The 135,769-nt window shown below is 41.1% G+C and overlaps 3 protein-coding genes and 6 long non-coding RNA genes across 10 annotated transcripts in view; 5 read left to right on the forward strand and 4 right to left on the reverse strand.

Annotated features, from left to right (window-relative positions):
• LOC145445940 (uncharacterized) overlaps positions 1-6,348 on the reverse strand; it is a 6,605-nt gene extending 257 nt beyond the window's left edge. Inside the window, exons 1-2 of the long non-coding RNA XR_013917152.1 lie at positions 6,152-6,348; positions 5,999-6,092 (exon numbers count right to left, since the gene is read on the reverse strand). This is a non-coding gene — a long non-coding RNA (uncharacterized LOC145445940). The remainder of the gene's footprint in view (positions 1-5,998; positions 6,093-6,151) is intronic.
• LOC145445951 (uncharacterized) overlaps positions 1-17,299 on the reverse strand; it is a 146,169-nt gene extending 128,870 nt beyond the window's left edge. Inside the window, exon 1 of the long non-coding RNA XR_013917153.1 lies at positions 17,116-17,299. This is a non-coding gene — a long non-coding RNA (uncharacterized LOC145445951). The remainder of the gene's footprint in view (positions 1-17,115) is intronic.
• Positions 17,300-28,132: 10,833 nt separating this feature from the next.
• LOC145438007 (uncharacterized) lies at positions 28,133-50,721 on the forward strand. Its single transcript, XM_080315373.1, has 3 exons — positions 28,133-43,863; positions 45,389-45,449; positions 47,761-50,721. The coding sequence occupies exons 1-3, from the start codon at positions 41,984-41,986 to the stop codon at positions 49,090-49,092; spliced, it is 3,273 nt and encodes a 1,090-aa protein (XP_080171499.1). The 5' UTR covers positions 28,133-41,983; the 3' UTR covers positions 49,093-50,721.
• Positions 50,722-60,174: 9,453 nt separating this feature from the next.
• LOC145445964 (uncharacterized) lies at positions 60,175-64,910 on the reverse strand. 2 transcript variants are annotated; one of them, XR_013917168.1, is made up of 8 exons: positions 64,354-64,910; positions 61,710-62,046; positions 61,131-61,195; positions 60,923-60,981; positions 60,791-60,832; positions 60,564-60,728; positions 60,338-60,461; positions 60,175-60,261 (listed from the first exon to the last, which is right to left on the reverse strand). It is a non-coding gene; the product is annotated as an uncharacterized LOC145445964 (long non-coding RNA). The 2 variants fall into 2 exon arrangements; XR_013917174.1 differs by lacking the exons at positions 61,710-62,046; positions 64,354-64,910 and having other exon boundaries at positions 61,131-61,697.
• Positions 64,911-65,203: 293 nt separating this feature from the next.
• LOC145446060 (uncharacterized) lies at positions 65,204-68,015 on the forward strand. Its single transcript, XR_013917197.1, has 3 exons — positions 65,204-65,821; positions 65,887-65,988; positions 67,568-68,015. It is a non-coding gene; the product is annotated as an uncharacterized LOC145446060 (long non-coding RNA).
• Positions 68,016-68,932: 917 nt separating this feature from the next.
• On the forward strand, positions 68,933-115,340 carry LOC145446097 (uncharacterized). The gene is made up of 2 exons (XR_013917209.1): positions 68,933-69,151; positions 115,047-115,340. It is a non-coding gene; the product is annotated as an uncharacterized LOC145446097 (long non-coding RNA).
• Positions 83,353-86,491, forward strand: LOC145445987 (uncharacterized). Its single transcript, XM_080324173.1, has one exon. The coding sequence runs from the start codon at positions 85,235-85,237 to the stop codon at positions 86,468-86,470; it is 1,236 nt and encodes a 411-aa protein (XP_080180299.1). The 5' UTR covers positions 83,353-85,234; the 3' UTR covers positions 86,471-86,491.
• LOC145446007 (uncharacterized) lies at positions 87,846-96,715 on the forward strand. Its single transcript, XM_080324195.1, has 5 exons — positions 87,846-92,349; positions 93,146-93,308; positions 94,432-94,492; positions 95,028-95,182; positions 96,552-96,715. Exons 1-5 carry the CDS (start codon positions 92,015-92,017, stop codon positions 96,654-96,656), a joined length of 819 nt encoding a protein of 272 aa, XP_080180321.1. The 5' UTR covers positions 87,846-92,014; the 3' UTR covers positions 96,657-96,715.
• Positions 107,391-111,507, reverse strand: LOC145446041 (uncharacterized). The gene is made up of 2 exons (XR_013917181.1): positions 111,337-111,507; positions 107,391-107,643 (listed from the first exon to the last, which is right to left on the reverse strand). It is a non-coding gene; the product is annotated as an uncharacterized LOC145446041 (long non-coding RNA).
• Positions 115,341-135,769: the final 20,429 nt, after the last annotated feature.

Below are 135,769 nucleotides of genomic sequence, written 5' to 3' on the forward strand. Positions count from 1 at the left end.
AATCGCAATCGATTACATTCGAAAAAATCCCGAAGTAATCGTAATCGTAATCGACTACTTCCCATATTTAATCGATTTCTTTGTGAAAGAACGATTACTTTTTATTTGTACAAGGACTGTAACATAAACTGAACACTCGTGAACAAGAAAGAAATATTATACCAGTTATTGAGAGCACAAACGTCTGATTTTCAAATGCCACTGCTCATTATTGCATCAGAGGTAGCCTATTGGCTCTGCTCGTCTTTGCGTAGGAATTGTCCACACATAGTAAATAGATATTCGATGTACATTAGTGTGGTTGTAAAAAACCCACCGCGTGCTGTATATCGGTTTATCAATACATTTCAGACGCCACTACCTCGAATCAGGATAATTAATCATAATCACCTCCCTACCTAAGTTAAAATAGCAACTTTTGTATTGATGCTTGGTTATGCTTAGTTAAACTATAGAATGTAATAGTTTTAATTCTATAGTTAAATGCAGTTTCACCGTTGCTGCTTGGCGAGCAGTAGGCCTAGGCCTATATGGTACGAACGTAGAGCAGACAAAGGTTTAAAATTTTGTACTCGTCAAATAAAGCATCATGATTTCCACAACGAAGCATTAAAATCAACAGCTGCTGATATATATCATAACTGGGCCGTTGTTTTGCCGTTTCTCGTAATGGCAGCTTGCATTACACTATCTGCATTAAGTTGAAGGTAGAATTTTATGTTCACTTTCTGTTGTTCTCATATTATTCTACTCAAAACGGCGCCAATCGCCAATATTTCACAATTCTTTACTGAACATTTGGACCTGTCGGCATAACCACCGACTTATATACCATGTTAGCGTGGGTTGCAGCTAGAATCAGGATCAAAACAGCAAAAGCTTTCCCCAACCAAACTTTGGTCTTGGGCCCCCATCGGGTAGTCAATTTTGAAGTTGAAGATTTATTTTCGTCAATAATATTGGTAATTGCATTTCTAATCCTATCTCAACGCCCGATGGTCAGATTTACCTGAAGAGCGGGAGGGGGGGGGCGTAATTCATAATTATAACATCTGGTATCTTGCAATAATTACTCTATTGTATGTTGTTAATTCGTGACCTCCGGTCTGTTATGTAGCCAAAAGATATTGATTGTAGAGGCCCAAACGGCAGGCTAAAAGAAAAACTTGCGTAAGACGCACACACAAATTGTCATGTCTAATGCTCTGTGGGTGCCCGGGTGGCATTTGCATCGTGGGCTCAGATTGGAGGGAATGGACTGTTAGTCACGCCTACCCAGCGCGGCTATTAACAAGGAAACATACCCTAAGTTTTGGCTAGTGTCTTTCTTTAATAGCACACTTCGTGGAGTGTCATGTTGGCCGAAACTGCATATGTCTTTCGATGTGTCGAGCAGCGGCATTGACTGGCCCCTAAATGCCTATTACTATGAATTATGCATGCTTTATTTCTTGAGGGGGACACGCATGCATTTCGAAATCAAGCCATCTAGAGACATTTAAATCACAAAGCTCAAAGAGAAATTCCAAGTTAATGAAATCTCTCGAAAATACTCTATAATTTATATTGGCTTACAAAATACTTTTGAGTCCCCCCCCCCCCTATTGGGGAATTGGGGGTGCGGCAGTTGTGGATCTGGCAAGAGTGCAAATCATTGGGTGCGAAAAACCATCCTCTGTAAACTGGGCAATGGGTACATTATGACGTAACATGGAATTGTCCCATTTTTTTAAAGACAGTTGTTATATCATTGGGCCTTTCCAGCGCAATCCATGTATTGTCTTCCAATATAACTACTACGATGCCAAATAAATGTAATCGTGAGTAATCGTGATTACTTTTCCAATGTAATCGTAATCGTAATCGACTACTTCACGATTTTGCTGTAATCGTAATCGTAATCGTAATCGCGTGATTCAGAAGTAATCGTAATCGCAATCGATTACAATCATGAAGTAATCACCCCATGTCTGATTCAGATACAACCTATCCATTCGTTCTAATCAATATCAAGGAGTCTTGATGGTACCAAAACATACGCGAAAATTCGTCTAATGATGACATCGTCAACTATAAACTTTGATGTACAGGACATATAAAATTTGACAATTCCTATTCTCCATACCTTCAATGAAGCTGAGTGCTCTTTCGAATACACTTTAGCAGACTAACTTCATCTTAAGATATAATTGAGTTGACCAAAATTGAATTGCACGCTTTTCCTTGCTAGATAGTTCGTTTACATCTTAACTCGTGTTGTCATGAATCCCCTTTATCTTGGATGCCTATCAACGAATTTCCAAGGCAAGGCACATATATGCGGCGGTCATAACTAGGGATGGGCAGCACAATGATTCGAGTAGCCAAATCTGAATCGAGTATCATTTCTAGTTTTGATAGTGTGTTTCCATCGTGGAATCCTTAAAATGTCTTTTGGTCATATCGCAGCATACTGAACATGTACCACCCTGGGCAGTGGTTCTCAATCGGTGGCGAATTGAATGGTTCCTGGAGTGGGAATAGACGCACTTGTTAAACATTATATGCAGGACAGTCTAAATATTTACGGCTACACATGCGCGATTACCGTTACCAGTTAACTGATCTGATGGGATGTATGTATCGAAAATTATATTGCGTGCTGTTCACAAAAACTCATTTCAACTGTGGGTAGCCAATGATGGCGTCACAAATGCATGCATCACGGCCAATATGACGTGAAATAAAGCTTTCGCTAAATTTTGCGGGTTTCTGGTATCGGTTCACTATACCTTTTATGTCACAGCTATAGCCTATTGTCTTGCTTAATGGTGTGGTTGTGTGTCTTGGGTACTGAAACAAGCAATTTGCTTCTCCGTAATGACAAAAGTTAAAAGGAAATACGACGATAGTTTTGGGTAGGGGGGGAATGAAGACTCGGAATATTTCTGAAGGGGGGAATGAAGACAAAAAGGTTGAGAACCATTGACCTAGGGTTACCAAACGTTCTCCTTTAGAATGATTTGTCCTCCTTTTTCAGCAAATTGAAAAGTTCCTCCGACGACGCCTAAATGTCCTCCTTTTTGGCAATTCGTCCTCATTTACAGCTTATCAGCTATGGGCTTATGGACAGGGTCGATAGAATATCTACAAACATGACGAGAAACAGATAGCGCGGACGTTCGAGCGGGTCATTCGGGAGTCAGAGTGCCGACCTTTTTTTTAAGTCAACGCAACAAAATTTCTAGAAAATATTTCAAAATCATATGTTTTCAATTTCGTTAAACTAACTTTTATGATTTTTAAAAATGCGTCCTGCTTTCCGGATTCCAAAATATGGCAGCCCTAGTAACACCAAGCTAGAAGCTGCGTGCTCACGTTAATGGAAATGATATATCTTTGAAGTCGTAATCAAGCAAAAGTATTGCCATAAAGTGCAATGAATAGACCTGGTCGAAAATACCAAATTATATTTATTGTGACGTAAAACTGGCATTATGCGACTCGCAGCCTAATACTCGATCCAGAATCGAGTCACTCAGTTGTGTCAAAACATAGTGTCCTATATGGTGTCGACACAAGCAAATCGCACGGTTCAATGAAATTGTATCACGTCACAGTTTCCATTTGGCTACAGGCAATTTGACGGAGATTTTTGACCGGCTTGCCGAGCATTAAATTTGATGAATCGGGTATCAATCGAAAGCTGACTCTGCACTGATTACGAAAATATAAATTTTATTCCGCTCGCGGCCCTGGAACCCCCACAATCTGCCCTCAATTATTCATTGTCGAGTAGATTGGCAGTGTGACGCAACAATGAAGTCTGGCGAAACGAGAGACTAGCTCAAGAGCAAGGATGCGGCCGAGCGGCCAGAGTGGGATCAGCTGACGTCGCGGCAATAGCAATGTGCAACCGCGCCACAGAGAAACCATAGTGTCCTATATGGTGTCGACACAAGCAAATCGCACGGTTCAATGAAATTGTATCACGTCACAGTTTCCATTTGGCTACAGGCAATTTGACGGTGATTTTTGACCGGCTTGCCGAGCATTAAATTTGATGAATCGGGTATCAATCGAAAGCTGACTCTGCACTGATTACGAAAATATAAATTTTATTCCGCTCGCGGCCCTGGAACCCCCACAATCAGTCCCCAATTATTCATTGTCGAGTAGATTGGCAGTGTGACGCAACAATGAAGTCTGGCGAAACGAGAGACTAGCTCAAGAGCAAGGATGCGGCCGAGCGGCGAGAGTGGGATCAGCTGACGTCGCGGCAATAGCAATGTGCAACCGCACCACAGAGAAACGCTGCGCTGTTGATACTTTTTCTATGCGTTTCGGTACAAGCAAGCACACACCAGCCTTTCCTTGACTTGTAAGGGTAGAACTGGGTCCACGGAATGTATTAGGGCCCTACCTATGATGCCTTAGCCCGCTTGTTGCGTAGGGCTCCCGAGATGCGTGGCGCTGTTGATACTTTTTCTATGCGCTTCGCTAAAAGCGAGCACACACCAGCCTTTCCTTGACTTGTAATGGTAGAACTGGGTCCACAGAATGTATTTGGTCCCTACCAATTTTCGCGAAATCCTTCAGCTGTTAGAGATATTTCTAGTAAGAAAAATATACTTTCAAGTAATAAGATTTACTCGAGACAGCAAATTTAGATAATGTAAATATATCATATTGTAGTAATACAACTACAGTGTTGAGTTTTCACTCTAGTCCCCATAAGCACCACGTCGGTGACCTTGCCAAATTCCGAGAAGGCGAAAAAGTGCAAACTCTGTTGGGCCGGATGGACAATGGACATTCAGTTATTAACAGATGCGAAAAAAATACTGCAAATCCGTTTTACGTAAGTTACATTAGGAATATATATACAGGCTACAGAATGAATATAATTCAAATATCTGTGATACCACTGTATTACTTTTGACGCAAAAGGTCCCCGGCATTCAAAAAAACTATTTGGTGATTGAAAAATGCTAAACCAAATTCCAACGTCAACGTTTATAGTGATATCAGATATATTCCAGTGAAAAACAAAGGTATGAATTTGGTGGTAACATTTTGGAATCATTTGGCAGGTATGGCCCGCAAGCTTTCTAGTAACGGATTGAATCCGGACAGCGATACCAGTTTAATTCGACACTCCCGCTGATAAACTTTATTCAACAATCAACATTTTACCTGTTGCATTCGCGGACCAAGTCCGACCCATACGGATCAAATAAAAGCTTGTAATGTATGCTCATGCTCAATGCTCCTTGCTCACACTTAACCATAAAAGCGACTATAGAAAGTATCGACACCCGCCATCAACAGCGCGACGTGTCTCTGGAGCCCTACGCAACAAGCGGGCTAAGGCAATCGATATCATAATAATCTGACGTATCCAATGTAGACTACTTAGAGTTTAGACGTAGCCTACATATCTTTATCAGCTGAAGGATATTGCGCGAAAATTGGTTGGGCCCTAATAAATTCTGTGGACCCAGTTCTACCCTTACAAGTCAAGGAAAGGCTGGTGTGTGCTTGCTTGTACCGAAACGCATAGAAAAAGTATCAACAGCGCAGCGTTTCTCTGTGGTGCGGTTGCACATTGCTATTGCCGCGACGTCAGCTGATCCCACTCTCGCCGCTCGGCCGCATCCTTGCTCTTGAGCTAGTCTCTCGTTTCGCCAGACTTCATTGTTGCGTCACACTGCCAATCTACTCGACAATGAATAATTGGGGGCTGATTGTGGGGGTTCCAGGGCCATGAGTGGAATAAAATTTATATTTTCGCAAGCAGTACAGCGTCAGCTTTCGATTGATACCCGATTCATCAAATTTAATGCTCGGCAAGTCGGTCAAAAATCACCGTCAAATTGCCTGTAGCCAAATGGAAACTGTGACGTGATACAATTTCATTGAACCGTGCGATTTGCTTGTGTCGACACCATATAGGACACTATGGTCAAAATCAAACCGTAACCACGGTGGATGACGGTCAAGAGAATATTCAACTCACAATGGCGAATCCGGGTAAGTTCACTTTCCAAATAATTCGCAGTAAATCTTAAATATCCCGGTCAGTTTACAATCGCTGTCGACGGAACGCTGTTCTGCAAAATATTCGTCTTGACGAGTCAAGCATGGGGTCTGGTTAAGGATAATTCCTTACCCGCCATGGTAGCCTGAAACATAACGAATGCGAGGGCTGCTACGGATACAGTAAACAGCTTCAGGTTCAACATTTTCAAACCGAAATAAATCTAAATATAACGACAGATGACATATCAATGAATAATACCGCACGCATAGGTAGGCCTACTGATCTTTACTGTATATTGTTAGCTGTAAAAATTATTTCTCAGCATCCCGCAGATACTATCACGCTGATATCAAAAGACCAGCTCTTGTCTTGAATTGCGAAGACACTATAACGTATGAATTTATATATAAACGCTAGTCTACATTGCGATGTTGTATAATCGGACACGAATTAGTCACGACATACGGTCCAGGTCATTTGTTATGTGTGTCGAATAAGTGTCGAATAAGTTCAATATTGTCCGCATAGCCGAGTAACCTATATACATGATGCAGTGTGCATGGGTGGCGATTCATTTGTGTGACCGTTCCGTATTATAATCCTATATTTATAGCGCGAGCATACGAATTAATAAACTGCGACAAACTATGACCTTCTACAAGGCCGGTCTGCTATGTGATAATGTTTTCATAGTTATTATCTGAAGAGCTTCTTGGAGGTAGAAAACTTCAATATACAATTGAATAGTATAATCATTGAAATGAACCCGAATACTTTCGGCTGACACTCGTCAGGAATTATCTTCAGCAACTATAGCAGAGAACTTGAAAGAATATCGTATATCAACAATCGTATCTCAAAATATGTCGTCACCAGCATGACATTTTGAGTAAGAGAGCGTTTAATGTACTATTTTTAGATGGTACACGAACTATCCTTGTTGACACAGCCTTGGCTGGTGTATTTTGATAAAAGTCGACTCCAAGGCACACAAATGAAAGTGTTAACGGCCCCTTCCAAAGACGCGAAATTTCTCATCTCGATAATTTTTCACACAAGCGAGATTATCCAACATATGCTTGCCAATGGCAGAATTGATGACCTTAGATTGTTGCGCATCAAGCTTGATTGGATGAGTCTATGGTGAGCTTTTCATCGAGCGTGAAGCGCGTGTTCTAATAAATCTAGGGACATGCTGATTTATGCGTTCCTGCAAACGCTTTGACGTTCTCCCCACGTAGCCACAATTGCAGTGGAACTTATATTCGTAAACTATATTGCTTTGTTGAAGTGCAGGAAGCACTTGTGTACGTGCTGCAGGGAGCAGTTGCATTGTCGTGAAAATCACGTTGGTCTTCACTGTGTCGTAACACTTATTGACAGCAGAAATCAATTGCTTTTCAAAGCGGATGAAAATAAGACCAATCCAAGGTAGATTGGTATAAATCTCTTTGGTTGTTCGTTCGATATAGGCCAGTGGTCGGGAACCTTTTTTGTCCGAAGAGCCATATTGGCCCTATTTTTTCCATCTCAACTCCCAAAGAGCCATACATGCCATTCAACTGTTACGTCACCATTGAAAATTCGTGACGTCATCATAGCACTAATTCGAAGTTACTACATGGGATTCCTCGTGTGCGCCATATTTTCTCTGTAAAAACTGGTATTTATTGCACGAAAATAAAGCTCGAAACGAAGGGTAAGGCACTGACGGGCCAAGCCTCACCATTGATAACACAATCCATCGTAAGTAGCTCCGAATTTGTTAAAACTGTTGATATTAATCGAATGCGACTGTCACACTGATTCGGAAAATCTTAATACTTATCGACTTTTCAATTCTCAAAGTATTCGGTGGTAACATAACGTTGCGCTACACGCCTACATTTTATCAAGAACGTGAATAGCTATGACGTTGTTTGTAATTCGATTTTGTAATTGTGAATGTCACATCCACAACAGTTCATTCCGCGCCGTAGATCAGGAAGACAATGAGTATTTTAAAGCTGCGTTTTGAATGGGCGTCGCCATGTATGCTATGCCCTTTGATTAATCAACGTATCGCTCAATTAAAGATTTCGAGTCGGGTACATAGAATTCGCGACAGTAACTTAAATTTGATGATTTTGAAAAGAGGGGGTCCGAGCCCCTAAACCTGAAGACGGCATTGTCTTTACCTCGTAAAGACATGTTTCTTTATCTTGCCACGAGAATAATTATTCTGGTCGTGATGAAAATTTACCAACAAGTCGCTGCAATATTGATCAATTCAGTTCAAAAATATACATTTGGCAAAGAGCCATATCTAATACCCAAAAGAGCCATATATGGCTCGCGAGCCATAGGTTCCCGACCACTGATATAGGCTCTGTTGACTTCGCAAGCCGTTCATGCGCAGTCGAAACAATTGACACATAGTTCGAAGGTGAGGCCTTCAGAGCGGTTTTGTTTGCGTCCAGGATCCAGATACTTTCATTTCTGGTTTTATATGGCAGTGGTTCCCAACGTGGGTGATATCGCCCCCAGTGGGCGATTTTGAGAAACGAGGGAGCGAAAATACCACAGGGGGCGATGTGTGGCGAAAATGTTAGAACGTCCAGTGAGATATATCTAACTCTCATGACCAATACTGCGCTTTAAGACGGCTTATTCCGCATATGACGCGACAACAAAGGCCAACTCAACGGCAAGTAGTCGCGGAAACCAATTTTCCGAGCACACTCGGAAAATGATCTGTTTATTAGTCAATTGAGAAGCGATAAGAGTTAGGTGAATAAATTTCCCGTTTATATGCCCTCATCCATAAATAGGGTATGCGAAAATTTGTGTCTAGCTTCATAAGGGGCCGATGAGTTGAAAAGGGTTGGGAACCTCTGGTGTATACAATATCAGAGGCAAAATCCAGCTTCACTCGATTCAACAATGATGGATCACCATTAATATCATAACTGTAACATCAACAGCAAAATACGAGGAAGGAGGACCATATTTTGACAACAATTGATACCTGGGAATTCTGATATCGTCAACATATTAACATATTTACAGTGATCCACACAATATTGGCGACAAAAAGATTTCAACTGTATTGGGTGTTTTGGGGCCGGTAAATTAGAATATACCCATTTCGGTATGAATTTTCAATGTTTGATACTACCGATTTTCTCAAATTTTGGAAGCTACTTAAATAGCTTGCGTTGTCGTTGTTTGTGGCCTTTATGGTGTTTTCGACTTCAATAGTCATTTACACAAGGTCGATATTCTATGTTATGATTCCATATCTCATCTGCCATCTTGTAGCAGGGCCCACTTCTAGGCTTTTGCAAGACACCGCTTACATGGAACAGATGGCGAGCCTAGATAGCCTCCGTGTAAAGTGGCTAATGTGATAAGAAACAGGTCGCCAACTCAATCAGCTAAACCTTGTAGGTTTTACATATTTTCGAATCCTAATCTAAGGAAATTTGCATCCTCATTCAAAATCCTGAATATAACCCTAATTTTCCACAGTCAGAATGATGTCATCAACCAAGTTTGATGTTAGTGAGTGACATATTCAGTTTTGCTGATACAGTGTCCATTTCAATCTTGTAAAAAGGAGATTGGACGAGCAAAGGACAATAGAGAATATAAAACCGATATTAAGAACTTAAATAAAACGTTTTTATGCTTTTCGTTTCATCCTTTTCGTTGAGTAATCTGTATATAACTTAATATTTCACCAAAGGAAAAATTTAAATACGTATTGTAGAATGTATTATTGCAATGACTAAGAAAATGGAATGGAAACGCTCTCGCCAACCCGTTTCTGTTGCTGCTGTTGTTATTCACATATTTTTATATCTTTATCTGGTACTCTACCTGTGTGTGTGTGTGTTTGTGTTGGAGGGGTGTCACTGCCTCACCAGCCATGAGCCTCACCGCACGTCACTGGTGTGTATTATTAATAGTCAGAGGTGGAATTGCTCGTGGCCCGTATTTATTTCCTATTTAATAATCTATTTTTCGAGTTAAGTTTAGATTTTCGTTAATTTGTTGATACGCAACAAAATCACAGGACGCCTTGTCATCACGCGGAAAGAAAAAGGTTGAAACCACTGCTCTGCAATAATTGCAATACAATGCCAAGCCAGAAAGGACTCGTTACACCAGGGGCGGGCAACTTCTCTAGTCGGCGGGCCGGATATACGAAACTGAAGTACTTGGCGGGCCGGATTGCTAAATCGATACAGTAATCGTGTATTTATCCTCATATAAAAGGCATAAATCGTATATAATGTGAATTTTAAGATTAAAGCATAGAGGCCAAAACAGTGTTTAATGAAATTATTGCTTGTAGTATCCCAAATACATCTTAACTGCTTGATAGAAGAACTCAGATAGGGGTTTAAAGAGAATTCAAAATGTATCATATTTAGCATTGTCTCTAAATATGACGGCATATAAATATTATTTTCTGATAATTAACCGTCACTTTCTCATTTCCTAATATCAACATATACACTGACCAACATATACTAACAGTGCAATTCACTGCTTTCAATTTAGAAAAATTATTACTAGTTTGTAGAATACAGCTCAAATTTTTGACTCGGCCCGCCAACGTATTTTCTGCTTCTCATTTGGCCAACGGAGAAAAATAACTGCCCAGCCCTGAGTTACATTGTTAAATTTTATGGTAAAGCCGTTCACTCTCGCTGTGTCCACACTCCATACCATATAGGACACTATGGTTACACCATGGCGAAATTAATTAATCAAACTGGTCGGAAGGCGGCACTACGCTGAGGGTGACGGTGACGGCCATCTACTCGCATGCAGATATCATATACCGAAGATAGTATTTTGTAAGGATGGAACATTCGGTTCAAGTTATATTCACGCCAACCAGAACCTTTCAGAGGCTAACACGATTGTCAGTATCATCAGTGGTGGCCTTTGGAGTGGGCGAGGTGCCAGATGCCCGCCCCCCCTATTCGGATTATGCGCTTTTTTCCAAGGATAATAACGCATAAACATGGAAATCCGTGTACCACGCAAGAATATGAATCCGTACAGATGTGTCAATCATCATCAAATCTCTGCATTTGTTTGAAAAATCCCGTATCCCGATAATCATCACGTCTCTACATGTGGTAGAATTACTTAGTTTTGATGTAGTCTATCCTTGCACACATGCAATAATAGACATGGCCGAATCGTGCACCTGGCCAAACCTTGCCGTGGTGAAAGATAGATAATAATAACAGATGCGAAAGGGGGGTCCGGCACCCGGAAGTTACGGTTAGATACTTATAGCCCCCCGGTAAGTCTCGCCCAGCCCCCCCCCCGTTCTTAGGGCGACCACTGAGTATCATATTTCCTTTCTTCACTGTGACATATAGTTATGCGGCAATTCACTTTCGAGCGCTAATAGGCTATTTGCAGGACTTGGATCACGTGACCAGTAGCCAATTGGTTAGCACGCTACTTTCTCGCTCACCTGCTCAGTGCTGAATATCGCATAGTGTACTGCTGATTTCTGGTTGTAAACGTTTTGGAAATCCGTCGTCAAAGTGATCAGAGATTTACCTGTGCCAGATGTAACTCCACGAGAGATGATTTATAGAATGATTTCGTCAATATAATGCAGAAATTCGTCGGTAAAGTAGCCGTATTTCGGATATGGTATATTATCATTTTCGGGTTGTAACGTTTTATAATAGTGTCATGAAAATGCGCAAGGATTCAAATATGTTGGATGTCTTTGATTCAAGAACTATGTAGACTTCTTGCATCAAAATGATAGTTCTTGTAGCCGTTAATTGGAGGTCAACTATGATTTTTTGACACAAAATTCGACATTGCATGAGATCGACCGCGTGATATTTATTGCAGCATTAAGTTAAGTATGGATAGTGTAGGCCTATATACTATAGTTGTATTGTAGTGGTAGTTGGTAATCATTGCAGTATTTTGATAATTGATATCGATTGCAATATATCGAGGATACTGCTATCTTTAAGCCTGAGAGACAATGACTGCCAGTACCTGCTACATACAATAAATATATTAAGCATCTTGTGCTATTTCATGGCTTTCCAATTGAACAATTCAATAAATTTAGACCTCTATACATATATTACAAGTTCTTTATCATTCTGTCATGATGCCAAGTGCCACTACCCGAGGAATAATGAGCGTCAGCTCCAAGTGATGGTGCAACGAACTGTCTCGAGGCCTGGATTACTCGATTGATTACCTGGATTGGGTTGGATTACTTTACTGTTTGGCCCATTGCAAATATCATGGGTTTCAAGACATAGCTTCACCACATGTATAGACGACTTGATGATATGATGGAATATCCCAAGAGAGCAGAACATAGGCAACTAAGAAATTGATGATGCCCTAGTTCAAAAAATTCAGTCTGGAGTCAATTATGATCACCGCATAAAATTTGGTCATGCAGTGTGGTTTCATACCAACCGAAAATGTCAGCGGATGATCTGAACACTGCCTAGTCCTGAGCTTTTTTCCCGATGCTGATGTCCGTTTTGAAAGTGATATTTCATTTTGCCTACTGAAAGATAAGCGCACACCCGTAGATGCAATGACTCTGTCTGGGCAAGTGCCTATGGAGGTAGAGAAAATGAGACGGCCATAAAGTGACAGCAGGTATTGAACCTGATAAGGTTGACATGTATTTTTCTTCAACTATCTCTTATGATCTTGGTATTAAATGCAAAACAAAAATTATTAAATTCCGCTTCTTACCATGTTTATTTGTAAAGTCAATGGAGCAAAGAATATAATTATTTCAGAATATTACGACGTCAATGAAAACGAAATAATGCTCGTCGTCTTGGGGGTATGTTTCTGAGTAGGTTGGACCGATATAAAGAGGGGGTCAGCAATGAATTACTATATTCACCAAAGTACTCGAGTCATTAAGTGTTAGGCAACTCCCACTTCTACTTGACCCTTTTAGGCACTACTTTCTTGTCAGACTGGGGATTTTGTAAACTAGAAAGTAGTTTTCGTGCGTGAGGTTGTCATAACAAGTGGGCAAAATAATAACAGTATCATTAAAATCACAGAATCATTAAACTGTGCCTACCGCACATTTTGATACAATATTTTGATACAATATAATATTTTCACAATTATCGTCTGAAAATCAAATTCCACATCCGGTTCGGGTAAATGAAGGGAAGAAATGGACGTAGTTTATTTTTGTCATCGATGTTTTTGTGGCTGATACACCGACTCATGATAACATATACACGATCTGTGCTTGTGCATACCATGAGTGCATGATGAGCATGTGCCGCTGGACAAGGAAGGCATAGATATAGCTTTTTACGGCTTTCTCAGTCTTGCACCACCCCTCCATGCCATTCCAGTAATGCATGAACGCCAAGCAGGGAAGACATGGATACCAGTGTTACTTATCAGGACTTTGGTCTGATCCCGGCCCGGGATCGAACCCACGACCGACCGATCCAATAGCCGGACGCTTTACCATTACGCTATCTCGTCGCATACAATTATTTAATTACTAGTATCCAGATTCAAATGAAAGATTCTATCTCGATGTCATTCCAACCAAGTCAAGATTCAATTACATAACCAGATTCGCAGAAATCGCACATCCGGAGCTGCTTGAAATCGAGCTAAAATCGAGTTAAGATTTTAGAACTCAGATCGACAAATCCATACGAGAATCAGGGTGGAAATCCATAAATAATCGCTGCGGAACCAAAGTATAGCTTATGGTCATTACACATAATTTGAGAAAATTGACTTTATGTAAAGTTTTCATTTTCTTTCGTCCATACTCGCCATCGTTAACTTTAAAAAAATGTTGCAAACATGAATATCAAATTTCACGAAATCTTGATTTTCTATCAATTTGAATGGATCTGAAAATTGGAAAATATGGATATAGTCTACATTGATTCCAACGCGACGACATCCGCGAAGATGAATGATTTGAATGGATTTTACAATCTAAAACTGCACCTGTAAATGCGCGTCCGATAGGTAGACAAAGAAAGAGAATCACCAGATAACCATGTTATTCTCTCTCTTCAGACATTATAATCATCCTTTTCCTCATTTTTACTTGAGGCTGTGGAATACTAGGGGGAGGGTAACAATTTGTAATTTCGTTGCAATGTGTTTCTTCCTTTTGTTTATGTGTTTGTGGTATTCATGGTGTTTGTCGACTGCAATGGTCAATTACACCAGCTCGATATTCCTTCTTTTTAATTCCGTAGCTGCCAAATTGCAGTCTGGGCTTTTTATAAGACACCGCTTACGCGGATGAGATGGCGAGGAAGAGCCTGGATGAGCCTCCAACACTTGAGTAGGAATTCTGAAGTCAACCTCGGTCGGACTCGAACCCACAATCCATTGGAGATGCAGCTGGGGATCATACCAATACGCTATCTCGCCGATGCTAGAATTTGACGTATAGTAAGCAAGTATTGGAAAATTGCGGAAGACTGCGACCGCGGGCGATATCATCATTGAAGACCGTAAACTGTATGTAGGCCGCTTAAAATCACGTCACGGCCCGGATACCGCCCGCGGGTCGCTCAAAATCACATCAAGGCCCGGATACGGCCCGCGGGTCGTATGTTGCCCATCCCTGCCCTAACCCAATTCTCAATCCAAGCGAATGGTTCCCAACCATTTTCCACTAATCGCCCTTTTACCAATCCCGGCACAACCCCCCCCCCCATATTTACGGATCCGAAAAAGAGGACCATGCACTCTTGATAAATTGCTGCTAACGCGATAGGGTTTTAATCAGTAGAATGGTCGCTTGAAATGAAATATCCTACCATGCGAGCTCGTTTTAATGGCCCGTAGGACATTGGATGACGAGATAACGTAATGGTGAAGCACCCGGCTTACTGATCGCGGGTTCAATCCCCGGTCGCGAAACTCGTAGTCGCTCAGCACTCTGGTAAAGGGTGGAAAGGAAAAATGGCGATGTTTACCCGGTAACTTATAAAAGGGTTGCTTCGCGGCTCCATCTTTCAATCCAGGCGTTCTTGAACAGAGGTACGCGTACCCCCACACTTTCACATGAAAGTTTTTGGGGCGATGCGAGCAACTCCATTTAGATACATAGATAGTCTTTTAAATGTCACATTAATAAACAGAGAAAAATACACATAACAAACAGGCTGTTTGGACCTTTAGGAGCCGTGATGCCTTCTTTTGACACTGTGAGAATTCTCAGCAACAATTATGTTAATTTTAATGTGACAAGAGAAAAACAAGTTTAGGATAACCAAATGCAGCGTTAACTAATGGCTTAAACCGCAACGATGTCCGCATCATCCACATTTACTGTTTTTGGATTTCTGTTTGTATACATTACAGCCATAAGCGGGGCACAATGGGCTGGAGTTAAGGGACAATGGGACAGTATTTAAAAAATTAACATCGAATCAGTTAGCAATACCTGATAACTACTGAAGACAAAAATGGATCAGCAGGTGTCAAAGTCCTGTTTTAGTTTAAATCCCGAAGATTGGAATCGTCATGAAACTTTCATGAAGATCGCTGCCGGCTCCTCGATACACATGATTTATAAAGGGTGGCAAAATAACCTTATTGTTTTTCATTCATTACGTGACAGTTCAAGGTATGTCTTTTACTGGTGTATTGTTAACTATCGCTGTTTTGCACACTCTTCTGTGAATGTCTATATATTTTGTGAAATCTTGCTTTGGCAAGCAGCGGACCATTGTGCCCCAGCCCAATTTTAAGAATGGGTCCCACCAATTTCTGCAGAGCAAAAACACCCAAATAACTCTAGAATCGCAATCTGAAACAGCATATAGAGCGACTGATAGCCAGTGGCGTGGCAACCACTTGGCGGTTCTGGCTCTTCGCCAGGCCTGCCAGGGCAGTGATGAGCATCGGACGGACTCGGATAGGGTTCGGACCGGATTTTGCAACATTTTGAGACAGTCGGATCGGATTTGGTATCTATTGCAAATTTTGTTTCGGATATTTTCAGACAGTTGTAACTTGACTTTTGATTTCAAGTCAAAAGAAAAAATCGTCCGTTCGACAGCGAAACACGGACAATATTACAAGTCGTGACAGGACTGGTGGCACTGTAAAGCTGTTCTGTCAGAGGTCCAAGCACATATAAATCAGTTAACCCTAACGTTAGCATTTGTAAAGACCCTATACTCTGCTCAGATGTACAATTAGGATTCTTCGGAAAAGTTACTCGATTAGGATTTTTCAGATTCTGTACGGTAATATTCGGATTCGTGTTGATTTTTGGTTGATATTGTTCGGATTTGGACGGATAATTCGTCAGAGACTCGAGCTGTCGGACGGATTCGGATTCTCAAAAATCAATATCCGCAAAATGAGACTTTACAGTTCACACAGCACGGAGAAATGGCTATAATGACGAGCTAATTTGTCAAGATCTCCATTTGTGCGTAGCAGTGAAATTACGTTTCATCGCAATGCAACAACGCTTGATGTTTGACAGTGGTTGGCTAAATCACACCTACTTGATTCGACAGCATATTTATGCTTGTGTCTGAAACTTTATCTTATCATTGGTGTTTCAATTACGAGCTGTGAGAGGAGTTTCTTAAAGCTCAAAATGATAATGTCGTATTTACGCTCTGTACCACGAATGACGATCGACTATCAGCTCTATCGATTCTTTCTATAGACCTGAGAGAAATGGTGTGTCTTGAACTCGGAATTAGTTTGACTTGTGCTGAAACTCCCAAGTTTCAACAATGGCAATAGTCCTGAATATTTTTCTATTTTAAATGTCGTAGTTGTGTCGTGCTCTCCACAGTCCACCCATTGATGCTTTTATAAGTCTGATACCGAACCTTGCACTCATCAGAAGATGTCCATATGAACGAAGTGTAGCTGGTGAATGCGTGTAGCCGTGCCATTGGTTCTAGTTCAAGTTCTAGATATCGCTGTTTTTTTATTTAGCTTAGGGTCGAGTACGTTAGAGCTATGCTCAAGTGGGGTAATAGAATGAACTATTATTACCCACGAGATAAGTATTATATGCCCAGCCACACATTACGTGGGACTCAGGTCACAACTCTACAGGGTTGTAACCAAGTCACAAGGCTCCGAGTCACAAGTCAATCTCAGTTTTATAGTTTTGACTCGAGTCAAGTCGAGTCATTTTCAATTCACCACCAAGTCAAGTCCGAGTCCAAGTCACCGAGCAGAGGTTCGAGTCCGAGTGATGGTATTATGACTCGAGTCGAGTCCAAGTCATTATGTTGACTTCCCAGTTTACAGTTAAAGGCTCGTTAAATCCACTTTTTATGACTCTGTTTGGTGATATCGAATGGTTCGCATTTATATTATACTAATTTTCGTCATTTTTAGCAGTTTCTGGACGTGTTTTCAAGTACCAGTACCAATAGAAGAAATCCCAATAATGTGTTTACTTTAATATTCTTTGAAATTACAATGAAACGTCGGTCTTGACCGTCTGAGTCTCGAGTCATATGACTTGGTTCGAGTCATGCTGAATGACTCGAGTCCAAGTCGAGTCAATACACAAATTGACTCGAGTCGAGTCGAGTCATTTCCGTATTTTGAGAAAATGACTCGATTCAAGTCGAGTCATCTGGAAAACGTGACTCGAGTCGGACTCGAGTCGAGTCATGACTCGAGTCATTACAACCCTGCAACTCTTGCAGGTTACCAGACGACACCTTCCCGCAATATCAAGCGTCAATTGTAAATAGTTATTGGTCCTCTGATTTTGTCCGCAGCTGCGATGATATCCGCCTCTGCACCACAAAAGGGACATATGCCCCACTAATTACTCAATTAAAACGTGTCGAGGTTGACCAATACACTACAAAACATTTTCAGTTTTGTGAATTCAGATTTCAGAATATATAGGCCTATCATGAACTGTGCATCAAAAGAACGAAAACATTATGCTGGTGTGATCAGACTAGATGACCTTCACGGTCTTATCGATCATTCCTATCTAATACCGAATACTGTGCATGCATATTTTCTGTACCACCATCATTGCCGTTTGTTATGTATTTTGGTTGGATGAAAATAAAGACTTTCTCTCGACACAAAATATCACAATAAATATTTTCTGCGTTGTAGCCGCCGTACGAGTGGTACGACCCTAAGGTGTCGCTATGGCTTCATCAAGCATGTTGAACTGCAGGTGATCAGTTCAGTTCAGTTCATTTCTAGTTTTAGTTTGGAAGTATTTCTAGTTCTAGTTGATGATTTAGAATAGTGAGTAGTTTTAGTTCTAGTTCTGGTTGTGTATGTTGAAAGATAATTAGCTGCCGAACAACTTAAAAGCAGAACGAGAAAGGTGTCGTCATTTACGAAAATTGTGATACCAGCGTTCTGTTGCGTGATGTTGTTGCAGCCTTGCAGTTGCAACCATTGCTAATAGCTCAGCAGAGTTATCACTACTAATAGTTGCGTAGCCATGGGGTGGGTTTATAGCTATATAGCTATGAAAAAGGTTATGATACTTACAGTTTTAGCACTGGTTTGGTATACCTCCCACATTAAGAAGTGTTCCCCATGATAACCACAAATCGGTGCTCCCAAATATACCATGAATCGTGCGCGCACGCGATTGATGTAATCTGAAACTGTCGAACTTTTGGGTTGGCGATATGAAATGATGCATTGTTTATTATGCAGATTCAAAAGGTGCATTGCATTTCACAAGCCAGTTGCAGCTCAACCTGAGAGATATTCGGGTGAAGAGAATATAGAACACTTACCGTATATAGGTATCAATCACGCTACAACCATAAAGTTTGGCACTTCTTCGATAGTAGGTAGACATCGAAAAGTGTTCACCATGATCACCAATGAATGTTTTCCATGAACACGAACAAAAATTTATAAACGTCAAAATATATTGTTTTTGCGTTTGGAGAGGGTTAGGGTCAAACTTGGGTTTAGGGTATCCCAAGATTAGGGTTGGAGTATTAGGGTGGGAGGGGGATATTAGGGTTGGGGTAAGGGGGATATTAGGGTTGCGGGAGGGGGATATTAGGGTTGTGGAGGGGGGATATTAGGGTTGTGGGAGGGGGGATATTAGGGTTGGGGTTAGGGGGATATTAGGGTTGGAGGTGGGTTAGGCTCAACGTTGGGGTTAGATTACCCCTAACCGGGGTTTGGTTTAACCCACCTTCAATCTCCCTTTCACCCAACCCTAATATACCCTAACCCCAACATCCCCCTCCCGCAACCCTAATATCCCCCCTCCCGCAACCCTAATATCCCCCCTCCCACAACCCTAATATCCCCCTCCCGCAACCCTAATATCCCCCCTCCCGCAATCCTAATATCCCCCTAACCCCAACATCCCCCTCCCGCAACCCCAACATCCCCCTCCCGCAACCCTAATATCACCCCTCCCACAACCCTAATATCCCCCTCCCGCAACCCTAATATCACCCTCCCGCAACCCTAATATCCCCCCTCCCGCAACCCTAATATCCCCCCTCCCACAACCCTAATATCCCCCCTCCCGCAACCCTAATCCCCCCTCCCACAACCCTAATATCCCCCTCCCGCAACCCTAATATCCCCCCTCCCGCAACCCTAATATCCCCCTAACCCCAACATCCCCCTCCCGCAACCCCAACATCCCCCTCCCGCAACCCTAATATCCCCCCTCCCGCAACCCTAATCCCCCCTCCCACAACCCTAATATCCCCCTCCCGCAACCCTAATATCCCCCCTCCCGCAACCCTAATATCACCCCTCCCACAACCCTAATATCCCCCTCCCGCAACCCTAATATCCCCCTCCCGCAACCCTAATATCCCCCCTCCCGCAACCCTAATATCCCCCTAACCCCAACATCCCCCTCCGGCAACCCCAACATCCCCCTCCCGCAACCCTAATATCCCCCCTCCCGCAACCCTAATCCCCCCTCCCACAACCCTAATATCCCCCTCCCGCAACCCTAATATCCCCCTCCCGCAACCCTAATATCCCCCTCCCGCAACCCTAATATCCCTCCTCCCGCAACCCTAATATCCCCCTCCCGCAAACCTAATATCCCCCCTCCCGCAACCCTAATATCCCCCTTCCTAATATTGGGATACCTAACCCCAACTTTGACCCTAACCCACCTCCAATCCCCCTTTCCTCAAACCCTAATATCCCTCTTTCACAAACCCTAATATCCCCCCTCCCATAACCCTAATTTTCCCCACGCCTAACATCTCCTCCAACCTCCAAAGCCCTAATATCCCTCTTTCCCCAATCCTAATACCCCCCCCCCCCCAACCCGACCCTAATATCCGTCTCTCCAAAGACACAAAAAACAACAATTCATTTTGACGATTATAAATTTTTATTCGTGTTCATGGGAAACATTTATTGGTGATCATGGTGAACACTTTTCGATGTCTACCTACTATCGAAGAAGTGCCTAAAGTTTTGCCATTTTCATGGGGAACACTGATTCTTACTAATCATTGGGAACACACCCTGATGTGTTGGTCTGTGGGGCAGACCAATGCAGGTATTGGAATTGCAGCGTCTGCATAAGTAAACTATTCTTGAAATCTTTGAACTATAGGCCTAATTATTGTTGCATGCACATGCAGCTTGCAACCCCGGACCGATGTCAGGAAGCTCCTCTCATGTTTGTCGGGTAACGTTGCATTGTGACTTGAATTAGAAAGAAACATGGGCCTGCTCGATTTACGGTCTTTTTATATATTATTATTTATTTATATTGATATTTTTACTGTTGAAAATGTCACTAGTACGACTGGGTACAACGCTGAGTTTTTCAATTACTGTAATACATTCCTCTATCCGCTAAGCGTTATATTATCACTGCCATACGCCAGTGGTTGTAGCCTATTTGTTAGAAGTAAAGCAAACATCTATTGTGAGGTTATCTTACCTTGTCATGTATCTACCGTTACCGTATGTAATTATGAGGAAATTAAGTCGGTGTTTTCATGCTGCTGAGATAATGCAAATAAATTCTGTTAAGTTGAAATGCAAATAAGTTCATAGCGAGTCTTACAAAATACTACTCACGAGATGCTGGGTGACTGCCTGTTTCTTAGCGCGACAGTAGACTTGGACAACTGGATAATTCTAGCCTAATTAGAGCCAAATATCGGTATTCCATAACTTGTTATATCATTTTTGAAATGTTTCTATGCTCTCATTTTAAATCTTAATTCCACTCGTCCTTAAACTGCTACAGGAGAACTGTATAGTGCGAAACTAGCCAAGTTTGGTGTACAGACATTTGCCATTATCATGGTTTTGAGAAGGAACTCTGACTCGATATGAACTGAGCATGATTTTTGTTGTTGTGGAATTTGAATGCGAATTCAGTAATTCTAATTTAGTTTGGAAAAAAAAGTGTAGCTATATTTCTAATTTTGGTCTAATTTGAAAAGGCTGAGAATTTTCTAGTTGTCCATCGTTGTGCCACAGAGTGATGTTCGTGCGTTCAAGCAGAGTTGTTCTCAAACTGAGCTTATCACTCCGTTAGGGGTCATGAATGATTGTAACGGCACTGCGAAACCGTCTCGCAATGCATTCTCAAGGCAGGATTCATTTTGGTTGACCTTTGCCATCGAAGTGTTAAATACCGGCTATAATGGCTACGTTAATTACCATAACTACCAATCTACCATATACACCAGGGGTTCATAAACGTGGGTGTGTAAACACCCTGGAAATACCGCCGGTCCGTGGCAACTTTCCTGCGGGCCTGCCAAATAATCTGTATTAAGATTTTATATCTCACTTTGAAATTGTGTGAATCTTGACTCTTTAATTTAAAGAAATGGAACGACTAATTTTCTCTTGCTTCTAGGAATTTGGAACGTATCACCACCGTGTTGTAAAATTGATTCCATGGTCTACTTCAGACTTAGCATGGGGACAGCAAACAGCAAAATCGAATTTTATTTAAAAATCAGTCATAATATAGTTAGGTTCATTCAACTGGATTTAGCACTTCGCTTTGCAAAAACTTTTGCGCTTCTTCGATATACGGCCCAGATTGAAACAGTGCTCCCCAGCAAATGTTTCCCATGAACATGATAAAATTTATAAATGTCAAAAGAAATTGTGTTTGCCTATGGAGATATATTAGGGTTGGGGGAGAGGGGAATATTAGGGTTGCGGAGGGGGGTATTAGGGTTGGAGGGGGTTAGGGTCAAAGTCGGAGTTGGGGTATCCAAGCTTAGGGTTGGGGGATATTATGGTTGGGAGCTAGGATTGTTAGTGTTTCCCATGACACTAACAAATGTTTTCCATTAACACAATTGAATTTATAAACGTCAAAATAACTTGTTTTTGCCTTTGGAGAGACGGATGTGAGGGTTGGGGAAGTGGGATACTAGGGTTGGGTATCGTGTCCCTCACCCCAACTTAATCTTGGGATAGCCTAACCCACATCCAAACCTAATATCTATATTTCCCCAACCCTAATATCCGTCTCTCCGGAGGCAAAAAGCAATTTATTTTGACATTTATATATTCTATCGTGTTCATGGGAAACATTTGTTAGGGTCACGGGGAACATTGTTTCGATCTGGGGCGTATATCGAAGGAGCGCCAAAACTTCAATTGCACCACATATTAACGCAGCTGATATCAAGCAGGTAGCATAAAACGAAGTTTCCGGCATTTGCATTTGAGTTGCATGCATTTGTCTTGATGACATTTTGGCCTAATTTGGCTGTTTGAAGGCTCACCGGTCTGCAACGTTAGTTTGGAAGTTTTGCTTGCTCGAAGGGTAAAAAAGGGTACAGTGATATTTGATCCCTAATCTCAAATGAATTACCGTACTTCTATAATCATTTCAGGTTCCTGCACTCTCTAGCACAGTGGTTCTCAACCGGGGGTCCGCGAAGCATTTTCAGGGGGTCCGCGAGACCTCCAAATTTTAAAAATTATTAATAGACTAATTTGTATTTTTTCAATAAGGTAAATCACGAGACAGATTCGCTTCATAACTGGTAAAACTTCACAACTCACATAACAAAAATGGCCATCGGAAATGAAACATCATACTATACAAACTCGTTTTTATTGATAGATTGACAGCAGCCTAATGATACAAACATATATTGCTATTTAAAGATGTTTTATCGGGGTCTGCGCTAAAATATAAAGTCAGACTAGTAAGATCAATCACGGTGACTTCGAGATGTTTGTAAGTTGGCAGTCTCAGTAATATAGTGAGCAGTTGCTAGAAATGGGAATTTTTGAACCATTTTCTTCTGTATACCTATCCACTATTCAAGTATAATTGCAAGTTGATCTGCTAGATAGGAATGGCTAGGCTGGACTTTCACTCAAAAAACTGTTTCTAAATTTTGGAGCCTTACGGTGTCGTGGGAAGCGTTACGAGTTAATATTACATTCACCACCACCTGTCTTTGAGGAAGTGGATTTGCAGCACTCGTTTCAGCAAATCAGAAGCGCGGGTGTCAAGACATGACCATAAATTTCAATAAATGCACCTGAAATATTCGCTTTGAAATAATAAAAATTGATGCAATTTCTACATAATGTATGATATTATTTATAGGATCAGTCAATTTGTTGCTATTTATCACTGCAATTTCTACATAATGTATGATAATATCTATAAGATAGGCCATTTTGCTGCTGTTTATCACTATCCCACAGTTAAATTTTGCAGACATCATATCACGGTTGCGCGATAATTGAGCTAAATTTAAACGAAAACTTGAGGGGGTCCGCGGCGCTCCCTGACGGCCGAAAGGGGTCCGCGAGGACAAAAAGGTTGAGAACCACTGCTCTAGCAATTTCACCGAACAAGCTGGAAATTGGTAATTTTGCCATATCTTGATAACCGCTTATGCTAGAAAGCTAGTTTTGGGCTTAAAAGCTGCGGATGCAACATGTTCCCCATCCCCTCAACAACAAAATCTTCCTTGGCGGACCAGTAGATTTTTATATCAACCGAGAATGATTTTGATTAGTAGAGAGCATTATTGAACTTTCATCACAATACATCATACAATAATATCAATAAGCTTTGGTAATGTTGCATCATCACAAATCTTTGTCATGGTGGCGGAAAGGGTGTATTTCTATTCAACTCTACAACAAACGATAGGCCTAGACCAGGGGTGGGCACACCTGCTGCATGCGCGTGCCCCATACCAAAAATGTCAGTTTAAAAAGAGCCACCACACAAAAATACGAATTTAGTTCGTCACAATGAACTGTAGGCTTTCGAATGAGCTTTGTTATTGTGTGGTGATACATTGTGTCTCCATCTTGGCTGCAAGGTGTTTGAAATGAGAGCAATTGCTTTAGGAGCTGCTGTGTATTTTAGGAAGATTTCAGCTCGGGAAATGTATCCCTCTTAGTTGGGTAACTAGTGGAAAAGTTTTAGTGTATGGTTTTGAAATGACGTTTCTAGTTAATAGCTTACTAGCAAATCCTAACATATTAGACACAGTGGCTTCTCATAATTATCACCGAATGCCAACTCTTCCTCATGTTCTGTTTGAAAAGTTATATTTTCCGGCTCATACTCATACTCAGCCATATTCACCAATGTTAGCCCTCAAATAATTGTGACCTGCGCTGCTGTCATTATTTATCAGGTTCATTATTGTTGAACACAATGATTTATCATTGATTGAAGACCAATTGACCATGCACCATTGTTGCTGGTGAAACGTTCATATGAACTCAATTCGAGAGTTCTATTGCAAAGTTCCAACCCTGTGGTGCACAGTGCACTTTCCCCCAAATTTTACAAGTGGTAAGTCAACCATAAGGAAAGGAACAACATGCATATTGTTAATATGTGATAGAATGCATCAGTTTATAAATCGGTTTAAACTTCTCTAGCAAAATGGCAAAACACATCTGCAACCGTTAAAGAGCCACAATCAGCCACAACTTACCCATCCCTGGCCTCCATTGTTTAAAAGTCAATCAGTTGCAGTAAATCAGGTATATATACCTTCATGTTGTGTTGAAAATGATGATTTCCACATTACTTTAGACCAGTGGTTCTCAACCTTTTTGCGTTCACGGACCCCTATTCGATCGCCACGGAACCTCGCGTACCCCCAAAACTTTTTGTTTGAAATTAACTCAATTATCGTGCAACCGTCATCTGTCTTGTGCAAATATTAACTGCAGTCTTGTGATAAACAGCCACGAAATGACTTTTCTTGAAAATAACACCATACTTTATGTAGAATTTTGCAGCTGTATTTACTGTCATGAAAATCCGCGTCTTCGATTTGACATGAGCAAGTGCCGAATATCCATTTCCACAAGGATATATGGCGGTGGATGTAACATTAATGCGTAGTGCTTCCAACGACACCGGCGACACAGCATATATGGCACCGAAATCGAGAAACAGAACTTTAAAAGAACAGTCGCCTACTTACACGCCCAGCGTAGTCATTTCTATCTATCATCTCATGTTGAAGTTATTCTGTGATAGTGGTTACGTATATCAAAGGAGAAAATGAATTTCGTGGCGAGGTTCCAATCCTTTCATTGGGACTGATTAAAAAAATCTGCTGAAATTGACTACATCAAACCCAAAAAGTTTGCATTCATTTAGAAGTCACAAGACCTTACTATATTCATCTTTTCATTTTTCCACAAACCCCAACATAATGTATCTAAACAGCTATATGTTCGTATCAGTAGGTTATCGGCAATGTGGCAATTAAAATGAGTTTGCCCAGTAGTATATTTCAACTTAGACGGTCATTATAATGATGTGAGTCATGAAGTATTAGCAATTATGAAGTGACTCTGTCTCGTGCTTTCTCTGATTAAATATAAATTCAAATTGAGTTATCCATGATTTAACAAATTTAGAGGTTTCACGGACCCCCTGAAAATGCTTTGTTGATCCCCGGTTGAGAACCACTGCTTTAGACATTGTTAAACCGTTTTGTATATTATACATGATGCACACGCTGCTGTACTAATATAAATTGAAATATTCTGGAACTTTGTGAGTCTCCCAGTAGGATTGATGATGACTCATTTTGAAAGTGTGCCGGTTTCTGGTGTATCTTTGAGTTGATCATGTCATACTCTACTATCCTGGTTTCAAATCTCACTCCTCGCTCTGCAGTACCATAGACCGCTGGCTGTATGAACAAGTCCCTGTAATAAATTCTGCTATGTGTGTTAATTGAACTGATATGCAGGTACTGATAGGTACAGTTTCAGAATTTCATCATGTTCGACTTATATCAGCAAGTAATTGACATTATGTTAACAAGAAAGAGATGCAAGTCTGTTGTTGCTTGCTTGTAGTTGCTTGCAAGTCTGTTGTTGTGACATGTCTTGCAAATTGCTACTTCTACTTGTAGAAAGACATTTCAGGCATTTTTGATGACTCGACTCGAGCCATTTTCTTGAATATGGAAATGTCTCGAATTACCTTTAACAGTCAATTCCTGTATTAACTCGTCTTCTACTCAAGTCATTGTGCATGACTCCACCATTCATATGACTCGAGACATATATCAAGCCAGAAACTCTCTTTTATTTGTTTGAATAATCCTGTTAAAAGAGTCGAGGTAATCAAAGTAGTCATCGCTGGTACTCAAGTAGAAGTAACAACGGAAATTCACTTTCGAGTACAAGTAGGATTAGTGATCTCGAAGTAAGTAATGAAGTATTCTTGACCAATTTTCTTCAACAAACTGAAAACAGTGAAGTAGAAGTATTCTGAATTCATAACCGCTTGACGAAGCAGTGCAAGTGGGCAAAACCAGCTTGAGTGCTTCGACAAAGTGGTTTGTTTCGTGTGCAAACATAGTAATGGCTGTATTAATGTTGATGTTTGTATGGACGGGCGCCTTGAGCTAGATGCCATATATTTTGAATATCGGCTGAATATGTCGGAATTTTCAAACAAGTTATCTGTTTTGTCGGTATCGGATTTTTGAGCCGGAGAGACTCTAGCTCAGTGGTTCTCAACCTTTTTCACCTCGCGGACCGGTAAAATTTCAAAAAATGTCTGGCGGACCGGTGCACTTTTAAAAATTGAAATGAGGCCAAAATGTAAAGTATGCAACCGTTTTTTGCAATTATATGGGGCTAGAGCAGAGGTCTCAAACTCAAATGTGCTCGCGGGCCAATTTTCCAGTTTTTGACGACGCCGCGGGCCGCCACATCAATAACTGGGTATATTCCATGTCTTTCCAAGTAGGCCTAAGTTGACGGGATGAAATTGTCCTATCGTAAGTGAGCTGATACAGCAGACACATTCAACAAACATCATGAGAATGTGATTTACCATGGCCTAGTAGGCCATGGATTTACTCTGGTATCAATTTGGGCCTGGCATGAAAATAATCATCACATTTATAACTATTTCAATAGAAATGTTGTTGTACTTGATATATATTAATTATAAGATATAGACGCCATGTGAGCGGAAAATATATAATGTTATCATAAAAGCTATCATGTTATAATTTTGTGGCTACTATGAATATTGTGAATTTATAACAGATTGATAATAGAGATTGATCTGATATCACAGCATTTGGGGTTCAGCATAGTGTAGCCCAATTATGCTCCTGATAAGTGGGTTATAAGGTCAATGGTCAATTACCTTCGAATATTAGAGCAGAAAAATAACAATATAAATATATTAATGAATGTGTCATAGGTATAGAAATGTCGGAACGCCGAACAACCTATTGTTGTTACATCTTAGAGCGTACCACTACGGCACTCAGTACCTTTAAGTGGCCTTGGTAACATGATTTAGCAACCCAAGATATAACTAATAGATCGCCTATGGTTGCCATAACTACTTGCTTAGTAAGCGAAATACCAAGCTGCGACCTTCTGGTCTATTACTATTCCCATGACTCCGTGTCCACTCGGGTCATTTTCCTTTGGCCATCGAGTCAGCCCGAGTCCGAGTAATTCTTATAAAGGTCGCGTCCAAGTCTAACTCACAAATTTCAGTCACGAATCGTCTAAGCATAGTGCTGTAAATGACTATCGTCTAAGGGTCAGGGCTTGTCATTATGAATTGGAAATGTGGCGAAATAGTAAATCTTCTACTGCATGGACGCTAGGGTTGTCCAAAATTTGGAAAATCTCAAAAAGTCTCCGTGATTGTGTCTCATTCTATAGATTATTGATAAAAAAAAAACAATAAGCCTGAAAGAAGCTTACAGGAAAGCCGTTAAGATTTCGGTCAAAGCGTTTGAAAGTAACTGCTCAAGAATGGGCGTGCCACTGACCATAGAACGGCGAGAAGACTAGTAATCAAATAACCACGGCTCTTGATTGGCTAATCGGCTATGCTTCAATGACCACGGCAGCAGCAGCTTGCTGATCAGGTGTTCAAGAAGTCTGCTACCGGCGGGAATTCTGAGTGCGCATTGTCAGTAGTTTGGCAGGTGATGATTTAAGATTAATTCAGGACATGTTGAGGTACGAAATACATGATGAGCAAACAACACCTGCTTCACAGAAGCTTTTACAGCATGACTGCTTCATTGTGAAGGAAACGGCTGAAGCCTACATGTCGTGTTTTCATCGAGAGAAAGCAAAGGCGCTTATTCAAATGTTGAGCGAATTCACCGTTTCAGTACGGATCCACCATCAGTGAATACAAATATATAAAGCTTAACAATGACACTATACTTTGTGTGATCTTATTGGATCCAAGTTGTAGTATATAGTGAAATATTGAAGGTTCTAGGGATCGACTGAATCGGCCGGTTATGCTTGGCAGTAACACTTACAGAAAATTGAATTCACTTATAAGAGTTGTCAAAGTCCTTAATGATGCTGCAGAAAAGAGGTTTAAGGTAAGCACAGGCTATGCTGGATACTATATGCAGCATAGTCTGTGCTTTTCTTTACATCTCTTTTCTGCGGGATCAATAAGGACTTTGACATACCATATCCAGCACAGCCTGTGCGAGTGTGCGTACATCACCACCTCTTTTCTGCGTTATCATCAAGGACTTTAACAACGCCTACAAGTGCATTCATTTTGTTGTAAGCATCTGATAAGGGCCAAGCATAACCGGCTGATTCCGCCGATCCCTAGAGCATTCAAAACGTCACCTATATACTACAGCTTCAGCCCAATAAGATCACACAACGTATAGTGTCATCGTTAAGCTTTATATATTTGTATTCACTGATGGTCAGGCCTGTTTATTTTTGGATTTCTCCAAAAATAACTTAGGTTTGGATGTTTTCAAATTTTATTTTTGGAGAATCTCCAAAAATAAGAAATGAAGGTGTTTTTAGCCCTAATACTACATAGAAAACTTCACCGAAAGTATGTTATTATCATGTATTCATGTTCTTCAACACATCGACATCATCAGTGATTTTGATCTAACTTTCTAATACTTTCGTCACAAAGTCTTTGGCCTGGAGAATGCCCTCCAAATAAAAATCAGTGGGTGACGCCCGGTAGAGACCTTTCTCCCAGTTGGTTTTCGAGAAATCGGCTTCGACCGTCGCAGTTGTGGGAAACATCGAGCCATGTGGGTCCGAAGAACTGACGCTCGTCAATAATGCTCTTGAAAGTGACGTCCATTTGGTATCGGACAGACATGGATTGGAATTGGTCTTCGATATTCTTTATCTACTCAGGTGTCCACTTGTTCGACAGCCCACCCCGGTGTTTGTCGATCAATTCACTGAGCTGCAAATAAAGTAGCTTACATATATGTATCACTGTTGTTTATATTATTAGAATCTAAAAGAGCAAGAAGTGTTTGTTCTGTCCTGCCTACGAGGTTGCACCACTTGGTGTGGTAGACAGGGCAGAACCCTTTCATTGTCGGCAACTTCAATTTTCTTTATGCCGTCGATGAGCCCTGCTATAAGGCTCCTGGCTGCCTCGAACGTGGACTGCTTCTCTTCTTCGTCGATATTCTCGAGAAGGTCGAGGACTGCACAGTGCACACTCTGATCCTCCACGAAATTGCGTGACTCTGTGAACTTGAGAGCCTAGCACCTTCTGACCAAAGGAACTTCCTTGCCGCGGGTGTCATTGTCCAAGTCCTCAGCTGGGCACCGAGCTCGAAGGCGTTCGACCAGACGATGGAGCTCATCCTCGATGCTCCACGATCAGATGGCGAAGTCCCTGAATCTTTGTGACGGTGGTGCTCACCTCTGTGGCCATGCGCTCGAGGACGATTAGTTGGATCCACTACTGCAGCGGAGGGATGCACAGGCCAGACTTCTATCGTTTATAACCCCGAGGAGTTTGGCACGGTGTCTAGTCAACCAAGTGGTCATCTTCTTAATTGACAACCAACATGTGTCTACAAACTTGGGGCACATACTTTTCTTTTCCTGGATCAAGTCCTGTTGCCGATGGAGGTAACCATTCAGTCCCACCATAGTGTAGACGAAGTTATTGTTGTAGAGGTGGCGGTATTTGGCCTGCGTTACAAGGTCCCGCCGGCACCACACTCGCACGATTTCATACCATGCCGCCTCTTCAACCCTTGTCGTGTCGCCTCTGATCCTTCCAGTGAGTGGAAGTACTTTTAGCGTTTCGGAGACCCCCTCCCGCTCACACATGCTGTTTTCGTGTGTGTTTGTGAGTTTCCTGGTTGTTTCAACAGTATTTACACTGCTCTGACTCGTGCATTTCACTAAAAAACTTGAAAAAACATCATCCAAAAAAAGCTTATTTTTGGATGTTTTCAAATCTTATTTTTGGAGAATCTCCAAAAATAAAACCCAATATCCAAAAATAAACAGGCCTGCTGATGGTGGATCCGTACTGAAACGGTGAATTCGCTCAACACTTGCATAAGCGCCTTTGCTTTCTCTTGATGAAAACACGACATGTAGGCTTCAGCCGTTTCCTTCACAATGAAGCAGTCATGCTGTAAAAGCTTCTGTGAAGCAGGTGTTGTTTGTTCATCATGTATTTCGTACCTCAACATGTCCTGAATTAATCTTAAATCATCACCTGCCAAACTACTGACAATGCGCACTCAGAATCCCCGCCGGTAGCAGACTTCTTGAACACCTGATCAGCAAGCTGCTGCTGCCGTGGTCATTGAAGCATAGCCGATTAGCCAATCAAGAGCCGTAGTTATTTGATTACTAGTCTTCTCGCCGTTCTATGGTCAGTGGCACGCCCATTCTTGAGCAGCTACTTTCAAACGCTTTGACCGAAATCTTAACGGCTTTCCTGTAAGCTTCTTTCAGGCTAATTGTTGTTTTTTATCAATAATCTATAGAATGAGACACCATCACGGAGACTTTATGAGATTTTCCAAATTTTGGACAACCCTAATGGACGCGTATAGTGAAGTTTGATGAATAGTTTCAGGCTTTCGGGGCAAATTAAGAGAGAATTTCCACTTTAAAACTTGAAAAGATATATGTGGCACTTACTTATTGTAAAATTAATGAAAATCTCAAATGTCGTCGCGGGCCGCACAAAATGATCTGGCGGGCCGCGTGTTTGAGACCTCTCTGGGCTAGAGAGTGACATTTAGATGGTGGGGTTTTTAACGTGAATAATTATCTTCATGATGGCATCCATGTGATTTTATGGCAGTCAGTCTGCTGAGTCGAGGTAAAATTGCCTTGTCCAGATGAACGTGCTGCCGCCGAGAATCGTTTACAGTCTTTCGCGCCGAAAGTCGTAGACTTAACCGTCCACACCAACTCGAATAATATTCCTCTCTTTGACAATATCGACAGAAGAAGCGTTTCGGAGTAGAACCAAGCATCTTGTCGTGCTACCTTGTTGTGCTCATTGCCCACTACCACCAGACGCAGGCTACTCTAGCAACTAAGAATACAATGCGCTGCACGAAAACACCTTACAGCAGCTATACCGGCCATCCGCAAATCCGGGCCGAAAAAGCACTTCGTCAGCCCACCCCTAAAACGGTGGTCTTGCTCCCCCACAGGGCGTTAAGCAAAACTTCCGGGGCATCGCCCACGAACCCCACAGTTGGGTGGTTGTTTTCGTCTGTACTTTTGATCACATTCGTTCTAATCAATGTAAGCAGAGAGTTTATGTAGCTTAATCGTGCCAATAGCGAAAATTTTCGATCATTGATGACTGAATCAGTTTTCTCACTGCCGAATTTTGGCACACCTTTCCGAGTCCCATGTTAGCCTTAACTTCATTATGTGTTGGTGTGTTGTGGCGCGGTAATGGCTGACGCCGAGATGCCTATTTCTATAAATCAAGCGTATTTCTTGGTGAAGAGTGCCTAATAAGCAACACATTTAGTGACACTATATCGCGCAAAGCACGAAACGAAATTAAAATATGTTGGAATATAAAAATACGCTATGACTTATGTTTATTCGCAAAATAATTTGGGGGCCCTGTCAAGCTCGGTCCTCTCCAATTGGGCGGTTTGGGGTGCCCCAGTTACGTTCCTGCACAAAATGAATGAATCGAAAACGAATGGTCGCGCAAACTGCGCTGTTTAGCGATGAGTCAGCTTGCATATGTTCTGTACTTATCGCTCACATGTCGTCGAATGACACTCCTTGAACTTCAAGTCAAATCGAACATGTTTCCAGCCGTAATGTTAGGTCACGAAGTTCTGCATCGGTTTAAAATTTGATGTTTCATTCATTTTATCAAGGGACAAGCCTTCAACATTGCATCTTGAAGTTAAGGTATCAAATCGTAACATACCTGGCAGACCGGCGGTTGAGAACCACTGCTCTAACTACAACCTCGTCTGAAATTGAGGATGGTGTGAAAATTTTTAGGAAGCAGCCATTTTCCTCTGGAAGCCATTTTAATCAAAGCTGAGCTTACACTATTCTCCTGTGTTGTGCTTGCCATTCTAGCTTATCGCTGCGGTGTCAAAGTCACGCATCATAGCTTCTTAACCCTTTGCGACCGTACGCCAACTTGCAGTAACTTGACCACCGTGCTTTGTTAGACACCGTTTTTCATAATATCGACTGCCAACAAATCATTAACCTGCAGTTTCAATGCAGTGGCTTTCTGAGGTAAACGGAACACTACAAAAACTTTTCTCACACTGTAACTAGTGACCACGTCCACATCATATATAGAGCGCAGTGCCGTTTTAATAGAAGTGAACTCTGATTTGAAATGAACTGAATCTGATTCAATATCCAATCTAATTTGAAAAAAAACTGTATAGCTCTAACTAATTTTAATTCTAGTCTAATTTGGATAAAACTGTGTAGGGCTATATAGTTATAATTCTTATTTAAGTTGGAATTACTGGAAATTTGCTAGTTGTCCGACTCTGGTACTGTGAAACAATGAGGCCTTGGCACTGAGTTTCAGTTACCATTACTTGGTAACAATGTAACTGCACGAAGTCGACTGTTGTCCTTGAAGACGAATTCAGGATTGCGCAATTTCAAATTGGAAATGCCCATCTCATATCATTTTTAGCACGGTGTAGCCTAATGACTAATCGCTCAGATATCTTTTAGGAAACGGCTGGAGCCCGGAGTATCTTAAAGGCTTGACCACCGCCGAACCCCAGAAACTGACTTAATCGAACCCAGGTCAGGAAGCACTGCTCTAGGTTTCTGATCAAATCCTGTCATTTTGGCGTCATAATCGGACTTGTGCAAACTACTGGAGTTTCAAAACGCGCAACTAGAACTGAAACTAGAACTACTCGCTTTCCAAATTCGTCACTGCAACTAGTACTAGAAATACTCACTTTCCAAAACTCGTAACTATAAATAAAACTTGAACGAACGACCATTAAATCCAGAACTTGCTGGATTCAATTCAGAAGCAATTCTTAATTTTTTTACAGTAATTGAAATGGCTTTCAAAATGATGTAGAACTGGGAGGGATTTCGACCCCCAAGCCCACCCCTGGCTACGCCACTGTTAGCAGTGACTGCAAAAACAGCGATATCACGATTCACGTCAAACGGTAACACGTGTTTCCCAGTGGTCCAAACGAAATCGTGTTCTTTCTGATTAGCTAGAACTACAACTACTCATGTTTTTAAAATTCGTTACTAGAACTACTAAAATACTAGTACGTCGACCGTCAATTTCATCAGACGGTGCCAGTGCACTTATTCAGGTGGGCAACCTTTTTGCTATTCACGGCCGCATTTCGATTACGTTTGTAGCCTACAGCCGCATTCCAGTGCATAAGCAATAATGAACTAACTTGGCGCCAAATACCCATGTAAAACTGCCATGTCCATTTCCGGTGAACTCCGGACTAATCTACTTTCTCATACCGGCTTACTACACGCACCGCAATCGCAAGTGGCCCTGTTTTGTATAGTTACTGGTCCAGACGATGGCTGCGCCAAGCGCGAAATTTTTTTCAAATTCACGAATGTATTTTGTCATTATTATTAGCAAATTCTCATATTACAATCAAATATTCATCGTTCATCAGCCCATGTGATAAGAGTCACTGGTGGAGTTAATGAAGGTGTAGTGTCTTCGTAAATTTAGGGCAAGTTATGCATGATGAATGATGATACTTAGCAGCGCCCACAGTCGCACAGACCTCTGACAAAGTACTTCCACCTTTTCGGATCACTCAATAGGACTTACTCAGCTTCAAAGAAGAAATTACGTCATCTTGTTTCCCTGCGAACATGTCACAAATACGTCTACGAATGGTATCATTTGACACGAGATTCATTTTCAATTTCCGTAGCTTTGGTCACATGAAATATTTTACAATTCTAGTGCAAGCCGGGGAATAATTTTCTCCGCTTCCGTGTGAGGATTTGGATTTTTAGCGATTACATCTGCCGATGTGCGTAACCAAAATAAACTGATGCTACCTTGGTAAAATTGAAATAAGTTCAATCAGTACAGCAGGAGGCCTGCTGGCTACGCGTTTGGTCAATAGTATCGTAATTTTGTCACCATATACACGTGACAGGCGATATTGAACGCTTGCGAGTTGTTTCATTTGCCAATTCTGATGCACTATGACGTTAACCCTTTATGACGTCATCGATCCCGCATACCTAGGAAAAATTAGAGTTCAGCGCCTATGAATGTGGAAACTAGGATTCTCAGGCACTGTCCACTCTGTATACAGTGTGTGCTAAAATCTTCAAGTTTAGTCCTGCTGTCGATTGTAGCCAGTGTTGATATCAATTCACCACCTTTGGCTCCTTTTCTATACACAACAATATGACCATCACCAATAAGTGTTTCTGGCGAACATGTTGAAATTTAATGTGTTCATAATGGGTTTAGGGCGGACATGGACAACTAGAAAACATTTCACAAAACAGAGTAGAATCTGTATTTGAGCCAGTGATGGGATCAAGTCTCTGCCTTCGAGTCATCTCGAGTCATTGCAAATTTTGACTCGAGTCAAGTCAATCGCTTTTAGAAGGTGACTCGAGTTAAGTCACTCGGTTTTTGGAGGTTACTCGAGTCAAGTCAAGTCACGATTCAAGTCAAATTGAATTTTCGAAGTATGAGTGATGATGAAAAGTCATTACATTTAGCTGACTGTGTGAAAGGCAGATTAATTGACCAAAAAGACCATTTATCTTGAATCAAATAACAAACATAAAGTTAACTATCGCCCATCCACACACAGAACTGCTAAAATACGCGAGTAACTGTATAGCTACATGTTACACAGTCTGTTATTATCAGCCAAAATATAGGATCGAATACGAAGCCTCGAGAAGTTGAAACAAATTGATATTGTACAATACACTACTCGGCTACATATCCGTGAGAATTTAAAAGCATAAACTATATACATTTGATTTAAATTATACAAGAAAGTTGGTAACGGTGAGCACTGCGTAATGTAAGCACTTGAGCGGTCTAAGAAACAGAGATGCGTTCCAATTAGATCAGTGGTTCTCAAGCTTTTTGTCTTCGCGGACCCCTTTCAGACTGCCACGGACCCTCGTGGACCCCCTACCCCGATTTTTAGTTCAAATTTACCTCAAATATCGTGGAACCGTCATCTATCATTTGCAAATATTAACTGTAGGCCAGTAATAAAGATAAAGAAAATGGGTTTTCCATAAATAATATCATACTATTGATGTACAAATGAGAGGACTTTCTGTTGCAAATTCTGTAGCTGCATTTCTTGGAATACGCTGTCGTGCTTGAAAATCCACACCGTCGATTTTGACATGAACAAGTGCAGAAAATCCATTTCCACAACGTCAGGTGGTGGCGAATGTAATAATTAACCGTAGCCCTTTAGAAGACAATTTTTGGTATGATATACCGTAATTTTTCCAAGTATAGCACGCCCCCATGTATATTACGCACCCCTAAAATAGCATGTAAATTCTGGGAAAAAGCCTGTACCCATGTATAGTGCACACCCTGCATTTCAGTACATGAATAGTTCCGATTTCGTATACGATGTCATTCTGTTTTGCGATGTCACTCTTGTTGAACTACCATTACACAACGATCGCTAATCAGTATACAATAAGCGGGATTGTCTTTAAACGATAATAGATAGCAGCCAAAGCCTGCGAGGCGGGCGGCGCGATAGTTTAGACTAGCGACACGACATCTTGAGCACAAGGAGACCTCTCACAGATGCGATTGCTAATCATTATACAATTAACGGTATTGTCTCTAAACCAGTGGTTCCAAACCTTTTTCGGTGGAAGGGCCAAATTCAGAATTTCCGAGTACGGTCGGGGCCGCACGAATACCATGGCAACGAAATGAACTCAAAATAGTCACCAAAATATGAAAATTGGCATTGTTTCGATCATTCGCTTGACGCCATTGGCCATTGTGTTGCCGTGCTCCCGATGTTCAGAACAATCAACCTTTGGTGGCTATTTCGGAGTAGTTTATTGCCCTGGCGAGATTTCAATTCGTTTTTTGGAATCAGTGCAACACTTGCTTTCGATAAACACCGGCATATCAAATTATTCGGACGCTTCAGTCGCGAGCTATAGGACTACCAATTATGCTGCCTTTTGCCGGTTAAGCAGTACGCATCTCGGCGTATTCAATCGTGAGTCACTTGTTCCACATCTATCCGTAAATTTAGTTATCAATACCCAGGGCCGTAACAGCACTTCGTCAGGCCCCCCCGAAACGTTGCTCTTGCTCCCCCCACATAGGGTGATAAACCGATTTTCGAAGCCCCCCCAGACCCCCCTCAGGCTAAACGTCTGTTTACCGCTATTTATCATCTAAATCGGGTGTCCGTTTTAGGCAGCTACTCTCGACTAATCGCGCCAGGCGCGAAAAATTTCTATAATTCATGATTGAATCGGTCAATATAATCGGGAATTGCCTATATAATGGTATCAATTTTTATCCTTTCTCTGCTCACGTAATCAGATTGACCGGTTGAGCCGAGTGAGTTGTGTTTGAAAAGGTAGGACCACTCAATAATAATTAAACATCTTCGGGCGTATACCCGTTGGCAGGAACGAAACAGCACTTTGTTAGGCCCCCCAAAACACTTAGATCTTGAGCACCCATAGGGTGATAAACCGACTCCCCGCACCGTTGTTCGCTTCTGCCACGAAATCAGGATCACCGTTTAGTGAGCCAGCGAGCAGCGCGAAAATTTTCAATAATTCAAACTATAATAGGTCGATAAGATCGGGAATTGCATATATCTTGCTATCAATTACCTGTCCTCTGTTCTCACGTAACCAGACTTACTGGTAGAGCTGAGTGAGGTGTCTTGGAAACTGTAGGATCCGTAAACAATAATTAAACACTTCGTTACATGATGTTATTTCGTGACCTCCAGTCTGCTATATCAAAAAATATAGAATCCCCCAAATGTACTAAACTAAAAGATGCACACGATTTCAAATAGATAGTTCTTCACTGGGATATAATTTTTCCCTGCGGAATGGTAGCCTATTTGTCTCGTGAGGTTCAGATTGCCAAGACAGGAATATTCGGCGCCAGTCATTTAGGCGCATATGGTCAATTATACCTATATGTATTTTGTGTATACATAACGAAGTTTTCGGTCAGCGTAAGGGCAGTCCTTTTTAGTGAAGGTTTTCTCGCTGCCGATCGTTCTGGCACACTTCTTGGAGTCGCATGTTACATGGCCTAAAACTTTATAGGTCTACGTGCGTCGTGGGACGGTAATGGCCAACGCCGATATGCCTACTTCTATAAATCTTGCGTATTTGATCTTGGTGGAAGAGTACCCAATAATGAAGGTACTCGGAAACTTGAAATCGCGCTTGAATTTTTGAAACAGTTGCATAAAATTTTATAAAATACTCTATAATTTATGCTAATTCACTAATTAATTTTAAGCTACCTTCTAGCTTAAAATACGCAAGGGACTTAGGGTACCTATATCTATACCAATATCTATAGGTAGCCCCTACTGCTCGTTCAACTGGAAAATTAGGACACATTGCATTGAAACAGCAGTGACGTAACGTTAGCAGTCTAGTCACAACTTTCCTGCAATCCTAATTGAAAACTCCAGACTTCAAGCCAAGCAAGAGTATTTTATAAATATATTTTTTTCATAAATCGATTTCTCAATATTTTTGTGGGGGCAGCATGAAGGCTAGCTGGGGGCCGCATGCGGCCCTCGGGGCCGCGGTTGTTGGGAATCACTGCTTTAAACGATAGTAGATAGCAGCCAAAGCCTGCGAGGCCGGCGGCGAGTTAGTTTAGGCCAACGAACCGACATCTTGCGCGCGATGCCTATTACAGATGCGATTGCGCCTAGGCTAACGGTTATGTCCAGCAGATCTGTTGGAGATGCGATTATATCTTGCGCTAATGGCCTCTTGTATATGTATAAATTGCATATGCGATTGTTCGGGCCTGTCGTTAACGCTATGAATTGGTGAGAATCGCCGCGCGCCAGTGTCTATTAATGACCTAATTTCACTCGTGTACAAACGGCAACCAACTCAGCAGGAGATCGCGTGCTTGTGCACACGACTCTCGTTAATTGGCAACACGCTTCCCACTAATTGGCAGCGCGTTTACACTCTATAATACAAATTACTACTTGCGATGGCTGAAAGTGGTGCACGATTGGAAACAAACAGGAAGATAGGTGTGATTTCAAGTTTTTTATCGGAAGAGATTTTTTTTCAAGGCTTGTACCCATTTATAATACGCACACCCTATTTTAAGCAGAAAATCGTGAAAATTTTGCGCATTATACATCGAAAATTACGGTATATGGCAAAATTTCATCTAAGGCGGTCATTACGTTTATGTCAGTCCCGAAGTTTGAACAGTTATGAAGCGAAGCGAAACTACCTCGTGATCTCTCTAATTAAAAAAATAAAAATTTGGTTTTCAACGATTTTGCAAATTTGGAGGATTCACGGACCCGTGGCTGAGAACCACTGTATTGGATTAACCCAGTGGTTCTCAACCTTTTCTGTCTTCGCGGACCCCTTAAGTTTTCGTTCAAATTTATCTCAATTATCGTGCAACGGTGATATGACTTGCGCAAAATTTAACTGTACAATAGTGATAAACAGCAACAAAATGGCTTATCTTAAAAACATTATCATACATTATGTAGAAATTGCAGTGTTTACCAGCAACAAAATGACTTATAAATAATAACATTCATTATGTAGAAATTGCATTGATTTTGTTATTTCAAACCGAATTTTGCAGGTGCATTCATTGAAATAAGTGGTCGTGTCTTGAAAACTCGTGCTTTTGATTTGATATGAACGAGTGCTGCAAATCCATTTCCTTGAAGATAGGTGACAGGGAATGTAATATTAACATGTAACGCTTTCGACGACACCGTAAGGCTTCAAAATTGAGAACCATATTGTTGAATGATCGTGCGGCTTAGCCATTCCTATCTAGCAGTTCATTTTGAAGTGATTCTTGAATAGAGGGTTAATCTATGTTTATTACAGAACAAAATGGTTCGAAAATGTCCATTTCTTGCGACTGCTCATGCTCAATAGTTTGCTGAGACTGGCAACTTGTAAAAATTTCAAAGTAACCGGATTGACCTTAGTACTCTAAGTTTATACTTCATCACAAACCCTGTCTATTTATCAATTAAAATGAATATGTATAGTAGAATATTTCATTTCCGACGGCCATTTTTGTAATGCGAGTCGTAAAGTTTTACTAGTTAGGAAGCGATTCTGTCTCGTGATTTACCTTATTAAAAAGATACAAATTAGTATAACAATCATTTTGCAAATTTGGAGGTCTCGCGGACCCCAAAATGCTTCGTGACCCCCGGTTGAGAACCACTGTATCAACCTATACTACTACTGCGACCACATAAACTTGATCATTTTGTTTGTGGTCAATTTATTTATGACGTAACAATGGAGGATCGGTGAAACCTACCTTCAGTGACTGACTGGTCGCTCTCACAAGTGACATCAGCGTATCGCGAACATTCCGAACTATCCCATGGTACATCGTTTATTTGATGAATCGAAATTGTCTCGTAAATTTTGCTTCGAGTCACGAGTCAACCCGACAAGATAGCGTAATGGTGAACCGTCCGGCTTCTGTATCGGTAGGTCCCGGGTTCGATCGCGGCCGGGTCAGATATAAGAGCTGATTAGGGATTAGTAGATTAGATAGCATGGATGGGTGGTGCAAGACTAGGAATGCCGTAAAAGGCTGTATCGTCACCTTCCTTGTCCAGCGGCATACGGTATGTACATCGTGTACTCATGCACAGATCGTGAGTGCCTATCATGAGTCAGTGTATATGCCACAAAAACATCAAGGACAAACATGAACTATGTCATTTACTCTACAATCCACATTTCTGAAGTGCTGAGTCAAGTCAAGTCATACGAAAAACTTGACTAAAGTCGGACTCGAGTCAAGTCGTTAATCCAGTAATTTTAGAAATTATACTAAAACTATATTACCGGCATGTTGCTCTAATTAGTGTCATTAAATAACTATAATTATCTAGCTGTACATGTGCGGTTAAGGGATTTGGTATCGTAGGATTGGGTTTAGTTTAGGAGTTGGGGCCACTGAACCACTCATGAAAGCCATAAATGTTGACACAGTCACGTGGAACCGTGATTAGTGATTGTCATGTTGTTGTGCATTTGTTAATCGCGTGTTTCAAGCTGTGTTCAATGAAAAGGGATACATAATCTTAAGAGATGGGATGTCATAGACCTGAATTTATGAATTGGGTCCAATTCACGTTAATTATTTAGATGTCAATTAATTATGCACTGAGTCAACTTACTTTTATGATTGGTAGTCTTGCAGTAATGTGTATTAAGACAGCTTATGTTGTGCCATAGCCGTTGTGGTGACGTGGGGCTTCTGACAGGAACGACTAGCTACAAACTAGCAGGAAAATGTTTCTTTTCAACCTACATAAAAAGTAGAAGTAGCGCCATTAATGTGTATATTATTACTGAGCAAATTACTTCAAGGCATAGGATAGGCTAGTCATTGAATCTGCTCAATGTTCATGGTCACCACAGGTACATCTTTTGATGGTTTTTGGATAATTTCTGCAATTCATTTGTAAATATGCACTGAAGTGCGCCATTGTGACTCAGTGTTGGTTTTTTCTCGTGTTATGAATGATTTTTTACTGAAATGATCGAAAATTTATATAACAATAGTTCTCTTGAGGATATAAGACTACATTACAATGTAATATAATGATTTTTACACTCTCATTGATGAAGTCATCATTTCCATGCTGTTGATAGTATTGTATGTTGTACTCTATCCCATTATGGTTTTTGCCGTGTCTACAATCTTATAATGCTCTTTCTTTAAAATATTGCCACACCTTCATGCCTTGCAGATGTGGCGATACTATAAATGAACTAAGTTTATATGCTGAAATGCTGAAATTCTGTGAGCCTTTTCTTTAGTGCCACGAAGAAAAGCAAGCTGCGGATCTAGTATCAACTATTGATCACGACTTGAAACAACGACGATTCGATATATATTGGAAAGCATTTGCCACGAATAGTAACCTCGAATGTCATATGGATATGCATAGTGGAATAAAAAATCCTGAATGTGATGTGTGTGGGAAAGCATTCACTAAGAAGCCTTACCTCAATAGTCATATGGATATGCATGCTGGCATCAAAAATCATACATGTGCTATATGTGGAAAAGCATTCTCTCAGAAGGGTCACCTCAATCTTCATATGGATATGCATGCTGGAATCAAACATGTTTGTGATATATGTGGTAAAGCATTCACTCAGAAGCGCACCCTCAATTTGCATATGGATAAGCATGCTGGAATCAAAAATCATGTTTGTGATGTATGTGGTAAAGCATTCACCCGGAAGGACGCCCTGAAGTTGCATACGGATAAGCATGCTGGAATCAAAAATCATGAATGTGATGTGTGTGGGAAAGCATTCACTAAGAAGTCTTACCTCAAGAGTCATATGGATATGCATGCTGGCATCAAAAATCATGTTTGTGATATATGTGGTAAAGCATTCACTCAGAAGGGTACCCTCAATTTACATATGGATAAGCATACTGGGATCAGAAATCATACATGTGCTATATGTGGTAAAGCATTCACTGAGAAGGGTACCCTCAAGCTTCATCTTGATAAGCATGCTGGTATCAAAAATCATGTTTGTGATTTATGTGGGAAAGCATTTACCGAGAAGGGTACCCTCAAGCTTCATCTGGATAAGCATGCTGGCATCAAGTATCATGTTTGTGATATATGCGGGAAAGCATTTACTGTGAAGGGCAGCCTCAAGGAACATATGGATATGCATGCTGGCATCAAAAATCATGTTTGCGATATATGTGGTAAAGCATTCACTCAGAAGGGTACCCGCAATTTGCATATGGATAAGCATGCTGGAATCAAAAATCATACTTGTGCTATATGTGATAAAGCATTTACTGTGAAGGGCCACCTCAAGGAACATATGGACAGGCATGCTGGCATCAAAAATCATGTTTGTGATATATGTGGGAAAGCATTGACCAAGAAGAGTCAGCTCAAGCTTCATATGGATATGCATACTGGCATCAAAAATCATGTTTGTGATATATGTGGGAAAGCATTTACCAAGAAGAGTCAGCTCAAGCTTCATCTGGATAAGCATGCTGGCATCAAAAATCATGTTTGTGATATATGTGGAAAAGCATTTACCGAGAAGGGTACCCTCACGCTTCATCTGGATAAGCATGCTGGCATCAAGAATCATGTTTGTGATATATGCGGGAAAGCATTTACTGTGAAGGGCCACCTCAAGGAACATATGAATATGCATGCTGGCATCAAAAATCATGTTTGTGATATATGTGGTAAAGCATTCACTCAGAAAGGTGCCCTCAATTTGCATATGGATAAGCATGCTGGAATCAAAAATCATACTTGTGCTATATGTGATAAAGCATTTACTGTGAAGGGCCGCCTCAAGGAACATATGGATATGCATGCTGACATCAAAAATCATGTTTGTGATATATGCGGAAAAGCATTCATTCAAAAAGGCCACTTCAAGGAACATATGAATATGCATGCTGGCATCAAAAATCATGTTTGTGATATATGTGGTAAAGCATTCACTCAGAAAGGTGCCCTCAATTTGCATATGGATAAGCACGCTGGAATCAAAAATCATACTTGTGCTATATGTGATAAAGCATTTACTGTGAAGGGCCGCCTCAAGGAACATATGGATATGCATGCTGACATCAAAAATCATGTTTGTGATATATGCGGAAAAGCATTCATTCAAAAAGGCCACTTCAAGGAACATATGGATATGCATGCTGGCATCAAAAATCATAAATGTGACATATGTCGAAAAGCATTTACTGTGAAGAGCAACCTCAAGCATCATATGGATAATGCATGCTGGCACCGAAATTCACTATTGTGATATACCCTAATTTTCCATTTACAGGCTTATACACCCCCTTGTATAATATACACCCTGAAAATGGTATGTAGATTCTGGAAATAAGCTTGTACCCATGTGTAATATCCACCCTGCACTCACAGCACATGAATAGTACATGCGTAAATAGCGAATATACAAGTTTCTCGTATTGACGAACTTGCGCGTATGATAAGTTACCAGCGATGATTATGTTTTAGTATTACTGGAAATCGATTACGCACCCATTGTAATCTGCTCGCAGCGATTCGATTTCATTCTGTTTTGCGATGTCACTGCTAAGCGATCATGAGATAACGATCCCTAATCGTTATACACTTAACGGTATTGTCTCTAAACGATAGCAGCCAAAGCCTGCGAGGCTTGTGACGCAATAATTCAGGCCAGCGACGATATTTTGCGCAAGATCACTATCACAAATGTGATTGCTCGGGCCAACCATTAGGTCGATATCGTGCGCACCATGCCTGTTGGGGATGCGACTGTTCAGGCCTGTCGATGACGCGTAATTGTCCAGGTCCAAGCACGCAGCTCGCTAATCGGCAGCGCGTAACACTGATAATACAAATTACTGGGCACGATGGCTGAATGTGATGCGGGATTGATAACAAGCATGTAGAAAGGTGTGATTTGAAGTTTTATTTCGAGGGATATTTTTTCATGCGTAATGCGCATCCCCCTATTACAACGGTCAGATAATCTTACTCGTGTTTGTGACTTCAATCACATAAACAAAACTAAATACAGCTGAAAGAGAGACAGCAAGGTATCTTGACCTTAATCACCAAAGCGAAAGTGCATGCAGATCATATTACAGCACGGGTCAGATCTCTCCATTTTACGCTCGAATACGAACACTCGAATGGTGAGGATACGCAACTGAATTATAGTCTGTTGCCATTTGTATCAATTGTTCATCTTGTTTTTGAACACGATCTGGATTAATTTTCTTTAAATCAATATGATATCTACTGTCTGAAAAAGATGTTGTAGTATTTTTGGTGTTTAGAGATGGTAAAGACCAATCAATGTTCGAGCTTGTGCGATTACATCACGCGAATAACAGTGGCCCGACGCAGGCTTAGGATCGCAATCAAAATGCATTCTTGAATGCGTTTGCGGTTTAAAAGTGACAATTGCGAATTGTCCAGATCACGACTATATCTTCTCGTAAGTACATCGAACAGAGATATAGCACTATCACGCACCACGAGTCATGGAGCGGCCTGATTTTCGTAGCCTCCAATGTTATTACTACTGGCCAAGCGCGTTGAAACAGGTTAATCAGCAGATGCGTCAGAGGCCTGAGACACGAAAAGAAATTTGATCAATACATGATTGATTCCACATATAACATTTGATTAGTACGATCTGTTTTGGTACCGTAGAGGGATGTGATATCTCCAACGATACAAGCCTAGGTCACGTGCTTGTTAGAACACGCAATGGTGAGATCTTCGGCGGCAATGTAACATGATCCACTAATTGCTCCCTCTGTCACAGACGAGAGAGGAATAGGAGGAGAAGGGGTATCACCGTATTGTTCCGTGAAAACGCTCATTGGGCATGTAATCACGAATGAGCATTGAGTAATTTATACTAAGATAATAACAGCGAGAGTTGAGCTGGGAACGGGGAACATTGGACACCTATTACCCTCCCTCCCCCTGAATACGCACCTGGTCGTATGGATCTGCATGCTGGTATCAAAAATCATACCATAATTTTGAAACGTTCTGAAATTGCCAACATCAAACATCATGTCCATATGGATTAACATGTTTAGTTCGAAAGTCATGCATGGTCCTGGTCAGGTGATGAAAGGTCTGAAGATTTCGAAATGACCTCCAGTACCGGTATTAAAACTCATTTGGGCCTAGAACATGTTGTTATAATCAATCACAAATCTGCTAATGTAGGAAGGCATACTTGGTGACTTATCGAATCTCAAAGAGTTGCAAATTCATAGAGATGCCGGAATACGTTTATTTCAGTCTGGAGCTGGACATGATCGAGTACATGAGTGATTCGAGTCGTGTGTGATGTAGCTACCTCGCTGCTAGCAGTGCCAAGTCATGGCCCTGAAGAGTGAACGTATTACTACGTTTCTCTGGTTATCATACTGTATTAGCCCACATATTGTTCATGTATATTTTACGATACTCGTGCAACGTATTGCATTAACACTGGTCACTATGAAAGAGAAAGCTATTGTTCTACGTTTTTGATTATTGATGTACATTTGTTGACAGTCGTTGTACATTTCATGAATATCGTTGTGATCGGTTTTCGTTTAGATTTTGGGGGTTCCAGTTCCATGAGCAGAATATAATTTATATATTAATAATCAGTACTGCGGCAGCTTCTCATTGATACCCGTTTTAGCGCTCGACAAGCCGGCCAAAAATGCTCGTAAAATTGCCTTTGGACAAATAGAAAGTATGACGTAAACCAAATGCAGTCAGCCGTCCAATCTCGCTGTGCCCACACCATTTAGGACACCATGCTTTCACCCCTAATGGGGTGGGCTGGATCCAGATTAAGAAACCTGCCTTTCACAAACGCTCTTCTCGCTTGTAACGCGATCCTGTTAACACAACACCATGAACGAAATACACTATTTGGCAGGCCGTGATATTTTTGGCATATGCCAAAAATTGCTTATTTGTGGCATTTTCAAATTTTTATTTTGGGCAGTTTTGGCATGTGGCTCCTGAAATGCCAAAAATAACACGGCCTGACTATGTCCCTTACTCTACAATCCACATTTTTGAAGTGCTGAGTCAAGTCAAGTAATACGAAAAAGTTGACTAAACTCTGACTTGAGTCAAAACATGAATCGAGTCATCCCAACACTGATTAGAGCGGACAAATATTTCAGAAATTAGACTAAAATTATATTACCGGCATGTTGCTCTAATTAGTGTCAATAAATAACTATAATTATCTAGCTGTACATGTGCGGTTAAGGGATTTGGTATCGTAGGATTGGGTTTAGTTTGGGCCACTGAACCACTCATGAAAGCCATAAATGTTGGCACAGTCACGTGGAACCGTGATTAGTGATGGTCATGTTGTTGTGCATTTGTTAATCGCGTGTTACAAGCTATGTTCAATGAAAAGGGATACATAATCTTAAGAGATAAATTTTCATAGACCAAAATTTATGAATTGGGTGCAATTCACGTTAATTATTCAGATGTCAATTAATTATGCACTGAGTCAACTTACTTTTATGATTGTTAATCTTGCAGTAATGTGTATTAAGACAGCTTATGATGTGCCATAGCCGTTGTGGTGACGTGGGGCTTCTGACAGGAACGACAAGCTACAAACTAGCAGGAAAATGTTTCTTTTCAACCTACATAAAAAGTAGAAGTAGCGCCGTTAATGTGTAAATTATTACTAAGCAATTTACTTCAAGGCGTAGGATAGGCTATTCATTGAATCTGCTCAATGTTCATGGTCACCACATGTACATCTTTTAATGGTTTTTGGATAATTTCTGCAATTCATTTGTAAATATGCTCCGAAGTGCGCTATTGTCACTTAGTGTTGGGTTTTTTCTCGTGTTATGAATGATTTGTTTGTAAAATGATCTAAACTTTATGTAAAAATAGTTCTCTTGAGGATGTAAGACTACATTACTATGTAGTATAATGATTTTTACACTCTCATTGATGAAGTCATTTCCATGCTGTTGATAGTTTTGTATGTTGTACTCTATCCCATTATGGTGATTGCTCTGTCTACAATCTTATAATGCTCTTTCTTTAAGATATTTCCACACTTTCATGCATTGCAGATGTGGCGATACTATAAATGAACTAAGTTTATATGCTGAAATGCTGAAATTCTGTGAGCCTTTTCTTTAGTGCCATAAAGAAAAGCATGTTGTGGATCTAGTATCAACTATTGAGCACGACTTGAAAGAACGACGATTCGATATATATTGGAAAGCATTTACGACGAATAGTAACCTCAAGCGTCATATGGATATGCATATTGGAATAAAACATCCTGAATTTAATGTGTGTGGGAAAGCATTCACTAAGAAGCCTTACCTCAAGAGTGATATGGATATGCATGCTGGCATCAAAAATCATACATGTGCTATATGTGGAAAAGCATTCTCTCAGAAGGGTCACCTCAATCTTCATATGGATATGCATGCTGGATTCAAACATCATGTTTGTGATATATGTGGTAATGCATTCACTCAGAAGGGCGCCCTGAAGTTGCATATGGATAAGCATGCTGGAATCAAAAATCATACTTGTGCTATATGTGGTAAAGCATTCACTGAGAAGGGTACCCTCAACCGTCATATGGATATGCATGCTGGCATCAAAAATCATAGTTGTGCTATATGTGGTAAAGCATTCACAGAAAAGGGTACCCTCAACCGTCATATGGATATCCATGCTGGCATCAAAAATCATGTTTGTGATATATGTGGTAAAGCATTCACTCAGAAGGGTACCCTCAATTTGCATATGGAAAAGCATGCTGGAATCAAAAATCATACTTGTGCGATATGTGGTAAAGCATTCACTGAGAAGGCTACCCTCAAGCTTCATCTGGGTAGGCATGCTGGCATCAAAAGTCATATTTGTGATATATGTGGGAAAGCATTTACCGAGAAGGGTCACTTCAAGCTTCATATGAATATGCATGCTGGCATTAAAAATCATGTTTGTGATATATGCGGGAAAGCATTCACTGTGAAGGGCCACCTCAAGAAACATATGGATATGCATACTGGCATCAAAAATCATGTTTGTGATATATGTGGTAAAGCATTCACTCAGAAGGATACCCTCAATTTGCATATGGATAAGCATGCTGGAATCAAAAATCATACTTGTGCTATATGTGATAAAGCATTCACTGAGAAATCTACCCTCAAGCTTCATCTGGATAGGCATGCTGGCATCAAAAAGCATGTTTGTGATATATGTGGGAAAGCATTTACCGAGAAGGGTCAGCTCAAGCTTCATATGGACATGCATACTGGCATCAAAAATCATGTTTGTGATATATGCGGGAAAGCATTCATTCAAAAAGGCCACTTCAAGGAACATATGGATATGCATGGAGGCATCAAAAATCATGAATGTGACATATGTCAAAAAGTATTTACTGTGAAGAGCAACCTCATGCATCATATGTATAATGCATGCTGGCACCAAAATTCACTGTTGTGATATACTGTAATTTTCCATTTGTAGGCTAATAAAACCCCTTGTATAATATGCACCCTGAAAATGGCATGTAGATTCTGGAGATAAGCTTGTACCCATGTATAGTATGCACCTCATATTGACAAACTTGCATTGAAGTTGTTGAAGTCTGCTCGCAGCGATTCGATGTCATTCTGTTTTGCGATGTCACTGCTAAACAGTCATGACATAACGATCGCTAATCAATATACACTTAACGGTATTGTCTCTAAACGATTGTAGATAGCAGCCAAAGCCTGTGAGGCTTGTGACGCGATAATTCAGGCCAGCGACGATATTTTGCGCAAGATCCCTATCACAGATGTGATTGCTCTAGCCAACGATTGGGTCTATTCTATATCGTGCGCTCCATGCCTGTTGTAGATGCGATTGTTCTGGCCTGTCTATGACGCGACAATTGTCCAGGTCCACGCACACAGCACCACGCTCCTCGCTAATTGGCAGCGCGCAACACTGATAATACGAATAACTGGGCGCGATGGCTGAATGTGATGCGGGATTGTTAACAAACATGTAGAAAGGTGTGATTTCAAGTTTTATTTTGAGGGAGATTTTTTCATGCGTAATGAGCATCCCCCTATTACAACAGTCAGATAATATTCTCGTGTTTGTGACTTCAATCACATAAACAAAACTAAGTACAACTAAATACAACCTGTAAGCTAAGATAACAGCAGAAAGAGAGACAGTGAGGTATCTTGACCTTGATCACCAAAGCGAAAGTGCGAGCAGATCATATTACAGCTCGGGTCAGATCTCTCCATTTAACGCTCAAGTACGAACACTCGGACAGTGAGGATACGCAACTGAATTATACTCGGTTGCCATTTGTATCAATTGTTCAGTTTGTTTTCGAACATGATCTGGATTAATTTTCTTTAAATCAATATGATATGGTGATATCTACTGTCTGAAAAAGATGGGGTCGTATTTTTGGTGTTTGGAACTGGTAAAGACCAATCAACGCTCGAGCTTGTGCGATTACATCACGCGAATAACATTGGTCCGGCGCAGGCTTAGGCTCGCAATCAAAATGCATTTCTGAATGCGTTTGCGGTTAAAAAGTGACAATAACTTCTCGTAATTACATCGAACGGAGATGTAGCACTATCACGTGCCACGAGTCATGGAGCGGCCTAATTTCCGTAGCCTCCGATGTTTTTACTACTGGCCAAGCGCCTTGAAACCGGTTAATCAGCAGATGCGTCCGAGGCCTGAGACATGAAAAGAAATTTGATCAATACATGATAGATTCCACATAGAACATTTGATTAGTACAATCTGTTTTGGTACTGTAGAGGGATCTACTATCTCCAATGATACAAGCCTAGGTCACGTGCTTGTTAGAACACGCGATGGCGAGATCTTCGGCGGTAATGTAACATGATACACTAATTACTCCCTCTGTCACAGACGAGAGAGGAATAGGAGGAAAAGGGGTATCACCGTATTGTTCCGTGAAAACGCTCATTGGGCATCTAATCACGAATGAGCATTGAGTAATTTATACTAATATAATAATAACAGCGAGATAGATTTTGGATTCAAGAGGAGGGAGAGTTGAGCTGGGAACGGGGAACATTGGACACCAATTACCCCCTCCCCCTGACTACTGCGGACCAGATATGTCGTCTTTTAACCTACTTGTTGTAACCTGAGTCCCACGTAATGTGTGGCTGGGTAGATATACTTAGCTCTTTTCGTAGTAGACGCACGTCCCTGCGTTAGTCCTTGATCTGACAACTTCAATGTGAATGCAACGACAGTATTGCCCCATATAGATATATTGGTCGAATATGTATGGAATATACAGTAGGATATCGCATATGAGTCTAGTTTGTAGTTGAAATGCGCGAGGTGATAAATGGTAAGTCACGTGGTAGCGAGAAGAAAGATATAAGTCACGTGATATACAGATATGAGAGAGAAGGGGCCAGAGCACCACAATACGCACCTGGTCGTATGGTTCTGCATGCTGGTATCAAAAATCATACCGTAAATTTGAAACGTTATGAAATTGCCAACATCAAGCATCATGTCCATATGGATTAACACAGGCCCGGCCAACCCGTGGCCCGCGGGCCACATGTGGCCCGCGAGAAGGATTTGAGTGGCCCGCGAGATAATTTCCAAAATTTCTAATATCATCAAAAAATGGAGTGCATAGATTTTGAGCTTGCAAGGCCAACCAAAAATTTGATTAGTCTGGCCGCAATACTTGAGATGTGATGACTAAAATATCAGTTTTGACGCATTGACAGATCCATCAGCCATTCACATATTGGTACATCTTCGTACACTACAATAAAGCAGAATAATTTGCAATAGATTTATCAGAGGTAAAAATTTTCTACAGGCTTAGCGCAGTATGTTGTCACTCGATTTCTTGTTTTTAATATTGTTGCCCTTTTGTGAAAATGGAAGAACACCTAATTTATCAGATTGAGTCTAACCATATTCGCGATTACGAGACAAAAGTGTCGTTCAACATATGCGACCTTGCGTTTGCGCTCGCAGTAAGACCGTCCACCGTGAAACCTAGGCACGGAATGATTGACGCATGTTGGTCACAGCTTTCGATATCGATATGTCCATGCGCCGAATAGCCCAGTCCTCTCAAACTTAGCCCAGCGATATACAGCAGGCCCACAATATAGTAAATTGACAATATTATTGACCTATTACCTTTAAGAAATTTTCGCGCTTCGCGCGGATAGTGGCCCGCGCAAAATTTCGTCAATCGAATGTGGCCCTTTATCCGAAAAGGTTGGCCAGCCCTGGATTAACATGTTTAGTTCGAAAGTCATGCAAGGTCCTGATCAAGTGATGAAAGGTCGGAAGATTTCGAAATTACCTCCAGTACCGGTATTAAAACTCGTTTGGGCCTAGAACATGTTTTTATAATCAATCACAAATCTGCTAATGTAGGAAGGCATACTTGGTCACTTATCGAATCACAATGAGTTGCAAATTCATAGAGACGCCGGAATACGTATATTTCACGTCTGGAGCTGGACATGATCGAGTACCTTAGTGATTCGAGTCGTGGCCCTGGAGAGTAAACGTATTACTACGTTTCTCATGTATGTTTTATGATACTCGTGCAACCTATTGCATTAACACTGGTTACTATGAAAGAGACAGCTATTGTTCTACGTTTTTGAATATGGATGTACATTTGTTGACAGTCGTTGTACATTTCATAATATCGTTGTGATCGGTTTTCGTTTGTGTGGTGATCTTGCAGCCATTGCTAGCTAGTAATTGCTTAGTTCATGGGTGGGCATTGGGCAAACTACGGCCCACAACACAGTTTTGTGCGGCACCCGAAACAACTAAGAAAAATATTGATAAAATGTGTGCAAAAAATCAAATTATCGCGACGACTTGACTGGCGACCTTTTCTTAATACATTTTCCCTTGACAATGATAATAAGTAGAGCAGGTTTTTGCAACTTTTGTTTACAGCTTCCCGCAGCTTCCTAAATACTCGTAAGATATGTAGAATGCTGTTTTAACCTGTTCAAAGGAATCTTATAGTGCAACTTTTTGCAACTTTTGTCCATATTTTTCATGCTGCTTTTTGCAACTTTTTCGATTTTTCATGTAATTATTTTCGATTTTGGTGAAATAAACGGCGAAATTCGAATGAAACACCGTAAATCAGCACCAAAGTAACGCTTTTACGGGTATTTCAGGAGCTGAGCCGGAAAATTGACCTTTTTTTTAGTCAACCGAGCAAAATGTGGTCAAAATGCAACTTCTGCAACTTTTTTCGAAATTAAATTAATAAATGCAACTTTCCACGGATTTAACTGCAACAAAAACTTGCCCTAATAATAAGTTATAGTCTTACTCAATGATGTTTACTTCTTATTTTTGTTGCTACCGCAGTAGCCTGACCTCGAGGCCCACGCGTTTTTAAAGGTTTCACTTCATCTGCGCCCACATAACTAGCCTGTTGTGATCTCGTCGAAACTTTGGTCTGCGCATCTATACCGTATTTCATATGATTTCTTCGATAATAAACTCTGCCCACTACCGCATTGTCGATGTAATTAACCATCGCATCGAACAGGTCAATCACAATCGCCACAAACGAATGCGGATGCTTAGAGGAGTATACAAGGATGTATGTACTATATACAATAGTATATGTGGACGAGCATTCGCCTGTAAGTCAGCCGTCACCCTTCATTTGGATACACATGTTGGCATGAAGAATTATGAATGTGATATATGTGGAAGAGCATTTTCTCGGATGAGACACCTCAAGCAACATTTGGATATGCATGCTGGTGTTAAAAATTATAAATGTGATATATGTGGAAAAGCATGTACCCAGAAGGGGCATCTGAAGCGTCATATGGAAGTGCATGCTCGCATTAAAAATCATAAATGTGATGTCTGTGGGAGAGCATTCGCTTGGAAGATTGACCTCAAGCGTCATTTTGATGTGCATGCTGGCATCAAACGTCATGAATGTTTTATATGTGGGAAAGCATTCACTAAGAAGGGTCACCTCAAGCATCATGTGGATATTCATGCTGGCATCAAAAGTCTTGAATGTTATATATGTGGGAAAGCATTCACTCAGAAGGGTCACCTCAAGCGTCATGTGGATATGCATGCTGGCATCAAAAGATTTGAATGTGATATATGTGGAAAAGCATTCAATCAAAAGCAAAAACTCAAGTATCATGTGGATGTACATGCTGGCATCAAAAGATTTGAATGTGATATATGTGGAAAAGCATTTATTCGAAAGGATACACTCAAGTATCATAAGGATCGGCATGCTGGCATCAAAAATCATGAATGTGATATATGTGGAAAAGCATTCGCTGAGAAGGGTCACCTCAAGTATCATTTGCATGTGCATGCTGGCATCAAAGGTCTTCAATGTGATACATGTGGAAAAACATTTAATCAGAAGGATAAACTCAAGTATCATAAGGATCTACATGCTGACATCAAAAAATCACATATGTGATGTATGTGGGAAAACATGTGACCAGAAATGGGATCTCAAGCTTCATATGGATGTGGTTGTGTAATGGTCATGGAGGTATCAAGAGTCCTAATTGAGATTACTGTGGGAACTCATTTGTTTATAAAGCTACCCTCAAGCGTCGTATTGATATGCAGCCAGGCCTCGTATCTTCGTAAGAAATAGTCGGTATCGTGTCTGTGAAAATTGGATTCAAGTGTCATTTGTGGTGTCCGGAAATGCATTTTCTCGAATTAATTTGATATGCTCATTTTGGTTAAATAATAATATCAGAAAACCGGAAGGTTTTTTATTAATGTGTCGTATTCTTTCAAGGAAGCTACAAATGCAATGTTCTTTGAGGTTATAACAAGCACTGTTCAACTCCGCCGAGATGCATTCGTACAATCGTAGGCGCAGCCACCTCGTACAAAATGCTCAAACGCCCAAGGGATTTGTGACCAGTAGTTAGTAATCAGGCGAATCGATGCGACCTCGTCAGAGACGTCTTCGATTTCGATATGCGCTTGTACCAGCCGCGTAGCCACGGTAATTTCGGGGGTCAAACTTACCTATTTGAAACGCTAAACCCTGTCGTTTTGAAATGATCATTCTAACTCTAATATTCAATTGCAATTCAATAATTGTGTTATCAGTGTTCCGCGTGGCTGATTTGCGATAACCGTGTTGTCAATTAGAGAGAAGAGATGATCTCCCTCTGAGATGGTCGCAAAATTAGGTCATTCATTCATGTGCGCGTGGCAATCGTCGCTAATCTGCTTTATCGTGTCTCGAACAAGCCTGGTACCGCAGGCTTGAACATTAATGAGCAATTGCATCTGCAATAGGCTCAGTTCACATTATATCATCGCTTGCCTGCGCAATCGCATCTGCATTGGCTTCGGCCTGGTGTGATATCATCGCTGGCCTACACGATGGTGTAGCGGCACATAATACACCTACAAACTATATCCAAGCGATCGCGACTTGCAAATGTATTACGCTTATTCCTGACGCGTTACCGTTCGAATATTAACATTCTGATACATTCATACCGTTCTGACTCGCACGCTCAAAATGTGCCAGTCAGAGATCATGTTCATATATTGTTGATTAGATAATCTGATCTTCTCTCGGTTCAACGGTGAAGATGTGTAAAACTTTCTACGCGATACTTCAGACTTCAAGTGATTTTGAGCGTGAGGTCGTACAGTAGGGAGTGTGAATCAATGTGTACTTGTTAAGTGAGTTTGTACCAGTGTTGGGATGACTCGAGTCATGACTTGACTCGAGTCACCTTTTTCGTATGACTTGACTTGACTCGAGTCACTTTGCTAAAATGACTTGACTAGGCCTATCAGAAATGTGGATTGACTCGTGACTCGGAGCAAAATTCACGAGTCAATTTCAAGTCATCAACTAGTCGAGGTCGAGCAAAATCACTGTATATGGCATATGTTCGAACTGATCGCAAAACGCTGGTGTAACCGTTGAGAGCGACCAATCATTCAATGATCGTGCGTTTTACTGAGCCTCCCTTGTTCTCTCACAAATAAATTGACCGCAAACGAAGTGATCGAAGCTTACAGCTTACGTTGTCGTAAACTAGTCCAATGTCCATGCTCTGTTTGTACCTTACCAAACCAAACCTAACTGAATTCGAATACAGTTTATATAGTCCTCAATCATTGGCCCAGGCTCGAATTGTATCATATCGATTTATAAATGCGTAATGTATTACATCTTATCCATTCGTATCTATTCTCTATCTGGGCTGGTAACTATAAACAGAGGTTTAGCAGTCCTACTTATATGTGAGCGATACAGAAACCTTCTTGCTTTACTTGATTTGATGGCATTTTCCATCGAAGGATACATCGTATATTTCGCTTATGTAAAATTAATTGTAAACAACGATAAGGGGTTCCAATGGTTTGTGGACGCGAAGGAAACAAATTTTGGTCGCTACCCCGCCCGACCTATCGCAGTACTACATGATTTATTTTCAGTCGCGCAATAATTGATTGATCTGCTGTTTCCAGGTCCAGTGTGTTCTGTACCATATCCAGTAAGTGACAGGCCAATCAGTGTTGTTGCGATGATATGGTTAGACTCAACTGAACCGAACCTCTAAATCCGTGGTCGGTTGGAAGTGACTCCCTCCCATGTATTGTATTAATTATTGTATTAATAAATTCTAGGGCTTCTTTTTCACACACACTCTCTCTCTCTCTCGCAGTCATCTTCATTGTCTCTCGCACCCATGCGTCCCCATCGTGGTCTCCGCTGCTGACTAGCACGGCTCACTTTCAGTCTGGGCTTTTCAATGCACTACCGTAGTAGTGAGGTCGGGGATGAGGAGCCTTCGACACGTAGACACTTGGTCAGAACCGGGATTCGAACCAGCGACCACTAGTGTCGTGACTACAGTGCTTAACCAACTGCGCCACTCGCCTCCCCTCCCTCCCATGTATTTGGATATGAAACTGTTCCGTATTGGCTGTGTCGTAATAAATCACGATCAGTATTCTCTTCTAATGTCTTCAAATCTAGGAATCTGGTTAGAGTCGGTATAGTTGCGTGTGTCGCGCGAAATTGTCTTGACTCACAGCCCGTATTGCTGTGGAGAATCAGATTATATTATATACTAGGCTTACCATATTTTGGAAATCAAAAAAGAGAACACTTTTTCAGAAATTTGCAACTTGCAAAATCGGAGTAAAATTCTCAAAAACCGGTTAATTTTTCCCACTTTGTGATCGGTTGACTAAAAAAAAAAAAGGTCATCACTTCTGCTCAGAGCTCAAAATAACGTTTTTTCTCCACATTGCCAGGTGGATGACTAAAAAAAAAAAAAAAGGTCATCTTTTCGCTCAGACCTAAAATCACCGTTTTTCACTCCGAAATACCCGCCGGTGCTTCACTTCTGTTCTAATATACGGCATATCACTCGCAATTTGCTCTAAATCTGCCTAAATTTTCAAAAAAGAGGACAAAAGGGCGTCCTCCGAGGACACTTTCAAAAAAGTCAATTATATAAGCCTATTATATACATATGTGATCAAAGTAGTCGCAGATACTACTCATGTATAAGTAGGGGTGAAGCAGTAATAACTTACTGAATTACAAGTAAAAGTAGCGATTCTCAAGTCCGATCAAGGCTACTTCATTGGCAGTGGAAACAAGGTCTTCACGGTACAGGCCTACCGCATTACAAATCTATTTTGTACCTCCTAAAATCCACAATAGGAAAAGTTTTGTCTGAAAATCTGCTCCATTAGAAGGGGAAGTAGCCTAGAGCAGAACCATCCGAGTAAGTAATGCAGGTACCCGAAACGCAGTGAGTATTTCTAAGAAGTAGGAGTATTTTGTTACCTACAACATTGGTTATATAATAATTTAATGAAGCTCATATACTTGTAACAGGTTATTTGCTGAGATATCGGACGACGCTTCAAAGTATTCTACAAAAAAGAAAATAGCCGTGCATCCAAAAGTTCTGAAGCTTGTTATGCTCATGAGGAAAACTGAAGTCTGAGGATATTCAAGTAACGTCCGTGAAGACGACAATAAATGCCTTGACGCTGCATCATTGAACTGTGATTACAAATGGAGTCGCCTAAAGGCAGAGGTGGTCAAAGTCAAATCTGGTACACAAGCAGCAGTAGAAGTAACGCTTTTACCCTATGACAAGAAGGAGTAAGATTTCCAAGAGCTGTCAAAATTACCTCCGGTAGAAGTAGGAAATTGGTATTGGTAAGTACTCAAGGGAGTTGTTTCCAAAGTACATTTGGTTGACGGGTCACATAATCAAGCAGTTGACCCGAGGTTCACGCCTAAAATTGCACAGTGCATCTTGGTGACTCGATAGTCGACCTAATAGTGACCACTAACTCAACAGATAGTTGCAATTTCGGTAATTGCGTTCAGTTACGGTGATGCAGGGGCTCTTTCCAGCAGTTGTCATGACAATTTCGCTCATAAGAATATTGTGAGCAATTCCCCAAACTACCCTCTCTAAGGCCCTTTTCATACCGGATTTACGAAACTCTTTCGGAAACAAGTTCCGAAACAGGCGACGTTCACATAGAGAAAAAATTACCGAAACAGTTCCGGGAAAAGGCCGCGTTCATACCTATTTAGAGTTACCGCGAACTTATGTTCATACTGGTCGTTTTTTCGGTAAATTCGCGGGAAATTATGGCCAGTATGAACATGCTTTCTCGTAAACATGGATAGTTACGAAACCATGTCAGTGGGGTGTTCCACTTGTTATTTGCTCATCGACTCTGCGAGAACCTTGGTGTAATCTGTAATGGATGTATGGAAAGCGATGAGACAGAAGCGTCTTCGTCAACAGCGGAGACGTTGGCTGCAGTTCGAAGCTACAGAATACTGCGGGGATGCGTTCTTGATGTGTATGGGAATCTATACCAGTACCAGTATTGGTGCACGCTCGTCTTCCCGGCTTGTTTATTGTCATCCAAAAGCTAACCAAGGCTATTGGGATAGAGTTCTAGAGTTCTGGAATGAAAAAAACTACACATCCCATCTGCGTATGAAAAAGTCAGTTTTCCTACCGTACCGTATATGTATACTGGTGTGTGTAAATGCAATCTTATCTACAGAGAAACTTTCAACATACTTTGTGACGAGATTCGACCTGAAATCGAAAAGCAGTCGACAAATTATAAAAAACCAATTTCCCCCGATTGCCGGGCAGCTATCGCTCTGTGGCGGCTAGCCAATGGAGCAACATATCGAGAGATTGGGGAGCATTTTGGACTGGGTCTATCAAGTGTTTATATGGTAAGCATCCAGACTAGTAACGTTGACCGCATGGAAAATCTCCTTAGTATGCCACCCTGTAGATTTGTATATTACCAGCAGCCAGGCAAAATTTTGAATGTCCTGATAATATGACACTTGTTTTTTCTTATTTTTGAGCGTGAGGCCAAATTTCCATGAACAATTGATTGTCATTTTCGCTACTTTTTATACAGATTACATTGGACGTATGCTTGGTCATCTCCAATGAGCTGTTAACAAAATACGTTCAGCTGCCTGGGAATTTTCAAGCTGCTGCCAATGCCTTCTGCATGCAACACGGCTTACCCAACTGTGTCGGGGCTATAGATGGTTGTCACATCGCAATTCCCAAGCCATCCGTAAATGGTGATGACTACTGGAACCGCAAAGGATATTATTCGATCAACATGCAAGCCGTTGTTAACCACAAAGGAAGGTGAAATCCAAAACTCAAACTATCTAAAGTTTGAAACCACACCAGAAACATTTTTTAACGAGTGTCATTGAAAATTACAGGTTCATTGATGTCTTGATCGGCTTTCCAGGAAAGGCTCACGATTCCAGAGTTCTACACAATTCGCAAATTTGGGAACGGGCACAACATGGAACTCTTTTCCCCCCAGTAAGCGCAGTTGCCCCTCATATAGTTCTGCGGAACATTTATTATATTTTCTGAAGTTGTGATAACGGAATGTCAATATGGCACTCATTTTTACTTATCAAAAATATGTACCAAAGTCATGCTTTCAGAGCGACTTCATGATCGGGAGCCAACGAGTCCCTTTCTACATCATTGGTGATGCAGCCTACCCCCTTCTGCCATAGCTCATGAAGCCCTTTCTCGGAGAGACGGACAGAGCAGAGGCTAACTTCAACTATGTAATATCAATTGATATTCCCCCTCCCCTACCTTCAAATTCACTATAGATTATTTTTCAGAAACTAAGCAAAGCTCGCATGACTGTTGAAAGAGCTTTCGGGCGACTAAAATCGAGATGGCGGGCGCTGCTTCGAAATTGTAACGCAAGTCCCGCAAAGGCCAGGACGATAATCGCGTCCTGCATCGTGCTGCACAATTTTTGTGAGCTCCACGGTGATTTCATGGAGGACACAGACGATGATGACTGCAATGATGACAACGAAGCGTTATTGGATGATTCAAGCACCGCAGGCACAGACGTCAGAAATGCTCTACGTGATTTTTTGAATGAAGAATGATCATTCATGTTAATCGAAGGACTCTGCGATTAACATGATTTGCTTCATTTTATTAAAGAAACGAATAAGAACTTATTGCACGGTTCCATCCTCTTTTATCAGCATTCTCCATCAGTCTGCAAAAAGATGAGTTGGGGCAGTTTTGGTTATAAGACGGAAACTTTGCGACAGCAATAAATTTAGTAGAAGTACCTTGAAACAAATTGACAATTCCTTTCAATCTTGAAATTAGGAGGAATGTTGGGGGAGGTGAAAGCGAAATTAACGAAATAACAACTTGACTGATGAGTAATTGCACATTTTCATCAGGGTCGGCCTGCAAAAGTATCAGTTACTGTTATGAATGATTTAGTAGTGTAAATGTATGAGTGACGTACAATAAATATGTAGGGTGTCGTGTCACTTTAGACTAGATTACCTTGAAATAACTGAACGATTCCTTTCATTCGTAAGAATGTAGGAAGAGGCAGCGGCGAAAACGAAACGAACGAAAGGTTCAATATCGGACATGGTTCAATTTCGATCAATTTCAACTGTGGTAGGCGAGTCATAGTGAGGGTCGTCCATCTCTGATGTGTCGTTGCTATCGAAGTATTAGGTGTTAAAAAATCCCATATTCAGTGTAATATATGATGTGTGACTAACCTCCGCACAACAACATATCCCTGATCACTGGCTGGCCTTTGTCTGTAATAAAATTGACCATTTAAGATCATCTGTTGGCATAACATTTTTGCCAAATTCGGAGTAAAGTCAGTAAACTTTCAAGTGACTCACCCCATCAGTATCTGCATGATTTTGAGATCATGTTCTCTGTCTTTTTCGCTCTGCTCTCTCTACAAAACCGCACAAAGATGGTCAATAAATGTGATCATATCCAGATAAGTAGGAAGCTAGTAGCCATCATATGTAATTAATATTGTGTAGATAAACATCTGATTGCAACACGGTATTCTTAGTTTCATATTTGATGATTCTTGCCTACCTGAAACTCAATCATGCGCTCCATTCTCTGGTCTGCTCTCTCATTCAAATCTTCCATCACATCACCTAAAACCAATGTACAAACAGGTTCAACGTACACATTTGGCTAGTCAACATCTATCAACGATTCTTTTCAGTTGTGACATACAGCAAACCCAGTGATGTCAATCATCCAGCATGCGAAGCTATTCAGCACATTTCTATCAAAAGCTGATAAGGAATATCTTTACGATAAACCCACGAGACGACAAATGCCGAACATGCCACATTATAATCATTAGGACTAAAACAAGGTATCATGAAAGTATGCCAACTTACATTGTGGTAACCTGCAAGTTAGAGCCACTGTGTTCAATCGGTTTGTCATCGAATTTTGCCAATATCATTGCTTACGAATAAACCTTCACATTCTGTATAGGCTTGATAATGAAGCATTCCAGTGATCAATTAAGGTATGGACTTGAATCTAACACTTCGGCATCATTTGATTGGTTCAGGCCGCGAGTGATCAATAAGTTAGAATCCGGCCCACAACCCGTATTCAGTTTGACAACCCGTGTAACCCATCAAAAACCCTTACGTAGTTGTGCACCATGACGCCCTCTTCCAATCGATCCTGAAAAATTGAACAATCATTTAGTGATGATATAAATTTAAAAAAATCAATGTCCAGTTGAAAGAAGCAGTCAATAAATAGTGGTCAGGAACGCAACAACGAAGATAGAAATATCATAAACAGCTCACATATGCAATTCGATCATAAATGGGATCTACAACTACGTACGACTTTATGTTATTAATAACCACAACGAATATTGAACAAGCATCCCTCACCACTGTCCGAAGTTCGCCTCCTTTTCGACTGGGACTGAACTCGGCATCACTGCTGCTAGCCGTGGACGGTCTGCAAGCGCCGCCTAGCAAAACAAATTGAGCAAAACTAGTTCCATGATTATGAACCTAAACCCAGACTTTGCAACTTTGCTACATTTCTAACAGGGATGGTGTGAACCTCTGAAAGGTTCAGGTTCGTGAGAACGCGAACCTTTTTGAAAGGTTCTGTGTGAACGCGAACGTGAACCTCATGACGTCACGTGACATCATATTGCTAATTCCAACCCTACATTTCAATGAAGTGATATCCTATAACAATGTACGTACACGAAACACGATACCTAACGACGACTCGGGCCGCAATGCTGTAGTACATATTGCCGTTTTAAATGTCACCAAATGAATCAAGTAAAGCAGTGGTTCCCAACCTTTTTCCATCCACGTACCACTTCGAGGTTTTATGCAGTGCTCGCGTACCACCTACATAAGTTACGCGTGCCGTAAGCGGTCAAAAATGTTTTCACTACTTATGACGTCATAATCACGTAATTGGCCTATGAGAGGTGTAAGAACTAGAGCGAATTGTTACCTAAAAACGGAGGATTTTGACCTAAAAAAACTTAATTTTGACCAAATGTTGACCTCACGTATGCAAATTAGGTGTTTTCGCTCATAATGGTAAAACTGTACTACTTATATTCATTTTTGGTTGGGACTGTCTGTCCTTACGAAGTAGTTTGGCCTGAAAAAGCGTTTTTGACTTAAAAACAGACAAATTTTTACATGAAAAAAACTTTATTTCAACGATATCTAGCCCTATGAGGAATTCCAGTAGTTACACCACGTATTATGGTAGAGTTGATTAAAATGTGTTGTAGTACAACGAAAGATTCTTTCCTACATTCTCGGATAGAAAGTGTCTTTCCTTACTAAGTAGCTTGTCAAGAATGGAGAAAGAGCGTTCAACAGCAGCATTTGTTGGCTGACAACACTGAAGTTGTGTGTAGGCCTGCACTGCTGGTGACACACCATGTTGCTTTGTTATGACCATGTTGTCAGCATCACAATTTCTCATCATGCGCTTCTTGATATAAGAACCATGCAATGCGCAAACAGTCTTGCTCCCGTTGGGATAATGTGGGACGTTGACCATAACACCATGTCAATTGTCAACCTTTTTGTTTCGATTGACCGCTTATGATTCACCATGAGCAGACAATGGGCCGTCTACAACGGTAGGCCTATAAAGTAGGCTATGAGCTGTAAAATATCAAATGATAAGTTCACCGACAGTGCAAACTCTACAAACGAAATGGAGGGGTCGAAAAAATTTTGATTTTGTAAGCAATTTTGACAATTTTTTTACCTAACGCTTCAATTTCGACAAAATTTTGACTCATTTCGACATGTCAAAAAATATCGCCCTAGTAATAACAAATTCCATTGAACTAGGCATTATCAGCCACGGCCGATGGGATGCAAGGGATCGTTTATTCCCCACTAGTCAATAAACTTAAAAAAATTCAAAATCAACCCCACCTGAACTAATGACTCCCTTCGGCAGAAAAAAAAAGAATCTACTCGCGTACCACCTGGAAGACCTTCGCGTACCACTAGTGGTACGCGTACCACAGGTTGGGAACCACTGAAGTAAAGCAATCAAATGATATATTAATCCCATAAAATCAATATCTACCGTTGCTTTGCCGACAATTTCGACGAGGACATGCAAGGGAATATAAGGTTACGCCTTAACGGTCCAGGCCAGACCGGACAATGTATTCGGCGTCTGAGTATTGCTGCGTTGATATTGAGCAGAGTGTAAAACGGGTTTCTATACTTGCTACCGATACCGATATAAACATATGAAATCAAGATTGATCCCATACGCCAACTAGAATTTATTACACCAGGGAACGATATCAATTTCATTGATTGGTTGAATAAGCCTCATTCGCTGACTACCTACATACACGTATTGTATTTCGCTCTTGATATTGTGTGATTGCGGGTCAAGCTCACAGCAGAGAGTCACTAAATATTCACAAACGGAATGCTGCATATTTCGAGCCAAGCAAGCAAGTAAGTAAGCAAGTAAAATAAGTAAGATTGTCAAGGTGTATGCTCGTTTAGTGTTCATTTTTTTATGCTGCCAGCGCCATGCATAGAGTGGCCCGCAATTGAAATGCAATAAATTTCAACCAAAGATGTTATAATGAAGTGGAAATTGTAATATATGAAAAAGGTTCACAGTGCAGAACCTACCAAGGTTCGTTTGTGAACGTGAACCTCTAAATTTCTGAGGTTCACACACAGAACGCGAACGTGAACCTCGCGTTCACACCATCCCTAATTTCTACCCATAAACATAAACAAAATGCAGTACTCACCTTCCATTGAACTTAAGACATCTGGACGTGTAAGGTCCTTGTCATGTAGAATTGGATCCATGATATCATAAGCGTCAACGATGGACGATGGCATAACTGCCTCTCCCCCACCGGTCTTTCTTGTGGAATCCTTATATTTGCGATACTCGCGAATTAGTCTTTGCATCCGCTTGTAACATTGGTCATGATCCCGCCCCGGTAGAGATTTGGATATGGTCGTAAATATCTCCCTATTTGTTCCACTTCGATTTCTAATCTTTTGCTGGATGGTATCATCTGCCCAGTTGGTTACTAGGGTTATTGTCTCTTCTTTACTCCAAGTCACTCCTCTATATTTTTCCGAATTCATGATATATTTACGCCAATAGTTTCTGCAAATTATCATAAATTATCCTTCTCCTTCTTCAGTCATGGCATCACAGAATTACAATACACCAATATTATATACAAAATAGGGTTAAGTTTGCGACTACGACGTCAACGATGTACTGCAGCTATCGAAAATACTACCCTACTCAATATATTGGATTCCTATCAACGAACTATAGGTTCTCGCGTATACACTATACAGCTGACTTCGAAACAAACACACCATCCAGAATGCAACAGGGGTTAAACCCGCTCAGACGCCAAACGCCAGACGCCAAACGCCGCGCGGCGGCCGAATGTCTATACGGCGTTTGGCGTCTGTTATGTTCAGACGCCGAGTAGCTATACGGCGTTCGGTGTCTGTTCAGACGCCGAGTAGCTATACGGCGTTTGGTGTCTGTTCAGACGCCGAGTAGCTATACGGCGTTTGGTGTCTGGTATGTTGAGAATAGGGTTTGATTTGAAGGTTGAGGCTTGAACAGGAGTTTTATGCAGCTAAATCTAAGCAAAGCATGTCATATCATTGGCCAGTGGGCAAGTGGTTTGATGGTTGTTTCGTGTGTACCTGTACAGTGTACAGTCCTGTACACTGACTGTACCGTACACGCTACTAAGTGACGACATCGCGTGTGCTTCGGTGCTGGGTCGACACTGAAGATCTGGCTGCTTGAGAACATACACGTTTCGTATTAGACAGATCGTCAGTCACGTTACTACAGATACTGCATGATTTGTTGCTGGAAACTTAACCACCGCAAGAAGATTACAGTATGTGACGTGTAGTAACAAGATATTTTATTGTTTTCTAGTAGGCCTATAGTTAGTTAGTGATTCTAGACTAGACTGAAACAGCTGCAAAATCCTTTGTATCTCCACTTCTGTATCTCACTTTGTATCTCCACTGCTGTGGTAAATCAACAGTTCGCGTCACTGAGATCGTATTCAAGACACACCTAAAATTTCGTTTCCATATTACTCCGCAAAATTCTACACAACACAAGTATACTCCAACAGATCTTCGGTTGTGAGAAGTTCAAGGTTAAAGACCAGGATTGATGTTCAAAAAGATGGATGAAATTGTGGAGTACTTGCTTTGAAGGTTTGTGATGCGTTCACTTATTGAGATTTGAGAAAATTGATTTGTAATCTACTTTCACGTAATAGGCCGCCGAACTCTACCCGATGCAAACCTGGATTTTGATCATTCTCGACGAGCTTGCGAAAGCTACCGCCAGCAGTTTGGTCAAATCTTGCTTGATGCGACGGGTATGTTAGTCAATGTTGGATTAAAACCATTTTAAATACGTAGTATGTTTTGCATGCAGATGAATAAGAATTGGGAGATTATTGCGCTGAATGCAGTGGTCCAAACCCAATAAAAAAACATGAAATGGGTAGGGGAAATGTGGCACCGATGAGACAGTGGGACCGAAAATACTTGAAAAATTATCTGAGATAATCCTATGATTACAGTACGTGAATTTGTCTATAAATGCATGCTGGCAAAATCTTTCACACTAACAAACCAGCCATTATTTTTAATGTGAAGTGTAGGGCTTGTATCAGGGTATATAATGCCACATCTTTTTTAATTCAATACCATCCTCAAGTTGACTATTTTCAATTCAATTACAATATTTATAGGGTTGGGGGCCTATGGTACCATAACCAAATCAAGCAAAATGTTTGAATCAACTAATCACTTAACAACAGAAACACGCCTACACATATAGAGGCTGCAAATCATAGTTTCCTGTGGTGCTTTATCACTATAACGAGGTAATTGAAAGTCAAAATGTCGATTTACGGGTAACATGTATGTGCCAGGGCGTAAATCGAAACGCGATTTTATTCCAACATTTGAGTTGATATAGTCAAATAATCTATTTTATTCTTGAAGGTGGTCCCAGGTCCCATGATTGTGTCACTCGTGTGCCTTTGGACCTGCCGAGTGGGGACCAACGATGCGTTCGAGCAACAAATTTTGAACGTTCATGAATATTTATGAAAAAGCGGATATTCATGTAAATGTCCAAGATACGTAGAGCTTGGATCAAAGTGTTGAGCCAGCAAAAGATATATTCTCGGCTGAAGATTTGAGGACCAGAGAACATTTTGCAATTTTTGATCCATCGCAGGGTTGTAACCAAGTCACAAGGCTGCGAGTCACAAGTCAATCTCACTTTTACAGTTTTGACTCGAGTCAAGTCGAGTCATTTTCAATTTACCATCGAGTCAAGTCCGAGTCCAAGTCATCGAGCAGCGGTTCGAGTCCGAGTCATGGTGTTATGACTCGAGTCCGAGTCCAAGTCATCGAGCAGCGGTTCGAGTCCGAGTCATGGTGTTATGACTCGAGTCCGAGTCCAAGTCATTGTGTTGACTGCTCAGTGCTCACTTTCCAGTTAAGGTCATGTTAAACCCACTTTTATAACTCTATTTGGTGATATCGAATGGTTCGCATTTATATTATACTAATTTTCCTCACATTTTGCCGTTTCTGGTCGCATTTTCAAGTACCAGTAGCCTACTAATAGACAAAATCCCAATAAGGTGGTTACTATACTATTTTTCGAAATTACAATGAAATGTCGGTCTTTGCCGTCTGAGTCTCGAGTCATATGACTTGGTTCGAGTCATGAGCAATGACTCGAGTCCAAGTCGAGTCAATACACAGATTGACTCGAGTCGAGTCATTTCCGTATTTTGAGAAAATGACTCGAGTCAAGTCGAGTCATCAAAAAATCGTGACTCGAGTCATTACAACCCTGATCCATCGGTACCGCATCTTTCCTATGCAATTACGAGATTACATTTGTCAGGTATATTGATCCTAACTTGTTTCCAGGATGCGTGTGACGGCTGTGGTCGATGGACGCACGAGCACTGTTGCTCGGGACAGCAGATACCTGATCCTGATTTTTATTGCATGCTATGTACCCAGATGTAAATTCTAATGTTTATATTTTATTTAGGAAATTTTACTGTGGTTTCGTTGCTTGTTTCATAATGATTTTTACTGTGGTTTCATTGCTTATATCTCGGTCACTTTTACTGTGGTTCCACTGCTGGCTTCTCAATGATGTTTGCTGTGGTTCCATTGCTTATTTCTCTGTGACTTCTACTGTGGTTCCACTGCTTATTTCTTTGTGACTTTTTCTGTGGTTTCGTTGCTTGTTTCTAAATGACTTTTACTGTGGTTTTGTTGCTTGGTAATTTTTAATGTGGTATTCGTTGCATATTTCTTATTGTGGTTTCATTACATACTGTATCTACAGACTTGGGTCTGAAATTCATTGCGAGTGTACAAATAAAGGGTTGGGTTCAAGTCACTACCTTCGAATCACGAGTCATTGCACATTTTGACTCACTCGAGTCAAGTCAAGTCATTTTAGCAAAGTGACTTGGGTCGAGTCAAGTCATGACTCGAGTCATCCCAACACTGATATGGGGTGGTGACAGGGTTGTAACCAACTCAATTTGACTCGAGTCATTTTCAATTCACCACCGAGTCAATTCCAAGAGCACTGGGTTGAGTCCAAGTCATGGTGTTTAATGTTCCCCCATCCAGTTCAGCTTTAGGTCACTTCTGTGGAACTGTCGGGGGGTGATATCGAAGGCCTCAGATAATTCATATCTTCATTTTTCCCACTCTGAACATGTTTATTGTAACAGATAAAAGGCAGGTTTAGGGCCTATTTTTCATTTATCAGTCCTGATATACTATTCTTGAATAAGCCATAGAATGAGTAAATCCATTTTTAAGTCGAGTTAGTAGCATAACGACAGGAGGTGATCAAGTAGGTCTTTTTAGAATCTGAACATACAATCATTTGGGATTCTGCCAACGCTTATTATGAAAAAATGTAACAATATGCAATTTTCGGTATCATATAGTTGCGAGAACTCAATAGTCGCGCCATGAAAGGATTTAGCCTCTGCTCAGTTTACCGAGACACCAAACGCCGTATAGCTACTCGGCGTCTCAACATACCAGACGCCGAACGCCGTATAGCTACTCGGTGTCTGAACATAGCAGACGCCAAACGCCGTATAGCTACTCGGCGTCTGAACATAACAGACGCCAAACGCCGTATAGCTACTCGGCGTCTCAGAAAACCAGACGCCAAACGCCGTATAGACATTCGGCCGCCGCGCGGCGTTTGGCGTCTGGCGTTTGGCCTCTGAGCGGGTTTAACCCCTACTCCCAGAATGAACATAGCGTTACCGTAACAAAAAGTATGATTGACAGCATTCCGGGAACACAGCAGCGCCATTGGTGTTCATACCGGGTATGCCCCGTAAAAATCTCCGAAAATAAGCACGTTCATACCGCCTCGAAAGACCAGTGTTATGTTCACATAGACGGGTTCCGGTAAATATTTTCGGGAAATGTTATTCCCGAAACTCCGGTATGAAAAGGGCCTAAAGCGTCAAATGTAAACAGTTTTGCCTACAGTCAATTTAGTAGAAGTGGACACAGTTTAAAACCATAAACACTCGATAAAGTATTACAAGTATCCAAAACCTCCTTGAGTATACTCTGAGTCGAAGTACTTCGTTACTGGCTACCTCTGTGGTCAGATATATGAAGGTGTGGACAGTGCTGGGGTGAAAGATTATTTAAATCATCAGCAGAAATGGGATATCTGATATCAGAGTAGTGCAACGAAAGCAGTGGCGACAAATAGCGATATCGGCAGAATTCGTCATTAAGCGTTGATCTAGCCAGTACGATTCACAAATTTCTTCCTCTTCAAGTCATATAAAATATGCCAGTCAATGACTTGGGTCGAGTCATGCGTAATGACTCGAGTACAAGTCGAGTCAATCCAAATATTGACTCGAGTCGAGTCGAGTCACCAAAAATTCGTGACTCGAGTCATTACAACCCTGATAAAGACTGAATAATAGGGGTCCTGAACCTAAAACGGAGCCCTGTTGTACACCACACAATATGTCACCCTTTTCAGAAGGTAGGTGATCCTTACTGTAAACATATTGACATCGATTGGTAAGATAGCTTGTAATCAAATCCAAGGCTACACCTCTGATACCATAACACGAGAGTTTACTTGTAAGTATTGTCGACAGTGTCGAAAGCTTTTTTTTTATATCAAGAAAAACAACACATGAAATCATACCAGAGTTGTGTCAACAGAGTATAAGCTTCAACAAAGTCCAGGAGAAGGTTACTTGAGAAGATTGTGAGATGCGCCTGATCCGCGGTCGGCCATTTACATTGGAATTTTTTTTGATAGTCCGCAGGACGGCAGGTGCCCTCCGTCCGCCGTTTAGTATTGCAAGTTCCACCTGTTTCGCGGTCCGCTCGGTCCGCCGTTTAGTATTACAAGTTCCGAAGTTCCGCCGTTTAGTTTTAAACAATTTTGTTATTGTCCGCTCGGTACACAGTTCCGCTGAGTCCGTGGATTAGTACCAAAAGTTCCGCGGTCCGCACGTTCCGTCGTTCAAAGTTGCCCTTGTAGCGGTTGTGTATGTAAAAGAAAATAGCTGCCGAATAACTTAAACCTGAATCAGAATGAGAAACGTGTCGTGTCGTCATTGTGATACCAGTTCTGTTGCGTGATGTTGTTGCAGATGCAGCCAGTGCTATAGCTCAGCGGAGTTAACACTACCGTACTAATAGTTGCGTAGCCATGGGGTGGATTTATAACTATGAAAAAGGTAATGATACTTACAGTTTTTATAGCACTGGTTCAGTATACCTCCCACATTGAAAAGTGTTCCCCATGGTCATCACAAATCGGTGTTCCCAAACATACCATGCATCGTGCGCGGAGGCGATTGAAATATCTGATGCTGTAGAATTTTTGGGTCAACTATTTGAAATGATGTATTGGTAATGCATATTTGAAACGTGCATTGCATTTCACAAGCCAAATGTAACTCAATCTGAGAGATTTACGATACAGATTGTCGTATCAATTAAAAGAGATATCCGGTTGAAAACACTTGAATGTCATGCTCATACCATAAATGTTGTCGTATTCATGGGAAACACTGCTGTGTTGCTCGACATATGAGCATGCGACACAATGGAAAACGACAGTTCAGCATGGAACACATCAGCATGCGTCACTTAAGCATGTGACTTCATAACCCAAAAAACTTGGCACTTCTTCGATAGTAGGTAGACATCGAAAAGTGTTCACCATGATCACCAATGAATGTTTCTCATGAATACGAATAAAAATTTATAAACGTCAAAATATATTGTTTTTGCGTTTGGGGAGGGTTAGGGTCAAAGTTGGGTTTAGGGTATCCCAAGATTAGGGTTGGAGTATTAGGGTGGGAGGGGGATATTAGGGTTTGGGGAGGGGGGATATTAGGGTTGTGGGAGGGGGGATATTATGGGTTGGGGTTAGGGGGATATTAGGGTTGCGGGAGGGAGATATTAGGGTTGTGGGAGGGGATATTAGGGTTGCGGGAGGGGGATATTAGGGTTGCGGGAGGGGGGATATTAGGGTTGGGGTTAGGGGATATTAGGGTTGCGGGAGGGGGATATTAGGGTTGGAGTTAGGTGGATATTAGGGTTGGAGGTGGGTTAGGTTCAACGTTGGGATTAGATTACCCCTACCCGGGGTTTAACCCACCTCCAATCTCCCTTTCACCCAACCCTAATATCCCCTCTCCCACAGCCCTAATATAGCCTAACCCCAACATCCCCCTCCCACAACCCTAATATCCCCCTCCCGCAACCCTAATATCCCCCCTCCCGCAACCCTAATATCCCCCCTCCTGCAACCCTAATATCCCCTCTCCCGCAACCCTAATATCCCCCTTCCTAATCTCGGGATACCTAACCTCAACTTTGACCCTAACCCACCTCCAATCCCCCTTTCCTCAAACCTTAATATCCCTCTTTCCCCAATCCTAATACCCCCCGACCCGACCCTAATATCCGTCTCTCCAAAGACACAAAAAACAACAATTCAATTTGACGTTTATAAATTTTTATTCGTGTTCATGAGAAACATTCATTGGTGATCATGGTGAACACTTTTCGATGTCTACCTACTATCGAAGAAGTGCCAAAAACTTACCCTAACCCGAAGCATAGCCTAACCTAACCTAACCTAAAGCCTAACCCAACCATAAATCCAACCCTAACCTACCCCTAACCCATAATTTAACCCACATGCTCATGTGTCGCATGCCAAAGTCTCGCATGCTGCAATGTCGCATGCTCATATGTCCACGGACCATCCATTCGCAACTGCAGCGCCTGCATAAGTCGGCTATTTTTGAAATCTTTCAACTGTAATTATTGTCGCATCAAGCTTGCAGCCTCAGACCGGTGTCAGGAAGTTCATCTCATGTTAGTTGGGTAACGTCGCATTGTGACTTGAATTAGAAAGAAACATTGAGCTGCTTCATTTATGGTCTTTTCATATAATAATATTTTCACTGTTAAAAATTTCAGTAGTCAGGCTGGGTAGAATGCTGAGTTTTTCAAGTACTGTAATCACATTCCTCTCTCCGCTAATCGCCATATTACCGTACCACTGCCATACACCAGTGTTGGAAGTGAAGCAAATATCTATTGTAAGCCTAATTTCTCTTCTTAAAATGGAAAAACTTCCTTATCATTTATCTATGTTATTATGCGGCTATTACCATTTGGAAATTAGGTTGGTGTTTTCATGCTGCCAAGATAATGCAAATAAATTCAGTGAGTCATACAAATTACTCGCGTGATGCTGCGTGACTGCCTGTTTCTTAGCGCGACAGCAGAACTGGATACCGTAATTCTAGCCGAATTAGAGCAAAATATAGGTAGCCTATTCTAATTGGAATCTCATTTGTGAAATGTTTCTATGCTGACATTTTAATTCTGATTTCCGCTCGTCTTAAAACTGCCACTGGAGAACTGTATAGTGCAGAACAAGCCAAGCTTGGTGTACAGACATTTGCCAATATCATGCTTTTGAGAAGGAACTATGACTCGATATGAACTGAGCATGATTTTTGTTGTTGTCGCGTTTGCATGCGGATTCAGTAATTCTAATTTCGTTTGGAAAAAATGTGTAGCTATATTTCTAATTTAAGTCTAATTTGAAAATGCTCAGAATTTTCTAGTTGTGCATCTATGTGCCGCAGAACGATGTTAATGATCTGTTTCAAGCACAGTTGTTCTTAAACCGAGTGTAGCGCCCCGTTAGGGGTCATGATTGATTGTAAGGGTGCTGCGAAACCGTCTCGCAATGCATTCTTGAGGTAGGAATCAATCGTGTTGACCTTTGCCATCAAAGTGTTAAATACCTGCTATAATGATTACGTTAAATTACCACAACTACCATATACACCAGTCGTTCATACGCGTGAGTGTCTGAATACCCTGTGAATACCGCTGGTCCTTGGCAACTTTCCTGCCGGCCTGCCAAATAGCCTGTATTAAAATTGAATATCTCAGTTTAACATAGTGCGAATCTTGACTCTTCTGCAATAATTAAAGAAATGAAACGACCAATTTTCTATTGCTTCAGGAATCTGGAACGTATCAGCACCGTGTTGTATAATTGAGTCCATGGTCCACCTATGACTTAGACTTAGCATGGGAATAGCAAACAGCAAAATCGAATTTCACTTAAAAATCAATCAAAATCTAATAAGGTTAATTTAACATGATTTAGCACTTGGCTTTGCAAAAACTTCTTTCGGTTCATTAAACTGGATTTAGCACTTGGCTTTGCAAAAACCCCATGACATCAACAAATGTTTACCATGAACACGATAAATTTATAAACGTCGAAATAATTTTTTTTTGCCTTTGGAGATATATTAGGTTTGGAGGTGGTTGGCCTATTAGGGTTGGAGGAGAGGAAGATATTAATGTTAGAAAATGGGGGACATTAGGGTTTGGGGAGGGTTTGTTGATGGGTTAGGGTCAAAGTTTGGGTTAGGGTATCCCAATCTTATGGTTGGGGAGTGCGGATATTAGGGTTGGATATCGCGTCCCTCACCCCAACCCTAATATCCGTCTCTAAAGCAAAAAAAAACATTTTATTTTGACGTTTATAAATTATATCATGTTCATGGGAAACATTTGCTGGTGTCATGGAGAACTTTGTTTCGATCTGCGGCGTCGCCGAAACTTCAATTGCACCCTATAGCCTATTAACACGGCTAATATCGAACTGGTAGCATAACACGAAGTTTCCGATATTTGCATTTGACTGGCATGCATTTGTCATAATGACATTTTGGCCTAATTTGTCTGTTCGCCGGTCTGCAATATTTGTTTTGAAGTTTTACCTGCTCGAAGGGTAAAAAAGGGTGGAGTGGAAAAAGAAAATATTGAATTTTAGAAAACGCTATGGATATTTGGTCCCAAATCTCAAATGAATTACCATACTTCTATCATGATTTCTGGTTCCTGCACTCTCTAGTGGCCGTTCAGTTTCACCGAACAAGCCAGAAATGGTAATTTTGCCATATCTTGATAACCTCTTATGCTAGAAAGCTAGTTTTGGGATTGAAAGCTGCGGAAGCAGCATGTTCCTATCTCACTCCCATAGCACTTTGCCTTAAAAATGTGTAGAAATAAAGTTGCAAGCAAATTGTTGGTTGGTTTTACCAAGTTTGCAATGCTAATTTGCATATAACAATATGCCACATTGCTGCTTTAACAACAAAATCTTGCTTGGCGGATCAGTTGATTTTTATATCAACTGAGCATACTTTTGATTAGGCCTAGTAGAAAGCATCATTGAACTTTCATCATGTTACTTATTACATCATCCAATAATATCAATAAGCTTTAGGAATGTTGCATCATCACGAATCTTTGTCATGATCCTGGTGGAGGAGAGGGTATATTTCTGTTCAACTCTACAACAAATGATAGGCCTAGATCAGGGGTGGGCAGACCTGCTGCATGCACGAGCCGCACATCAAAAATTTAAGTTTAAAAAGAGCCACCACACCAAAATACGAATTTAGTACGTCACAATGAAATGTAGGCTTTCGAATGAGCTTTGTTATTGTGTGGTGACTGGTGATACGCTGGGTCTGAGACTGACGTGGCATCAAAGTCGTGCGGAGCAGTCGCTTTAGGTGCTGCTGAGTATTTTAGGATGATTTCAGCTCGGTGAATCTGTCTTAGTTGGGTAACTAGTGGAAAAGTTTTACTGTATGGTTTTGAAATGATGTTTCAAGTTAGTAGCTCTTTAATTATTGAGCGAATCTTCCTCATGTTCTGTTTTAGAAGTTACATTTTCCTGCTCATACTTTCTTTACTTGGAATTATTTCTTAACAACATTTTTTGTTGGTTATACTTTGTAGTTATTGCTAGTCTTTACAAAACAAATGGAAGAGTTATATTCACCAATGTTAGCCCTCCAATAATTGTGACCTGCGCTGCTGTCATTATTTATCAAGTTCATTATTGTTGAACACGATGATTTATCATTGATTGAAGACCAATTGACCATGCACCATTGTTGCTGGTGAAACGTTTATGTGAACTCAATTCGAGAGTTCTGTTGCAAAGTTCCAACCCTGTGGTGCACAATCTGCACAGTGCACGCTCCCCCAGATTTTACAAGTCAACCATGTTAACCAAGCCAACAATGTCAACCAAGCCAACAATGTCAACCAAGCCAACAATATGTCAACCAAGCCAACAATGTCAACCATAAAGAAATAAACAATAGGCATATTGTTAACATGTGATAGAACGCATCAGTTTATAATCAGTTTAAACTTCTTTAGCAAAATGGCGAAACACTTGTGCATTGTGCAACCATTAAAGAGCCACATTCAAAGGCTCAAAGTGCCGCAGTTTGCCCACCCCTGGCCTTCATTGTTTAAAAAGTGAATCAGTTGCAGTAAATCAGGTATATATACCTTCATGTTGTGTTGAAAATGATGATTTACATATTACTTAAGACGTTGTTAAACACTGTTTTATTTATGATGCGTATTGCACACGCTGTAGTACTAATGTTTGGAATATTATGGAACTCTGATAGTCAACCTCAAGTCTCCCAGTAGGATTGATTGATGATTACGACTCATTTTGAAAGCGTTATGGATTCTGGTGTATCTTCGAGTTGATCATATAATACTCTGCTATCTTGGTTCTAAAACTTACTCCTTGCTCTGCAGTACCATAGACCTCTATCTGTATGAACAAGTCACTGCAATATACTCTGCTATGTGTGTGCATTAAACTGATATTTTCTAGTAGAGGTAGCCTACAGTTCAGAATTTCATCATGATCGACTTATAGCCGCAAGTAATTGACATATGTTAACGAGAAATAGATACAAGTCTGTTGTCGCTTGCTTGTAGTTTTTTGCAAGTCTGTTGTTGTGACACGTCTTGCAAATTGCTACTCTTACTTGTAATTGAGCGGAAAGAAATTTCAGGCATTTCAGGATTCATTTTTTTTTTAATATGGAAATGCCGCGACTTACCTTCAGTCAATTCATGCACTAACTCGACTTCTACTCCAGTCATTGTGCATGACTCTACCATTGATATGACTCGAGATATATATCCGGCCAGAAGATGTATTTTATCTGTTTGAATAATCCTGTTAAAACAGTTGAGGACTTGAGTACCAGCGATGACTAGAAGTAACAATGGAAATTGATGACTTTTGAGTACAAGTAGAAGTAGGGATCCCGAAGTAAGTACTAAAGTACTCTAACAAACTGAAAACAGTGAAGTAGAAGTGGTCTAAATTCATAACCACTCAACTTAGCACTGCAAATGGACATAAACCAACTTGAGTATTTGACTAAGAGGTTTGTTTCATGTGCAAACATAGTAATGGCTGTAAAGATTATAAATGTATTTATGTATGTATGGAAAGACGCCTTGAGCTAGATGCCATATATTTTGAATATCCGCTCAATATATCGGAATTTTCAAACAAGTTATCTGTTTCGTTGTTATCGGCTCAAAAATTCGACACCATTCGGGCTCGGGCTATCTCCCTGTCTGAAAGTGAAAATGGTGTGAACAATTTTAGGAAGCTGCCATTATCCTCAGAAAGCCATTTTATTCAGACTGAGCTACAACATCCTTCTGAGTGGTACTTTCCATTCTAGCTTATCGCTGTGGTGTCAAAGTCACGCATCATAACTTCTTAACCCTTTGTGACCGTACGCCAAATTGCAGTAACTTGACCACCGTGCTTCGTTAGACACCTTTTTTCATAATATCGGCTGCCAACAAATCATTTAGCTGCAGTTTAAATACAGTGGCTTTCTGAGATAAACGTAACACTTCAAAAAAAATTTTCACACTGTAAATGGTGAGTGACCCCCCCCCCCCCATCATTAGATAGAGAGCAATGCCGTCTTAATAAAAATGAGCTCTGATTTGATTTGAACCGAACTTAATTCAATTTCCAAGTTTTCAGTAAGTCTAATCTACTTTGAAAACAAAACTGTGTAGCTCTAATTCTAATTCTAGTCTAATTTGCATAAAAACTGTGTAGGTCCATAATTATATCACGATTCACGCCAAATGGTAGCACGTGTTTCCCAGTTGTCCTTACTAAATCATGTTCTTTATGGTTAACTAGAACTACAACTACCGTAATTTTCCATGTATAATGCGCAAAATTTTACCGATTTTTTGCCCTAAAATAGGGGGGGGGGTGCGTATTATACATGGGTACAGGAAGCCTTGAAAAAAAATCCCTCGATCAAAAACTTGAAATCACACCTTTCTTCATGTTTGTTTAAATCGCGCATCACCTATAGCAGGGGTCGCGGGCCACTTTTCAAATTTCGTAGCGGCCGCAGGCCGCATGAATTCAAAATCGATACAAAGTAGGCAACCACGTTATAGAACTCTTCGTCAGTACAACGCTGTGCTACCTAACATGGACGATGGGTGTGGTATAGTGACCACAGAAGAAGTAATATTTTATTATTAAAGGAATACAAATACCACGAAGGATCACTGTCACCAATTTCATGTTATTTTGAGCTCTGAGCTGTGCACGATACCTGGACACGCTTTTTGGGGCTAGCGAGATACGGTACTAGCGGAAAGACCATCTCCACGTAAAGCTTGATCTCGTGGTGAAGCCCTAAGCTAGTGTTTTTCAAACCTTTTTAGACATGCCCCCTTTATGATACTGAAAAATCACCCCCCCCCCCCTTATCGTCATATCACAAAATGCATCCATAATGCTAACAATCCCAACGGATATTTTGATGGCATGGAAGGTTATGAATGTTGATGAGACAATTCTATAATATGAATTCCTGATTATACACAGAGCAACGTCTATAACTATGAACTGTAGGTAAATCACGCGGAGCGCGAAAAAATTTTCAGTTGGCCACAGCTCCGCGTTCTTCAGATGCTTTTACGCTCCCACAATGGGGGAGCGCACCCCAGTTTCTGAACCATTTCCCTAAGCCGTTTTCTAAGCGTCTCGGTCTTGCCAGTGTTTGAGCCATTGCGCGTCAATTTCAGCATTTCAAAATGTTTTCTTAGCTTTTTTCCGAAATCTCAAATCACGTCGGGGGCCGCAAAATATGACCTCGCGGGCCGCGTGTTGGTGACCCCTGACCTATAGCCATTGGGCCCCGTAATACGTAATATAGAGTGTAACGTGCTGCCAAGTAGAGAAGTTAATTAACGAAAAGCGTGTTTCTAATTAATGAGAGTCGTCTGCAAAGCACGCGATCTCTTGCTGAGTTGGTTTGCAGTTTGTACGCGAGCGAAATCAGGTCGCTGATTGCTACAAGCGTGCGCGGCAATTCTTGTTGATTCGTCGCTTCAACGACAGGCCTTAACAATCGCATACACAAGAGGCCATGTGCGCAAAATATAATCGCTTGCATAATCAGTCGCATCTCTAACAGGATTGGTACGCCCGGCATAACCGTTGGCCTGAGCAAACGCATCTGTAATTGTAATAGGCCTCGATGTGGTGTGTCGCTAGCCTGCACTATCGCGTCGCCGACCTCGCAGGCTTTGGCTACTATCTACTCTCGTTTAGAGACAATGCCGTTGATTGTATTATGATTATGTCATGATTGTTCGACAATGACATCGCAAAACAGAACAACATCGAATACTAAACCGCAACTATTCATATACTCATGTACTGTACTGCGAATGCAGGGTGCGTACTATACATCGGTACAGGCTTTTCCCCATAATATACACTAGGGATGGTGTGAACGTGAGGTTCACGTTCGCGTTCTGTGTGTGAACCTCGGAAATTCAGAGGTTCGCGTTCACAACAGAACCGTTAAGGCCAAGACCGTTAAGGCGTTTCTGATATTCCCTGGTAAGTCCTCGTCGAAGTTGTTGGCAAAGCGACAGATAATATTGATTTTATGGAAGTATTATATCATTTGATTGCCTCAGTTGATACATTCAGCGACGTTTAAAACGCCAATATGTACGACGTAAGTCCGCATTGTGGGATTATGTGGCCCGAGTCGTCGCTAGGTATCGTGTACGTACATGTACATTGTACAGTACATGTACAATTGTACATTGATATAGGCAATCACTTCATTGAAAGATAGGGTTAGAATTAGCAATATGACGTCACGTGACGTCATGAGGTTCACGTTCGTGTTCACACAGAACCTTTCAAAAAGGTTCGCGTTCACACGAACCTGAACCTTTCAGAGGTTCGCACCATCCCTAATATACACGTCATTTTAAGGGTGCGTATTATACATGGGGGCGCACTATATTCAAAAAATTACGGTACTCACTTTTTTCAAAATTCACAACTAGAACTAGAACTACTAAAATTACTAGTATGTCGACCGTCAATTTCATCAGACAGTGTAGGTGCACTTTTACCACTTAAGCTCCATATATTTTTAAGTTGATGGACGATTTTTGCTGTAATTTGAGAAGTCCTCTTATTTCTTGATAGTGTTGCTATCTTGTGAAAGTTTTAACTGTTCAAAATTTGATATTCATATAATACAGAGGTACGCAATCTTTTTGCTATTCACAACCGCATTTCGATTATGTATGAAGCCAACCGCCGCATTCCAGGGCATAAGCAATAATGAACTAACTTGGCGCCAAATACCCATGTTAAACTGCCATGTCCATTTCCGGTGAACTCCGGACTAATGTACTTTCTCATACCGGCTTACTACACGCACCGCAATCGCGAGCGGCCATGTTTTGGATAGTTACTGGTCTAACTAACGGCCGCGCGAAGCGCAAACATTTTTTCAAATTCACGAATGAATTTTGTCATTATTAGTAAATTCTCATATTACAATCAAATATTCATCGTTTATCAGCTCATGTGATAGGATTCACTGGTGGAGTTGATGGAGGCAGTGTCTTCGGTAATTTAGGGCAAGTTATAAATGATGATGCATCTTAGGATGGACCAATTGTTATTGGTGACATTGCTACAAGCTGCTATTTGTTCCCCCCCCCCCCATCAGGATTGTCGGTAGGCCATAGTGCAGTGGTTTGGAACCCACAATGCTCCCTCTAAGCTGAGCACGTGCGCTAGGGCTGTTCAAAAATAACTTTTTTTCCTGAATCTTGCTGGTTACTTGATTAAATCGTTAGGTTGCCTTAAAAAACGACGCATACCAAATTTGAATTCATTCCGACAAATATTCGCGGGTTACGTAGAGCTTGAAAATTTTGGATTTGCCCGAAAACGCAAAAAAAAAATTTTCTCAAATTTTTTTGCCAACCCCATGAAATTGTTGGGCTGTCTTCAAAAAGTATGCAAAACAAATTTGACTCAATTCCAAGCTGTAGAACCGGAGTTATTCCAGTTTTTCGGTGATAATTCTTGGATTATCCACCAATCAAGGATTATCCCAGAATTATCGAATAAAAGCTGAAATAACTCCGGTTCTACAGCTTGGAATTGAGTCAAATTTGTTTTGCATAGTTTTTGAAGACAGCCCAACAATTTCATGGGGTTGGCAAAAAAATTTGAGAAAATTTTTTTTTTGCGTTTTTGGGCAAATCCAAAATTTTCAAACTCTACGTAACCCGCGAATATTTGTCGGAATGAATTCAAATTTGGTATGCGTCGTTTTTTAAGGCAACCTAACGATTTAATCAAGTAACCAGCAAGATTCAGGAAAAAAAGTTATTTTTGAACAGCCCTAACGTGCGCACTGCTGACACGGTCTCTGCGCACAGAAAATCTAAGTAGCGCACAACAAATCCGAAGTAATGACCTTTTTTTTAGTCGTTACGCACTGTTGTCCAAGAGTCTGCGCAGTGAGTTGGTGAGTGTTCGCAGTCTCGTCAAAGATTAAAGGGAACATTGCTCGCGAGCCATATATGGCTCTTTTGGGTATAAGATATGGCTCTGTCAAATTTTTAATTTTGTACTTAATTTAGCTATATTGCAGCAAATTGTTAGTAAATTTTCATGGTGGCGAGAATAATTATTCTCATGGCAGCACAAACATTTCTTTGATAGGTCAAGACAGTGGGGTTTGTATGCCGGGTTAGGGGCTCGCACCGCCCTCTTTCAAAATCTCATAATTTAAGTTGATGTCGCACGGGCGACTAATACCACTCGCTAATTCGGTCCACCAACCACCACGCGCCTAGCAAGCTTGGATTGCACGATACCTTCATTGACGAAAGAGAATAGCGGACATGGCGACACTGCTACAATGCAGTTCTCAAATACACAATGTCTTCCTGATCTACACGGAGAAATGAAAGGCCTTAACCGAATGGCAACGGCTACAATTTTAGAAAAATTTTACTTCAATTTTCAAAATCGAAAAACTGTGCTTTAATGGGATTGGAGCCCGGTAAACAAGGTAGCGTTCGATTCAGAATTTCAACGCGGATCCGATTGCGCCACTCAAATCATTTCGAGCTCTGTGTCTGGCCACTTATATCAAGAGCAAGCCGTGAAAACGTTGGTTGGAAACAGAAATGCTAAATTGCGGACCTTATGAACCTTAGTATAGGTATTCGACGACCATACAGTCTGGTGTATTGTATAGGCTCAGAATTCATCGTTCTAGAGAGCCCTGAGTCGACGGTCTACGTCAAGCAGGCGCGAATTTCTAATCAAAACAATGCCGACCGTTTTAGTCAGCTCGCGGCAGACCGCAGACAGAGTGAGTCATGGCGCGTGATTCGCGCGCGCGTATGGTAACTTCGAAGGCTTATAACTCTAACTGTTGTGACCCTATATTAGTCATTTTAGTGTTCGTAGACGGATATTTACAGTCCATAATGATACCATAATACCATAATTATTTACTGCAAATGCTTATCATTACTACAACGTAAGATATATATCGATGTACGACAGCTCTTTGTATACCCAGACGCACGCTTTTGCGTAGGTATAATCGCTGAGTAATATTGTATGTATTCCGAATTATACTTTACTATTAGCCGTTATTTAGAATCATATAGACAACAACAATTCACAGACACAATCTATGAAGGTGTATGCCTATTAGAACACGATATATTTCACGTTATGTGACGGGTATTCAGCCATGTGCTTGAGGCGGGTACGGTAGTCTGACGGAATTCGCTTCCCGGTTTTCAAATGAAACCTTGAGCGGTATAGAACTAACTAGTATAGTTGCTTTAGCACAATATAAACAGAAACTGACAATCGCTATTCATAGCAACAAACTACAGCTGGTTATGACGAATAAAACCAACTAAACGACAGTGTATATGGCGGGTATGAGGAACGCGCGTGTCTGCGAAATGATGCTTCGACGGATATTTTTGTCACGCGGCCTATCACATAGCCTTTGATCAGCTTAGATGTAGCTAATATCAGATATGAAGATATGTGTGGACTTGTATGGACACTAGCTATTGACATAATGAAACAACTATGCCCGAAGGCGGCTAGAACGAAACATACAGAACGTTATCTGAGAGTGGTCAATGACGCGCGAATTGCCGACACAGTGCATTTTGCAACATAATTATCTACGGTGTTTGATATACGATTTTGACGTCTTCGATATAATAAATATCAAATAACAAGGTATCAATGAACTTGTACGAACAATATCTATTCACAGAAATGAACAACAACGACCTAGCACGATTAATATGTAATATATCGTGGTTTCAATTACGGCACCCTTCTCTCGTACCGGCATGTCGAAAAATAGACACGCCGGTGCGAAACGGTTAAAAGTGACATTCACAATTACAAATTCAAATTAAAAACAACGCTATACCTACGTATCATTTTTCTTGTTGGTTGTTACAGCTGAGTGTGTAACACAACGTCACGTTACACCGAATATTTTAGGAGTCCATTAATACTTAGATTTTCAGAATCAGTGCGACAATTGCATTAGATTACTATCAGTGATTATAAATTCTAAGCTATTTACAATGAGCTGCGTTGTCACAGGTGAGGCTTGGCCCGTCTGTGCCTCATCTGAGTCTTACCCAGGGGTGGGCAAACTACGGCCCGCAAGAGTCTACAAATTTTTTTTTTTTAAATTGATAAAATGTGTATACTAAAAATCGAAATAATGCAGGGACTTGATTAACTTTTTCTTAGTATATTTTACCATGGAAATTCTGAGACAGTGGTTCTCAAACTGGTGGGCGCGTCTCCCTTGGGGGCGTGAAAGCATCTGAAGGGGGGGCGCGAAGCTGAGCTCAACTGAAAAAATTTTTATTCCAATTAATTCCAATTCAAAGTTATTGCTCTGTATTTAGTCTCTCACCCACAGTCGTAACCTTCCACGCCATCAAACTACCCCTTGGGTTTGCTAGCATCCTGGTCGCGTTTTGTGATATGACGATACGGGGACACAAAATCTTTCATCAACATAAGGGGGGAGGGGGCTTGTCCTAAAAAGTTTGAGAAACACTGATCTAAGGTAAATAGCCTACTTAATATCACAGCGGGATAGCTGCAACGAGATTGACATAATTTGGATCACGAGTGGGATTCCAGATTGGCCACTCAATTTTTAATTATTTCAATGTTGTGCTTATAAAAACGGCGTGTCTTAGGTAGATTCATTGTCTGAATGCGTAGAATTGGGGTATTAAAATTTTATCTACACACAGTACAAGCGTGTTTGAAGCTAACATGGTTATGATGCTGTCAGAATTGTGTGTCCTGAAACTGAACCAAAAGTGGACAAAACGCTGCTCACAGATTTAACTTTCAATCCTGTTCTAACAATCGGGCCAACCGACTTTCATCTCCATACTTTTGATAAATTGGTTATTGAGGTCCGCTAGCCTGAAATCTCGTCACTATATGCTTCTGACGCGTGTACGATATCATCAAAGCAGTGTTTGGCTTGTTTTAAATAAGCACATATATTATCTCCATGTCCTCACTATATAATCAAATTTCAATATTGCGTTTTGGTTTATAATCCCAATTTTACATAGTGCGGCCCGCGAATGGATTCAGATGTTGAATGCGGCCCGCGAGTTCAACAGTTTGCCAACCCCTGGTCTTACCTCTCCTTTCGCGCTTTATTTTCGAACAATAAATATGAAAATTCCCGTGATTTTGGGAATAAAAATGTTCAGAATCTAGTCATTCATAAACATCATTAGAACATACCAGGAACCATTGATTGGTTCACAATTTTCCTTCACTCGTCCCTGAAGACATCTCAGGCACTGCCTCACTTGCCTCCCATAACCCCACGTCACTGACGTAGCACACGGTGGGTATGTACTGCTGGTGTGACTATGGCCATGTTTGGCTCTACATACGGATATGCTGCCAATACGCGTCACGGGTGTTCAATTGTGACGTAACATCTGATTGACATGTATGGCTCGTTGGGAGTTACAATTGAAAATATTGGACTAATATGGCCCTTCGGTCAGAAAAGGTTCCCGACCATTGCTGTAGTGGATATATATTGGAATCGCCTAAAGGTAACAGAAACAAATCTATTTTGTGAGAAGCAGACGATTCCAAGTTGGTATATCTATATGAGCCGCATCATTTTCCCCTGCTGTTCGCATCTGCACTGTGGGCCTCAGATTGCAAAGGACGATACTGAATTAAAATCGAAAAATGAAGCACCCCACTGAACCGCGCGCGCGGAGAGAAAATTGCAAGATTAATTGAAATCTCTAAAAAACTCGGGAGGGAATTCGTAAATTCAATTTGCCTGTCGACGCCCGCGACCACATATTAATTAATATCCGTGCCACGGCCGCACAAACTGTCATCTACGGCCGCAGGTTGCCCACCCCTGATATAATATAATCCTGTTGTTGAGATCCGACTGAATCTAACAGTAACAATATTACACAAGACAATGATATTCAGACTATCAGTGGTGCATTCATATCATTTCATTGATATTTTTGAATGTTGCACGATATACTGTAATCACAAATGCGCTATTCACAATCTAATGTAATTTGTTTAGATTAGGTATGTAGGCTACTTCAATACATATATAAATTTGTTCCTAAAAGTTTGAACTTGAAGAATTGTATTCGGATTTTGTCCCCGCTTTCATAGTTAAAAGCCATCCTTGAACCTTTGATTATCACTTCCACAATAAGATGGAAAAGCGCCCGTGTGATGTATCAATGAAACCGTTTTCTCGAAGAAATCGTGAATGTTATATATCAGGAAATCCATTCACTCATGAGAGAAACCTCAAGCGTCACATGGATATGCATGTCATCGTCAAACATCATGAATGTGATATTTGTGGAAAATCATTCACTCAAAAGTCTCACCTCGAGGCACATATGGATATACATGCTGGCGTTAAAAAATATGAATGTATTATATGCGGCAAAACATTTACGGCAAAGGGAAGTCTTAAGCGTCATATGGACGTGCACGTGCATGCTGGCATCAAAAAGCATGAATGTACATGTACTATATGTGGAAGAGCATTCGCGTGTAAGTCTGCCTTCACCGTTCATTGGGATACACATGTTGGCAAGAAGAATCATCAATGTTGTATATGTGGTAGAGCATTCACTCGGAAGGGTCACCTCGAGAGCCATATTGATGTGCATGCTGGCATCAAAAATCATGAATGTGATATATGTGGAAGAGCATTCACTCGGATGAGACACCTCAAGCAACATTTGGATATGCATGGTGGCGTCAAAAATTATAAATGTGATATATGTGGAAAAGCATGTGCCCAGAAGGAGAATCTGAAGCGTCATATGGAAGTGCATGCTGGCATTAAAAATCATAAATGTGATATCTGTGGGAGAGCATTCGCTCAGAAGATTGAGCTCAAGCGTCATTTTGATGTGCATGCTGGCATCAAACGTCATGAATGTGATATATGTGGAAAAGCATTCTCTCACAAGGGTTACCTCAAGCATCATGTGAATATGCATGCTGGCATCAAAAGTCTTGAATGTGATATATGCGGAAAAGCATTCAATCAAAAGCAGAAACTCAGGTATCATGTGGATATGCATGCTGGCATCAAACGATTTGAATGTGATATATGTGGAGTAGCATTCATTCAGAAGGATGAACTCCGGTATCATATGGATCTACATGCTGACATCCAAAATTATGAATGTGATATATGTGGAAAGGCATTCACTCGGAAGGGTACCCTCAAGCATCATGTGGATATGCATGCTGACATCAAAAATTATGAATGTGATATATGTGGAAAGGCATTCACTCGGAAGGGTACCCTCAAGCATCATGTGGACATGCATGTTGACCAGTGGCGTAGACAGGGGGGGATAATCGGTGTCCGATACCCCCCGTTTCCAAGCTCGAAATACCCCCCGTCTTACGTATATTTCCATTGATCTAATATTTCTTGTTCTAATTCGATAATCCCCAATTGCCGCGCGGCATCATCACGCCATCGATCAATCAGACAATGCATTGCGGTGATGCCTTTTTCTCATATTGTTCTCTCGTCTACGGAAGCCCGAAAAACGCCTCTCACACGGCTCTCCCGTCTCATCTGAACGATATTATCCAGTTACAGAACCAGAAGTCACAGTAACAATAACACTCGCATTGAAATTTCGATACCGCGCGAGTTGGTTTTCGTGTTTGACAGTCTATTGTCAACAAACGTTTAGGACATGCGCGCTAGGCTTGAATCATTAGAGATAGCAGATCCCTACAGTACCAAAACAGATCGTACTAATCAAATGTTCTGTATGGAATCTATTATGTATTGATCCAATTTGCGATCATTTAGTTCGGTTGTTGTGTGTGGGTTTCCAGATCTCCAGCCGTTTCGTGTCTCAGGCCTCTGGCGCATCTGCTGACTGTCCTATCATAACGCGCTTGGCTAGTAGTAAAACATTGGAGGCTAGGAAAATTAGGCCGCTCTGCGACTCGCGGCGCGTGATAGTGCTACTCGATGTGCTATTGTAATAACCAGAAGTTATAGTCTTGGCCTCGACAATTCGCAATTGTCACTTCTACACCGCAAACGCGTTTAGGAATGCATTTTGATCGCGAGCCTAAGCCTGCGCCAGGCCACTGTTATTCACGTGATGCAAGCACAAGCTCGAGCGGTAATTAGTCTTTACCATTTCCACACACCATCTTGGCAGACAGTAAAAATCATATTGATTTAAAACAAAATTAAACCAGAATTGTTTGTATCAAACGGCAACCGACTATAATTCATTTGCGTATCTTCACTGTTCGAGTGTTCGTCTTTGAGCGCAAAATGGAGAGATCTTCCACTGTGTTGTAATATGATCTGCGCGCACTTTCGTGATTATATCCTCGCTTTGGTAATTAAGGTCAAGATACCTCGCTACCATCGAAATTTGTTTGCTACTTCCATCTGATCTGATACATTGTGATTTGCGAGGTGATCATCGATCACCTGCTGCGTTGAGTCATGATTCGAGCGCGCTTTGTATCAAAATCCGCGCGCATGAAACTCGCTGTCGGCAAATAGTGGCGCGCAAGGGAAAAGCGCCTTCTGTTTGTTACTGTAGCATGCGACTGCGCATAATAGAGCTATATTTTAAGATAACTGGCAAATGTTCATGTGTATAAAGACGTAAACACAAACTAGATTATCTTAACCCTCGTTGTATCGGCATTTGTGTGTATTAAACCGCAATAAAGTGGTTAGCATAACGAATATCATCTTTTCAAAAAATATCCCCCGTATTAATAAATATCCCCCGTTTTTTTCGGCTGGCTACGCCCCTGATGTTGACATCAAAAATTATGAATGTGATATATGTGGAAAGGCATTCAATCGGAAGGGTAACCTCAAGCATCATGTGGATATGCATATTAGGGTTGTCCATAATTTAGAAAATCTTTAAAATGCTCCGCTGTAATGTCTTGTTCTATAGATTATTAACAAAAAACAACAATGGGCCAGAAAGAAGCACACAGGAAAGCGTTTGAAAGTAGCTGCCAAAGAATGGGCTTTCCTGTGTGCTTATTTTTGGCCCATTGTTGTTTTTTTGTCAATAATCTATAGAATAAGACATTACCACGGAGCAGTTGTAAGATTTTCCAAATTATGGACAACCCTAATGCATATGCATGCTGGCATCAAAAGTCCTCAATGTGATATATGTGGAAAAGCATTTAATCAGAAGGATAAACTCAATATCATAAGGATCTGCATGCTGACATCAAACAATCACATATGTGGTATATGCGGGAAATGACCAGAAATGGGATCTCAAGCTTCATATGGAGATGCTTGTGCAATGTTCATGGAGGTATCAAGAGTCCTAATTGAGATTACTGTGGGAACTCATTTGTTCATAAACCTACCCTCAAGCGTCGTATTGATATGCATCCAGGCGTCGTATGTTCGTAAGAAATAGTCTCGTGTCTTTGATCAAGTGTCATTTGTGGTGTCTGGAAATGCATTTTCTCGAATTAATTCTATATGCTCATTTCGGTTAAATAATAATATCAGAAAACCAGAAGATTTTTATTAATATGTAGTATTCTTTCAAGACAGCTACAAATGCAATGTTCATTGAGGTTATAACAAGCACTGTTCAACTCCGCCGATACGCATTCGTACAATCATAGGTGCCGACTTACCAGGTGGCGGCCACCTCCTACGAAATGCCCAAACGCCCAAGTGATTTGTGACCAGTAGTTAGTAAGCAGGCGGATCGATGCGACCTCGTCAGAGACGTCTTCGATTTCGATACGCGCTTGTGCCAGGCGCGTAGCCACGGTGGTTTCGGGGGTCGAACTTCCCTATTTGAAACACGAAACCCTGTCATTTTAAAATGACCATTCTAAGTCTAATATTCAATTGCAATTCAATAATTGTGTTATCAGTGTTTCGCGCGGCTGATTTGCGAGAAACGTGTTGGCAATTAGCGAGAAGGGTCAGTGATGATCTCCCTCTGAGATGGTCGCGAAATTAGGTCATTCATTCGCGTGCGCGTGGCAATCGTCGCTAGTCTGCTTTATCGCGTCTCGAACAAGCCTGGTACCCCAGGCTTGAACAATCACATCTGCAATAGGCTCAGTTCACATTATATCATGGCTTGCCTGCGCAATCGCATCTTCATTGGCGGCTTCGGCCTGGTGTGAACGATATCATCGCTGGCCTACACGATAGCATCTGCAACAGGCCTGGTGTGAAATATATCATTGCTGGCCCAACTATCAGGTCCTATCTCTCGCTGGTTTGGAGACAATGTGATCGAGTGTACGCTAATTAGTGATTGTTTTATGTCATATTGATTAACAAGCGACATCGCATAACTGAATAACATCGAATCGCTACAAACAGACTTTAACGTGCGTAATTGATTCCCACAAATACTTGAACGTAACGATCAGAAGATGTGTATCACTGTATCATGGCTTGAGTTCTGAAAGACGACAAAGGTATGAAATCGGTGCCATCAAGTTTGGACATTTTGATTTGCGAAAACTGTCGCCGAGACTGCGTAATACGTGCGGTATTTAATTGTTCACCGGAGATCAGGGACTCGCTAATTGACAGCACTCCCCGACGCTTTGGCAAGCTTATCATAGGCCTAAAATCGCCAATACGAGAGATTATATGATCGCCAAAAACACTTGTACTTAGCCCGAATTGAATTGATGCTATTTGGTAAATTTGAAAAAATCCAAATCCCTCCCCAATTTTCCGACCGGCTACGCACCTAGCGTGTGCTGAGAAGCAGCATCCTAGATCTTCTTTCCCGATCGGGACCCCAAATATACGTTCTGCTGTTCTGAAATCTAAATTATGTGGGCCCATATTCGTTTACAAAACCATTGGTGAGCTGGCTAGCTTCGTCTTGGTAATCGGAGCGCGAAATTGGAGGGTGTGTTGGTGTGTGCCTGCAAATTGGAATTCATTTCTGCGCAGATCCGTTTCTCTAACAAGGCTTTGCCAGTGACATTATTTGGGCAATGCAGCAATGAAAACAATTGTCGCGACGAAAGCTATTCAATACTGTGTCAGGCTCAAAATCCTCTTGACTTGATCAACCAACGTATCTTGCAATCCAAGATTACGCAGTGCACGATGCCGAGTACATCAAATTCGCTAGGGATATTGGTCGCTGGCACTACAGCAACTTAAAATTGAGGATTTTGTTACGGCGTCCGAGCCCATAACCCAGTATACGCCGCTTCCTTCACCTCTCAAATACATTTTTATGCTGCCAGGTGATTAATTATTCTGGCCGTAATAAATTTTACTAACAAGTTGCTGCAATATCGATAAAATTCAGTACAAAATTAAAAATGTGTCAAAGAGCCATATCTTATTCCACAGTTGGCTACAGTGAACACTCTTAGACTAAAGTATCCAAACGGTTTCATAAGATATTCAGTTGACGTCCCTTCATCACTGCTAATACGGTTGACTCATTTATGTACATTCTACATAGATTTGAGAACATTTTCTATATGCATATATATTTATTCGTTGGAGGTTCCCACATCATAATCAAGGCAACTGGTTCCAATAAATCGTGTGAAGCGCGGAAAAAAATTTCAAGATAAGTAAAATCCGCCCTAAAAGACTCTGTTTTATGTTGATTTATGAAATAATTTTGGATCGCCAAGGAGCTTTGTACATTTTGAAAAGTTCTGTTTCACTTTTTGCAAAAACACGGTCTCAATTTGTCGTTTGTGTGAAATGTTTTGGCGTGTCATGAAATATCATCTCGCGTGCCACAAATGTGCCTGAGTTTGCCGACCCCTGCTGTGGATCATACCACTATACGCTATCTCGCCACACATATAGCTAGGGTTGCATTTAAAACAAAGATCAATTCAAAACAAACATGTTTAAAACAAGGCCCTCATTTAAAACATTTTTTTAAGCCCATGTCGTCACGAATATTCAATTGTGACATCATAGTGGATTGACATTGACAATTAAAAATACAGCATAAATATAGCTCCTTTGAAAAAATATCTGTACTCATAATGTTGGACCGACTATTTCGAGGATTCCAACCAACCCATATCAATATACATCGGCTATATTGGGCGGTTGTCGTCCGTAAGCTCATACAGCGTGTTTTTGGAATGTATTTAGACAATTATGGCATAAATTTACTACTTGAAATTTTTTTTTCTAGGCCTCTGTTTAAAACACCGCTTGTTTAAATGCAACCCTACCTATAGCTATGATAACTAATGTAATTGGTTTTGCGATATGCCACTTGAATTTCATAACATGGTATGTCAGGATTTATGGTAACCCATGCAATTGTCTTGGCAGTCTATATAGAAATGGGTCCGTTGCATATCCGTCGTATCCTACCCAATAAAGATAGCGAAGAGTATATCAAAATATACGCTCGTCTTCATTAACTTGGTGTTTACAGCGTTGAACAAGCTCGTTTGTTAAGCGAAAAAGACCTGAGTGGAGTATTGCTTCTCATTCCCGCCCGAATGCTCATCGCCGGATTTAGAAAACAGTACGACAAATCGACAACAAAGGATTCCAACTCCTCCACAAGCTTGAAAAGTACTCCAAACACGGCCATCAGCTCTGGAACTTCTGATGCTTCGAGGTGTTGTTCATTTCAAGTGCCCTGGCAATCGTTTCCTTACAGACTGATTCAATGCTGCCTGAATAATGAGGTTCCTCCTGCCGGTGAGCGCAAGCAGATGGTTCGAATTCTTGTCGATAACATATTGAATGTCAAACGCAACCCCAAACGGAAATACCTGGACACCATTGCACATGCGATCGTTTCCAAATACCCCAGGTCGTTAATGGATAAAATGTGCGGTGCTGTCATTGGAAGGGGCCATGAAGTACTCACGGATCAACTGTTCTATCGAGTGCAAAACGTGAATCGAAAGATGAAATCGCGGAATGCCTACCAGTGTATAAAAAATTCGAGGCAGAGAAAATGAAAAAGCATGATGTCCGATGGTACGGTTGCATCAATTGGTCGCCCCCTATCACAAACGCGATCGAAATGGAAGTGAACCGTTTGTGGCTTCTCGAAGAAAGCAGAAAGACTCATAGAGACACAGAAAAAGTGAAAATGATAATGACATCAACCTACCCATTGCAGAGATCAAAAATCAATGAGCGTGTTCCAGTATCAACAATTATGGCTAGGTGGCCTCTTCTCTTTGAAAATGAATTTATGTTTCAACATTTTTCTATTCTTACTGGGAAGAAACATGCGAAGGAGCTCATCGTAGGTAAGATGGACAATGTCTGCTCTCGCATTCAAAAGTAAGCAAAATTTGTTGGTTACTTGTAACTACTCGTTATCCGCATATTTCGATGTCAGTAATAATCCGTAGTCACTGCACATTGGCGAGTGGTCAAAAGAACTTGCGCAGAACTCGATAGGTCGCTGCAAATATGTTCTCTCAGTGGTGTATAAGAGGGTGTGCGAGGGAAGCAACTGCATCCGCAACTGTTTTAAATCTGTCGCGAATGGATTATTTGAGTTTCACTAGAGTTATAAAATAATATTTTACTCCTTTTCCTCACTAATGTAATATAAATGTGACATGAAACTGATAAACAATACAAAGTAAATATCTATTTTCATTAGCACGTATATTTGTGTTACAAATACAGGCTACATTCATTGTGTATCTATTATTTATCACCCCAAATACGTTTTGTGAACCCTTATTAAGAGCATAATATAGTGTCACCATGGCACGTTGCCAGCACATGACCAAAGATCCAAATGAAAACCGACGGAGGCGTGGACATTGAGCAATTGCAATCAATGATATGAATATGACAAATAGTTTCAACCAAAATCTAGCAACAAATTGTGTTCGCTTATATTTCTTATACATACATATTTCAGTTTTAACTTTTTTGAAGTCATAAGTGTGTATAAAATTCTCCCAAGCGCGTAACCACTGTTACGTGAGTTTAACTGCGTTGTCGTCAATTGTCTATTTGACCGCAGGATAGCTTTCGTATCCCCAAATGTTTTCACTCCCACACGCCTATGCCTACTCCCTTTGCTCCAATTTTGGATGAAATCCGGATGTACCGTTTGCAGGGCATTAGAAGATGTGAAGTACCTGAAAGTACTAAACGCGCTGTCAAGAATTTCAACTATATGCGAACTTCTGGGATCAGAATTGTATGCTTTCTCTTTTGGCATGCTCGACCTGCTCTGTGCATACTTTGACGAGCCAACATCTCAATTGTTCAAACCGATGGTAAGCAAAAAATTATCATGTGAGAGGTGGTCAGTTTCGAAGTACTTATACATTTTTGAAGTACTCAGGTAGTTTCCTCTACTCGCAGTACTTACCCAAGTAAATCTAATTTCCGCTTTTCTACTTATACATCGTCATATTTGGTGAGTTGCTTCCTTTTCACTATTTACCGTTTGTCAAGTAAGAGTATTATGTAATTCCAATAAGAAAGATACAGAGACGGAAAATTCAGGGTCTGTTTTCGTGGAGAGTCCGTAAATTCCATCATACTCTGCGCCGAATGGATATTGAATGACCAATATCTTCCTAAATAAATTCGTGTAGCGGCTGCGTGGTTCATGAGCGCAATTTCGGGCCGCATATAGTCTCGCATATGACAATTTAATCACAGTAAGCAGAGCTAGGCAAAACTTTTGTAATCATACAATCCACCATACTTTCCATGAACTCCCCAATCATGCACTGCGGTATCCGATACAACTAATCCTTGTAGCTCATCGTCTTATTAAATACGGGCACGTTAATACGAGGACGGGTCCAATATCATAACGGGGTAACTGGGGTGATACGAAGGTATGAAACCACTGTTCTATAGCAAAGGGATTATTTGTATCACATGATGCGGTCGAATCCTTAATCTGTTCAAAATATACATCAACATCACTTGCATGGGGAGTAATTGCAGCACATACTGCACCGTCCATATGTGTCAATTTCTAGGTTTTGACGGACCATGGGAGTATTGTATTAATGGGGCACAGCACAGGCTTCTCGGCTTTTTAGGCCTTGTGCTCCACGACACAAATGTCATAATGTTCATGGGTCTTCGATCTCGTGTATTCTCGGGAACGTCCTTCAACTTCTCTTGAGGTCATTCTCTAGTCGCTCTCACTGCCATGCGTCCCGATCGTGTTCTTTGTTGTCAACTTTGAACTCGGCTCACTTTTTACTTCTGGGCTTTTCAATGCAATGCGGTTGCAGTGATCTCCACTATAAGGAGCCCAGATAAACCTCCGACATGTAGAAGTTGGTCAGAACCGGGATTCCAAAGCACTTCCCTTGATGTCGCTGTTGTTTAACCAACTGCACCACTCACTAACGCGAACTGCGCATTTGTTTTCAGGAAAATGTCGAAGGAGGCATTGTGGCCGAGGCGCCAAGCCATCCATTTCTAATTGCAGTCGGTAAGCAGGCTACTAATTTTGAATGATGTGGGCTTGTCACACTTTATGCAACGTAAATCTTAAATTAAGCAAACCTAATCTTCTTTGTAACTTTTTATGTACGCGTTCCTTATCTTGTCATAAATTCTTGTCCTTTAGTATTGCTTTCACAACTACATTCATTGTAGCAAAGAATTTATTAACTCGAAGACTTCTCGTAAGACAACGCACAGACAAATAGCGGTATGCTTGTTATTGTGCCGTTAACTCTCGATAAGGGGCACACCAAAAGTCTTTGAGTTAATATATTCTTTACTACAATGAATGTAGTTGTGAAAGCAATACTCAAGTTTAGTACCGCCAACCATATTTTCAAATTCTTATCCCCATGCGTTACTGTATAATCTATAGTGATAGTGTGGAAATGCCAGTTTGTACTTGAATATATACGACTAGCTCATCCCATCTCCTAGAAAACCAATAGACTACAATTTTCTTCATATTACATGTGACCAGTATGGAGTTATTCTGACGATAATACCCGTGTCTGTTTTAGGCTCAACCATCTTCTATGCAAAGGAGTTCGTGGTAACTGTAGAAAGATCAGTCATATTTTCGACTGACTCCTTCTACTGTGCATTAGCATATTTGTTTGTCGCTTTCTATGTGTTTAACGCAATATCTAAGAGCTACATTGGAGTTCATGCAGAGGTTAGCTCCGATAGAGTCAGGTCAATCCAAACAGCTTTGACTTGATGACTCGTTGTACATGCGTTTATAAATGTGTGTCTGTAATAAGCCTCGCTCACGTTCGTGACGATTTTAGATTAAGCGCGCCCTGTATAACAGCGAACAAAGTCACCACATATTAGTGTAGTTCTCGTGAAATGGCGCACACTGACTATTATAGTACACAACATCCCCTTTTGCTCTCAGCCCCTCCCCCCAACCAACCAGCTTGTAGCTAGCGCACTGTTCAAGGTCGCTAACGCCTCAAGGGGGCCTGCAGCCCACTTTGGGAACCGCTGGCATATATAAACATGCCTTTTTATTGCTTGTCCTTTTCATTCTATCTTCTGGTACTTGTAATTCAGTGCGCGACTGCGCGTGCCTCTGATTTACTTGTTCAACAAAGTGGGCGTTGTATTGAAGAATTGTTGCAAGTAGTTTCGACTCCGCCCGCCCTTACATTTTATACAGTCTTCTGGTGTTTTGACATGATGAAATAATCATTAGACTCAACTGAACTGAACCTCTAAATCCGTGGTAATGCCGGGGATGATTGAGAGCTATATATTCAGACCAGTGGATTTTGCTCGGTCGGAAGTGCCCCCCTCCACGTCATGGGATATAACACTCTTCCGGATTGGCTGTGTCGGAATAATTCATGATCAATATTCTCTTCAAATTTTGTCTTCAAAACTAGGAATGTGGTTAGAGTCGGTGTAGTTGCGTGCGCCGCACAAAATCTTCGTGACCCACGGCCCCTATTGCTGTGGAGATTTAGATTATGTTATATACTTATGTGAGCAAAGAAGTCGCCGTTGCTACTCGTGCAGAAGTAGGGTTAATGCAGTAATAACTTACTCATTTACAAGTAAAGTCAGCAATTTTCAAGATGTGTCAAAGCTACTTCAGTGTCAGTGGAAACAATGGTCTTTAAAGTATAGGCCTACTGGAGTGAGTAGTTTCAAATAGTAGATTAAGTCGTGGTTCGCATAATTTTAAGGGTTAATCGGCGGTGGCTGCCCGCCAAATCGCATGATGTATCTTCGCGACCGACGCAACAACCTTGAAAGGTATTTTCATTGACTGCGATAATGAGGCTTTGTCACGTAGTTTTTACCCCATTTAACTCATAAAAGCTATGTAAACTCAGTCAAAATCCACAATGTAAAAAAGGAGTATTTTGTCTGAAAATCTGCTCCATTAGAAATGGGAGTAGTCAAAAACAGGACCATCTGCGCAAGTAATGCAGGTACCCAAAACGTAGCCAGTATATCGTAGAAGTAGGAGTATTTTGTTACCTATAGCATATTGGTTATATAATAATTTAATAGAGCTCTTATTCTTATAACAGGTTATTTGCTGTGATATCGGACGACGGTTCGAAGTATTCTCAAAAAAAGAAAATGGGCGTGCATCCAAAAGTTTTGAAGCTTGTTATGCTCATCAGGAAAACTGAAGTCTGAGGATATTCAAGTAACGTACATGAAGACGACAATAAATGCTTTGACGCGGTATTATTGAGTTGTGATTACAAGTGGAGTCGCAGAAAGGCAGACGTGGTCAAAGTCAGAGCTGGTACGCAAGCAGCAGTAACAGTAACGCTTTTTACCCTGTGACAAGAGCAAGTGAGAATTTCCAATAGCTGTCAAAATTATCTCCAGTAGAAGTAGGAAATTAATAGCAGGAAAGTACTCAAAAAGTTATTTCAAAAGTAAATTTGGTTAATAGGTCACATAGTATTAGAAGTTAATCGGAGGTTCACGGCTACAAATGCATAATGCATCTTGGCAGCTATCGACAAATGACCAATAATTCCACAGATAGACGCGTTTCGGTAAATATGTTCAGTTACAGTGATACAGGGGCTCTTTCCCGCACTTTTCATGACAATTTCACTCATAAGAATATTGTAAACATATCCCCAAACTACTCTCACCAAAGCGTGAAATGTAAACATTTTTGCCTTCAGTCAATTTAGTAGAAGTTGGGACAGTTTAAGACCGTAAACACTCGAAAAAGTATTACAAGTAACCAAAACCTACTTGAGTATACTAAGAGTCGGAGTAATTCGTTACTAGCCACTTGAGTGGTCAGATATGTGAAGGCGTTGGATAGTGCTGGGGTGAAAGGTTATTTAAATCATTAGCAGAAATCAGATAACTGCGCGAGAACAGTAAATTTACAAGCAATTCAGTAAAAGCACAGTAAGAAGGTTAAGTGAGGTAAAATATTCTATCTGCCGCCGATTTTGCCGTATGAATCACGTTATAACGCATAGTGGGATGGGTTGTAAGCAGAGGTGGTCAGTAACGAAGTACTTTTACTTTTTCGAAGTACTCAAGTAGCTTTCCTCTACTTCTGGTACTTACTCAAGTAGATCTGACTTTCGCTACTTCTACTTCTTAATATTTTGTGATCTACTTACTTACTTACTTCGCTATTTTTAGTTTGTCAAGTAGAAGTAGTTCAATCTTTCAATCAGGAAGATAGCCTGAGGAATTTCGGAGCTGTTTTCACGGAGTATTAACATTTAATTTTCATACAAGTTTAGTAAAGCCCAGAATGTTCGTCGTGCTTCGCGCGCAGTGGATACGGAGTAACCAGTATGATTTCACGAAAGTATCGGTGAATATAATTTAGGTGGAGGGTTGGCGTGGCTCCGTTCACGCCACATTGTCGCCCTTCGCCCATATGAAATAATTCATCACAGTATATATGAATCATCATAACGTTTGAAACTGATGTTTCGCAATATAGCATTTTCTTGTCATATCGTAATTTAGCATGTCCATGGCGTGTCCTAATCTGGAAGAGTGGACTTTGACTTTTTTTAGTTTTAGAGCTGTTTTAGCATACCACCTTTGAAACTTTCTGGACTAAAAACATGAAATACATATTCTGCTTTTAGAAGTAGTATTGATATTTCACTTTCAATTCCCAGTATCATATACTTTGAGTTATAATTAATATAAGTTCTTTTGTCTGGATAACATACATGTTGAAGTATAAAAGCAAATGCAGTAATGCCTTCAATTTATGGAAATACAGCTACGTAATATAGCATTTTTACAGTCCACCATATTTTTTATTAACGTTTAGTAATCGCGCAAAGTGTTTACACCGTATCCTATACAACTTCTCCGTATTGCTCTTCGACTAAACTACGGGCCTTATAATATGAGGGATGACGCCATACCATGCTATTTTCCAAAACGTGCTGTTCGAGAAAACAGAGGATTAGCATCGCATTTCCTTATCAATACTATCATTTTCATCCCATGATGTGGGCGAATGCTTATGCTATCGAAAATTGGATACCTGCTGCTATGCATCAATATGAATCGAGCTCGTCACCTATCACATATAGCTCAATTTGCACCTTTTTATAATCCATCCAATCAGGATCGTTTTCACAACTACTTACTTACTTGAGTACTTTTAAAGTCAGACAATTCTACTTCTACTTCAAGTAGTTTCAGGTTGCTTATGAAAGAAGTACTTCTACTTGTACTTGAGTAGATTTTTTTCGTCGCTACTTCTACTTCTACTTGAGTAGCTTTCTTGACTACTTTGACCACCTCTGGTTGTAAGGCAGTTCCTGGCTGCGTGTATAGACTTTCTGATTTGTTTAGCTGCGAACTTATTTAAGAAAATGCTGATCCGTAATGAATACCATGATTTTGGAGAAGAGTGTAAAAGGTACAGTTTTGACAATATGTATGCGCACAATGTTTCGAGAACTAGAGTCCGAATTGGGTGTTTGTTGCCACGATTCGAGTACATGAGTAAGAGCAGAGGTCTCAAACACGCGGCCCGCGAGAGCATTTTGTGCGGCCCGCGACGGCATTTTGGAATTTCAAGTATTCAACAATATATTTAAGTGCCATATATATTTTTTTAGATATAAGAACTTAAAGTTCACGCTAAAACTACGATGAAAATCACTGAAATCTCAACAAACTTCACTATCTCATCACTTGTAAAAGCTACCATGCGGTAGAAGATCAGCTATGACCAGGCCTGTTTATTTTTGGATATTGGATTTTATTTTTGGAGATTCTCCAAAAATAAGATTTGAAAACATCCAAAAATAAGATTTTTTTGGATGATGTTTTTCAGTAAAATAAACAAGTCAGAGCGATGTAAACGACCAGAAAACTCATAAAAACACACAAAACAGCATCTATGTGAGGGAAGGGGTCACCGAAACGCTAAAACCACTTCCACTCAATCCACTTCACGTTTCTGCTGACCTTGCCTGCCCGCCCCTCCGCCTTTGTACTCCTATAAGTTTCACAGTGCGACATGTAGAGAAGACGGGAAGGCAGCTTGAGTGAGGCAAAGGGAACGGCGAAATCATATACAGCCACCTCTGTCACAATCACTTCGTCCACACGATGACGGGACTCATCTGCTGATGCTTCAGACGGCAACACAACTTGATCCAGAGTAGATGGAAAGCGTGCGCCCCAAGTTTGTTGACGCTCGTTTATTGTCAATGAAGAGGGTGGCCTCTTGGTTGACTGGAAACCGTACCAAACTCCTTGATGTTATGGACGAAAACAGTCCGGCGTGTGCAACTTCGCTGCTGTGGTCCATCTGATCGTTCTCGATGGCATGGTCACGCTCGCACATAGCTGAGCACCACCGTCACGAAGCTTCATGGTCTTGACGTTCTGATCATGGAGCAGCAGGAGCTCATGCGCCTGGTCGAACGCCTGTGTCCAGGTGAGGACTGGGACGAGGACCGCCACAAGGAAGGTCAGAGGGTGTTGGGGTGTTGGGCTGTCAAGTTCAATGAGGCACGCATGGGATGAGGTTTCAAGCGCATTACTGACGAGCGCTTTTCAGGAGCAAAGGCTTGGAACATTGGAAAGTTTAAAGAGTTAGACATTCCTCCATTTTTGGACCCCTAACCTCGATGTTTCCCACAATTGCGACGTTCGAGGCCGATATCTCAAAAATCAAGAAGGAGGGGGGGGGCGTCTCGCAGTGATTAATATTCTTTAGAAGGCATCCTCCAGGCCAAATACTAAATTTGTGAAGAATGTATTGGAAAGTTAGATCAAGATCACTGATGATGCCTATGTGTTGGAGGACTTGAATACATGATAATAACATACTTTTGGTGGATTTTTTCAGTAGTATTAGGGCTCAAAACACCTTCAATTCTTATTTTTGGAGATCCTCCAAAAATAAAATTTGAAAACATCCAAAAATAAGCTATTTTTGTTATTTTTGGAGAAATCCAAAAATAAACAGGCCTGGCTATGACCCGTTGATGATTCGTGACTCAAAATTGTGATTTGGTTTTGTGCGAACTTCTCGTAAAATGACTCGATTTCGGATTGACTGGGTGATCAAATAAAAATGACTCGAGTCAAACGGTAAAATCAGAGAAGTACTTGCGACTTGGAACGGTGACTTGGTAATCCTATGGACGCAACAATCTATGAAACTGTCATGTGGAATAGTAATACATCAAAAATCGTAGCATGCGTTGCGTAGGTTATACAGCTATCTAATCAGGTCAGTATGGCAACGATTGGTATTCTGTGACCCCCGTGACCAATGTTCCCTCTAAGCTGCGCACGTGCGCCAATGCGCAGTGCTGACACGGTCTCTGCGCACAGAAAATCTAAGTAGCGCACAAAAAATCCGAAGTGATGACCTTTTTTAGTCTTTACGCACTCTGTTGTCCAAGGGCCTGCGCAGTGAGTTGGTGAGTGTGCGCAGCCGCGTCAAAAATTAGAGGGAACAGTATTGCCCGTGACGTATATTTAGTTACATGCGGGGTGTCGTTTGTTCTCTTTATCCATGATATTATCGGTGGCGAGGAAGATAGTAGTACGCTCTACAGCGGTAACACCAATGAATTCTTCGCCGATTGGACATTTCTATTCTAGGGGTTCTTAACCAGGGTCCGTAGACCCATCGGCGTACGAAGCACCACATCAGGGTGTACGAGATGCAATGTGGAATTAGGCGTATATGCTGTGGAATATATGTTCTTGGTCGATTTATTCAACTGGAAAATAGTCTTCGCGCTACGCGCGATTTTATGCGGATGGGCTTTCAGATTTTAATATAGGTACCATCAGAAATTGTGTTGAAAATGGAGAGGGGCTACGAGAAATCCTATTGGTTTTGGAAGCACAAGGGGTACGATCGCTGAAAAGGTCAAGAAGTAATGCTATTACTATGGCTCAATAATGATTATATTTCAGTTGTTATTGATATGTTCCAATAATAATCGAAGGCAAAATCGAACGCTGGTTTAATTTGACTTTGGCAATGACTGTAGCAATAGCCTATATCCTTATCACGACTTTATCAAAACCAGGATTAGGCTACACCGTTTAAATGCACTGATATCAGATCAATCTTCAGTGGATTTCAAAAATTGTGGCACGTCAAAATTCCAATAGCTGCATATATCCCGACAGTTTTACGATGTCATGATGCATCCTCTCGCATGATGTCTATAACTCATTTAACAAAATTACGTCCGGCACAAAAACAATTTTACTGGAATATTTGAAAATGCGATTTTTTTCGTGTCAAGCGTGAATAGTACAACAGTAAATTACATTTCCACGATGTTTGTGGAATGCCTGTCGGCAAGGTCCCTCAAATAAGGCCTACCTGGGAATGATACATTGAATATCCCTATTATTGATGATGCGGCCTGCGGCGTCATCAAAAACTAGGAAATTGGCCCACGAGCACATTTGAGTTTGAGAGCTCTGAGTAAGAGGCTATTTTCCGACTACCGAAATTATACGCCTTTCACAGAGTTACATTATCGCCAAATAATGTAGTTCTGATACTTTTCTCCCAACACAACATCTAATCTTGTGATCAACCCGCAGCATTGTAACAAAGTACAAAGAAATCGGTAGCCTACGTGATTTAATTATGGCTGTCAATATTTTCTTTCTGGTCGGATAACAGGAACATATTTTGACTTTCGGCATCATCCAGACCAGTGGTTCCCAACCTTTTTCGACTCATCGCCCCCTTATCAAGCCCGACGCAAATTTTTGACCCCCGTCTCCCCATATTTTCGGAACCGAAAAATACGACATGTAAACGGGAAACTTTACACAACTAAACTCTGATCGTTGGTGACTTGACTAAAAAGGGTCATTTTTTCGACAGCATTGGAGTTGAACTTTTTTTAGTAATCTTTCGAGGCAGATCAAGATCAACCGGAATTTCACGTGCATTTCGTGCCGATTGGTTGAATATCGCCGTTCTAACATTTTCACCCCTCCCTATGGCTTCCTTCGAACGCTCTCGCTCCAATCGTTCATTCGTTTCTCAAAATCGCTCACTAGGGGACGATATCACCCAAGTTAAGAACAGTTGATCCAGACTGCTGTGGTGTCATATGGAGTGATAGTCAACTTGACGCTCAATATTCGTTTCATGATCGAAGCACTCAGCTATAGTGGACTTTGTCCAGTATTTTCGACCGCTTGTATGCTAGTCTCCGCAAATCACAACTCATCAATTTTAACCCAGATATTACTGCACCTACATGTCTTAATAACAACTTCTAAATTGCGATATCAAATATGCCGGACCTGATGTGTGGAACAGTATCCCGCCGGCCATCCGACAGTCGACGAGCATGTCCACATTCAAGTCGAAATACAAGCAATTACTACTAAATAAATACAGTCCATCCTCAAGATTACCGGACCACGACTGACCTATCGATCTCGCTTCCCATGACATGCCGCCTTATTTCTTGTCGCTTTCTTTTTCTATACTGTATTTTTTACTTTCATTCAGTGTGCATGCCTCCTCTTTACTACGCCTAGGCCAAGGTGGGTGTCCGATTCCATTGACAAATCCAAGTCGCTTCGACATCTTCCTGTCTATTCATTGTATCGCATTTTTTGTGGTGTATTGAACTGATAAAATTGCTAATAAACCAATGATGATGATGATGATGATATCATAGAAGTCCTGCACTGCGGTTGGAATATTATTCGGATTTTCAAGGGACGCGTGCTTCGCAAGGATACCAATCACTGAAAAATCGACGGTACACGACTTCAGCGGTGGTCAAAGTAGTCAGGAATGATTATGTAACACCATCACTCAGTGACACGCGAAAAAGTTTTTAGTGGCCCGGGAAGTATTTCCCGAAATTAGTTATAATATCAAAAAATAAATTTCCCAGCAGGTAGTTTAATGTGAACTTGCAAGGCCAAACAAATATTCGATCACCCTTACCGCGAAATTTGGGATGCTAATGACTAAATATCAGTTCCGACGCATTGTCGTAGCCAGCGGTCAGCCACATTTTCGTAGATCTTCGTATATGAACATAAAGTAGAATATTTCGTGAAAGATTTAGATGACGCACAGTATTTTTATAGACGATTTATTGTCACCCGATTTCTTTCATTTTGTATTGGTGCCCATCCTGAAAATTAAAATTGCACCGGTTCACAGAATTGAGTCTGACTATTCGCAATTATGAGAGAACGTGTCACCCCATGCATGTAGCTTCGCGTCTACACTTGCAGACAGATCGTCGGCGATGAAAGCTGATTGCACGAAATGATAGACGCATCTTCGCCGAAATCTTCGATATTTATATGTCAAAGCGCCGGATAATCCTGTCCTTGCCCAATGAGCCAGGCGACATACAGAAGCGACCCGAAATATATGCAAGTGACATTATTATTATTGCCGGAATTCATTCATCAACTTTGAATAATTTTCCGGGTTAGCACAGTAACTTTTCATGACATAATTGTTATTGATTTTGATGTGTACAAATACAAGTATTGTTTCCACCGCTACCTAATCCGATTCACTCCTATCGGAAGATTGGAAAGAGGTCATCAACATTCAAGTTGCCCGCGCAATAATTCGTAAATGTCATGTGGCCATTTGGCCGAAAGGGTTGGCCACCCCTGTCGTACACCGACATCGTGCAACGTTGATTTGGTTATTGCTAGTCGGTTTATCTTGAGTTATTAGAAATATCTCAATTGCTCCACTACCTGTGCCCCCAGCAGCTCAATAGTTTAAAGCTATTTACTATAGTCTTGCTGTTGTGGATACATCGTAATTTTATGAATGCGATGCCTTCGACATTCTCAAGAGTCTCACTTAAGTATATTAAACCTGACATGAAGTCGATGATGACGATTGAACTCTATGACCTGGACTCGGAATCAATCATCCCGTTGGATCCGACTTGAATGGGTGGAGAATTCAAAATGCCTCGAAATATAATTATAGAAGTAAAATTGCCTTGTGAATCGGGACTTGGTCGCTAAAAGATTTGCGTTTATCATAAAATGCAAAACGTTCTAAATCACCACTACCCAGATATATTTCATGATTTTATTTTAGTCACAGGAATAGACACAATAACTTTGTGCGCCAGAAACTGTAAAAACGATCGATAAATAGGTATTCTACTCATTGTAAACGAAATTGACACATATGCACATCGCGGACAGTGAAAGAGCAAAAATACTGAAGAAGACAAAATAAGATTTCCTGAACTGCGAGAAAATTGGCAATAATATAAGATAAGACATGAATTCAAGTTACTAACGGTACCATGCATGGATTCGAAAATGTAGAACTGTGTGAAAATGTGAAACTGAAGCTGATGCCCGGACATAACAGGAATAAGGTCCTTCTACAGTGGAATTGCAGTACGTCATTAGCAGATCCCTGCTCTTCACTTGCAATTCCAGATAACTACTTTAAACGATTCTAATGCTGGGAAAATGAGTAACAAAGTGTATCGATTCGGAGCAGAGTATTAGGCATTGATTTAGAGTCGAGTATTCGAGCAACACCCCAGATTACGTAATAACAATAAAACGACTTCGAAAGTTAAAATATATGTTTCAATTTTGAGGCCACAAGGAAAACGATGCCAGGTATTCTGTATCCAATCTGGTTTTTATGGTATAGAACTTGAACACAGCTTTTAGATTTCAGCAGTACGTTCATATTTACATTTACAGACCCGAAGAACTTTACGCAAACCACTCCTTTACGTTGTTTGGGCAGACCTTCTTCACGCGCGAGGCGCATATCAAACATCTTAGTTTTAAAAGAGGCATAACAAAAAAATTCAAAGATACTATTTCATCACGTCACAATGATATGGGGGATATCGAATGAAAATCGTTATTGTGTGGTGATACAGTGCGTCTCCACATGGACTGCAAGGTGTTTGAAATCAAGCTCACATGTCGTTAAGGCACCATGGAGCGGTTCCGACAAGTGCTACCGAGCATTTAAGAGGAAGACTTCAGCTCAGTAATGTTATTAATCCCTAAAACGTATATGTGAACTCGATTAGACAGTTCAAATGAAAGTTCTAACCCTGTGTTGCCACCCTCCCCAATAATTTTTACAAGTGTTACGAAAATCACAAAGAGAGAAACAACACGGAAACAATAAACATATTGTTAGTACGTGATATGATGTATCAATTTATAATTAGGTTAAATCTCTCTAGCAAAATGACAAAATGCAATTGCAATCATTTAAGAGTCGCAACAAAAGGCAAAAAGAGCCGCATGCGGCTCGCAACACGCAGTTTGCCCACCCTGGTAGAGTATACACGCTGTATTGTTGCTATAGTTGAGTTTCCATTCGTGCGATTTATAAATTCTCATTATTGAGTCACAAGCCACCATGTGGTTTTGAATGTAACCATGTTCTATGTCCTTTATTGGGCCGGTAACCACCGATAAGAGGCATGCGAAAATTTCTTTTAGTCAATAAACGATAATATGAAAGTACTGTAGAAATCTGGTTTTGTACATCTTGACTATAGCTAGCGTTGTGCCACCGTTGTGAGGGTCAGTGTTTGGATCAAGTCATTACCTTCGAGTCACGAGTCATTTCGATTCATGACACATTTTGATTAGGGTCAAGTCAAGTCAATCGATTTCCGAAGGTGACTCGAGTCAAGTCAAGTTGCCTTTTCGAAGTATGAGGCATGATTACGTCAATGCATTATGCTCGCTGTTTGAAAAACAGCTTGAGTGGTGATTGATTTTAAACCGACGAATGAATATAGAGTTCAATATGCACACAAGAAGGCGCTGTATTGCTCACATATACGCAGAACTGCTAAACTACGTAAGTAATTACATAATGCATAGCCTCAGTTTATAGTTACCAGCCAAAATAAAGAACGGAGAAATGAGTTGATGAGATGCAATGTATTACCCATTTACAAATTGATATGATACAATTCGAACCTGCACCAATCGTTGAGGACTATAAATTATATTCCGAATTCAATTTCAATATAACAAGAGGTTTGGTTAAAGTAAGAACAGAGAACATAAATATACATTTTGCTATTAAATTACTTCACTATACTAGTTTACGACAACGTAAGCTGTAAGCTTCGTTCACTTCGTTTGCGATCAATTTATTTCTGAAAGAACAACGAAGGTTCAGTAAAAAGCACGGTCATTGAATGATAGGTCGGTCTCACGGGTTGCACCAGCGTTTCGCGAACAATCCGAACATATGCAAGATACAGTGATTTTACCGACACCGATTACTTGATGACTTGTAATTGACTCGTGAATTTTGCTCCGAGTCACGAGTCAATTCACATTTCTGATACGCCGAGTCAAGTCAAGTCATTTTAGCAAAGTGACTTGAGTCAAGTCATGACTCGATCTATCCCAACACTGGTGAGGGTCAATCATCAATTGACAGAAATAAGGTTCCATGGATATGTGTAGCAATATGTTTGTCGTCGATTAAACTGCGACCGTTGTGTCGAAGCTCCAATGGTGGAAATATAGTATTCAAACTATAAAATCGGTTCAGTTATTCGTGGCGAAAGGTTACATTTTCTACTCTCACGATGCGACTCGAATATGTACGACTGATAGTCCGCTCTGATCCGAATACTCTGATCCAGTGGTTCTCAAACTGGAGGGGGCTTGAAAGCATCTGAAGGGGGAGGGGAGCGATTTACCCCCAGCTCATGGTTTGTGCTCTGTCTATTTTCCGAATTTAAAATTTGACAATTTTTCATCAACAGCCATAACTTTTAACGCCATTAAACTATCCGTTAAGATTGCTAGAATTCTGGTTGCATTTTGTGATATAACGATAACCAAGAACGGGAAATAATTCACTATCATACAGGGCGGCGTGTACAAAAAAAGTTTAAGAGCCGCTGCTCTAGTCGTTGTGACCAGTAAGCCCTACACAGTACATTAAAATTACGACGTTAGACATTACAAGATGTGACCGCAGACGGTCTGCATACAATACAGTCTTTCAAATCAGCGATGCACTCGGAGCAGTACGCTGGCGGGTGCGTGCAAGCTACGAACGACTCGTTCGTGGCCATCCGTGAACGACATTTGATGCACACATAGTTTTTACGGTCCTCCTCATCTTCCGATCCGTTCAATCTGGTGTAAAAGAGATGATTTGATGTATAAACGAACCGACAGATTGTTGACGAATCGCAATTAAACTGTTTCTAATTATGTTTCATACGAACTCGTTTGAATAAAACGTTATTAGATAAATTTCTACGTCCCATCAAACAGCATTAAATATCTTTTAAATCTCCAACATATATGACGAACTAATATGAAACGTACACTGTGATGTTATATGTAGCCCATTGATAATGGATTCGCCTCATACACTGTAGTCGAAAATGCATTTCGGACTGGAATCCGGCCGAAGGACCAATCGACAGCCAATATACGTTGTCGGTTTGTACCTATGTACAGATACCATACGTTTGTAGCCATACGTCAAGTTGAGTGCTACCCAACCATGCATGAATTATTCACTATGGAGAAAAGGAGCAGAAGGGAGTAATTTCATAAAATCTTTAAAATCTTTACCACATGTCTTGTTTGTTTTATTCACTACATTGTCGCTTATCGCCTATGAGGTTATTTGCGCCCAGCACGGTAATTGCATTAACTGACACAATGTCTTTTGCAGCCTTGCTTCGTTTTTCTAGTCTTTAGCTGCCATCTTTCCAGAGTTCGGCTCTCTCTTCTCCTAGGCTACTCAAGGCGCTGTATTTACAGCGGGATCGGCCCAGATAAACCTCCGACACATAGAAACATGGCAGAGCCGAGCATAGAACCAGTAACCAATGGCGTCGTGGCTGCAATGTTTAACCAACTCATGCGCCACCGCGGCCACCCACTTGTAATTGTGTTTCAGGTCATTTCAAATCGGCTGATTTCGACTTCGACTGGAGTGATGGTTTAGATAAGCCAAACTAAAACTGACTTGATCGATAATTTTTCTATGCCGTCGGCTGCGCGGAGTAAGCGGTCGGTCACTGATCCCGTTTTTACAGGCGATCTGAAGTGTCAACGGGAGCCTGGCATGGTGGTTTCTACTTGAATCACGGGAATTGCAAAGAAACCAATTTAATTGAAATGCTTGGTATTCTCCAGTTTGGAACTCCATATTTTTGAAACATTGGACAAATGTATAGTTTCAAAGTGGATAGATAACGTACGTAACAACAAAGGCTGGGAACCACCACGGGATAATTCTTCATTTCTAGAACGGGTTGAAAAAGACAAAAACACAGTTTCAAGTATCAAACCTACTTTTCTTCCATATATCAATCGTGCGAATGCGACAATAAACAAGTCGTAAGACGGCACAGAGGACGCACTGTCCACTTACCGCAGCATTGAAGAAAGTCAAAGTAGAACATTATTGCAAAACAGAGATTGGTAACGCACCTCTTGTTTCGGAGCACCCAAGTTGACGTTGCCTCGTTGCACTACTTTCTCGGGTGTTAATGTCTTCACACTACATTCACGTCTACATTACCGTTTTTGACGAAAAACCAATTACTTTTTGAAGTTTTGATTTTGAAAAGTAGGACTTGGTTTTGAGGGTAATATTGCATCACTTTTACGAGTGAACCTGTCTTTGAAGCCTCTTGAAATAGACCTTGTGTTGGGACAACTGAATACAATTGCAAAGACCGTATCTATTTGTGCTTCAGTCGTGAAATGACATATTAGAATTGAGAAAGTGGTCATCTCCGATTAATTCGCTGAAAAGTATGCGACACCTTGAGCTAATCTACTTTAGAAACTTGTAAGTATATTTTGTACCTTTCATTTCCCACTTCCACTTCAAGTGGTTATGACTAGAGCCCGACCGATTATCGGCTCGCCGATAATATCGAGTCGATATCACGCTTGGAGAGAAATATCGGTATCGGCCATTTTAGTTCAAAAAATATCGGCCATTTTCGTGGCGTCACAACATGGTGGCACGGAGTCAGAGAAGTCGATAGAAGACGTGAGGATGGTAAATTATAAAAATAGATGGCTAAGCTGCATAAAGTGCATACTGCATACAGGGCAGTAGGCGTGCCTATCTGAAAAATATTGTAGATAACTATATAGCTCAGTGAACTAACCACCGTTATGCCCCACTGATTTCGTGGGAATCCCCCTGCAGTAATCGACCACCAAAGACAGAGAGCAGCTGGATGGATAGTTGTCTGCACTCCGCAGAAGATTTAAATCAGTAACAGAAATGAGAACTTTAATCATGCTGGACTGACCCTCGTGATGATAGAGAAAAGCGTCGCGTCGAAACATTTCTCAGAAGATAGTGCTATTGGTTCGGTACCAACAGAGCTAATTATACCAGTAATGTATGAAGTCGTCTGACTGAGGCCTGCGGGGCCACCATGATAGGACATATGCGAGCATAGAGGGCAAGAAAATCAAGCAAACGCGGAGTAAAGCCAATAATTGATACGGAAATTTTTGATTCCGTGATGACATCGGCCAATTCTGACAAAAGAGCGTAAAATATTGATCAATTGATTGTTGAAATGCTGGTCATGGTCAAGGCCCAAGGGGGATGGGTGGAGCAGTTGCAGACGTGGACAATTTGAGTTGTTCTGCACTTTCTCTTCAGCTATTTGTTAATGATGTGCTGAAGGCTCCAGGTGCACTGCCAGCAGAATATCAATATTAATATCAATATTTCGTGAAACCATTGAAGGAAAGATCCCCTGCAAGGGAGCGGTGGAACCGAAATAAAGAAAGATTTCCAATTCTTGCTGTGCCACTAACTATGGTACCAAGTGAAAGACTGGTCACAGTGTGTAGTACTATATACATCATTTATGGAAGACCACAGAAGTTCACTCCTTGGAGAAAGGGCCGAGAAATTCTGCTTCGTGAACTGTAATCTGCAACTGCTGGATTGGTGCTTTTGATATATTTTTACAGCCCGTAGATTGTTTATTTCATGTTCAAGCATGTCAATGGCTGTAAAGTTGTTGAAATAAATGCTCTGAGGTGTTAAATATGGCCCCCGAGCGAGATAGTGTAATGGTTATGCGTCCGGCTTCTCGAGCGGTAGGTCGTGGGTTCGATTCCCGGCCGGGTCATACCAAAGACTCGAAAATTGGTATCCGCAGCTATCCTGCTAGGCGCTCAGCATTCACGGATAGCATGGAGGAGAAAAAAAACGGGGGCGCAGACTAGATGACCTCAGGGCCGTATCGCAACTCCGTCGTCAAAGCATCTCGATGGTGCAGGCGAAAAAGAATATCATATCTCTCTCTCTCTCTTGAGCGATCTTTTGAATATCGGCTGAATATATCGGGGTTATCGGTGGAGGTGCTGGATATCGGTCTTATCGGTATCGGCTCAGAAATCCAATATCGGTCGGGCTCTAGTTATGACACGTCTTGGAAATTTGTACTTCTACTTGTAATTGAGAGAAAATTTTGGCAACTTGAGTAGCATCACGGAGTACTTTGACCACCTCTGTTACCCGCATACCATACTGAAAGTCAATGTCACATCATTACAGCGCGGTTTCGTATCTAAGTTAAATAAACAGCATCCATGAAAACATAGAGCATGGCATTAAATCTGGGATGTGCGATTCAATGTTTTCTGTGAGCTGACAGAGTCGCCGCGCCAGTAACATCTATGCCACGCTAAAAAAATCCGAAGTGATGGCGTTTTTTCAGTCGTTATGCACTGTTGTCCACAGGACCACGCTGTGAGTTGGTGAGTGCGTGCAGACTCAATGGTGCGCTTGTCTAGTACACAGAACGGTAGAGTAATTGTAATTGTAACCTTTCTGTTGTAGAGTCGCTGGAAACCGCCGCAAGTTTCGGCTCGTTGGACTCCGTACCAAGACTCCGTGAGTGCCGACTGTCAGCACGGTTGATTGACATGCTGGATATAGGCTGCTGCAATACACAGTCGAACTGAAATTCGAGCGTTGAAATAGATTCCTGCAATTGTAGTATGAGGCTTTTCAACTGAATATTAATAATTATCTCCACTTCGTCCAACGATGCTACGGTTCGTGCACGCCGGCTTGTCTCGTGTAATCAGCAATCCATCAATTACTCATCCGCCAGAGCACCCGGCAGCTAACCGACTGATAACTATTTGCTAGTGACCGGTTGGGTATCTGTACATCGAAAGTGACTTTAAAATTGCGTAAAAACCGTACGGTCACGTCCGTCAGGGGACAAGTTGTGCGATATTAAATCTTAATTTAAGAATTGCACCTTGTGTTGATTGATCAGAGAGAAGCAGACATGGAGGTACATGTATGACAGTTTTTCTCAATCTGGAGGGGGGCGTTAAAGCATATGAAGGGGAGCGCAAAGTCACAGTAAACTGAAAAAATTTTCGCGCTCCGCGCGATTCATCTCCAGCTCATGGTGTTTACTCTTTCTATTGTAGAGCTTTATGGAGGAACAGAACTTCAATATAGAATTTGAGAATTCTCCCATCAATGGCCATAACCTTTAATGCCACCACACTATCCGTTGGGATGGCTAGCATTCTGATTTACCTCTTTAATATTTGTAACATCACAATAAGGGAGTAGGGGCGGGCGGGCGCTGAATTTTTGACTATCAAAAGCGGGGCGTGTTAAAAAAGTTCGAGAACCACTGCTGTATGACAATGCTGTTCTCAAATCCACATTCTCTTCGTCGTTATCGGCGATAAATTGATTTGAAATAACATTGCCTCGTTAAAATACCTTCATTAAATACAATTTATTCCTTGTATATGTGAATAAATGGGCAAATAATGTATCGATTCAACAATCCGGCCCGCCAAGTATAATTTTCCTATATCCGGCCCTCCGACTGGAGAAGTTGCCCGTCCCTGCTATACGGTATAGGCTATAGTAGACAAAAAGTGCGATGCCTGTTTCGCGTGTGGCTGCGTCGGCAAGATGATTGTGATCAGACTGACTCACAGCCACAACAGTTTAGGTGTTGTGCGATGTTTTACGTCGGTTATGATTCTGTCAGATTCTGCCTACCTGATGAATCAGCGCTAGTAATCACAGGACTACCTGTTATTTACATATTGTGCGCCATATAGCAAATGAGAACCTAGTTTGGGTGTTGAAGGCTGGTAGTATTGCTTATTCTTGCAATAACATTTCCTTTTGATCTACTATGTGTTCGGAATCATTAGTACATTGATGCATGCATTTTCACTGCATAACGTTTTGGGGCTGTCTTTTCAACCTTACTTCATTTGTAGAAATATATATATATACTATATGATCCGTTCCTATACTTAAAAAAAACAATACACCTGATACCGTTTTTATACAGGTTGGTACGCCACTAATTTTCACCACCAATCACCATGTTACGTCACGTCTATCGCTGTTCGCTCTCTCGAAAGAGCTGTTCGCTTACGACTTTACAGGTTTGGCTTAGGCTATGTTCATCGTGACAATACATGCGCCATGTGCATACAATACACCCGATACTTTTTTAACCGGTTGGTACGCTGCTAATTTTCACCACCATGTTACGTCACGTCTATCGCTGTTCGCTCTCTCGAAAGGGCCGTTCGCTTTCGACTTTACAGGTTTTGTCAAGGCTATGTTCTTTGTGACTATATACTTGCGATGTGCATTCTGCATACAATACACCCGACATCTTTGTTCACTGGTTGGTACGCTGCTAATTTTCACCACCATGTAACGTTACGTCTATCGCTGTTCGCTCTCTCGAAAGGGCTTTTCGCTTACGACTTTACAGGTTTGGTTAAGGCTATGTTCATCGTGACAATACATGTGTGATGTGCAATGCACCCGATACCCTTTTTACCGGTTGATACGCTGCTAATTTTCACCACCATATTACGTCACGTCTATGGCTGTTCGCTCTCTCGAAAGGGCTCTTCGCTTACGACTTTACAGGTTTGGTTACGGCTATGTTCTTTGTGACAATATATGTGCGATGTGCATACAATACACCCGATACCGTGTTTTTACCGGTTGGTACGCTGCTAATTTTCCCCACCAGCAGGGCTGTAAAAGTAGGACCGTAAATGCCGCACCCGAACCCCCCTATTGGGGAGAGGCTGCGCTCGAAGGGGGCCCAAAGTTATTTCGTAAATTAGCTTAAATTATGGAGTGTTTTGTAGGGAATTTATGAAACTTATAGATGTTCGCGCCACGCGCGAGAGTTTTTGGGTACTCCCCCCCCCCAAAGAATATCGCATGATTTACACAAATGGCAATTTCGGCTCGGCCATTACTGCGCCACGACGCATCAACACATACACATTATTACCCCATATAATATGCGACTCCAAGAAGTGTGCCAGAACAATCAGCGACAAGAAAATCCGGGCCGAAAAGGACTTTCCTTGTGCTGACCGAATACTTCGATAGATATATATAGGCCTATATGTTTAATGTCCATAGGCACCTAAATGGCTGGTGCCGAATGTTCCTGTCCTGGCAATCTGAAACCCAGAAGACAAATGCTTCGCAGCAAGGAAAATTTAATTGCCAGTGAATAAATACCAATTTGAAATCCGGTGCGTCTTATAGTTTAGTACGTTTGGTCGATTTCAATTTTTTTTGACATGGCATACAGGAGGTCACGAAACAACATCACGTAATGAAGTTAATATACCGCCCGAATATGTTTGATAATTATTTACGGGCCCGACAGTTTCCAAGACACCTCATTCAGCTCTACCGGGGAATCTAATTACGTGAGTAGGTAGGGAAAAAATTGATAGCAACATATATGCAATTCTCGATCATATTGACCGATTCAATCATGAATTGTTGAAAATTTTGGCGCTAGGCGCGTGTACGCGAAGTAATGCGTCTCACCAGAGAGTACTGAAATGTCGGTGATGAGTTGCGGCAAACACGTCTAATCCTTGGGGGCGGGGTGGGGTTGGGGGGCTGGGGGCCCAAGACCAACGTTTTTTTGGGGGGCTGACGAAATGCTGTTACGATCCTGAGCAAACGTATGCCACACATCGACCAGTTGGTGTAAAATAAATAAATGCAGCCATCGCATTAAATAAGTTGACTTTTATTGTTATACTTGTAGCAGGCGGTGAAAAAACAATTCCATGCATCCCCTCAACCCTAGCTGAAAACGTCTAGTTTTGTTACTACAATTCGCTCGCATATGTCAAACACGTGATTATGGCGTCATAAATAGTGGAAACGTTTTTAATCGCTTTATTCAGCACGCGTAACTTTTGTAGGTGGTACGGGACACTGCATAAAATCCCGAAATGTTTGCCATGAAAGCAGTAACACCGCACCGCAGCAATGCAAATACGTATTGACGAGTTGGCCTGGCAAACCTGGCAAATGAACTGTATCGCTTCGAAGTATCAAAAGTTGTTCACAAATATTTTTCCAATAGTCTCCCTCCTGTGTTTGATGACTTTTTCATACCTGCTAAACATGTCCATTCCCATTACACGAGATCTTCGTCTAAAGGAAACGTCTACTTACCCCAACCCAATAGCAACCTAACTAAGAGATCTATCGACTACTCGGGACCTATCATCTGGAATGCATTACCATCACATATCCGTGAATTGCCTTATAATAGATTCAAAAAAGCCCTACTTGATCGCCTCTTGTCGTTACACTAACACTGTTGCCCTACCTCGCCCAGACATTGCTTCATTGATCATTTGCTACCATTGTTTAATTTTTTTTTATATTTTCCTTTCCTAACTAAACATTTTTTCACAGCCAGACTGTTCTGAGTCAAGTGTACCTGTTTGATGCTGGTGTGATCAGACTAGATGACCTTCACGGTCTTATCGATCATTCCTATCTAATACCGAATACTGTGCACGCATATTTTCTGTACCACCATCACTGCCGTTTGTTATGTATTTTGGTTCGATGAAAATAAAGACTCTCTCTCTCTCTCTCTTGACACGTTCGATTGGCACAACGGATGCAGCACGTCACGTCGGGGGATGTCCCTCAACTGATGAAATGATTCATGACAGCATAGTGTCCTATAATGACATCGTCATTTACTATCTGATGATATCATACCCGGCATATTAGCTAATTATAGACGACGTAACACAGGCCTACACGCCACCTTTACGTGAAGCACAGCTATACATAAATTACACCCACTAAACCGGCGCCACTGTATCTTATACCGGATACCTCGCTAAGTCAAAAGCGTAGCAAACATACATCGCGCATTGCAGTCAGTCATAAATTTATTATTCTGCCACTCGCACTTTTACTTGACTATCTGTGGATACTGGATAGTTTGTGATAGGCGAGCCGCAGGCTCTGGTTATGAAGTCCGGCGATTTCTTCTCTCAAACAAACAGATAGTTTCTCTTTACGAACTCTAATATTTCTTTATCCATCGCTGCTCGCTCGCCGCATGAATTCAATATATGTGTACAATAGGCGACCATGTTTTAAAACTCTACGTCAGTACAGATTTGTGGTACCTAACATAAGCGATGGGCATAGTGACCACAAAAGAAGTAACATATTATTATAAAGGAATACAAACACAACAGAAAGTCATTATCATCGAATTCATTTTGTTTTGAACTCCGGGCTGTGTCTAAGATACCGGGAAACGCTTTTCATCGACTAAACTAAGGAACCGATATTGGGGCTAGCGAGATATGTAACTGGCTGAAAGACCATGTGGATATAGGTCATGCATCGTTTGGGACGCAGGTATCACGTCTGACGCATGTCTGTCGTACATTAAGCGCGCAGATATCCGGTCCGGACCATGCCTGGAGGTATTTAGTGCACAGGTATCAGCACCGAAGCATGTCCGGATAAAAATATTGCGCAGATATCAGGTCTGAGGCATGTCTGGCGCAGCACGAACATATCCCAGACACGATGTTCGAGTCACAATACAATCCGAACACACCTCAGGCATGATGTCCGAACACCTCCAGACACGATGTCCGAGTGGCAACACATTACGACCACACCCTAGGCACGATGTCCGAGTTACAAAACTGTCCGAACGCACCCAAGACATGATGTCCGAATACAGCCCAGACACGATGTCCGAGGGGCAAAACAGTCCGAGCTCACTCCAGACACGATGTCTGAATGGCAACACATTCCAAACGCACCCCGAGCATGATGTCCGAACACCCCCTGACACGATGTCCAAGTGACGATACAATCCGAACACACCCCAGGCATGATGCCCGAACACCCCCAGACACGATGTCCGAGTGGCAGCACAGTCCTAACACCACAGACATGATGTCCGAACACGCCCTCAACACGATTTCCGAATGGCAACACGTTACGAACACAGCCTAGGTACGATATCCGAGTTGCAAAACTGTCCAAACGCACCCAAGACATGATGTCCCGAACATACCCCAGACACTATGTCCGAGGGGCAAAACAGTCCGAACTCACCCCAGATACAATGTCCGAATGGCACACAGCCCGACCACACCCCAGATATGGTGCCCGCACACCCCCCAGACTCGATGTCCGAACACGCCCTACTAGTACTGCATTTCCATCTACAAATGAAGTGTGCTCTTAAAACTGCAATTTCATCACTTTACAATTTCAAAACCAAAATCAAACAGCTATGAACGAATTCTACTTGAAGCAAACTTTCATTTAAGATCGTTTTTTCCAAAATATTTTAATATGTTTTTGAGCAATCCGTTGTCTAAATCATGTAACGCCTGGCTGGTTTTAGATTTCCCCCTCAATTTAACCTTTGACCCTAACCTGCAGGGTATTAAATTTCACTTGGAAATATAGACGATCAGACAATCTTCAGATAAATCCAAGTGCGGTATCTCAACTGTCGTCCAACATCTAGCTAGACCTTCTTGAATATTTCATTGATAATACCTGAGATGTACAGACCCGAAATGAGCGGAAAATTGGCAATTTTCAAAGTAACGTAACTTTTGACCCCAAAGTCCAATTTTCATAAAATAAAGTTCATCCTGTTTGGAATAAGCTCATCTCTGCGTGTACCAAATTTTAAGAGATTTGAAGAGGTAGTGATGTGAACATCGTTTGTCTGTGTATGGAATGGCCCTCCAGTCAATATGGGACTCCGAGAAGTGTGTCAGAAAGATCGCCTGCGAGAAAACCTTAGCCGAACAGGATTGCCCTTATGTTGACCGTGCACTTTGATGTATATAAATCTAATTGTCCATAGGTGCTTAAATCGCGCATGCCGAATTATCATGTCGTCGCAATCTGCACATCACGGACAAAAACATCTATCAGAGAAAATTATTTGCCAGCGAAGAAATACCAATTTTGAATCGTGAGCTTACTGCTTACTTTAGTTTATTACGTTTATGCGTTTCAATATCTTTTGACCATATAGCGGACAAGAGGTTACGAATTAACAACATATAACGAATATGTTCAATTAATAATTACGGGGCCTTCATTTTCCAATACAACAGCTCACTCAGCGCTAGGCTACTGGTAAATCTGATTACGTGGGCTGAAAGGGTAAAATGTTTATAGAGACATATATATGCAATTACCACCTATTCATTCATGCATTATAGAAAATATTTTGGCGCCTGGGGCGACCAGGTCACACGAACATTGCTGACCATCGAAATCACGCGACGGGGTTCTTGGGGAAAAGCCCTCAGAAGTTTGATTGGGTGCGCAAGACAATCGTTTTTTAGGGGGGCTGACGAAGGGCTGTTACTGCCATCCCTCTTATACCCATTGTCTTTATTACAGTTCTTACAATATAAGGTGGGGTGCGCTGGAGCACGATAATTTTTGAACGGGGGCGATGGAGGAAAGAAGGTTAAGAACCAGAGGTTTAGGCTATATTCTTTGTGACAAATACGTGCGATCTGCATACAATACACCCGATACGTTTGTTTACTGGTTGGTACACTGCTAATTTTCACAACCATGTTACGTCACGTTCCATCGCTGTTCGCTCTCTCGAAAGGGCTGTTCGGTTAACGACTTTACAGGTTAGGTTTAGGCTATGTTCTTCGTGACAATATACGTGCGCTGTGCATACAATAAACCCGATACCGGTTGGTACGCTGCTAATTTTCACCACCATGTTACGTCAAGTTTATCGCTGTTCGCTCTCTCGAAAGGGCTGTTCGCTTACGACAGGGGTCGGCAACCTTTTGCTAGTCGCGGGCCAAATTTCGGGTGTACAACTTTTTGGCGGGCCGGAATTTTTCTTAGTACTATATTTTACGCTCACTTCGGTATATTATCGTACATTGCTGCAATCTCAATCATACCAATCAGAAGACACATGTATTTACACTTCAACAACACAGAATAATTGTGACAATTGACGCAGCTTGCTTTTTGAAAGGTTTTCAACTTCTGGTAACAAGTCAGATGAAACAAGAATCAGACCCTATTCAAAATGGACGTCCGAAATACTTAGCTTGCTCTTCGTGAATTTCATTGTTCAAAACTATTGTTCACATGCGTACGTGCTTCCAAAAATCGATGCAATTTCTTTTGCATTGCTGGTCAAGCTGGGATAAAGACCAATTTGAAGAACGTACTCTTTGTCAAAGTCATGCAGCGATATGCTCTTTGTATGAAATTTGTCATTCAATTCAACTGCCTCGCATTTCAGAAAGGCCCATTTGAAATTTTCAGGCAATGGTATTGGCGTCAACATTAAACAGACTACTGAATAGTCAGAATATTCATGTTGTAGAGAAGGAATGTCGGAATTAGCGGGTGAATATTCAGTAGTTAAATTTCGTATCACAGTTACAAATGTAGTGTTGGTGCTAGGTTTCCTCTCCTCCAGTATAGGAAAGTGAGCATAATTTTATTTGTACTGTTGACATTTCCAGAGTCACAGATTTGTTTTGAATGCGCCTCAACATCTCATGTATTTAGTTGTTTTTCCCCTGAAGTTGCAAATTCAATTTGTTCAGATGTGACGTTAAATGTACCAGGAAAGCAAGATGAGATACCCATTTTCGATTACAAGATCATGAGTCGGCGATATTTGTGTTTTCGAGGAAAGTTGCTATTTCATTTCTCAGTTCATACACTCGTGTAAGCATAGCTGCTCGACTTAATGAGCGAACATGACAGATATAGGCCTACATGACATCGCCATATTGATTCTCTGCTTCTAGTAATATCTGGCGTAACTGATTCAGTTAAGGAGACAAAAATCATATTAACAGTTTTCACCATTGTGGCCAAAACACTATTCAGGTTTTTTGTCTTGACACACAATGCCTACTGAAAAATTAAACTATACACAGGCTAACTAACATACGGAGGCTAGTTATCTATAATTGAACAGTTTGAGATTCCGTCATTGCGTCTGAGATGTTCCAAGCGTTTTTGAAGCAAAGGAAGAACACCTTTATTGTCACACCCCGTTAGAGTGGTAAACCCTTTAAAAAAGTATGGAACACATTCGGTTGCGAGATACACCCGATTGATAAGCACTGATCCAATCTAGTCATCTCCATCTCCTACTTCAGTGGTTCTCAACCTTTTTGGCTTCGCGGACCCCTTTTGACCGTCACGGACTCTCGCGGACCCCCTCAAGTTTTAGTTCAATTTCAGCTCTATTATGGTGCAACCTTCATCTGTTTTGTGCAAATATGAACTGTGGGCTTGTGATAAACAGCAAAATAATAATTATTCTTGAAAATAACATGATGGTATTTATGTAGAAATTTGTAGCCTTTTATTATTTTAGTAATTTTGCTGCTGTATTTCTTGAAGTACGTGGTCGTATCTTGAAAATCCGCGTCTTCGTTTTGATATGAACGAGGAGTGCCGGAAACCATTTCCGCAAAGATAGATGGAGGCTAATGCAATATTAACGCTTCCGAAGATACTTTTGGTGTGGTCGTAACATTTATGGCACCAAATTGAGGAAACATATATTTTATGAACATATCACGCCCAGCATCTAGCGCAGGGACGGGCAACATACGGGCCGCGGGTCGGATTTGGCCCGCGACGGCATTTTGATCGACCCGCAGAGAGTTTCTACCGTCAAAGTGAAATCCTAATCAAAAAGTATAGACAAATGTTATGCGCCAAAGAATGGATCCAAGTTTTCCAACCTGAGAAAGACTGTCATGAAACGACTTGTTCTGTTTGGGTTTACATATATATATTTACGAGGAAACATTTTCGACCATGAACAATTAAGCATTAACAAGACAAGGCTGCATACCAATATAACTGGTGATATGAATGACAGGCTTGGAGCATGATTCTTTGATAGCAACGAAACACTCCTTGTTCATCAAAAAACCAGCCTTGTCGATAGGGCATCCGCAATAAGAATGCACCAAATCTGATAGTCAAGCTTTAAGAGCTGGTATATCATTGTCCAATTTATGACGAATGTCAGCCGAAAATATTCGGGTTCATTTCAATATGAATATACTATTCAATAGTATATTGAAGTTCTGTACCTCCAAGAAGCTGTTCAAATAGTGGTTCTGTATATTACAGGATATAATGGGTTTGGTGGCGAGGTTTCAATTCCGGCAATGGGACAAATCAGGGAAATGCTTTGGAAATTTTTATTTCAAGCCACTGTTCACTAATTTGATGAGACTGACAACTTCAAATCGAGAAGGTTTCGCAGACATTACGAAGTCACCCTGATTGACGTTATACTATCTCCATATTTTTATTTTTTCCATAAACCCCAACAAAGCGTCTCTAAACAGCAATATGTTTCTATTAGCAGGTTATTGGAAAATTGGCAATCAAAATGAATTTTGACACTACGATAGTTCATGTCAGACGATTATTATGATGATATGAGTCATGAGGTTTTAGCAGTTGTGGTGCGAAACTGCCTCATGCTTTCTCAAATTAAAAAAATAAATAAAAATTAGGTTATCAACCATTCTAAAAATTTAGAGGTCTCGCGGACCCCCTGAAATTGCTTCGGGGACCCCTAGGGGTCCGCGGACCCCCGGTTGAGAACCGCTGTCCTACTTCAACCACCTGCGTTTTATGGCGTAACAATAGACTAATACGATGTAGGCTACTATTATATCGTAGCAATGCCGCATTTTTTCATGCAGCGCTGCACTGCAGATTGAAACTCATTATGAAACGGCGGGCCGTATTCTTGTGATAACTAATTATTATGTCGCGGGCCGGACGATTTCGCTTGGCGGGCCGGATCCGGCCCGCGGGCCGTAGGTTGCCGACCCTTGGCTTACGACTTTACAGGTTTGGTTTAGGCTATGCTCATTGCGACAATACATGTGCGATGTGCATACAATACATCCGATACCGTTTTATACCGGTTGGTACGCTTCTAATTTTCACCACCATGTTACGTCACGTTCTATCGCTGTTCGCTCTCTGGAAAGGGCTGTAGTGTTCGGTTACGACTTTACAGGTTAGGTTTAGGCTATGTTATTTGTGACAATATATGTGCGATGTGCATACAATACACCCGATACCGTTTTATACCGGTTGGCACGCTGCTAATTTTCACCACCATGTTACGTCACATATATCACTGTTCGCTCTCTTGAAAGGGCTGTTAGCGTACGACTTCACATGTTTGGTTTAGGCTATGTTCTTTGTGACAATATATGTGCGATGTGCATACAATACACCCGATACCTTTGTTTACTGGTTGGTACGCTGCTAATTTTCACAACCATGTTACGTCACGTTCTATCGCTGTTCGCTCTCTCGAAAGGGCTGTAGTGTTCGGTTACGACTTTACAGGTTAGGTTTAGGCCAGTGGTTCCCAACCTTTTTCGACTCATCGCCCCCTTCTCAAGCTCCACTCCGATCATCGCCCCCCAAATATTGGGAACCGATAAATTGGCATACAAACTGTAATCTCTGGTCATTTGACTGAAAAAATGTCATTTCTCCCCCAAAAACGTTAGTCTTGGTCCCCCATATGGCGATAAACCAAACTTCTGGGGGGCTTCGTCCCTCAGACCCCTCCCCTGATACCACTTTACCGCTACTCCTAAGCAAAAATTGTTGGACTCTTTAGTTAGTCGGCTTAATTTGCGTGAAGCGTGAAAAATGTCTGTCATTCATGATTGAATCGGTCAATATGATCGGGAAATGCATATATATTGCTGTCAATTTTTTATCCTCTCTCTGTCATGTATTCGGATTTACCGGTAGAGCTGAGTGAGGCGTCTTGGAAAATGTAGGGCCCAGAAATAATAATTAAATATATTCGGGCGGACCCTTGGGTATAATGACTTCGTTATACGTGATGGCATTTCGTGGCATTTCTGCTATGTCAAAATAATATTCAAATCGCCCATACGTACTGAACTAAAAGACGCACACGATTTAAAATTAGTATTTCTGCACTGGCAATTAATTTTTCTCTATGGGGTGGCATTTGTCTTGTGGGGTTCAGATTGCCAGGACAGGGACATTTGGCGCCAGCCATTTATGCGCCTATGGACAATTAAACATATATGTATATCGTATATATATCGAAGTCGGTCAGCATAAAGGCTGTCCTTTTCCGCCAAGGTTTTCACGTTTTGGCACACTTCTCGGAGTCGCATGTTATATGGCCTGAATTTTCATATGTCTTGCTGCGTCATGTTGTGGCAATGGCTGACGCCGTGATGCTCATTTCTATAACTCATGCTTATCATTTCTTGGGGGAAGGGTATCCAGTAAGCGAGAACTCTGGCCGCATTAAATCGCGCAAAGCGCGAAATTTTTTTGAAAAAGTTGCATATATTTCCAAAATAATACTCTCCAATTCAGGTTTATTCATGCAAAAATTTTGGGCCCCCTTCGAGTTCGGGTCCCCCATTCCAATCGGGGTTTGGAGCGCGACAGTTACGGTCCTAGACTCCAATATAGACGTTTTAACGCGTCATCGCCCCCTTCGTCCGTTTTCGCCCACCTATCGCCCCCTTCGCTATTTTCGCCCCCCTGGACCGCCTAATCGCCCACGTTGGGAACCACTGGTTTAGGCTATATGTTCTTTGTGCCAATATATGTGCGATGTGCATACGATACACCCGATACCGTTTTATTCCGGTTGACACGCTGCTAATTTTCACCGCCATGTTACGTCACATATATCACTGTTCGCTCTCTTGAAAGGGCTGCTCGCGTACGACTTTACATGTTTGGTTTAGGCTATGTTCTTTGTGACAATATACGTGCGATGTGCATACAATACACCCGACTATGTTTTTTACCGGTCGGTACGCTGCTAATTTTCACCACCATGTTACGTCACGTATATCACTGTTCGCTCTCTTGAAAGCGCTGTTCGCTTACGACTTTACAGGTTTGGTTTAGGCTATGTTATTTGTGACAATATACGTGCGATCTGCATACAATACACCCGATACCTTGTTTACTGGTTGGTACGCTGCTAATTTTCACAACCATGTTACGTCACGTTCGATCGCTGTTCGCTCTCTCGAAAGGGCTGTAGTGTTCGGTTACGACTTTACAGGTTAGGTTTAGGCTATGTTCTTTGTGACAATATATGTGCGATGTGCATACAATACACCCGATACCGTTTTATACCGGTTGGTACGTTGCTAATTTTCACAACCATGTTACGTCACGTTCTATCGCTGTTCTCTCTCTCAAAAGGGCTGTTCAGTTACGACTTCACAGGTTAGGTTTAGGCTATGATCTTCGTGACAATATACGTGCAATGTGCATACAAAGATACAATACACCCGATACCGGTTGGTACGCTGCTAATTTTAACCAGCATGTTACGTCACGTCCATCCCTGTTCGTTCTCTCGAAAGGGCTGTTCGCTTGCGACAGGGCCGGCCAACTCGTGGCCCGCGAGAAGGTTTTGAGTGGCCCGCGAGGTCATTTCCGAAATTTCTAATATCAAAAATGGATTGCACAGATTGTGAACTTGCAAGGCCAACCAAAAATTTGACTAGTTTGGCCGCAACACTTGAGATGTGATGACTAAAATATCAGTTCCGACGCATTGACAGATCCATCAGCCAGTCACATATTGGTATATCTTCGTACACTACAATTAAGCAGAATAATTTGCGATAGATTTATCAAAAGTAAAAATTTTCTGCAAGCTTAGCGCAACATGTTGTCACTCGATTCCTTGTTTTTAATATTGTTGCCCTTTTTGTGAAAACGGTAGAACGCCTGATGTATCAGATTGAGTCTAACTATACTCGCGATTACGGGACAAAGTGTTGTTCAACATATGCGACTTTGCGTTTGCGCTCGCAGTAAGATCGTTGACTATGAAACCTAGGCACGGAAATATTGACGCATGTTGGTCGCAGTTTTCGATATCGATATGTCCATGCGCCGAATAGCCCTCGCAAACTTAGCCCAGCGATATACAGCAGGCCCGCAATATTGTCAAGTGACAATATTATTGACCTATGAACTTCAAAATTTTTTCGCGCTTCGCGCGGTAAGTGGCCCGCGCAGTATTTCGTCAATCGAATGTGGCCCTTTGGCTGAAAAGGTTGGCCGGCCCTGGCTTACGACATTACAGGTTTGGTTTAGGCTATGTTCATTGTGACAATATGTGTGCGAAGTGCATGTGCAATTGTGCATACAATACACCCGATACCGTTTTATACCGTTGGCACGCTGCTAATTTTCACCGCCATGTTACGTCGCGTCCAATGATATATTATACAATGATTGGAAACTGCCACGCCCCTTAACGTTATAAGAAATCAGTCTGTCGCGGGATATGCTTGAGCAGAGGTACGGGATTGCGTATGTCGACTGTGGTGGAGTGCTGCAATCGACCTTGCTGGAGTACTAATTCACTGATTTTTTCCCAGTCGGTTAAGTTTTTGTTGGTTTCTTGAGCATAGTGAGGCAGTGCTGCATTCTAGGACGTAATATAACTTTTAACAATGCACATTTATGAAAGTACCGACTAGCTGCGAAGCATTTTAGCATCGGTTGCAACCATGCATGTACGACACAGCCTAAAAAATTAATAGATACTGTGGGTGAGCGTCAATACAGATGTGCAGAGCCTAGAAGGATTGTTAAAAGAGGATTTGAAAAATTTCTGGCAGCATTTACGTCACCTGATTTTTTAAAAGAGAAGGGTTGATTACGATATTTGTGTGAGCAACTAAGTTGTTTTAAATAGTATATATTGTAATATTGTGGGGCCGAATTCACCAAAGGCCGAGTTCACTGGCAACCAAATGCTAACATATATAACTTTTTACCGGGTCAGGCCGTTAAATCCACATCAATGATGAGAATCGGCATTGTACCAAACAATATTCAATCAGCAAAACAATGCATTATATGACACTGAGGATAATCACTCCATAGTTGGTATTGTTCACATCGACCTGGCGTGATCTGTCGTACTCCTCTCAATAGTTGAATCTTTCACACCGGGGTGTCCGAAAACGTCTATCAATGCCCATTTATTCAAAATATACCTGGTAAACGTTTGGGCACTTCTTCGATATAAACTACACGTTGTGAAGTGTTCCCCATGAATTGCCTGTAAACCTTGAAAATTACCAAGGAGTACTCGTTAAGAATGATAGCTGGAAGGATTGTACAAAATAGATGATTTATGCATTTGCGAGCAACATTCTATGGCGTCTTATTAATTGAAAGGTTAGGAAATGATTTTGTAACCTTCATCATTGTATAGTGCAGTGGTCGGGAACCTATGGCTCGCGAGTCATATATGGCTCTTTTGGGTATACGATATGGCTCTTTGCCAAATATTTATTTTTTTACTGAATTGATCAATATGGCAGCGACTTGTTGGTAAATTTTCATCACGGCCAGAATAATTATTCTCGTGGCAGTATAAACATGTCTTAAAGAGGTAAAGACAATGTCGTTTTCAGGATTAGCGGCTCGGACCCCCTCGTTTCAAAATCATCAAATTTAAGTTACTGTCACGCCTGCGGCCAATATCTCTCGCGAATTCTATGTACCCGACTCGAAATCTCTAATTGTGCGATACGTTGATTAATCAAAGAGCATAGCAGACATGGCGGCGCACATTTTGAAACGCAGTTTTCAGATACGATTGTCGTCCTGTCGTCCTGTTGTGGATGTGCAATTACAAACTCGAATTACAAACAACGTCGGAGGTTTATCTTGGCTCCTCTTCCCCCGCCGTTGCCGTTCTTATACGGCGACAAAAAAGCCCAGAAAAAGACCCGATGAAAGAAAACACTCATAAGGAATGGAAAGAACTAGTAGAAAGGGCCGCAGCTTTAACAAGATCAACATCGAAAAGAACTGTGACATGGGGTACTATCGGCCGATGTGGATGTTGGAATAAAAGGATCGCAACTGCGTGTCGTTCGACATCCTCCTGTCTGTTCATTATATCTCATTGTGTCTTATCGCACTGTACATTGTGTGTGCCTTGTTCAGATGAAATATACGACACAACACGATTATTGATATTATTGCTACCCACGTTCTTGATTGGTAGCCTCCGTATAGCTCTGTGTAGTACCGACGATAAAATGTACGGGTGTAGCGCAACATTATGTTACCGCCTAATACTTTGTGAATTGAGAAGTCGAAAAGTATCTAGGTTTTCGGAATCAGTGTGACAGTCACAGTCGAATAATATCAGTTATAGTATAATAAATTCTAGGCTACTTACGATGAATTGCGTTATCAATGGTGAGGCTTGGCACGTCTGTTCTACACCTCTCGTTTCGATTTCTATTTTCGAACAGTAGATACCAGTTTTTACAGAGAAAATATGGCGCACACGAGGAATCCCATGTAGTGACTTCGAATTAGTGTTACCATGACGTCACGAATTTTCAATTGTGACGTAACAGTTGATTGGAATGTATGGCTCTTTGGGAGTTGAGATGGACAAAATAGGGCCAATATGGCTCTTCGGACAAAAAAGGTTCCCGACCACTGGTATAGTGTGTACGTCTATGGTATTTTATGTATAACCTTCATAACTTTTCGCTATTTGCATCACGCTTTATGACCTGAGCATGAGCATCAACTTGTATTTGTATGTACTGCTGCCTGAAATACCCAGGTTATTTTTTCAGCAATGTAACTCCACAATCCTCCAATGCAGTGCTTTTCAACCTGTGTGACGGTTCGCACTTGTGCGAATGAAAAAAATTGCAGTGCGAATGACGAAGGTGGTGCGAATAGTGCGAATGAAAATCCGGATCGAGTGCGAATGACGAAGGTAGTGCGAATGGTGCGAATGAAAATCCGGATCGAGTGCGAATGGAAATCGTGAATATTAATTGTTAATTTTTTGACCTGGAATGATTCAAATAAACCTAATTGGAAATTCAAGGTCAGTGTAACTTTTGTTGTTGCGAGGAAATTGTAAAATCTTGTTTAAGTTACGACGCACCACTAATCGTAGCTCTCACAAGCCGGAGTTAATTATTATATTTTCGCCCTATAATTATTACGTCACCAAAAACCTGGTTTGGAAGCTTGTGTAGTGGCAGACATACAGTATATCATCCCGTTTGAGCCTGCGACAGGCTGAAAAATAACATCAAATTGACTTTCTGCTTTATTTCGCTAAACAATCATCATACTTTCGTAATAACTGTTCGATTGGTGCGAGGCACGAGGATAGCAGTATATACCATCATTACAGACTCACACATGCAAGTTGCTGTAACGCAAATTTTCACCCCTTCAAGATTTATTGAAGTACAGTATGGACCGCAAAGGGTATAATTTTGGGTCGACACGGTGCCAGAGCTATCCTCTTACCATGTATGTAATATTTCTTGAATTTACTGCAAAAAATCCTGTGATAGATTTTACAAATCCAAGGTCACGGTGTTGGGTACTGTAGCCAATGAGCGAGAACGCATAAAATATGGTTTTGTCATAACAAATGATGATAAGATTTGTCCGACTGTTTTTCTGGAAAACAAGGTCGAAGACCGTTGGGATGAACTAGTGTAGGGGCTAGGGATGTGCAACGAGCGAGTTCAGGTCTATGAAACTCATTCATTTTGGGGCCAACCCCTTCTGCGTCGGAACACATGAATATACGTTAGGTTTTGGCCAACAAACCGCTGATAAAATGCGGTGCCAAAACATAAGCGTCGACAAAACCTTGACCAAAAATGACCGATGCTGGGTGGCACCATTCATTCGATATCGATATGCTCCGTTGTCGGCACGGAATAATACCGATCTTGCAATCTGAGTAGACAGTAGTACAACTGCGTCTGCGACACGCAGAGGAATTTAATTCACCCTAATTTGAAATCGCGTGCGCCAGACATATTTTGAAGAGCTGTGTTGGATAGAATTGTAGTGTGCGCGTGTTGTATGTCATACATGTCCGTAAAATCGTAGCATACCACTGTAATATATAAAATGAATTCCTTTCCATGGGTTTGCCTCGGGTCGCGAGATGCCCCAAAAACTCAGATTTTGGTGGTAGTCTAAAAGGCTGCTTTAACTGTTATGAATTCTCAAGATAAATTGAGCTAAAGAGCAGAACACACAGTATTGTGAGTTCAGTTGCTCCTCCCACATACTCGCGTGACAGAAAATGGAAAATCGAAAAAAAAGGTAGCGAGCTCTAATTTGCCTACTCTCCTTGATCGTTTGGACCTTATTTTCCAAGACATAAAGGCAAAAGCCTCAACCCAAATAAGTGGGCTTTTCACTCTTTCGACATGCTGGAGCATTCTAGACCTTTTTTTAGCTCTCAAAATTGATTTCGTCCAGCAAGCATTTTTCACTCGTGAAAAATACGATGTATTTTGGATAGCAGTGCAGAACAAATTTTAAGACCTGACCATCCAAGCACTAGTACACGTTCTTGTACAAAACCCAACAACTTGTTTGGCCGATAAGGGTTTTAGTGACATAGTTTAAATAAAAACCAGCGAAAATAGTAGCTTTTTTTAATGAGAAACTTGATACCTTAAGATACATAGTTGTCAATTTGTTGCACATCTGAACAAATAAATGTTGTATTTTCATCTTTTTTTGTATAATAATTTTCTGTTCGTTTGTGCGAATGAAATTTATTTTACAAAAAAAGTGCGAATGATGCTCGAAAAGGTTGAAAAGCACTGCTCCAATGCAAAATCTCTCTCTTGAATATGCTCATTTCTCATATATATTGCATATGCGGTAATACGGCTTGAATATTTACCTTGATTTCAATTGTAGTTTACTGGCAAAACTGTGACATAACAAATTCCCATTCTGTAAATGTCTAATGCATAAATCTTTTACAGGACCGTTATTAACATTTTTTATACATTATAGTCCATTCTAACTTTCAAGAAAAGATTGTTCGTGTATTGAAACAGTCGCAAAGTAACCCACAACCGCGAGGAAATTGAAAAGAATTTATGGATCCTAATAAAAGTGCAAATCATTATCTTATGGGATTCTGACACGGCGGGCAGTCCGTGAGAAGCAACCGTGTCATGTTCCACTCTGCTTCAGACATAGAGATATTTCCAAAGATTGTAGTCAAAATGAATAATACTTTGACGATTGGTGCCAGATTGGATTGATACTCATTGGATCGATTGATGCAGAGAAAAATAGTCTTGCTGAAAGACTATGCATATTATTCGAGTGCGAGAGGTGAGGAGATGGACACTACAATGCAATCTGTGGATAATTTCGTGTGCCTTGTGAATATGACAACCAAGTTCAGCTACAACTGCCATTTAAATGCGAGGCCCCATGATGGCATACGTGGCTGGAGCCAAACATGATCACAAGACATTAGTAAGCATACCCATTTGTGATGCGTCAGAAGTGAGGCGGTGCCTCACCTATCTACTAGATTTTTAACATTTTTACTTCCAAAATCACGCAACTTGCGTATTTATTGTTAGAAAATAAAATATAGTTCGAAACAGAGGCTAAGGCATTGTGATGGCGCAATTGTTGATGTTCGTGGTATTCATGGTGTCTGTCGACTATTATGGTCATTTACACCAGACTGATATTCCTTATTTTTGATCCCGTATCTTCCGACTTCTAGCACGACACACTTCTAGGCTTTTTGTAAGAAACCGCTTACGCGGATGAGATGGCTAGTAGGAGCCTAGATAAACCTCCAACACTTAGGGAGGAATTCGGAAGTCGACATCGGTCGGACTTGAACCCACAACCCATTGGTTTTGTAGCTGTAGATTATACCACTACGCTATCTCGTCACTTTGATAGCGCAATTCATCGTAAATATCATAGAATGTATATTAACTGATATGATTCGAATGTAATTGTCGCACTGATTCCGATTCGGCTTCTCAATTCTCAGAGTATTCGGCGGTAACATTTGCGCAACACAACACGCCTACATTTTAACAGCGACTACAAAGTTACGTTGTCAATCAAGAAAGTAAATAGCTATGGCGTTGTTTGTAATTTGAATTTGTAATTGTGAATGTCAGTTCCATGCCAGTTTATTTCTCGCCGGAAATCAGAAAGACAATGTATATTTGAAAACTGCATTGTGATACAGGCGCCGCCATGTCTCCTATAGTATCTTTGACCAATGAATGCATCGTGCAATTCAAGATTTCGTACCGAGTTATCGAATTTACGAGTGATATTGGTCGCCGGCGCGACAGGAGCTTGTATTTGAGGATTTTGAAAAGGGGATCCGAACCCCTAACCGTCAATACGTCATTGTATTAACCTCTTAAAAACATTTTGATACTGCCACAAGAATAATTATAGTTCGCGGATATGTGGTGGTAATTTGGTCAAGTTCCATCGATACTATATACACGAGACACACCATACCTTATTGTTGCTAAATCCGTACCCAACGCCACTGTAGGCACAGCAGATGGTAATTCTTGTGAGTTGAGTCTCGTGTTGCATCATGAAATGCTTCAGCAGTCAGATTTGATCCGCTATAACCGACAAAATAATATGAAGATCACTGGGGATTTACGGAGCAATGCCCTGCATTGTATTTAATCCCGGATTTCAACCCCAGATATGCAATGCCGCCACTGTCAACAAACTCGAACATTGTTTTAAAATAAAGGGATTAACATACTCACTCATGCAGTTCGCGCAGTACCCCAGAAAATTGCTATATTTTCAGTAGCATGTGAAATTGTATATTTTGAAGGTGTTTCGATCAATTTAGTTTACAAAATTGCCGCAGGGAAATGCAAATGCGAAATGCGAACAGAAGGTACCATCGAAGGGTGTGACGTCACTTTCACTGGGGTTAGTGGTGATCCCCTGATCCACAACTAACTGTCCTATTCACCAGCAACCAAATTTCCAGATCATCTACATTTTGCCTCTTAGGCACTAACTTTTCCGACTATCCATGTTCCTGGAGATTTAACAGCAGAGCAGTCACGTATTCAATGTTCAATTTTAATACACGATTGCCGAACCTCGGTATGCTAGATGTATTAAGGTTACCATATTTTGGAAATCTGAAAAGAGAATTCTTAAAAATGGTAAATTTTTCTCACTTTGTGGCCGGTTGTCTCAAAAAAAAGACAACTTTCCACTCAGCTCCCGAAATCGCCGCCGTAGCGTCACTTTGGTGCTGATTTACGGCATGTTAGTCGAATTTTGCTCTAAATATGACCAAACTTCTCAAAAAAGAGGACAAAGGGGCGTTCTCCGAGGACTTTTTCAAAAAAGTCAAAAAACAGGACAATTCCTCTTAAAAGAGGACGTATGGTAACCCTAAGATATACGCCTGTGATTATTGTGGGTGTTCGCCATACCCGCAATTTCATCATCAGCACAAACTTGTTGGGTAATTGTACGCTTCGAAAATTATGATTACTATGTATTACGCGAAACGGGACACAGCATAAAAACGTGGTCTCGTTGCACATGTCGATTTAGACGAGCACGCCCTTAGAAATACCATATCATCTCTTCTCTGAATTAGATGAGCAAATACTCGTTCTTCCGTGATGGTTTTGTAATCGGGACGCGGAATTGGACAGGGTTATTGAATTGGAATTCATTCCTGCGAGTGATCGTCACTCACGTCAATGAGGATTTTCGAGCGTTATAAATAGGGGAATGCAGAAGAGTAGCCCAATACGCCGTTAAACTCAACAAACAATTGTCGCGATGCGAGCTACTCAATGCGACGTCTGAACCCTATGGTGTTTTATGTTAAAGACAAAATTTCTGATTTGATAGGCGATTTCCAATTTGTAATCATCTGTGCCGTGTATTCATTCTTCTCGTCTGCCTGATACTCTGGTATTCGCGAATTATCGAAACAAAAAAAGGTCCTGTCCCGCCCATAGGGTGATAAACCAAAGATGAACTCCCATCAAGCTGTACGTTTTTGCCGCCACTCAGCAGCCAGATATGTTGTACAGTCTAGTTTTTGTTGTTGTTTGTTTATGATACTCATGGTGTTTCGACTACATTGGTCATTTTACACCAGACCGATACTCTTTATATTGATTCCGTATTTGCCGACTTGTAGCACGGCCCACTTCTAGGCTTTTAAGACACCGCTCACACGGATCACGTGGCGAGGAGGAGCCTAGATAAATCCCCAACACTTAGGTAGGTATTCCGGAGTCGACCTCGGTCGGACTCGAACCCGCAACCCATTGGTGCTGCAGCTGTGGATTGTACCACTACGGTATCTCGCCACACTGTACAGTCTAGTACAGGGGCGGCCAACCCGAGTACCGCGAGATGGTTTTGAGTGGCCGGCAAGTTAATTTTCTAAATTAGTCATATTATCAAAAAATGAATTACCGTGGTTTGTTTGTTTGTTTTATTAAAACATCATTGGCGCTTATCGCCTATACCAGACCTGGGCAAAGTGCGGCCCGCGAAGCTATTCTGCGCAGCCCGCGAAAGGTTGCTTCGAATTCAAAACATAAAACTTGCTTTTGGAATGACTAAAACCACAGACTGTATCAAATGAACAGGAAATACGTTTACTTTGAAGCCTGTTCATTAATATGCCACGATTACGCCGCCTACGTACCTCGTATGCGTATTCCAGATTCAAAATAAAGGGAATGTGACAAAGTATGAGTAGCAATTGAAGTCACAAGAAATCACTCTATTCATATAGATTAGTTCATACCTTCTCTGTTGTCATTGTAAAGTTACGCATTATACGGTACGTGTTTCCAATTGTTACGTGATACATTTCCAAATCCCTAATTCGTAAAACAAGTCAATCAGTGCTCGCGAATACTATTTGACTCATGACTCATCATATCTATCACCCATAAAGGATTAACGGGCATGCCAAAAAAGGTAGTCGAAAACTGAAATTCCAAGAAGTTTTAGGTTTAGACTTTAGAACACTAATTATTTGTATACTGGAGTCAGGGGTAAACCCATCCTTTTAGTTTTTGCCGAGCATGTCGCCAAGATTAAGGATTTTAATTAAAGTCGGTCTTATGACAAAAACACTAAACACTCGGTCAAGGGAGGGTGAAGTTCAGAAAAACTGAAAGCCTCGCTCAACCTACAGGCTATGTAAACTGCACACTGCTCGGAAGGCAGCGACCAAGACACAAAGCTCCTAGCGATTGCATATTCATTTCAGTGCAGTCAGTGGTTCTCGAACTGGGGGCCTGAAACCAACCAAAGGGTGGCGCGAAGCCGAAGTTGAAGCGACTAACATCCACCATAGTGTTTTTGCTCTGTGTATTGTCCGACTGTGATATTTCAGAATTCGCTCATCAACACCCAGAACCTTCCATGGCATCAAACCATCCGTTGGAATTGCTAGCATTCTGGTTGCAATTTTTGATATTTTGTAATATATGATAAGAGGGCGCGAAATTTTTCACTATCATAAAGGGAGGCGTGCCTAAAAAAGCTTGAGAATCACTGTTTTGAAGTCTTAATAGAAGAACGTGGATAGGGGTTTAAAGAGAGTTAAAAATGTACCATGCTTAAAATTGTTTCCAATCATGGCGGCAAACATATATATTTTTAATTAACCGTCAATTTCTCATTACCTAATATCAACACATTCACTGAGCAGCATTTACTAATAAAGCAATTAGGAAACAAAATTAAAATACTTTGGGGAATATAGCTAAAACATTTCACTTGGCCCGCCAACGTTTTTTACTACTCCTCATTTGGCTCGCGGAGGAAAATAATTGCCCACCTCTGGCCTATAAGGTCATTTGCGCCCAGTACATTAATTTCATTAATGTCAGATGTCTTTTGCTTTTGTTCCTTCAACGTTATCTTTAGTTGCCATCTTTCTAGAGTTCGGCTCTCTCGCCCTCTGGGCTTTTCAAGGCGCTGTATTCTCAACTGGATCGGCGATGAGGAGCCCAGTTAAACCTCCGACACATAGAAGCATGGCAGAGCCGAGACTCGAACCAGCAGCCATTGGTGTCGTGACTGCAGTGTTTAACCAACTGCACCACCCGCTTCCCCAATTACCGTGGTTGATTAGCCTGGCCGCAAAATTCGGGATGTTGATGACTAAATTACCATTTCCGACGCATTTGTCGTAGCCAGGGGCCAGCCACATTTTTCGTAGATGGTCTTATATGACCATTATAACGCAGGGCAAATGTTTCGATGATGATGAACCTGTGTGATCTGACTCCGAGAAAGTCACCTGTGACAATTCGCTGCGTATACCTTTCCTTTCGACGGACCAGCGTTCAGCGGCAGTGACGGATTTGACTATCGTACAACAGAGTCTGCCTTGTACACACGTAGTCAAAATCACACGGACAACGTTCTTTGATTCTGTCTCCAGCAGTTGTAAATCTATTGAAATGTTCCCAAACGTAATGTCGAATGAATATCAATGAATGAATATCTCACGTGTATAACATGCATATATAAATACGAATTACTTTCTCTCACTATTCCGCATTATACAGAAATCATGTCATATCATATTTCCTGCATAACATATCGAGATACTGCACAGACTTAAATCTATAACACCCAAAACGTCGTTACCAATGCATATATTTCATTTCATCACCTGTTTCAAGATATTTTACTGACTTTACGTTATTTATTATTACTAAGTTAATTACCAAAATATATTCAGTTAAAACCATGAAGTACAATATTTCGCATATTAGCAGAAATCTTCGATATTTTCAAGTCCATGCGTCGAATAGACCTAATTCTGTCCTAGCCAAATGAGCCCAGCGGTATGCAGAGAAGACCAGCAACATGTGCAAGTAACATTATTATTGACTGAATTCATTCTATGTCCTTGAAAGAATTTCAGCGCTGCGCGCCGATATTGTGTGGCTGCCCCGCGAGTCTTTATGTCGTAATTTT

This window comes from Botryllus schlosseri, chromosome 1 (genome assembly GCF_051294905.1).
Source record: "Botryllus schlosseri isolate E-star chromosome 1, Bs_hap1, whole genome shotgun sequence".
NCBI lineage: Eukaryota > Metazoa > Chordata > Ascidiacea > Stolidobranchia > Styelidae > Botryllus > Botryllus schlosseri.

Excerpts from the sequence above, each read along its gene's own strand:
- LOC145438007 (XM_080315373.1), top strand. The coding sequence starts at position 41,984 with ATGGATATGCATAGTGGAATAAAAAATCCTGAATGTGATGTGTGTGGG. Across the intron at positions 43,864-45,388 it reads TGGCACCGAAATTCACTATT|ACGAGAGAGGAATAGGAGGA; the intron begins GTGATATACCCT and ends CCTCTGTCACAG. Across the intron at positions 45,450-47,760 it reads TCCGTGAAAACGCTCATTGG|TGCCATAAAGAAAAGCATGT; the intron begins GCATGTAATCAC and ends CCTTTTCTTTAG.
- LOC145445987 (XM_080324173.1), top strand. The coding sequence starts at position 85,235 with ATGGAAAAGCGCCCGTGTGATGTATCAATGAAACCGTTTTCTCGAAGA.
- LOC145446007 (XM_080324195.1), top strand. The coding sequence starts at position 92,015 with ATGAAAAAGCATGATGTCCGATGGTACGGTTGCATCAATTGGTCGCCC. Across the intron at positions 92,350-93,145 it reads GTCTGCTCTCGCATTCAAAA|GGCATTAGAAGATGTGAAGT; the intron begins GTAAGCAAAATT and ends TACCGTTTGCAG. Across the intron at positions 93,309-94,431 it reads CTCAATTGTTCAAACCGATG|GAAAATGTCGAAGGAGGCAT; the intron begins GTAAGCAAAAAA and ends ATTTGTTTTCAG.